Genomic DNA, 144179 nt, shown 5'->3' on the forward strand with positions numbered 1-144179 from the left:
AGAATTACCAAAATGTGACACAGAGACATGAAGTAAGCAAAATGTTGTTGTAAAAATGGCACCAATATACGTGTTTGACTCAGGGTTGTCACAAACCTTCAATTTGCAAAAAAAATGAAATGTCTGCAAAGTGCAATAAAGTGAAACATGATAAAATAAGGTATGCCTGTATAACTGTTGAAAGCAAAAATTATAAAATTGTCTAATGGGGTTTCCATATATATCAATATAATACAAATACCAACTATACCATAAAGGTCAGTGAGTGGTAGGGAGAGGGACCTATATGGCTGCAAGGTGTCTTTCCACATTTTACTTGAAGTGATGTAATACACTCAGTAGACTGTGAAAGTTTATGTATATATATTGTAAGCCATAGAGCAACTATAAAAAAATATGAAGATATAACCAAAAAGATAATACATAAATTAATTACAATGTAATATTAAAATACTCAAATAATCTGCAAGAAGGCAGGAAAGTAGGAACAAAAAAAATTTTTTTTAAAAACATGAGGAACCAACAGAAAATAAATAATAAAATAGTAGGCCTAAAGGCAATCATATCAATAACTACATTAAATGTAAATAATCTAAACACAGTGATTAAAAAAAGAGAACATCATATTGGATTAAAAAAGAGAGACCTCAGACTTCCCTGGTGGTCCAGTGGTTAAGAATTCGCCTTCCAATGCAGGGGACGTGGGTTCGATCCCTGGTCGGGGAACTAAGATCCCACATGCAGCAGGGCAACCAAGCCCGCGCGCTGCAACTACTGAGTCTGCACACCACAACTATAGAGAAGCCCACATGCCGCAATGAAGAGCCTATGCGCCACAACTAAGACCTGATGCAGCCAAAAATAAATAAATAAGTAAATAAACATTTAAATATAAAAAAATAAAAAACAGAGACCTATGTATTGTCTACAAGTAACCCATTTTAAATATAACAATATAGATAGATAAAAAGATAGGAAAATATATATCATACAAATACTAATTAAAGAAAGGTGGAGTAACTACATTAATATTAGAAAAAATAGATTTCAGAACAGGGATATCACAAGGGACAAAGACAGTACATAATGATAAAAAGAGGCAATTCATCAAAAACACATAACTCTAAATGTGTTTACAGCTAACAAGAGAGCTTCAAGATACGTAAAGCAAAAATACACAGGAACGAAAGGAAATATAGACAAGTCCACAATTATAGTTGGAGACATCAATGCTCCTCTCCCAGAAATCGATAGAACTACAGGAGAAAACCAGTAAGGATATAGAAGATCTAACATTATCAACCAACTTGATATGATTAACATAGAACATTCCACCCAATAACACACATGAAATGTTCTATTATAGGGGCACATAGGACATTTACCAAGATATTCTGGGGCAAAATAAACCTTAACAAATGGAAAACAACTGAAAACTTAAAAGTATGTTTTCTGGGACTTCCCTGGTGGCACAGTGGTTAAGAATCTGTCTGCCATGAATTCTATCAAACATTTAGAGAAGAGCTAACACCTATCCTTCTAAAACTCTTCCAAAATATAGCAGAGGGAAGAACACTCCCAAACTCATTCTACGAGGCCAGCATCACCCTGATACCAAAACCAGACAAAGATGTCACAAAAAAAGAAAACTACAGACCAACATCACTGAAGAACATAGATGCAAAAATCCTCAACAAAATCCTAGCAAACAGAATCCACCAGCACATTAAAAGGATCATAAAACATGATCAAGTGGGGTTTATCCCAGGAATGCAAGGATTCTTAAATATATGCAAATCAATCAATGTGATAAACCATATTAACAAATTGAAAGAGAAAAACCATATGATCATCTCAATAGATGCAGAAAAAGCTTTTTTTTTTTAAACATCTTTATTGGAGTATAACTGCTTTACAATGGTGTGTTAGTTTCTGCATTATAACAAAGTGAATCAGCTATACATATACATATATCCCCATATCGCCTCCCTCTTGCATCTCCCTCCCACCAGAAAAAGCTTTTGACAAAATTCAACACCCATTTATGATAAAAACTCTCCAGAAAGTAGGCATAGAGGGAACTTACCTCAACATAATGAAGGCCATATATGACAAACCCACAGACAACATCATTGCCAATGGTGAAAAACTGAAAACATTTCCTCTAAAATCAGGAACAAGAAAAGGATGTCCACTGTCACCCCTATTGTTCAACATAGTTCTGGAAGTTTTAGCCACAGCAATCAGAGAAGAAAAAGAAATAAAAGGAATGCAAATCGGAAAAGAAGAAGTAAAACTGTCACTGTTTGCAGATGCCATGATACTACACATAGAGAATCCTAAAGATGCTACCAGAAAACTACTAGAGCTAATCAATGAATTTGGTGAACTAGCAGGATACAAAATTAATGCACAGAAATCTCTCGCATTCCTATACACTAATGATGAAAAATCTGAAAGAGAAATTAAGGAAACACTCCCATTTACCATTGTAACAAATAGAATAAAATACCTAGGAATAAACCTACCTAAGGAGACAAAAGATCTGTATGCAGAAAACTATAAGACACTGATGAAAGAAATTAAAGATGATACCAACAGATGGAGAGATATACCATGTTCTTGGATTGGAAGAATCAACATTGTGAAAATGACTATACTACCCAAAGCAATCTTCAGATTCAATGCAATCCCTATCAAACTACCAATGGCATTTTTCACAGACCTAGAACAAAAAATTTCACAATTTCTATGGAAACACAAAAGACCCCAAATAGCCAACACAACCCTGAGAAAGAAAAACGGAGCTGGAGGACAGGCTCCCTGACTTCAGACTATACTACAAAGCTACAGCAATCAAGACAATATGGTACTGGCATAAAAACAGAAATATAAATCAATGGAACAGGACAGAAAGCCCAGAAATAAACCCACACACATATGGTCACCTTATATTTGATAAAAGAGGCAAGAATATACAATGGAGAAAAGACAACCTCTTCAATAAGTGGTGCTGGGAAAAGTGGAGAGCTACATGGAAAAGAATGAAATTAGAACATTTCAAACACCATACACAGAAATAAACTCAAAATGGATGAAAGACCTAAATGTAAGGCCAGACACTATAAAACTCTTAGAGGAAAACATAGGCAGAACACTCTATGACATAAATCACAGCAAGATCCTTTGTGACCCACCTCCTAGAGAAATGGAAATAAAAACAAAACTAAACAAATGGGACCTAATGAAACTTAAAAGCTTTGGCACAGCAAAGGAAACTATAAACAAGACAAAAGGACAACCCTCAGAATGGGAGAAAATATTTGCAAATGAAGCAACTGACAAAGGATTGATCTCCAAAATATACAAGCAGCTCATGCAGTTCAATATCAAAAAAAAAAAACCCAATCCAAAAAAGGGCAGAAGATCTAAATAGACATTTCTCCAAAGAAGATATACAGATTGCCAACAAACACATGAAAGGATGCTCAACATCACTAATCATTAGAGAAATGCAAATCAAAACTACAATGAGGTATCACCTCACACCAGTCAGAATGGCCATCATCAAAAAATCTACAAACAATAAATGCTGGAAAGGGTATGGAGAAAAGGGAACCCTCTTCCACTGTTGGTGGGAATGTAAATTGATACAGCCACTATGGAGAACAGTATGGAGGTTCCTTTAAAAACTAAAAATAGAACTACCATATGACCCAGCAATCCCACTACTGGGCATATACCCTGAGAAAACCATAATTGTGGTACATGACTCCTCCAAAAGGAGTCATGTACCACAGTGTTCATTGCAGCTCTATTTACAATAGCCAGGTCATGGAAGCAACCTAAGTGTCCAACGACAGATGAATGGATAAAGAAGATGCAGCACATATATACAATGGAATATTACTCAGCCATAAAAAGAAATGAAATTGAGTTATTTGTAGCGAGGTGGATGGACCCAGAGACTGTCATATAGAGTGAAGTAAGTCAGAAAGAGAAAAACTAATACTGTATGCTAACCCATATATATGGAATCTAAAAAAAAAAAAAAAAAAGGTTCTGAAGAACGTAGGGTAAGGACAGGAATAAAGATGCAGACATAGAGAATGCACTTGAGGACACGGGGAGGGGGAAGGGTAAGCTGGGATGAAGTGAGAGAGTGGCATGGACATATATACACTACCAAATGTAAAACAGATAGCTAATGGGAAGCAGCCACATAGCACAGGGAGATCAGCTCGGTGCTTTGTGACCACCTAGAGGGGTGGGATAGGGAGGGTGGAAGGGAGACACAAGAGGGAGGGGATATTGGGGTATATGTATATGTATAGCTGATTCACTTTGCTATACAGCAGAAACTAACACACCATTGTAAAGCAATTATACTCCAATAAAGATGTTAAAAAAAAAAAGTATGTTTGAGACAACTTCAAACTTCCATACTTTCTGGATTAAAGTCAAGGCAGAATAGCCTGAGACTGCCTGAAAAGCCTGCTTCCATTTCCAACATCCTATCTTTGTGAAGCAGGGTTTTCTGCAGTGACAGCAACCAAAACGAGATTATGGAGTTGACTGGACATAAGCAACACACTTCGGGTGTCACTGTCTCCCATCACCCCCAGATGGGACCATCTAGTTGCAAGAAAACAAGCTCAGGGCCTCCCACTGATTCTGCATTATGGTGAGTTGTATAATTATTTCATTATATATTGCAATGTAATAATAATAGAAATAAAGTGTCAGTAAATGTTATGCGCTTGAATCACCCTGAAACCATCCCCCCCCGACCCCGGTCCATGGAAAAATTGTCTTCCATGAAACCCGTCCCTGGTGCCAAAAAGGTTGGGGACTGCTGATACAGATGCTTAACATATTCTAAACACTGAATTACAGTGCAAACACCTTCGGAAGCAAGATAAAACACATGACAGATCAATGGTCACCAAATAAACCGAATACATCAGTCGTGAATTGGGCAGTAAATGCTAATCCTGCACCTCTGAGTAATCATACATTCAAGTACCAGTTATGGCATTTTCTGCTGTGACACATGGTTTCTTAAAGGCAGATTATCACATAACAAAAATCATATAGTGTAATTAGCATTTTTCTATTAAAATTAATTTTAGAAAAATTATATACCTAGCATAATTTTTCCCCACTAAGGACTATCTATTAATATCTCACAAACTCTGGGCCTGGAAACACAATATGGGAAATGCTGCCTTAAGCTTGCTTTTTTTTTTAAAATTACCTGCTTTTGAGTAACACAGTGTTCTGAAAGTGCTGAAAAACACTGGTTCAAGAAAAATATTTATAAACTTAGACCCCTGAAATGTGAGATAAAAACCAGAGCTTAAGAAAAGAGAGAAAGCACAGGAAATACAGAAACAGAAATACAGTCAAATGAAACTATGACCACATATAGGAATGGATCTTATTTAAGATTGGGTATGGATGTGTGCTCCAGCAAAAACTGGTTATTGGTTAGCTTTTTGCTCTGGATGACAAGTTGGACTGTAACATCTCTAGAGTGGGTCACTTCCAAGTCCTCTGCTCCTTAAAATTCAAGGGAGAGCCCTAGTTTGAAGACTTGTATCACAGATTTCTACTAATCACCGTTCCTACGTCTTTTCAATACAATGAAAGGCCACTAGGGGGAGAAACACGCAGAAAAGCGCATCCTTATCAGCAGTGATCTCAAAAGGCAACAGATCCTATTACTCTCAGAGGTTTCTATGGTACGCAGAACCAAAACACCTTGCATCTAATCTGCAACCGAAATGGTTTTTCTTAAGTCTCCGTGGGCACTACGCGAAAAAAGCACGTATTCTGAATAGTCAGAAATGAATCCTACAAGCTGACTCAAATCTGAAAAAAAGGACATTTCAAAAGGTCTCCCCGAGTGAGTCAAAGAATTGCGGTGGGATGTGGCAGTGCATTCCTCTTTCCGGATGGGCTATAACTTAACCTTACGTTGGCAGAAGGACGCGTAGCAACGTTTTGTAAAAGGCCTTGTTTCTAGTATTGATATCCAATTCTGGTTAGCCACTGACAGAGGCGGTTAGCCACCACATCCCCTTCCCTCGCCCCTAAACGAGAGGAAATCTCATTTCCTCTACGGGCGTAAAAGTGAACGGACCCGCTTCCTCCCAATCCTCCTTTCTGTATCTCTCGCTCGTACAAACAGATGTACGACACATATGCCGCCATAGGATGACGAAACAGCCTCACTACTGCAAAAGACAACAGCATTAAATACCAGCGCGCCAGAAAAGCACCCATAACGCCACCCCAACTTCAGGCACAACACCAAAGCGCAAGCGCACTGGCACACTGTTACCCGATTTGCCCACTTCCCACTCCTGGTCTCCGCAGTTTCACTTCCCCTCATTTGCACATCTGCTTCCGGGGCATAGTAGGCTCGGCCCCTCCTCAGCTCTTACCCTCCTCTACCCGAGGAGGGGGGAGTCGAGGGGGTGGGGAAGAGTTCGTTGTTTGTTTACACGATGTGAGCGGAAAAAGAGACCAATAAAGTTTATTCTGGAAACAAAAGGAAAAAAACAGGGGTGACAGAGAAAGGAGACGGGGGCGGGGGCGTGTGGCTGGGGCTAGCGAGGAGAGGCAACGAGAAGGAGAAAGCGGCAGTTCCGGTGCCGCCGCTGCGGCCACTGAGGTCTCGGGCTGCTGCCGCCGGGCCGCTGGGGCTGGGGCCGCCGGCGAGGCAGGGCTCGGGCCCGGCCGGGCAGCTCCGGAGCGGCGGGGGAGAGGGGCCGGGAGGCGGGGGCTGTGCCGCCCGCTCTCCTCTCCCTCGGCGCCGCCGCCGCCGCCGCCGCCGCCCGCGGGGCTGGGACCCGATGCGGTTAGAGCCGCGGAGCCTCGAGGAGCCCCAAGCGTGAGTAGAACGCGGACTGGCCGGGAGCGGGCGCGGTCGGTATGGGGCCGGGTGGGTGCTCGTCTTGGGCTGGGGCTGCCTGCCGGTCGTTTCTCTCAGCGTCGGCCCGCAACGGAGTTCGCCTGCGATCGCTGCTCCCTCTCCCCCGCCTGCTGCTGGCCTCACCCAGATGTAGAGGCGAGGGTTCGCCGCTCCCTTTTTTCTCCCTCTGGCCGCCGCCTCGCTCCTCGTTTCCTTCCTCTCCCATTTTTGGGGATGGGGCGGCTAGGACTGAGGAAGTGCGCCCAGGGCCGCCGCCCCGGCCGCGGTGGCTCGGTCCCCCGCGCCCTTGCACATCCACCCGGCCTGTGAGCACCGCGGCGTGAGGGATCCCGGCGCCGAGCCGCGAGCTGTTCCTGAGGGGCTGTCACGCCCGAGGACTCCGGCCCCGCCAGCCCGGCGACCCTGCGTTTGCCTCATACTGGGTTTAAATCGCCCGGCTGGGGCTTGGAAGGAAAACCTCCCCCCACCCCGCAGTTCTCCTCCCACCCTTCCTCTCGAAGTTGTTTTTTTCGTCTTAACCGAGACAGTCAAACGTATTGGATCTTTCATTCATAGACCTGAGACGTTGTCTCGTGATTTGTGCCTTTACTAATTCTGTTATGTGGTGCCTGCTTCATAGCTCCTAAGTGGCTCGGAAAGGTAGGGTAGCGCCCAGGATTGGGCTGTGTAAACACCAGACGTTCGGCCAGTGTGTTTTGATCGCGGCTTGAGGGGTTTATTTTAGGATGCAAAAGGAATAGTGGTGATGGTGGCTAGTTACCAGACTTAGGAATCGAAAGCTCTTTTCTTGGATGTCAGTAATTGGGGAGCTGTTTACGTAGTTATATAAAGGGTAAGGGGAGCGCAACAAGAGGGGCCTCTGTAAAAACAACCTACATATTCTTTAGTGAAGTAGAGTTGTGATTTTGTTTGGTGAAGCTTCCTCATTCCAGCACTGCGCCTTTGTGCACATGCAGGACATGGGTTTGCGAGACGATGTTTTGAATCGTAGTTTGTGAGGCCTGGGAGAACCCCTAGAAAACCTGGGTAGGTGAACTCCTGGTAACTCAAGTCGTCGGTAGTTACTGCGGCCACATTTGAACCACTGTGGGCAGTACTGATCGCATGTTTTCCTGATCAGAAGATGGGTTCTCTAGGTATTTGCTTACATTGCACCGTACAAAATTTATTTGCTGGATTGCGTGTTGTTAAGGAAAGACCTGCAAAATACTTAAGGTACCATGTTGCTAATTTAATTTGTATAAATCAGAACACGTCTTTATTAATGGACTCCAGAAGCAATTGCAGTGTAAGAATTTGTTAATATATCTGTGTATTCAAGTTTTAACATTTTTTAACTGAAGCATTGAATTCTGGTTGACAGCATAGATCTCTATCTAAACATCACATGTTCTGGAAAATTTTAATTATCAGATTAACTGTTCTGCAGTGTCATCAGCCAAAATTATCTGAAGAGGGCCAAGTGTGTGTGTGTTGGTGTTTTGTTTGGTTTTCTAAGTTTTCTCATTTCACGTTTTTGGATAAAATTAAATTTCATCCATGACTTTTTTCAAAAGTTTCTTGTGGGTTTTTCATCATTGTAAAATAGAGTGCTTTCCTATTAAAATCACAAAATAGGTCATTGAAAGAAGTGATAGCACATTGTAATAGTAATAGCATCATGAAATGAAAGTGAATGATTATTAACTTAATAGTTTATCATTGACTATGAATATAAAGTTTGAAAGGCATTCCTTTCAGTTTCAGTTGAAGAGTTAGAAATGAACCACATATAAATGCAGAACAGTGTTTTTGTATGTCTAAAGTTTTTTGTTTTCAATTTTAAGTAAATTGGGTGAGCATTAAAGAGATATCCCTAAATACAAATGCTATACTTACACCCAAAAATTACTGAATGAAAGTGTATTCTCATGGGCAAGATATATGTGAAAGGGAGACTATAAAAGAGCAGTGGCTTTGCCTGGCTCTGGATGGAACAGCCCTTCTTGAGGCAGAGCTTCCTTCCTGTCAGGGGAAGATCCTCTCCATCCCAAATAAGTATTCCCTTAAAAAAAAAAAGTAAATTTATAAATTAAATACATATATGATAAGGTAGATCATACATTTCCTAAAACAGTTTACTTTGTGTATAGCTTTCCTTATGAGTGCCCTTTACTGAATAAAGAATTTTTAACGTTAGCTATTACCATTTAAAGGGCATTTGCTCTGTTGATCTCTTTATTTGAAAAGGGCTAACTTAATCCCGTTTGATCTCTTTAGAAACTAAAATAGTATTAAAAGGATCAGTTCTCTATTTTATTATTTAAATATCTTGAACTTCAAGGTAGGGGTGATTCTTTAAATGAAATGTGTTTCTTAAGCATCATAAAAGATTTTATCTCTGGTGAAAATATTTATAATCTTTAAAATTGTGCAACTTTAGAAGCATAAATCTTGGAAAACCATGGTTTATATTTTATTAGCATAGTTATTGAGCTGTTTTATTAAATATATTTATCTTGAGCTACACAACAGCCCTGTAGAGAAGGCAGTATTACTGTCTCTGAGAAATGACATTTTAATCTAAGGTCAGACAGGTGTCAGGTGACAACTCATTGACAAAACTAATGCTTTGTGACTCCTTTCATTTTATCATGCTACCTCTAACCTGCTCCAGCCTGCCTTTTAATAGGTAAAGAAACTAGGGCCCAGAGATACTAAGATCACCTTTTCCCTTATTTGCAGTAATAAATGTATATGTTTAATTCCCCATATAGCTTAAACAGTGGTTTTTGATCCTGGCCACATATTAGAATCATCTAGTTAGCTTTTTAAAAATATCAGTGCCGGGGTCTCATTCCTAGAGATTCTGATTTAATTGGTCTAAGAGGGAGCCCAAACATCTGTTTATTTATTTTTAAGTTCCCCACGTAATTCTAATAGACATGATTGTAAAGCCCTTGCTTTCGAAGACCTATATGATTTGTTTCTTGCTTCTCTCTCTAGGTTCATCTCTTCCTCCTCCTCCTCCGGCTCCCTTGGCCTTTTCCTGCTTGATGTGCAAATGCTGTTTGCTTTTCCTGAAACATTTGCATATTTCATACCCTTTCCTTAACTGGCTGACTCCTACTCATCTTTCATATCAACTCCTTTGAATAGTCTAGTCTGGGTTAGGTGCCCTTGCTTCCTGTTCCCATAATATCTTGTACTCCTCTGTCATAGCATTGACTCACTGCATTGGTAATTGCCAATTTATTTGTTGGTATCCTCCACCAAGATGTAAATCATGAGAAGGATAGGGGCTCTATCTTATATACAGTTGTATTCTCATTGCCAAGCACAGTAGCCAGTACATAATAGGCAGTTATTCACTGAATAAATAAATATATTGACAACAGACTTCTTTACAACATGTAATAATTTATAAATGCCAATTAAGCTTTTATTCTTGCCAAACACATTTATTATTTTTGGTCACTAAAAATATACATCCCTGCACCTGCCACACATATGAATTTTATTTGGAGACAGTTGAGATGTTCTAAATTAAATATAAATTATATCAAGAGTGATACTCAACCCCAAACACACACACACACACACAAATAATTATACACAGAACTGTGCTGGAAATCAGGAGATATGAATTCAAATCCCAGCCTCATCACCAGTGTGTGACCTTGGGCAAGTCTCAATCTTTTTGGACCTCAGTTTCCTTATCTGTAACATAGAGGAATTGTACTGAATGTTCTACATGGTACTCAGTGATCTTGCCTTAAAATCCTATGAGTACTAAAAATATTGACTTTGGAAAATCTGAAACTGCTTGGATCAAAACCTGGCTTCTATACTTACTGGCAGGATTACTTTGGACAGATTTCCTAATGTGTATAATGGGAGTAATTACTACTCAGCAGAGTTGTTGTTGTTGTTGTTGTTGTTGAATTAAATGAGATAATATAGATCCAAGAAAGTTTTTGTCCTGGATCAGATGTTTAATACATGTTCATTTCCTTTCCCCTTAAAAGGTGTTAGATCTCATGATTGGACTTATCTGACATAAGAAAAAAGACACAGTTTATGTAATAAATCCTGTTTTCCACTTTGCTGACTGCTAGCTTTACAGGTGTGACTAGGGACCAAACACCACGGTGGCTTTTAGTTTCATTTTCTTAGAACCTTATTCCACTGTCAAACATCCAGGTGTTAGTCATCCTGCTTGGGAAAGAATTATGCCTAGAAGTTTGAACCACGACGGGATAGCAAGTGTCAAGCTATCTATACATCCATAATACATAATATGGAGGAAGGGAGAATCTAAACTGATGACCTTATGCCATCTCCAAAGATAAGTAAAATCAGACTTGACCATTCCAAAAGAATGGACAGATTAAAACTAAGGATGATTTACAAAAGAAGACCCAGAGATTTTGGTGAAATCTCTGTTTGCCAGACCTTAAAATTCAGGAACATTTATTTAGTAATTTCTAGGAGATACAGGGAGTATACCTCTGCTCAGGACCAATTTCAGAATATTGTTCTCAATATCAGATGTGGTTACAGATATCAGTTAGCAGACTAAAGTTATTGATATCTTTCTCTATTTGGGAGCCATGTATCTTAATTTTATATGGTTATTTTAACCTTCATTTATTTGGTAATAGAGAGTTACCTTACACACAATGTAATAGTATCTCTGCTGAAGTTTCTGGATACCAGTCTTATTTTTGTATAAAGCAAATTGACTTGTCTGAGTTCTCCCTTAAGTTTATGTTTAAAGAGAAATTTATTATCTTTTTAGAAAAAGTACTGTAATAAAAATTAAGAATAGCGGGTAGGAGAAACTGAAGTCTTAAGGGTGTAAAAAAAGAAGCATGAGGCAACACACAGTGGAGTCTGAGGATTCAACTTAAAGGCTGGAGATTTCCATCATTCAGAAAGGTTATTCAACCTTAGATATACTGATAATGTTTTATAGACATTTATATTATTCACATTTAATCCTTTATTAACATGAATCAATTGATGCTGGTTAAGGAATTTTTAGATGTTCTCTATCCCTCTCCTCAGCTATACAGTTTGGGGAGTTTAAAGTTAAAATGCTTCAATAAAAAGTTTATAAACTTGTAGTAAAAGTGGTGGCTTAGAGTTTTTTCTTCAAGTTTAATATTTCTTACAGTGAAACTGTTTTTAGTATGGATTATGGTGCTGTGGTCTGGATGGCTGAAAGACTAAATTCCAATCCCAAACTGCTACTTTGTATTTGTGTAAGGGGGAGAGGAGACAGACTATATCACATCTTTGCCTCTCTTTCTGCAATGATACAATAGGAATTATAATATGTTGCTTGCTAATAATTCATATAATTGAGGTAATTCAAATGATCCAAATTGCATAAAATTATTCATGGGAAAATGTATACATATTAATCATTATTTTAAATTTATACCTAGTACAAGAATAACATGTTTCATATTTGGTCTGACAATTAAACACTCATTTCTTCTGTATCATTTTGCTAGTTAGCTTGATAGTTTATCTAAATTGCACTCATTTATAAGAGGTTAAGTTTTAGTAACTTTTAGTATATAATTGGAATTGTTACAAAGGAGTCTCTGTATCAGGGCCAGCATTGCCATTTGAAATAAGTGTGGGATTTAAAAAAAAAAGTAAGAATTTTTACAGGCCATACTTATCTGCTACACTTCAGATTTTAAATATTTGTGTAGTGGAAGCTAAAGAAGTCAGTGTTGTGATGTGAAAAAAGCTACATAAGGATAGAATCATTCTGTTCTGATCATAACTCTCTTGCCAAACTCACCAAGAGTTAGTAAGATTCAGTGGAGAGATACATCTTATAAAGTACTGTAGAGATTTAAAGCAATATTATGAAGATAATTTTAAGCATAAATTTTTTAACAGGAGGAGACCATGTTTGTGTTCATTCTTATATCCTCAGCACATATCATAGTACCCAAAAGTAGGTGATCAGTAAGTGATATTTTTGCAGTAGAATCATAATTGGGAATCAAAACACTTTTCTTATCTTTCTATCAGTTAGTAGCTATATATTTTAAACTATCTGAAAAGTATATAAATTGCTGTGCCAGTCGTAGTTGATCATTTACTGAGTATAGATTTGAAGTAGGTAGGAAACACATTTCTATAAGTTGTTAACTAGTGCATATTTCTACTGATGTGTGTAGACATTTTTAACAAAGATTGATAGATTAGGAGAAGCTGTGTCCTAAAAGAACATTGGGTCAAGAGTCTGAAAATCTAGGTTCTATATTGAACTATTAACTAGCTCTTTGGCGTTAGATCTTGACCTTTTAGCACTTTTCTTTACCTGCAAAATTTCAAAGGTTCTTTACAATTCCAAAATTCTATGAGATTCCTAGCATTTTAAAGTCTGTTTCTTTTTTTTTTTTTAATTTTTAAATTTATTTTGTTGGCTGTGTTGGGTCTTTGTTGCTGCACGTGGGCTTTCTCTAGTTGCGGCGAGCAGGGGCTACTCTTCGTTGCGGTGCACGGGCTTCTCATTGCAGTGGCTTCTTTTGTTGTGGAGCACAGGCCCTAGGCGCACGGGCTTCAGTAGTTGTGGCACAAGGGCTCAGTAGTTGTGGATCGCGGGCTGTAGAGCGCAGGCTCAGTAGATGTGGCGCAGGGGCTTAGGTGCTCCGCAGCATGTGGGATCTTCCCGGACCAGGGATTGAGCCCGTGTCCCCTGCATTGGCAGGCAGATTCTTAACCACTGCGCCACCAGGGAAGTCCTAAAGCCTATTTCTGATTTCAGGGAAGAGTAAGTTAAGCCACTCCCTAGAGGGAAGATGGTCCTATCTCAGTTTGTTGTATCTTCAGAAGCAAAAATCTTTTTTTCTGCCTTTTTATAAATTCGCACATATTTGAAGGCCCTTTGTGAAATTCTGTGACAGAGAAAAGCTGCCATCAGAAAAGAATGGACTGGAAAGATTTTCTTTCTTTCTTTCTGAAACCTTCAGTGACTTTGGAGGATCAAAGTTGTACAGGCATGGCCATTTTGGTTACTGGCAAAGGCATTGCCAGTAAGCGACTGACAGGCATTGAGAGTAGATCATCCATTGCACACCAGTTGCCAGGGTTAAGAAGGCCAAAAAACCTGTCACAGCACCCTTAATAGCCATTGGCAACCATCTTTACTTTAGTTAAAGACTTCTAGGAAAATATGTTCCGTACTTTCCTTTTGTAACCCATCCCACTAGATGGTTTTCAGAAAATATGTTCTAATCTTAGAAACATAATTCCAGAGGCATAGTAACCCTCTTTTTTCTAGATGTATCCTCTGTTGTGCAGACAAATATATGAAAAGATGACAAAAATAATTGTCCTTGTCAGAAAGCAATGGTGTGTATGCTATTGATTTGTTGTTTCTATGAATATTCAAATTACCTTCAACTTTTGAATAGTTTTTAACCAGCAAACTGTTCAGGTAATGAGATATTATTTAGAGTTATTTTGAGTATGTACTCATTTTTCAACAAGCTAAGCAGATTTCTGTGGCTTTTCTTTGACAGATCATGCTTTTCCAAGTACTTTTCTGATGGACTAACTGCAGGTCTAGACCTGAAAGTACTATTGCATTTTGAAACAATTGGCTGCCTTTAGCCTAAAAGCAAGTGAATTGTGTGTGTGTGTTTTGGGTTTTTCCTTAGGAGGTTAACTTCTTGACAAGTACAAAAACCTTGGAGTTTTCTGCTAAATAAGCTGCTTTTCTGGAATATAGATTTATGGGGCATGTTATCAAAAGTAAAGCAGCATTAATGGGAAAAATTGTCGGGAAAAAGATTGAAATTAGGCACAACTATAAAGCCGATCTGAAATCAAATCATATATGACAGCAAAGAAAGGAAAAATTATATTTTCACACTGTCATTTTTATATTTATTGTAAACATTAGTAGTAACATCATTTTAAAGTTATTTTTCCTATAAAGATTTCCTTAAAATCTAATGGCTGTTATTTGCAATTGAGGCCTTGATAGGCAGCATCTTAAAGTATTTATGAAAGTGATATTTGTACTCTTTTTCTCTAACTATATACCAGTTGTAAAAGTTGAACATGACTTTATCAAAGCAATTTCTGTACTAGTCTTGATAATTACAATGGTAGTAAAATTCAAAGCAATTTATAATATTAGTGATTTTATGGTTCAGAGACTGGTAGTTTGTTTTCACTAGAAGTGACCAACTTTCAAATTTCTTAGTGATATTGTAGGACTTAAGATTTCCTCAAAATCACTGTGAATAATTTTGACTATTTCTATGAAGTGAAATGGCTCTTTTTGCAGCCATGTATTGTTCACAGACACTACTAATACACAGCTAAATGATCTACTAATGAACAACGACTAAAGCACAGCTAAACGTATCATGCGATGGTGTTTTGTTGAGTTTAAATATCAGATATATAAATTTGTTATGTACATTCCTCCTGCAAATAATTTTTTTCCCCAGCCAAAATGGGATCAAGTGATCTGACAATGGTACGGAATATTTGAAGTCAGAACAGTCTTAGAAAATCCACAAAATATGGTCAGTGTATGTAGGCTTCTTTAATTTTTCTTTTCCTAAATATATGTCACAATGGTTAAGAGCATGTGCTCCGAAGCCAGACTGTCAAAATTTCTAGTTTTGTAATTGAGGGCAAATTATTTAACCTGTCTGGGTTAAATATTCTCTGGGTTAATATGTATTTTCTCATTTGTAGAAAAGGGATAATAGCAATACTACATCATAATATTATAATGAAGGTTAAATGCCGAATATATGAAAGCATTTAGAACAGTGCCTAGTACGTTGTAAGCACTTAATAAATATCTGTATGCTACTTGAGAGCACTAACCATGTCATATTCATCGATTTATTTGGGGGCTTTAACATTTTGTAGTGAATTGAATCCTGTCCATTTTGAGGATTTACTAATGAATCCTTTCTCTGGAGAGTGAACAGTAAAGTTCCTTTCTAACAAGCTTCTTGACATTACTGCTTGCTTTTTGTTCTATTATAACTTTTTAAAGTTTCATTCTTACTCTGGGAATTTGAATTCTATTTCATACCTAGTCTTAAGAGAAGTTAGCATATAGAGATTTAGCATGATCGGAATGAAGGTTTAGTGGACAGAAAGGAATTAAGTAAATGGACATACATTTTTCACACCTAGTCTGAGCTTCCTATGGATTGTTTTCCCCTGTCCATTCCTGGAATCTCAGAATCCTCAGCAGATGTCCTTTTTCTTTTTCCTTTTTATTGAAGTATGGTTGATTTATAATATTAAATTAGTTTCAGGTGTACAACATAGTGATTCAGTATTTTTCTAGACGATACTCCATTTAAAGTTATTATAAAATATTGGCTATCTCCCGTGTGCTGTACAACATATCCTTGTAGCCTATTTATTTTATACTTATTAATTTGTACCTCTTAATCTCCTACCTCTATATTTTCCCTCCACTTCCCTCTCCCCGCTGGTAACCACTAGTTTGTTCTCAATATTTGTGAGTCTGTTTTTGTTCTGTTATATTCACTCATTTATTTTTTAGATTCCACATGTAAGTGATAACATACAGTATTTGTCTTTCTCTGTCTGACTTATTTCACTAAGCATAATACTCTTGAGGTTCATCAATTTTGTTGCAGATGGCAAAATTTCATTCCTTTTTATGGCTGAGTAATATTCCATTGTATACATATATACCACATCTTCTTTATCTGTTTATCTGTTGGTGGACACTTAGGTTGCTTCCATATCTTGGCAATTGTAAATAATGCTGTTATGAACGTTAGGGTGCTTGTATCTTTTTGAACTAGTGTTTTCATTTTCTTTGGCTATATATCTAGGAGTGGAATTGCTGGATCATATGGTAATTCTATTTTTAGTTTTTTGAGGAACCTCCATACTGTTTTCCACAGTGGCTGCACCAGTTAACATTCCCACCAACAGTGTACAAGGGTTCCCTTTACTCCACATCCTCACCAACATTTGTTATTTATGGTCTTTTTGTTGATGGCCATTCTGACAGTTGTGAGGTGGTATCTCATTGTGGTTTTAATTTGCATTTCTCTGGTGATTAACAAGCTTGAGCATCTTTTTGTGTGCCTGTTGGCTCTGTATGTCTTCTTTGGGAAAGTGTCTATTTAGTCTAATGCACACTTCTCAATTGGGTTGTTTGTTTTTTTGGTGTTGAGTTGTGTGACCTCTGTATATATTTTGGATATTACTCCTTATCAGTCATATCATTTGCCGATATTTTCTCCCATTCTTTAGGTTGTCTTTTCATTTTGTTGATGGTTTCCTTTGCTTTGTAAAAGCTTTTAAGTTTAATTAGGTCTCACTTGTTTATTTTTGCTTTTGTTTCCTTTGCCTTAGGAGACAGAGCCAAAAAAACATTGCTAAGATTTACGTCAGAGAGTGTTCTGCCTATGTTTTCTTCTAGGAGTTTTATGTTTTCCAGTCTTAGTTAGGTCTTTAATTTATTTTGAGCTTATTTTTGTATACGGTATGAGAAAATGTTCTAATTCCAGTCTTTTACATGCAACTGTCCAGTTTTCCCAGCACCGCTTGTTGAAGAGACTGTCTTTTCTCCATTGTATATTCTTGCCTCCTTTGTCATAGATTAATAATTGACCATAGGCGCAAGGGTTTATTTCTGGGCTCTCTATTCTGTCCAAGGATCTGTCTGTTTTTGTGCCAATGCCATAGTGTTTTGATAACTGTAGCTTTGTAGTGTAGTCTGAAGTCAGGGAATGTGATACTTCCAGCTTTGTTCTTTTTTCTCAAGATTGTTTTGGCTATTCGAGGTCTTTTGTGGTTCCATATAAATTTTAGGATTGTTTGTTCTAGTTCTGTGGAAGATGTCATGGGTATTTTGGTAGGGATTGCCTTAAATCTGTAGATTGCTTTGGGTAGTATGGACACTTTAACAACATTAATTCTTCTAGTCCATGAACACAAGATATCTTTCCATTTCTTTGTGTCATCTTCAATGTTCTTCATCAGTGTTTTAGAGTTTTCAGAGTGTAGGTCTTTCACCTCCTTGGTTAAGTGTATTCCTAGGTATTTTATTCTTTTTGATGTGATTTTAAATGGGATTGTTTTCTTACTTTCTCTTTCTGGTAGTTCATTATTAGTGTATAAAAAAAGCAGCAGATTCCTGTAAACTAATCTTGTATCCTGCAACTTTCCTGAATTCATTTATTAGTTCTAATAGTTTTGGTGTGGAGACTTTAGGGTTTTCTATATACAGTATCACATCATCTGCAAATAGTGACAGTTTTACTTTTTCCCTTCTAATTTGGATGCCTTTTATTTCTTTCTCTTGTCTGATTTCTGTGGCTAGGATTTCCAGTACTGTGTTAAATAGAAGTGGCAAGAGTGGGCATCCTTGTCTTGTTCCTGGTTTTAGAGGAAAAGCTTTCAGCATTTCACCATTGAATATGATATTAGCTGTGGGTTTGTCATAAATGGCCTTTATTATGTTGAGATATGTTTGCTCTATACCAGCTTTACTGAGGGTTTTTATCATGAATGGATGTCAAATTTTGTCAAATGCTTTTTCTGCATCTATTGAGATGATCATGTAGTTTTTATCCTTCCTTTTGTTAATGTGGTGTTTCACATTGATTTGCAGATACTGAATCATCTTTGCATCCCTGGAATAAATCCCACTTGATCATGGTATATGATCCTTTTTATATATTGATACATTCTGTTTGCTAATATTTTGTCAAGGATTTTTGCATCTATATTCATCAGAGATACTGGCCTGTAATTTTCTTTTTTTGTAGTATCTTTGTCTGATTTTAGTATCAGGGTAATGGTGGCCTCATAGAATGAATTTGAGGGTTTTCTGTCCTCTTCAATTTTTTGGAATAGTCTGAGAAGGATGGGTGTTAGCTCTCCTTTATATGTTTGGTAGAATTCCTCTGTGAAGCCCTCTGGTCCTGGACTTCTGTTTGCCTCCAGCAGCTGTCTTAATAGCACTCTGCCATTGAAGCAGTACTTGTTTCATGTACTAGGTATTTCCTTTCCCTGTCTTTCTCTATGCACTAAGTGGTAATTGTGTCATATTGTCACGTAGTTGCTATGTTACATGGCTTTTGTAGAATTCTCATGTCATGTTTTAAAGCTACTTGTCTTTCACTTCTCTATTATACTTGCTATGAAGTCTTAATGAATACAGATTTAACTCTTTTGTTATTATTCTGTTTGTTATCTAGTTTACACTGACTGGGCATTGTGTAAACCTTACAAGTCATTTACGTGCAAATAAGGAAAGCAGCCATGTATGCTGAATATTTTCATCAGTTCAGTCTCTTAAGTCTTTGCCTTAATCACTAATGATGCTACCTGGCATTACTGATGCAAGTTTCTATGGCATCATCTACAGTAAGTCCCCTACACACGAACCTTCAAGTTGCAAACTTTCAAACGTGAGAACGTGCATTCGCATGTCCAATCACATAGGTTAGTTCACGTGTCTGGCATACATTGTCGCGTGCGTGTGGTTGTGCTTTTCTGTACTTTACAGTACTGTATAGAGTACAGTACTACAGTATCTTTATTTCAAGCCCAGGATTTCTGGAAGCAAGCGTAAAAGCAGCAGTGATGTAGCTGGTACTATACTGTACTTTTGAAGGTACTGTACTGTAAGATTAAAAATGTTTTCTTCATTTTTTGTTTGTTTTTTACATATTATTTGTGTGAAAAGTATTATAAACCTAATACGGTACGATACTATATAGCCGATTGTGTTAGTTGGGTACCTAGGCTGACTTTGTTGGACTTACTCTTGGAACAGAACTCGTTTGTATATAAGGGACTTACTGTACCTGGTTTCAGTACTGTGGTTGGCACCTTATATAAATGAGACTATTAGTTCATATTTAAGTTTTTGGTAACTATATGTGAATTTATGTTTTCTTACCTCTTACCTTGTAACAGTTTTCACCAGACTGCTCTTGATGGTCATACAAGGTAACTTATTTTTCTCACGCTGATGATCCCATAGTCTATACCTCTCATGTACCAGGTTAATAATAACAATAAACCCCACACACTTCTTTTGTTTTTGTTTTTTTAACATCTTTATTGGAGTATAATTGCTTTACAATGGTGTGTTAGTTTCTGCATTAAAACAAATTGAATCAGTTATACATATACATATGTCCCCATATCTCTTCCCTCTTGCATCTCCCTCCCTCCCACCCTCCCTATCCCACCCCTCCAGGTGGTCACAATGCAACGAGCTGATCTCCCTGTGCTATGTGGCTCCTTCCCACTAGCTATCTATTTTACGTTTGGTAGTGTATATATGTCCATGCCACTCTCTCACTTAGTCCCAGCTTACCCTTCCCCCTCCCCGTATCCTCAAGTCCATTCTCTAGTAGGTCTGCATCTTTATTCGTGTCTTGCCCCCAGGTTCTTCTGACATTGTTTTTTCTTTTGTTTTTTTAGATTCCATATATATGTGTTAGCATGCGATATTTGTTTTTCTGTTTCTGACTTACTTCACTCTGTATGACAGTCTCTAGGTCCATCCACCTCACTACAAATGACTCAGTTTCGTTCCTTTTTGTGGCTGAGTAATAGTCCATTGTATATATGTGCCACATCTTCTTTATTCATTCATCTGTTGATGGACACTTAGGTTGCTTCCATGTCCTAGCTATTGTAAATAGCGCTGCAATGAACATTTTGGTACATGACTCTTTTTGAATTATGGTTTTCTCAGGTTATATGCCCAGGAGTGGGATTGCTGTGTCGTATGGTAGTTCTATTTTTAGTTTTTTAAGGAACCTCCATACTGCTCTCCATAGTGGCTGTATCAATTTACATTCCCACCAACAGTGCAAGACGGTTCCCTTTTCTCCACACCCTCTCCAGCATTTATTGTTTGTAGATTTTTTGATGATGGCCATTCTGACCGGTGTGGGATGGTATCTCATTGTAGTTTTCATTTGCATTTCTCTAATGATTAATGATGTTGAGCATCCTTTCATGTGTTTGTTGGCAATCTGTATATGTTCTTTGGAGAAATGTCTATTTGGGTCTCCTGCCCATTTTTGCATTGGGTTGTTTGTTTTTTTGATATTGAGCTGCATGAGTTGCTTGTATGTTTTGGAGATTAATCCTTTGTCAGTTGCTTCATTTGCAAATATTTTCTCCCGTTCTGAGGGTTGTCTTATCGTCTTGTTTATGGTTTCCTTTGCTGTGCAAAAGCTTTTAAGTTTCATTAGGTCCCATTTGTTTATTTTTGTTTTTATTTCCATTTCCCTAGGAGGTGGGTCAAAAGGGATCTTGCTGTGATTTATGTCATAGAGTGTGCTGCCTATGTTTTCCTCTAAGAGTTTGATGGTGTCTGGCCTTACATTTAGGTCTTTAATCCATTTTGAGTTTATTTATGTGTATGGTGTTAGGGAGTGTTCTACTTTTATTCTTTTACATGTAGCTGTCCAGTTTTCCCAGCACCACTTATTGAAGAGGCTGTCTTTTCTCCACTGTATATGCTTGCCTCCTTTATCAAAGATAAGGTGACCATATGTGCGTGTGTTTATCTATGGGCTTTCTATCCTGTTCCATTGATCTATATTTCTGTTTTTGTGCCAGTAGCATACTGTCTTGATTACTGTAGCTTTGTAGTATAGTCTGAAGTCAGGGAGCCTGATTCCTCCAGCTCCATTTTTCTTTCTCAAGATTGTTTTGACTATTCGGTGTCTTTCATGTTTCCATACAAATTGTGAAATTCTTTGTTCTACTTCTGTGAAAAATGCCAGTGGTAGTTTGATAGGGATTGCATTGAATCTGTAGATTGCTTTGGGTAGTAGAGTCATTTTCACAATGTTGGTTCTTCCAATCCAAGAACATGGTATATCTCTCCATATATTTGTATCATCTTTAATTTCTTTCATCAGTGTCTTATAATTTTCTGCATACAGGTCTTTTGTCTCTTTAGGTAGGTTTGTTCCTAGATATTTTATTCTTTTTGTTGCAATGGTAAATGGGAGTATTTTCTTAATTTCACTTTAAGATTTTTCATCATTAGTGTATAGGAATGCAAGAGATTTCTGTGCATTAATTTTGTATCCTGCTACTTTACCAAATTCATTGATCAACTCTAGTAGTTTTCTGGTAGCATCTTTAGGATTCTCTATGTATAGTATCATGTTATCTGCAAACAGTGACAGCTTTACTTCTTCTTTTCCAATTTGGATTGCTTTTATTTCTTTTTCTTCTCTGACTGCTGTGGCTAAAACTTCCAAAAGTATGTTGAATAATAGTGGTGAGAGGGGGCAACCTTGTCTTGTTCCTGATCTTAGTGGAAATGGTTTCAGTTTTTCACCATTGAGGACAGTGTTGGCTGTGGGTTTGTCATATATGGCCTTTATTATGTTAAGGAAAGTTCCCTCTTTGCCTACTATCTGGACGGTTTTTATCATAAATGGGTGTTGAATTTTTCAAAAGCTTTCTCTGCATCTATTGAGATGATCATATGGTTTTTCTCCTTCAATTTGTTAATATGGTGTATCACGTTGATTGATTTGTGTATATTGAAGAATCCTTGCATTCCTGGGCTAAACCCCACTTGATCATAGTGTATGATCCTTTTAATGTGCTGTTGGATTCTGTTTGCTAGTATTTTGTTGAGGATCTTTGCATCTATGTTCATCAGTGATATTGGCCTGTAGTTTTCTTTCTTTGTGACATCTTTGTCTGGTTTTGGTATCAGAGTGATGGTGGCCTCGTAGAATGAGTTTGGGAGTGTTCCTCCCTCTGCTATATTTTGGAAGAGTTTGAGTAGGATAGGTGTTAGCTCTTCTCTAAATGTTTGACAGAATTCGCCTGTGAAGCCATCAGGTCCTGGGCTTTTGTTTGTTGGAAGATTTTTGATCACAGTCTCAATTTCAGTGCTTGTGATTGGTCTGTTCATATTTTCTATTTCTTCATGGTTCAGTCTCAGAAGGTTGTGCTTTTCTAAGAATTTGTTCATTTCTTCCAGGTTGTCCATTTTATTGGCATATAGTTGCTTGTAGTAATCTCTCATGATCCTTTGTATTTTTGCAGTGTCAGTTGTTACTTCTCCTTTTTCATTTCTAATTCTATTGATTTGAGTTTTCTCCCTTTTTTTCTTGATAAGTCTGGCTAATGGTTTATCAATTTTGTTTATCTTCTCAAAGAACCAGCTTTTAGATCCTTGCTGTCGTTTCCTTCATTCCTTTTTCGTTTATTTCTGATCTGATCTTTATGATTTCTTTCCTTCTGCTAACTTTGGGGGTTTTTTTGTTCTTTCTCTAATTGCTTTAGGTGTAAGGTTAGGTTGTTTATTTGAGATGTTTCTTGTTTCTTAAGGTAGGATTGTATTGCTATGTAACTTCCCTCTTAGAACTGCTTTTGCTGCATCCCATAGGTTTTGGGTTGTTGTGTTTTCATTGTCATTTTTTTCTAGGTATTTTTTGATTTCCTCTTTGATTTCTTCAGTGGTCTCTTGGTTATTTAGTAGTGTATTGTTTAGCCTCTATATGTTTGTATTTCTTACAGATTTTTTCCTGTAATTGATATCTAGTCTCATAGCATGTGGTCAGAAAAGATACTTGATATGATTTCAGTTTTCTTAAATTTACCAAGGCTTGATTTGTGACCTAAGATATGATCTATCCTGGAGAATGTTCCATGAGCACTTGAGAAGAATGTGCATTCTGTTGTTTTTGGATGGACTGTCCTATAAATATCAATTAAGTCCATCTTGTTGAATGTGTCATTTAACACTTGTGTTTCCTTATTTATTTTCATTTTGGATGATCTGTCCATTGGTGAAAGTGGGGTGTTAAAGTCCCCTACTATGATTGTGTTACTGTCGATCTACCCTTTTATGGTCATTAGTATGTGCCTTATGTATTGAGGTGCTCCTATGTTGGGTGCATAAATATTTACAATTGTTATATCTTCTTCTTGGAGTGATCTCTTGCTCATTATGTAGTGTCCTTCTTTGCCTCTTGTAGTAGTCTTTATTTTAAAGTCTATTTTGTCTGATAGGAGAATTGCTACTCCAGCTTTCTTTTGAATTCCATTTGTATGGAATATGTTTTTCCATCCCCTCACTTTCAGTCTGTATGTGTCCCTAGGTCTGAAATGGGTCTCTTGTAGACAGCATATATAAGGGTCTTGTTTTTGTATGCATTCAGCCAGTGTATGTCTTTTGGTTGGAGCATGTAATCCATTTACATTTAAGGTAGTTATCAACATGTATCATCCTATTACCATTTTCTTAACTGTTTTGGGATTGTTATTGTAGGTCTTTTCCTTCTCTTGTGTTTCCTGCCTAGAGAAGTTCCTTTAGCATTTGTTGTAAAGCTGGTTTGGTGGTGCTGAATTCTCTTAGCTTTTGCATGTCTGTAAAGGTGTTAATTTCTCTGTCGAATCTGAATGAGATCCTTGCTGGGTAGAGCTATCTTGGTTGTAGGTTTTTCACTTTCATCACTTTAAATATGTCCTGCCACTCCCTTCTGGCTTGCAGAGTTTCTGCTGAAAGATCAGCTGTTAATCTTATGGGGATTCCTTTGTATGTTATTTGTTGTTTTTCCCTTGCTGCTTTTAATATTTGTTCTATGTATTTAATTTTTGATAATTTGATTAATATGTGTCTTGGTGTGTTTCTCCTTGGATTTATCCTATATGGGACTCTCTGTGCTTCCTGGACTTGATTAACTATTTCCTTTCCCATATTAGGGAAGTTTTCAACTATAATCTCTTCCAATATTTTCGCAGTCCCTTTCTTTTTCTCTTCTTCTTCTGGGACCCCTATAATTCGAATGTTGGTGCGTTTAATATTCTCCCAGAGGTCTCTGAGACTGTCCTCACTTCTTTTCATTCTTTTTTCTTTATTCTGCTCTGCAGTAGTTATTTCTGCTATTTTATCTTCCAGGTCACTTATTCCGTTCTTCTGCCTCAGTTATTCTGCTATTGATCCCTTCTAGAGAATTTTTAATTTCATTTATTGTGTTGTTCATCACTGTTTTTTTTTTTTTGCTCTTTAGTTCTTCTAGGTCCTTGTTAAGCATTTCTTGTATTTTCTCCATTCTATTTTGAAGGTTTTGGATCATTTTTACTATCATTTTGAATTCTTTTTCAGGTAGACTGCCTATTTCCTCTTCATTTGTTAGGTCTGGTGGGTTTTTGCCTTGCTCCTTCATCTGCTGTGTTTTTCTCTGTCTTCTCATTTCACTTAACTTACTGTGTTTGGGGTCTCCTCTTCGCAGGCTGCAGGTTCGTAGTTTCCGTTGTTTTTGGTGTCTGTCCCCAGTGGCTAAGGTTGGTTCAGTGGGTTGTGTAGGCTTCCTGGTGGAGGGGACTAGTGCCTGTGTTCTGGTGGATGAGGCTGGATCTTGTCTTTCTGGTGGGTAGGTCCACGTCTGGTGGTGTGTTTTGGGGTGTCTCTGGCCTTACGATTTTAGGCAGCCTCTGTGCTAATGGATGGAGTTGTGTTCCTGTCTTGCTAGTTGTTTGGCATAGCGTGTCCTGCACTGTAGCTTGCTGGTCGTTGAGTGGAGCTGCGTCTCGGCGTTGAGATGGAGATCTCTCAGAGATTTTTGCCGTTTGATATTACACGGAACTGGGAGGTCTCTTTTGCACCAGTGTCCTGACCTTGGCTCTCCCACCTCAGAGGCACAGCCCTGACGCCTGGCTGGAGCACCAAGAGGCTGTCCTCCATACGGCCAGGTACGTGGGGAGTTTCTTGCCTTTTGGGAGGTCTGAGGTCTTCTGCCAGTGTTCAGTAGGTGTTCTGTAAGAGTTGTTCCACATGTAGATGTATTTCTGATGTATTTATGGGGAGGAAGTGATCTCCCTGTCTTACCCTTCCGGCCTCTTGAAGCTCCTCTCCCCCACACACTTTTAAATACATATATTATTGTAATTAATTTATATGGAGATTGCTTTAGAAAGTATCTAATTTTTGGTATAATTGTTCAACATTTTTCATTTTTACTTGCTTTTAAAGAATTGTTATACTCCCAAACATTTTTGTTAATAGATCTTCATTGGAGTATAATTGCATCACAAAACTGTGTTAGTTTCTGTGTACAACAAAGTGAATCAACCATATGCATACCTATATCCCCATATCCCTTCCCTCTTGAGCCTCCCTCCCACCCTCCCTATCTCACATCTCTAGGTCATCGCAAAGCACCCAGCTGATCTCCCTGTGCTATGCTGCTGCTGAGTGTTAGCATATGGTATTTGTTTTTCTCTTTCTGACTTACTTCACTCTGTATGACAGACTTTAGGTCCATCCATCTCACTACAAATAACTCAATTTCGTTTCTTTTTATGGCTGAGTAATATTCCATTGTATATATGTGCCACATCTTCTTTATCCATTCATCTGTCATTGGACATTAGGTTGGTTTCATGTCCTGGTTATTGTGAATAGTACTGCAGTGAACATTGCGGTACATGTCTCTTTTTGAATTATGGCAAAACATTTTTTAAAATTAATTATTTTAATTTTTGGCTGCATTGAGTCTTCGTTGCTGCACGCAGGCTTTCTCTAGTTGCGGAGGGCGAGGGCTACTCTTCGTTGAGGTACACGGGCTTCTCATTGCAGTGGCTTCTCTTGTTGAGGAGCGTGGGCTCTAGGGCACGCGGGCTTCAGTAGGTGTGGCGCACAGGCTCAGTAGTTGTGGCTCGCAGACTCTAGAGTGCAGGCTCAGTAGTTGTGGCGCACGGACTTAGCTGCTCTGCAGCATGTGGGATCTTCCCGGACCAGGGATCGAACCCGTGTCCCCTGCATTGGCAGGCGGATTCTCAACCACTGCGCCACCAGGGAAGCCCCCAAACATTTCTTATGCATGTAAAACTGTATAGAATTTTGTATCTTTTGGGAGGGGGATGATATCCATAATGAAAAAAAACCAACACAACAGTGGACTGCCCTTGAACTGACAAAGAATTTATTGACAGAATGTGGGAGAAAATTTCCTCTATTTTCTAACTGTACCTGTTAGTGTGTGTTTGTGTGTGTGTATATATATATATATTTTTTTTTTTGAGTTACCGCAAACCAAACTTTAAATCTCATAAATCTGGGAAAGGGGAATGTTACGGACTTTGTATATGTTATATCCCTTAATCTTCACAGTAACACTTCAATACACATCACCTCTCTGTCTCACAGATTAGGAAATTGAAGTTCCACATGTATTCAGTACAGTGGAGTCCCGTCACATTTAATTTACAAGAATTCAGTTACATATACCCAGGCAAAAGTAAAAACGTGGCAAAAGTAATCATTTAAATATTGCAATCAGGGCTTCCCTGGTGGTGCAGTGGTTGAGAGTCTGCCTGCCAATGCAGGGGACACGGGTTCAAGCCCTGGTCTGGGAAGATCCCACATGCCGCGGAGCAGCCGGGCCCCGTGAGCCACAATTACTGAGCTTGCGCGTCTGGAGCCTGTGCTCCGCAACAAGAGAGGCTGCAATAGTGAGAGGCCCGCGCACCGCGATGAAGAGTGGCCCCCGCTTGCCGCAACTAGAGAAAGCCCTAGCACAGAAACGAAGACCCAACACAGCCATAAATAAATAAGTAAATAAATAAATAAATAAATAAATAAATAAAATTTGCAATCACATCCCACTACTGAGCATTTGCTTTAAAGTAGATGTGAGATTAAAGATGTGAATTTGCCGTCACCTCAACAGGTCTCAGTGTGTAAGTATGAACTCACTGTGTTGAGTATGATTCTGTTATTCAGACATATGTAATGTTCATACAACATGGCCTCCAATACCAATTCTCTAGTGCTGAACTAAAGAAACAGCAGTTTGTTCCAGTGTTGGAAGAAAAACTGCTGTTTTAGACTGTTTGAGCAATTGTGGTTATTTCCAAGGTGGCCTTGCAGTTGTCCCCACAAGAATCTATGCATGTGCATTCTCTCTGGTACATACCTGCACCTGCATAAATCCACACCATTTTAAATACCACATATATTTTATATATTCCATATATAAATTTATTGTATTCTAGATTGCTGTATATATATTATATCTTTATACAAAATATATTCCTATACAAGGTGGTATACAAAAAATGTACATTGTAATTTTGGGGGGATTTAAGAGATTTTTTCTAGGAAAATGTTGACTGTAAATCTGCAGACTATGTATGTGTTGTTTGCCACTATATACCCAGAGTCTAGCATGTAACCAAGCACAAGGTTTATTGAATAAATGGGCAAAAAAAGTTTAATCATTCAGCTACATATTTTTTTTTAAATACAAATATACATATGGTGATCACATTTTCTAAGCCCAGATTTTGAAGGCACTTTTGAAAAATCTGCTTTATTCCCCAGATGGATTAATCTTAAGTCATATTAGAACAATGCAGAAAATAGAATATTAGAAATAACAACTATCTCACATTTGGTCCTAATGTGACCACTTGACTTACTGTTATTTATGTTTCTTTCCTTTCTCCTATCTGTTCTTTTATATGTATATGGATTTGCTAAAGGAAATACAATTATACTAGGCAAAATTTTTTTTATGAAAACTCTGAATGGGTTTCTGCTCTTTCACCTAAAGAACTGGAAAGACTGAAGGATAGAAAATGTAAATAAGGTGACAAATCTACATGTTATTCTCGCCTCCTTATGTAATATTTATTCCCTTTGTACAAATATTATTTGAATTCCCATCTGATTTGTGTAGGGAAAGAGAACTTCCCCTAGGTCCCTGGAAAGAGCTGAGCTGCCATGTGGTGGGGGAGGAAAGGTTTGATGCAGTGAAACAGGTCATTTGCTTATAATTCTAGATCAGAACCAGAATATCTAACCTGCCTGCTAACTACGTGACACTGAATGAGCCACTTATGTTTTATAAGCCTGAAAAGTTGATACTGGATGGCTAGTGACTGAAAGAGATGTTTCCAGGGAACTGTGTTCCAGAAATGAGCTTATGCAAACAAACTTTAAGAATGTAGAACTCAAATAAGAATGTAGAATTCAAATAAAATAGCAACTCTAAATAAAATAGGAGCAAGAGTAATTCAACAGTATATTAAGTCTATTTTATGATTACCAAGTAGGAACTATTCTAAGAATGGAAAGATGGCTTAATATGAAATTTTATAATGCATAGAGCAATAAATCCAATAAGGGAAATAAAGATCATATCAGTAAATAAATATGGAAAAGAAATTAATAATTGCCTTTTGTCTCTTTAAAACCAGGAACAAAGAGAATTTTCTTGAAAAGTATATCAAACTGAAAGCTAAAATAATGGTTAATGGTAAAAAAGTAACCATTTTTTAAAATTTGGAAACCCATTATCACTATATTATTACATAGCATTGTTCTGGAAGTTCTGACCGATAAAATAAGACATGAATTAGAAAGAAGAGGAATAAATACTGAAAAAGAAGCTGCACAGTCCCATTTTCAGTGTTACATAATTGCATTCATAGGAAAACCAACTGAGAAATTACTAGAATTAATAAGAATATAGAGTAACTAGATTTAAGGCAAATAGTTTAAAATCACTAGTTCTTTATGGTAGCAATAATTGTTTAGCAAATATAATAGAAAAGAAATCATTTTTAACAGTATACAGAAAAAGGTTAAATTATGTTCATAAGAAATGTGTGAACCCATGTGAAGAAACCTAAAAACTATTAGGATATGGACAGAGTACGGGTGTAATGAGGACCATGTCATGTTCCTATGAGGGAAGTCCAACTATTACAAATACCAGTTTTTCTCAAGTTAACTTACAGATTTAACATAGTCCTAACTTTTTAAAAACGTGTTTGAGAAATTAACAAGATAATTCTTGATTTTGTCCAAGAGACTAAACAGGTAAAATGGGATAACTTTTAAGTGAAAAATCAAGAACAGTGTCAGAGAGCTAACCCTGTAGCCCTATCAGATATCAAAACATACTATAAAATTATAGTAAATCAAGGAGTTGGATACTGGTATAAGCATAGATAGGAAAGTTGGTAAAAGGGAATAGAGATCCCAGAAACAGACATTCTAAATATAGAAAAGGAGTTGAAAAATCAGTAGAAAAAGGAAGACATTCAATAACTGTTTTTGAGAGTATTAAATAGTTACAAAAACAAAATCAATTTGATATTTAGCTCATCTTCTGTACCAAAATAAATTCTGGATAAATTGAAGAGTTAAGTGGAATACAGTAAATATTCTTATGCTAATCTCATTTAAGAAATATATTTGTCTGGATGGGGAAATAACTTCCAAACATAAAAGAATTGGAAGGGGAAAGTTTATTACATTTGACTCTCAAATAAAACATTGGCATTCATTCTGTCTACTTCTCCCACCTCCCCTCCTACTCCCCTTCCCAATACAAGTGAACAAACTAAAAGATGTGCAAACCAGGATTATAAATTTGCAAAAATGTAATATACAGATGTTTAAGTTTTAAGATGTTCATACAAATACTTCTAAAAAAACCATGATCCATGTAAATGAATGAGCAAAGAACTTGAAAAAACAGGTTCGTTTACTAAAGAAAAAATAAAAGCATATGGGAAAATGTTTTTCCCAGAAAGATAAAGAAGTGAAACTGTAAGATACAGTGATATATTTTTACTTTTTGAGTTAGCAAGAAATTTTTTCTCACGTTGTTGCTGGTAAAGGTGCTGTGAAATGTCCTTGCTTGTGTATTTCTATTGGCAGTCTTAATTGATTCAACCCTTCTGGAAAGCAAGTCAAAGATTTTTTTTTTCCATTAAAATTAACATACCTTTTGATCTCTTAATTCCATTTGTGGCATTAAAATAATAATGTAAATTTTATTTTTATTTTAATTTTTTTAATTTATTTTTTTAAACAACTTTATTGGAGTGTAATTGCTTTACAATGGTGCGTTAGTTTCTGTTTTATAACAGAGTGAATTACCTATACATATACATATATCCCCATATCTCCTCCCTCTTATGTCTCCCTCCCACCCTCCCTATCCCACCCCTCTAGGTGGTCACAAAGCACCGAGCTGATCTCCCTGTGCTATGTGGCTGCTTCCCACTAGCTAGCTATTTTACATTTGGTAGTGTATATATGTCCATGCCACTCTCTCACTTCATCCAGCTTCCCCTTCCCCCTCCCCGTGTCCTCAAGTCCATTCTCTACGTCTGCGTCTTTATTCCTGTCCTTCCCCTAGGTTCTTCAGAACCTTTTTTTTTTTTTTTTACATTCCATATATATTTGTTAGCATACGGTATTTGTTTTTCTCTTTCTGACTTAACTTCACTCTGTATGACAGACTCTAGGTCCATCCACCTCACTACAAATAACTCACTTTCGTTTCTTTTTATGGCTGAGAAATATTCCATTGTATATATAAGCCACATCTTCTTCATCCATTCATCTGTCGATGGACACTTAGGTTGCTTCCATATCCTGGCTATTGTAAATAGAGCTGCAATGAACATTGTGGTACATGACTCTTTTTGAATTATGGTTTTCTCAGGGTATATGCCCAGGAGTGGGATTGCTGGGTCATATGGTAGTTCTATTTTTAGTTTTTTAAGGAACCTCCATACTGTTCTCCATAGTGGCTGTATCAATTTACATTCCCACCAACAGTGCAAGAGGGTTTACTTTTCTCCACACCCTCTCCAGCATTTATTGTTTGTAGGTATTTGATGATGGCCATTCTGACTGGTGTGAGGTGATACCTCATTGTACCTTTGATTTGCATCTCTCTAGTGATTAGTGATGTTGAGCATCCTTTCATGTGTTTGTTGTCAATCTGTATATCTTCTTTGGAGAAATGTCTATTTAGGTCTTCTGCCCATTTTTGGATTGGGTTGTTTGATTTTTTTATATTGAGCTGCATGAGCTGCTCGTGTATTTTTGAGATTAATCCTTTGTCAGTTGCTTCATTTGCAAATATTTTCTCCCATTCTGAGGGTTGTCTTTTTGTCTTGTTTATGGTTTCCTTTACTGTGCAAAAGCTTTGACGTTTCATTAGGTCCCATTTGTTTATATTTGGTTTTATTTCCATTTCTCTAGGAGGTGGGTCAAAAAGGATCTTGCTGTGATTTATGTCATAGAGTGTTCTGCCTATGTTTTCCTCTAAGAGTTTGATGGTGTCTGGCCTTATATTTAGGTCTTTAATCCATTTTGAGTTTATTTTTGTGTATGGTGTTAGGGAGTGTTCTAATTTCACTCTTTTACGTGTAGTTGTCCAGTTTTGCCAGCACCATTTATTGAAGAGGTTGTTTTTCTCCATTGTATATTCTTGGCTCCTTTATCAAAAATAAGGTGACCATATGTGCATGGGTTTATCTCTGGGCTTTCTATCCTGTTCCATTGATCTATATTTCTGTTTTTTGTGCCAGTAGCATACTGTCTTGATTACTGTAGCTTTGTAGTATAGTCTGAAGTCCAGGAGCCTGATTCCTCCAGCTCCACTTTTCTTTTTCAAGATTGCTTTGGCTATTCGGGGTCTTCTGTGTTTCCATACAAATTGTGAAATTTTTTGTTTTAGTTCTGTGAAAAATGCCACTGGTAGTTTGATAGGGATTGCATTGAATCTGAAGATTACCTTGGGTAGTATAGTCATTTTCACAATGTTGATTCTTCCAGTCCAAGAACATGGTATACCTCTTCATCTGTTTGTATCATCTTTAACTTCTTTCATCATTGTCTTATAGTTTTCTGCATACAGATCTTTGGTCTACTTAGGTAGTTTTATTCCTAGGTATTTTATCCTTTTTCTTGCAAGGGTAAATGGGAGTGTTTCCTTAAATTCTCTTTCAGATTTTTCGTTGTTTCTGTATAGGAATGCAAGAAATTTCTGTGCATTAATTTTGTGTCCTGCTACTTTACCAAATTCATTGATTAGCTCTAGTAGTTTTCTGGTAGCATTTTTAGGATTCTCTATGTATAGTGTCATATTATCTGCAGCGACAGCTTTACTTCTTCTTTTCCAATTTGGATTCCTTTTATTTCTTTTTCTTCTCTGATTTCTGTGGCTAGAACTTCCAGAAGTATGTTGAATAATAGTGGTGAGAGTGGACTGCCTTGTCTTGTTCCTGATCTTAGAGAAAATGGTTTCAGTCTTTCACCATTGAGAACAATGTTGTCTGTTGGTTTGTCATATATGGCCTTTATTATGTGAGGTAAGTTCCCTCTGTGCCTACTTTCTGGAGGGTTTTTGTCATCAGTGGGTGTTGAATTTTGTCAAAAGGTTTTTCTGCATCTATTGAGATGATCATATAGGGTTTTTCTCCTTCAGTTTGTTAATATGTTTTATCACATTGATTGATTTGTGTATATTGAAGAATCCTTGCATTCCTGGGATGAATCCCACTTATCATGGTGTATGATCTTCTTAATATGCTTTTGGATTCTGTTTGCTAGTATTTTGTTGAGGATTTTTGCATCTATGTTCATCAGTTATGTTGGCCTGTAGTTTTACTTCTTTGTGACATCTTCTTCTGATTTTGGTATCAGGGTGATGGTGGCCTCATAGAATAAGTTTGGGAATGTTCCTCCCTCTGCTATATTTTGGAAGAGTTTGAGAAGGATAGGTGTTAGGTCTTCTGTAAATGTTTGATAGAATTCACCTGTGAAGCCATCTGGTCCTGGGCTTTTGTTTGTTGGAAGATTTTTGATCACAGTCTCAATTTCAGTGCTTGTGATTGGTCTGTTTATATTTTCTATTTCAAATTCTTTTCTAAGAATTTGTCCATTTCTTCCAGGTTGTCCATTTTATTGGCATATAGTTGCTTGTAGTAATCTCTCATGATCCTTTGTCTTTCTGCAGTGTCAGTTGTTACTTCTCCTTTTTCATTTCTAATTCTGTTGATTTGATTCTTCTCCCTTTTTTTCTTGATGAGTCTGGCTAATGGTTTATCAATTTTGTTTATCTTCTCAAAGAACCAGCTTTTACTTTTATTGATTTTTGCTATCATTTCCTTCATTTCTTTTTCATTTATTTCTGGTCTGATTTTCATGATTTCTTTCCTTCTGCTAACTTTGGGGGGTTTTTTTGTTCTTCTTTCTCTAATTGCTTTAGGTGTAAGGTTGGCTTGTTTATTTGAGATGTTTCTTGTTTCTTGAGGTAGGATTGTATTGCTATAAACTTCCCTCTTAGAAGTGCTTTTGCTGCATCCCATAGGTTTTGGTTCGTCATGTTTTCATTGTCATTTGTTTCTAGGTATTTTTTGATTTCCTCTTTAATTTCTTCAGTGATCTCTTGGTTATTTAGTAGTATATTGTTTAGCCTCCATGTGTTTGTATCTTTTACAGATTTTTTCCTTTAATTGATATCTTGTCTCATAGCGTTGTAGTCGGAAAAGATACTTGATATGATTTCAGTTTTCTTAAATTTACCAAGGCTTGATTTATGACCCAAGATATGATCTATCCTGGAGAATATTCCATGAGCACTTGAGAAGAATGTGCATTCTGTTGTTTTTGGATGGACTGTCCTATAAATATCAATTAAGTCCATCTTGTTGAATGTGTCATTTAAAGCTTGTGTTTCCTTATTTATTTTCATTTTGGATGATCTGTCCATTGGTGAAAGTGGGGTGTTAAAGTCCCCTACTATGACTGTGTTACTGTCTATCTACCCTTTTATGGTCATTAGTATGTGCCTTATGTATTGAGGTGCTCTATGTTGGGTGCATAAATATTTACAATTGTTATATCTTGGATTGATCTCTTGCTCATTATGTAGTGTCCTTCTTTGCCTCTTGTAGTAGTCTTTATTTTAAAGTCTATTTTGTCTGATAGGAGAATTGCTACTCCAGCTTTCTTTTGAATTCCATTTGTATGGAATATGTTTTTCCATCCCCTCACTTTCAGTCTGTATGTGTCCCTAGGTCTGAAATGGGTCTCTTGTAGACAGCATATATAAGGGTCTTGTTTTTGTATGCATTCAGCCAGTGTACGTCTTTTGGTTGGAGCATGTAATCCATTTACATTTAAGGTAGTTATCGACATGTATCATCCTATTACCCTTTTCTTAACTGTTTTGGGATTGTTATTGTAGGTCTTTTCCTTCTCTTGTGTTTCCTGCCTAGAGAAGTTCCTTTAGCATTTGTTGTAAAGCTGGTTTGGTGGTGCTGAATTCTCTTAGCTTTTGCTTGTCTGTAAAGGTTTTAATTTCTCTGTCGAATCTGAATGAGATCCTTGCTGGGTAGAGTAATCTTGGTTGTAGGTTTTTCACTTTCATCACTTTAAATATGTCCTGCCACTCCCTTCTGGCTTGCAGAGTTTCTGCTGAAAGATCAGCTGTTAATCTTATGGGGATTCCCTTGTATGTTATTTGTTGTTTTCCCCTTGTGGCTTTTAGTATTTTTTCTTTGTATTTAATTTTTGATAGTTTGATTAATATGTGTCTTGATGTGTTTCTCCTTGGATTTTTCCTGTATGGGACTCTCTGCGCTTCCTCGACTTGATTTACTATTTCCTTTCCCATATTAAGGAAGTTTTCAACGATAATCTCTTCAAATATTTTCTCTGTCCGTTTCTTTTTCTCTTCTTCTTCTGGGACCCCTATAATTCCAATGTTGGTGCGTTAAATGTTGTCCCAGAGGTCTCTGAGACTGTCCTCAATTCTTTTCATTCTTTCTTCTATATTCTGCTTTGCTGTAGTTATTTCCACTATTTTATCTTCCCGGTTACTCTTCCATTCTTCTGCTTCAGGTATTCTGCTATTGATTCCTTCTAGAGCATTTTTAATTTCATTTTTTGTGGTGTTCATCATTGTTTGTTTGCTGTTTAGTTCTTCTAGGTTCTTGTTAAACGTTTTTTCTATTTTCTCCAGTCTGTTTCCACGATTTTGGATCATCTTTAGTATCATTACTCTGAATTCTTTTTCAGGTAGACTGTCTATTTCCTCTTCATTTGTTTGGTCTGTTGGGTTTTTACCTTACTCCTTCATCTGCTCTGTGTTTCTCTGTCTTCTCATTTTGCTTAACTTACTGTGTTTGGGGTCTCCTTTTCACAGCCTGCGGTTTCGTAATTCCCATTGTTTTTCGTGTCTGCCCCCAGTGGCTAAGGTTGTGTGTTTCAGGGGTTGTGTAGGCTTCCTGGTGGACGGGACTGTTTCCTGTGTCTGGTGGATGAGGCTGGATCTTGTCTTTCTGGTGGGCAGGACCACGTCCGCTGGTGTGTTTTGGGGTGTCTGTGACCTTATTATGATTTTAGGCAGCCTCTATGCTAATGGGTGGGGTTGTGTTCTTTTCTTGTTAGTTGCTTGGCATGGGGTGTCCAGCACTGTAGCTTGCTGGTCGTTGAGTGGGGCTGGCTCTTAGCATTCAGATGGAGATCTCTGGGAGGACTTTTGCCATTTGATATTACATGGAGCCGCGAGGTCCCTGGTGGACCAATGTCCTGAACTTGGCTCTCCCACCTCAGAAGCACAAGCCTGACACCTGGCCGGAGCACCAAGACTGTCAGCCACACGGCTCAGAAGAAAAGGAAGAAAGAACGGAAGGAAGGAAGGAAGGAAAAAAAGAAAGAAAAGAAAAGAAAGTTATTAAGATAAGAAGTTAAAATATTATTAAAAGTAAAAAAACATTAGAAAGTAATAAAATAAAAAGAAAAAAAGAAAGAAGAGAGCAACGAGACCAAAAAACAAATCCACCAGTGGTAACGAGTGCTAAAAACTATACTAAGAAAACAGACAGAACCGTAGCACAAATGGTAAAAGCAAAGCTATACAGACAAAATCACACAATGTCCCCTGCCTCAATTTTGGGATGATTCGTTGTCTATTCAGGTATTCCACAGATGCAGGGTACATCAAGTTGATTGTCTAGATTTAATCTGCTGCTCCTGAGGCTGCTAGGAGAGATTTCCCTTTCTCTTCTTTGTTTGCACAGCTCCTGGGGTTCAGCTTTGGATTTGGCCCCGCCTCTGCATGTAGGTCACCTGAGGGTGTCTGTTCCCGCTCAGACAGGACGGGGTTAAAGTAGCAGCTGATTATGGGGCTCTGGCTCACTAAGGCCGGGGGGAGCGAGGGGTACGGAATGCGGGGCGAGCCTGCGGCGACCGAGGCTGGCATGACGTTGCAACAGCCCGAGGCGCGCCATGTGTTCTGCTGGGGAAGTTGTCCCTGGATCACAGGACCCTGGCGGTGACGGGCCACACAGCCTCCCGGGAGGGGAGGTATGGATAGTGACCTGTGCTCGCACACAGGCTTCTTGGTGGCTGCACCATCAGCCTTAGCGTTTCATGCCCGTCTCTGGTGTCCACACTGATAGCTGTGGCTCCCGCCCATCTCTGGAACTCGTTTAGGCAGTGCTCTGAATCCTCTCTCCTTGTGCACCCCTAAACCATGGTCTCTTGCTTCTTAGGCGGGTCCAGACTTTTTCCCGGACTCCCTCCCGGCTAGCCATGGCGCACTAGCCCCCTTCAGGCTGTGTTCATGCAGCCAACCCCTGTCCTCTCCCTAGGATCTGACCTCCGAAGCCAGAGCCTCAGCTCCCAGCCCCCACCCGTCCCTGCGGGTGAGCAGACAAGCCTCTCGGGCTGGTTAGTGCTGGTCGGCCCTGATCCTCTGTGGGGGCATCTCTCTGCTTTGCCCTCTGCACCCCTGTTACCGCCCTTCGTGACTGCAGAGCTTTCCCCCCCGCCACCTGCTGTCTCCGCCAGTGAAGGGGCTTCCTAGTGTGTGGATACTTTTCCTCCTTCACGGCTCCCTCCCAGAAGTGCAGGTCCCATGCATATTCTTTTGTCTCTGTTTTTCCTTTTTTCTTTTGCCCTACCCAGGTACGTGGGGAGTTTCTTGCCTTTTGAGAAGTCTGAGGTCTTCTGCCTGCGTTCAGTAGGTGTTCTGTAGGAGTTGTTCCACGTGTAGATGTATTTCTGGTGTATTCGTGGGGAGGAAGGTGATATCCAGGTCTTACTCCTCTGCCATCTTGAAGGTCTCTTAGTAATGTAAATTTAAAAACAGCTGAAGTATACAAGTAAACTGTGCTGTATCTTTCATAGAAATGGGCAGTCAGAAGGCTATTATTTATGAAGAATTTACAAAAATTTGAGGAAATTTTTTGAAGTGAAAAAAGCAAGATACAAAATCATATGAGCACAACTATATAAGCCAATGAAGTAAACTAAAAATATGTGTATTAAAAATCTGTAAGAGACTACATCGAAAAATGGTAATAATAGTTGTCTTAGGTACATTTTTCACTGTTTTGTTTTCCTCATTTGTTCATGTACCCCTGTAGTTCGAGTATGTACGGAGCACAGTCCCAGGTTCTTACTAGACACTTCAGTCAGTATTTAAGTGAATGAACTTCTATAATAAGCGTGAGTTACTTTTACTTTGAAAGAAATATGAATACAATCCACATCTAAGTTAAGGAGAGTGTGGGAAGTGTTCTAAAAAGGAACCTGGTTCTATTTTATGTGATCCTTTTCTGTTAATAACATCACTACTTGCCTAAGTTAGAAATTTCTGTTAACCTTGGACTCTGACCTGTCAAATCCAACTGATCACCAAATCTTGGATATTTTTCTTTGAAATGCCTCTTGATTTCATCTCTATCTGTTCTCATAGTCACTGCCTTAGTTTAGTCCTTTCCTGTGTCACTGAAGTATCCCAACAAGTCTCTTCACTTTTCTACTCCTCTCTGTTTTACTTTCCACACTGCCGCCAGAATTATCAGACATGTAAATAATCAGCAGAATTTCGTGTATGTGCTATAATAAATAGGTTTTATGGAAGAAAGCAGGGGAGAGATTAACACTGCCAAAATATCACCCTAAAATACAAAATTGATCTGCTTAAAGCTTAGTACTCTTTGTGACCTACGTTGCTGCTTCTCGAGCTTTAGGTGTATTAGAATCACCAGGGGGAACTTGTTAAAATATGAGTTACCCAAAGCCTAGAAATTCTGATTGGGTGGATCTGTGGGCCTGGGAACATGCATTTTAACAAGGCTTTCTGCTCTTGAGCCTCCTGCATGTGATCCCAAGACAAGATTTTAAGGAACGCTGACCTCAAAATAAAGTGCAGTCTCATTCATCTACTGTAATTCTCACAATTTGGCACCATCCCACTTTTCGTACACATTTTCTACACTGTCCCTCGTGAACATCTTGCAATCTAGCCATGTGGAACTGCCTCAGAGTCACCTAGGCCTTTCTGGACTCCTGTGCTTGTGCTCATGCTGTTCCTCCTGCTCAGAGCTCCTTTTGCTATGGTTGCTTCTACCCAATAACTTGTTGACCTGGCACACTCTCTTCGGCTTCTGTGTAAAGTATTCCTGGGCTCAACACTCCTAGGCAGAGTAGACCTCTCCCTCCTTTGTACTTCCATAGCCTCTACTCATTGCAACACACACATACTAAGTTATGCTTATTTATTTACATATCTGTCTTCCTCAATAGACTATGCACCTCTTGAGGTCAGAGATGTCATTTTTTTTTGGCTGCATTGGGTCTTCATTGCTGCACGTGGGCTTTCTCTAGTTGCGGCGAGCAGGGGCTACTCTTCGTTGTGGTGCACGGGCTTCTCATTGCAGTGGCTTTCCTTGCTGTGGAGCACGGGCTCTAGGCATGCAGGCTTCAGTAGTTGCAGTACATGGGCTCAGTAGTTGCGGCGCACAGGCTCTAGGGTGCATGGGCTTCAGTAGTTGTGGTGCATGGGCTCAATAGTTATGGCTCGTGGGCTCTAGAGCTCAGGCTCAGTAGTTGTGGCACACAGGCTAAGTTGCTCTGCGGCATGTGGGATCTTCCCGGACCAGGGATCGAACCTGTGTCCCGTGCATTGGCAGGCAGATTCTTAACCACTGCGCCACCAGGGAAGTCCCAAAGGGATGTCGTTTTATTTATCTTGTACCTCTAGCATAAGCCTGGTACATAATTGCTTAATAAGTGTTTGTCATGTGAATAACAGTCCAGTAAAGAAGGCAGGGGAGGATTGATTAGTCCCACTTTTCAGTGAGAAAAATGAGGTCTTAAAAAGTTAAATATTTGCTTACAGTTACCTAGCTTGTTAGTACTATAGACTTGAGATTTGCCCCCAAGATATTTGACTGCTTTTCTGGTTTTAGTCTTTACAGGAAAGTTAGACTGTCACTGTAAAATTATAAACACACACACACACACACACACACACACACACACACACAGCCTTTTAAGCATTTTTTCCTGCTTATGTATTAGTTGATCTTTTATCACATTAGGGGGAGAAGGCGTTTTAATAAACTTTTTCATCATATGTCACAATTTATAAATAATATCTATTCCTCTAGGGCAAAAACTGATTACTGGATATTAAGCTGTTGTCTCTCAGTGTCACGTCCAATCTCCTATCCTCTGCTTTTTGATGCTTTGTATCCCTTTCAGAAACCATATTATAGTACCTAATGGGGTATCCACAAATACTTGTTTAATTAAATGCAGCTGACATTTATGTAGTTAGCATTTTATTCTGCAGTAATTAAGACAAAAAACTATATATATAAATAAATACATACACACATATATAATACATAGATAAGTATTCAAGTGGGTTTGCGTTGTATTTTTTAAAGTTCAATTTTCAAAGTTTAGTTGTGTTTAGCCTTGCTATAGATTCAGTCTTGATGTGTTGATGGAAATCAACGACCAGCTGCAAAGTTCAGATCCAGTATGCCATAGAATACATCTAGCTATGGCTTAAACCAAATGTTAGCAATGAAATATTTAGTAGCAACTGTTCTTTTAAAAGAAACATTTTAGATAATTAGAGTCATCTTGTAATATCCTTACACCCAGCTGTCAGCTTTTTACTTTTTCTGCCAATATTTCTGGAACTGAAATCAAGAAAATGGAAATTAGGGTACCACACTTTGAAATACACTAAACACTTGAAAAACGGTTATATCTTATAAAGATTTCCGAGTTCCTCAGTGTCTCAAAACATTTTATAGAAAGGAAGAATGTATAATAACCTCCAAGATTAAGCTGAAATACAATACATTAGTAAATAATAGCATTTGAGAAGTTGAAGAATTGCCTTTCTTAATAGTCACTGGACATGAAGATTATTAAAGTAAATTTGAGCATTTTAATTTCATTTTTAAAATTTCCTGCTACTGTTAATTTTGTTACCTGTTTAATCAGCATCTCACTATCCTTTCATTCTCTCTTTCTTTAGTTTTTGTTGTTACTTTCTGCTTTTAATATACTCAAATGTCCATTTTCTATCACATCAACTTTTAATATTCCTGATATCCCACCGTTAGACAGTGGTAATAGTACCCTATTTTCCTTTCAAGTTTTGTCCCACTCTTCCACAGCACGTTATATATACAGTTACTTATATTGTCAAGTAATGGTAACTTTTACATTCTATTCTATCAGTATGACCATACTTAAATCCTCTTCTGTTTTGACTATAGGAGGATTTTAATAGCTTATGCTAGTAGTATTTACATTAATATGATTATTTAAAAATGTTTCACTCCATGACCATGTAGAGTGCTAAGATTAGATTTCTTTATATGTTCAGCATCATGAACCACACAGAGAATATTCTTAGCATTTAGATCACATGGTTACTCTTTTTATACACTCCACAAGTTGCTGAAAATTGTGCTGTTTTGCTTCATATTTTGAGCATGATTTTATTATACATTTTTGTTGTTTTTTCCCCTGAAGTTTCAAATTGCGTATTTTTTTTCCTGTTGTGAAAATAAGCATGTACATTCTTCAGCATGCCATTAATACTTCGTGACTCCTCAGTTCCTTTATCTGCTGCTTAGAAGCTGTTGTATTCTTTTTTCTGAATACTTTTTACTTTGGCCACACAGATTTCATTCTGGTTTGGGCTTATTACTTTCTATGATTGATGTAAAACTTTTCCTAGGATTGCTTTTTCTTATAATAAATAAGATTTATTTATTTATGTGATTTGGCCTCTGAGTCAGTTCTACCATCTCTAGCATATATCTTCCTCTTTCTTGACCTCCATTTTTGGTTGGCTTGAGTAATAACTCACATGCCTTAGAATTGGTTCATGGGAGGTAAAACCCATAGAAATACTTTATATTTTCTTTACATATGATAATTTGCTGGGTATAAAATTCCTGGTCAAAACACTTTCCAACAGATTCTAATTACTGCCTAATTTTTCACTCCTATTGTTGTTGATGAGAAGAGTTGTCAGTCAGATAATCGTTCATTTCCATATTACCTATTTTCCCCCCCTCTGAAAGCCTTTAGGCTCTTATCTTTATCTTTTATTGTCCAGTATAGTTTTTTTTTTTTACACCTATTCTGCTCAGTGGTCCCTTTTAATCTGAATATGTACGTCTCTCCAGCTCAGAAATATTTTTCTTTTATTTCTTTAATTTCCTTTCTTCCATTTTTCTCTTATTCTAAAATATTAAGTATTTGGTTATTGGACATCTCATGTCTTCCCCCTCCCACCGCCCCTTGTTTTCAATGTATGTCTTTTCGCTGTACTAGCAGTTTTTTTTTAATTTTGAAATTCCAGTGTTTTATCATTTAATTTGCATTTTATTATGAATAAAGATGAGTAATTTTCATAAGTTTATTAACTATTTGTGTTTCTTTTTCTATGAACTCTCAGTTCATATCTTTTGTCCATTTTATATTGAATTGTTTTTATTTATACAGTAGGGATTTCTCCCTCTGTCAGTTATATGAATAGCAGATAGTTTTTACTACTTTTTCTTTTGTCTTTCCCTCTGGTATTTTTTTCCTACATACAGGAATTTTTGTTTCTTATATAGTTGTATTTATCAGTCTTTTCTTTTTATGGCATCTGTATTTTACTGAGAAAAAACTTACACTAATTAAAAACGATCATCTTATATTTTCTTGTACTTTTATGGTTTTATTTTTACATTATGTTTGTTATTCTAAGTAGAATTTATTTAATGTAACTTGTAAATTGGGAACCCACTCTTACTTTTTTTCAAGTTTCCAGATACTTGTTCCAAATTGTCTTTTCCCTATTAATTTGAAGTGACATCTTTATCATATAATACATTCTTTGTCTATTTTTAAATTTTCTGTTCTTTGGTTTTTAATTTTATTTATTTTTGGCTGGGTTGGGTCTTCGTTGCTGCACGCGGGCTTTCTCTAGTTGTGGCAAGCAGGGGCTATTCTTTGTTGCAGTGCGCGGGCTTCTCCTTGCGGTGGCTTCTCTTGTTGCGGAGCACGGGCTCTAGGCGTGCAGGCTTCAGTAGTTGTGGAGTGCTGGCTCAGTAGTTGTGGCTCTCAGGCTCTAGAGCACAGGCTCAGTAGTTGTGGCACACAGGCTTAGTTGCTTTGTGGCATGTGGGATCTTCCTGGACCAGGGATTGAACCTGGGTCTCCTGCGTTGGCAGGTGGATTCTTAACCAGTGCATCACCAGGGAAGTCCCTTCTGTTCTATTCTGTTAATCTGACTGTTCATGAGCTGTATCTTACCATTTTAATTATTGTAGTTTTATTGTATGTTTTAACGTCTGGTAGGGCTAGACCCTTCTCTCCCCCTGATTTTTCCCATCCCCAAATTTTTCCTGGGTTTCCTGCTATTTTTATTTTTTTTACATTATAGTCAGCATGATTAATTGTATACATATGAATCATATTGATACTTTATTGGTATCATGTTCAGTGTACAGATTATTTAAGCGACAATTGACATCTTTATGAATTTGAGTCTTCTTTACTAAGTATGTGGTATTTTTTTCCATTTCTTCAAGTCTTTTATGTTTCTCAGGAACATTTTAAAGTTTTCTTTATATATCTTAAAGTAAGGCAGTAAAAATTCAACTTTTTTTTTCCTTCCAAGTGGCTGGTCACTTCTACCAGGACCATTTATTAAGTAATTCATCCTAGTACCCTAACTAGAGATTCTGAGTTCTTTCCTATACAAAATTGCAGCAATGACTTGGGTTCATTTCTGAACTCAGTTCTGTTCCTTGGGTCTACATAGGCCAATACTATATATACTATTTTTGTTACTGAGGCTTTGATGTCTAGTAAGGCTAGTCTCTTCTCATTATTCTTCTTTCAAATATTCAGTATATTAAAAGCTATAGTAAAATTTGTTAAACTGTTTTGGAGCCACACACACACACAAAGAAAATTACAGACCATTCTCATTTCAAGTATTTATTCTAAATAAAGTATTAGCTAACAGATTCAAAGTTTGTTAAAACATACACATACATGTACATATGCACACACACCCCACAATCAAATGGCATTTATTCTAGAAATACAGAGGTCATTTTAATGTTGGGAAATCTGTAGCACTTATAAACACACATATTCTTTCCTTTTCTCTCCCTCCCTCCCTCTCTTTCTCTCTCTCTCTCTCTGTCACACACACACATACACACACACACACACACACACACACACACACACACAACCTTAGTAAAGTAGTAATAGAAAGCTGTTCCTTGATGTATTAAATAATAGCGGTCCCAAGCCAGAAGCTTTGCTCAAGCTCAATAATGAAAGATTCACATTCCATTCATGTTATGAATAACATAAGGAACAATCAGCTATTTTCTCACCTTTTTTTGTGTTGGTGTACAATACTAGTACAGTTAAATGAGGGAAAGAAAACAAGTATAATGAAAGGAGAAGACAAATTATTATTTGCAAATTTTACTTTATTCATTTCTGTCTGTCCTCACTGCCCACTCATATCCTGTCCTCAAAGTGTAGCCAATGTTAATAACATGTGGTTAATTTTAGGGGGGAACATGGGAGGGGATATAGGAATATATATTTATGTAAAATACTTTTTAATCCAGGTTTTTAGCTTTATTAGTATACAATTATAATCAACATTTTTTTTTCAAATATCTTCTGAGTCTGTCGTTGTATTCCCCTTTTATTTATTTATTTATTTTTATTTATTTTATTTTAGGCTGTGTTGGGTCTTCATTGCTGCATGCAGGCTTTCTCTAGTTGCGGCGAGTGAGGGCTACTCTTCATTGCGGTGTGTGGGCTTCTCATTGCAGTGGCTTCTCTTGTTGCGGAGCATGGGCTCTAGGTGCTCAAGCTTCAGTAGTTGTGGCTCTCAGGCTCTAGAGCACAGGCTCAGTAGTTGTGGTGCATGGGCTTAGTTGCTCCGCACATGTGGGATCTTCCCGGACCAGGGCTTGAACGCGTGTCCCCTGCCTTGGCAGGCGGATTCTTAACCACTGCCCCACCAGGGAAGCCCTGTATTCCCCTTTTAAGTTTTTAATTTTCATCATCAAAATAAATGTATCTTCCAGTAATGACAGTGTGAAGAGGTTGGGTGATTCCCCTTCGTAGAAAATAAGTATAAGAATGCTGGAGTAACTATATTAATATCAGCCAATGTATTTTAAAACAAAGAGTAATACTAGAGATAAATTATAAAATGAACACAGCAGAAAAATATGAAATTCTAAATATATGTGCACTTGACAACAGAGGCACAAAATCCATGAAATAAAAACTGTCAGAATCAAAAATAGAAATAGGCAATTAAACATTTAGAGTTGCAGATTTCAGTGCTCTTGTCTCAACAATTGGTAGATTAAGTAGGCAGAAAAACAGGATATATAGAAGACTTGAATAAGGCAATCAACCAATTTTACCTAACTGACATCTACAGAATACCACACCCACCAACACATTCAAAGTGCATTAGAAACATTCATCAGGATGAGCCATATAATGGCCCACAAACATAAAATTTGTTGGTAAATATGAAAGGATTGAAATTACAGTGTGTTGAAATTATGCAGTGTGAATTAAATTAAGGGAATTAAAAGTCAATACAGAAAGAAATAAGGAAAATTCCCAAATATGGGGAAATTGAATTATGTGTTTCTAAGTAACCTATGGGTGAAAGAAGAATTCACAGGGGAAGTTAGAAAATATTTTTAACTGAATGAAGAAAATATTTTAAGCTGAATGAAAATAAAAATACAGCATATCAAAATATTTGGTATGTAGCTAAAGCAGTGCTAAGAAATTAATTTATAGCTTTAAATGCTTATATACTAGAAAAGAAGAAAGGTGTAAAATCAGTTATCTAAGCTCCTGCCTTAAAAAGCTAGAAAAGAAATAGTAAGTTAAGCCCAAAGTAAATAGAAGAAAGGAAATAATAAAGATCAGAGCAGAACTCAGGTAAGTAGAAAACAGAGAAAACCAATGAGATGAAAATCTCAATCAAGATCAGTAAAATTGATAAACCTTTAACTAGAATAATTAAGAAAAAAATGTAAATTAACAGTATTAGGAATGAGATGTTATTACAGATACATAGATACTTAACAAGATAATAAAAGAATATTATGAACAACTTTACACCAACCAGTTTGACAACTTAGGTGAAATGGACAAATTCCCTGAAAAATACAAATGACCAAAAACTGACTCAAGAAGAAATAGAAAATCTAAATAGACCTATATAGAATAAGGAAATTCAGTTAGTAATTAAAAACCTTCCAAAAAATTCAGGCCAGTGGCATAATTGGTAATTCTGTCAAACACTGAAGAAAGAAAAAATATAATTCCTATCCAGATTTTCAGAAAATACAGGTGTAAGGAGAACATCACAACTCATTTTATGAGGCCAGTATTACCTGGATACCAAAGCCAAAGAAAGACATTGCAAGAAAAGAAAACTAGCAGCGAATATTCCTCATGAACATAGACACAGAAATCCTTAACAAAATATTAGCATATTAAATCTAGCAATATGTGAAAAGGATAATACATCATGGCCATGTGGGATTTATCCCAACAATGAAAGACTGGTTTAACTTACAAAAATCAATTCAGGGTAATACATAATGCTAATAAGATAAAGTTGAAAAATTGTATGATCATCTCAGTGGATGCAGAAAAAGTATTTGATAAAATTCAACATAAACACATAATAAAGTCAGCAAACTGGGATGAAGGCAACTTTTTCAACTTGATAAAGAACATCTATGAAAACACAACTAAAATCATACCTTATGGTGAATGATTTTGTTTTTCCAATTAAGATCAAGAACAAGGCAAGGATGTTGCTCTCACCACTTTTTTTTTAAGAATTTCACTTTATTTATTTATTTATTGGCTGTGTTGGGTCTTCGTTTCTGTGCGAGGGCTTTCTCCAGTTGCGGCAAGCGGGGGCCACTCTTCATCGCGATGCGCGGGCCTTTCACTATCGCGGCCTCTCTTGTTGCGGAGCACAGGCTCCAGACGCGCAGGCTCAGTAATTGTGGCTCACGGGCCCAGTCGCCCCGCGGCATGTGGGATCTTCCCAGACCAGGGCTCGAACCCGTGTCCCCTGCATTGGCAGGCAGACTCTCAACCACTGCGCCACCAGGGAAGCCCACTCTCACCACTTTTATTCAACATTATACTAGAGGTCCTAGCTGATGCAATAAGAAAAAGAAATGAAAGGACATACAGAATAGAAAGGAAGAAGTAAAACTGTTTTATTCACAGCTGGCACGTGTGTAGAAAGTTCTAAGGGATCTGCATTAAAAAAATTATAGAACTAATGCATCAATTTAGCAAGGCTGTAGGATACAAGATAATTAACAAGGATTAATTATATTCCTATATACTAGTAACGAACAATCCAAAAATGAAATTTAAAAAACCACATTAGCATTATGCAATTACTTAGAAATAAATTTAACAAAAGATATGCAAAACCTGTGCACTACAAATTTTTGCTGACAGAAATTAAAGAAGATCTAAATTAATTGAGAGTTACATCATGTTATTGAATTGGAAGACTGAATATTGTTAGGATGGCAGTTCTTATGAAATTGATCTATAGAGTCAATGCAGTTTCAATCAAAATCTTGTCAGTCTTTCATAGAAATTGAAAACCTGGTTCCAAAATTTATATGGAAGTGCAAGGACATAAAGCAGCCAAAAAAAATTTTTTTTAAGTATGAAATCTGAGGACTTACAGTACCTGACTTTTTGGACTTGCTGTAAAGCTACAGTAGTCAATATAGTACAGTATCGGCATAAGGATTGACATATAGATGGATGGGGAGAAAATGAGAGTCTAGAAATAGAACCATGCTTAATGTAATTGATTTTTTACAAAGACACCAAGGTAATTCAAGGAGGAAGGAATAATCTTTTCAAAAAACGGTGCTAGGATGACTAGATATCCATATGGAGGAATTTTTAAAATTCTTAACACTATCTTCACACTAAACCCAAAAATTTATTCGAAATGGATCCTAGACCTAAACATAAATGATAAAAAAATAATCATGCTAAGCGAAAGAAGCTAGACACAAAAGATTACATACTGTATGATTCCATTTATATAAATCTCTAGAATAAGCAAAGCTATCGTGACAGAAACCAGGTTATTAGTTACTGAGGACCTGGGGTAGGAGTGGAGATGGACTGTAAAGTAAGAAAACTTTTCGGGATGAGTAATTAAAGTGTTTTTAACTTGATTGTGGTGGTAGTTTTCGCAACTGTGTACATTTGCCAAGACTCATCGAATTGAATTTTAAGTTATACCTCAAATAAAGCTGAAATAAAAATAATACAATCATGTATTTTTAAACTACTATGAAAAGTTAATAAAAACAGCAGTTTACTACCCCTCGTTTCTCCTGTCCTGTCCCCCTAACCTGTCTTGTCCCATGTCATTCTTCAGAAAAACCATTTTCAACTGTTTTATCTACTTCTTCTATTTACCACCTTATAATAATGGGGTATATATACTCCTATCTCTTGGTCCACCAATATTTAACATACATTGATTTCCTCTTATAACATGATTTTAACTCTCAATGCCTTTCTTCACCTTATCTTGTCATCCTGATGTATTTAGTTATTACTGGTTAACCATACCTAGTGTTTTCATTATTATGACCATAAAAGTATTGTTCAACAGTGAAGCAAACAACGCATATGATTATGTCTTTTCTGGTACAACTTTTGTTGTTGTTGCTGTTTTAATTAAATAATTACCTCAGTTTAAAATTTTGCTTAGTTAAGGTTGCATCTGAGTCTGTCTTCTCAGAGGCTTCAAACCATCTTTGTAATAATAACTTTCACCTGTAGGATAAGTAGTTTGGTTATTTTCCTAAGATACCTTCCTAGAGCCTTCAATTTTTCTGATTTAATCTTCACTGCCCTCTAGGTCTGTTTCACAGCTGTTGTCTTACGACTTCTCTTTGCTCTTATCCTGGAAATTCCCTACCCCTGCTTCCTGTGTTGGAGGCTTGATTTCCCATGTCCCATACCTTCATGGTGTACCCTCTCATTTACAGTACCATACCCTCTAGTGGCTTCCTGAAAAGGGATAACTGAAGGGTGAATTGTTTGAGATTTTACATACCTGAATATGTCATAGTCTACTCCTGTTGTTATGTGGATACTTTTGGTGAGCATAGAATTCTAGATTGAAAATCATTTTTACTCAGAATGTTTAAAGTATTGCAGCTATAATATATTCTGGCTTCCCGTTTTGCTATTGCATGATCTAGTGCCATTCTGGCTCCTGATCTTTTATTTGGCTTGTGTGGGGTGTTGGGGGGTAGGGGGGTGTCTTTAGAAGTTATTATTATCTTCCCTTCAGGCCTGGTGTTCCGAAATTTTATGGCACTGTATCTTGGTGTGGGTCTCTTCCTTTATTGTGCTATGCACTCAGTAGGTCCTTGCTTTCTGCAGACTTACATCCTTCAGTTCTTGGACATTTTCTTGCCTTTCTTTTTTGATATTTTCTCTCTTCTGTTTTCATTGTTTCTGGAATTCCTACAAGTCAGATATTACACTTCCTGAATTGCTCTTTCTGGTTTTTTACCTTTCCCCCCTATTACTCATCTCTTTCTTTTTATTCTGCCTTCTGGAAAATTGCCTTGACTTTAAACTTTTATTGAATTTTTTTTTTCAGCTCTTATTCTCTGATTCTTTTTTTCTTACTGGTTCCTCTTCTGGTTAATGATGCAATATTTTCTCTTATCTGAGAATATTTTAATTAGTTTCTTTGACATTTTCTTCTGTCCCATCATTCTCTTTGTTTCTCAGCACTCCTGTTTTGTTTTGGTCTCTGTCTTTAATATTGGAAGCTTCCTCAAAAGCATAAAGATCCTTGGCTGTCATTCATATTTAAAAAGTATTAAAAGCTGATAAAAAGCTCTGAGTTTGAGGGCAGAGCTCTTGTCTGTTAGTGGACTGTGCTGTAGGAAATCCTTAAATGTCATGATCTTTTTCTATGTTGGTCAGTTTTGGCTTCTTTTCTGGAGAAAAATCTACCATCTCTTATGTGGGGCTGCTTATATGTTCTAGAGGTTTACTGAAGAAAGGGGCTTTGAATCTCATTAGACTTTCAAGTAATCCTCTGATTTTAGTCACAACTTCACCCTTTGCTATTTCTGTGTCTATTTAAGTCCAAAGATTTTGAGGTTTAGTTTTTCCAGAAACTATGCCTTCTGATTTCTGAAGGATTGGGAAGTCATTGACTACACTAAGAGGAGTTGGAGACCTGAAGTTCTAATAGTTCCAGGTATTTCCTTGTCCTGAACCTTTCTTTCTTTTTTTTTTTTAATAGATCTTTATTGGAGTATAATTGCTTCACAGTACTGTGTTAGTTTCTGTTGTACAACAAAGTGAATCAGCCATATGCATATACATGTCCCCATATCCCCTCCCTCTTGAGCCTCCCTCCTGTCCTCCCTATCCCACCCCTCTAGGAGGTCACAAAGCACCGAGCTGATCTCCCTGTGCTATGCAGCTGCTTCCCACTAGCTATCTATTTTACATTTGGTAGTATATGTAAGTCCATGCCACCCTCTCACTTCCTCCCAGCTTACCCTTCCCCCTCCCCATGTCCTCAAGTCCATTCTGTACGTCTGCGTCTTTATTCCTGCCCTGCCACTAGGTTCATCAGTACCTTTTTTTTTTTTTAATTCCATATATATGTGTTAGCATATGTTACTTGTTTTCCTCTTTCTGACTTACTTCACTCTGTATTAGTCTCTAGGTCCATCCACCTCACTACAAATAACTCAGTTTTGTTTCTTTTTATGGCTGAGTAATATTCCATTGTATACATGTGCCACATCTTCTTATCCATTCCTCTGTCGATGGACATTTAGGTTGCTTCCATCACCTGGCTATTGTAAATAGAGCTGCAATGAACATTGCGGTACATGACTCCTTTTGAATTATGGTTTTCTCAGGGTATATGCCCAGTAGTGGGATTGCTGGGTCATATAGTAGTTCTATTTTTAGTTTTTTAAGGAACCTCCATACTGTTCTCCTTAGTGGCTGTATCAATTTACATTCCCACCAACAGTGCAAGACGGTTCCCTTTTCCCCACATGCTTTCCAGCATTTATTGTTTGTAGATATTTTGATAATGGCCATTCTGACCACTGTGAGGTGATACCTTATTGTAGTTTTGATTTGCATTTCTCTAATAATTAGTGATGTTGAGCATCTTTTCATGTGCCTCTTGGCCATCTGTATGTCTTCCTCGGTGAAATGTCTATTTAGGTCTTCTGCCCATTTTTTAATTGAATTGTTTGTTTTTTTGATATTGAGCTCCATGAGCTGTTCGTATATTTTGGAGATTAATCCTTTGTCTGGAGAGTTTTGATCATAAATGGGTGTTGAATTTTGTCAAAAGCTTTTTCTGTGTCTATTGAGATAATCATATATGGTTTTTATTTCTTAATTTGTTAATATGGTATATCACATTGATTGATTTGTGTGTACTGAAGAATCCTTGCGCCCCTGGGAGAAATCCCACTTGACCATGGTGTATGATCCTTTTAATATGCTGTTGGATTCTGTTTGCTAGTATTTTGTTCAGGAATTTTGCCTTTATGTTCATCAGTGATATTGGTCTATAATTTTCTTTTTTTGTAATATCTTTTTCTGGTTTTGGTATCAGGATGATGGTGGCTTCATAGAATGAATTTGGGACTGTTCCTTCCTCTGCAATTTTTTGGAAGAGTTTGAGAAGGATGGGTGTTAACTCTTCTTGAAATGGTTGGTAGAATTCGCCGGTGAAGTCATCTAGTCCTGGACTTCTGTTTGTTGGAAGACTTTAAATTACAGTTTCAATTTCATTACTTGTGATAGGTCTGTGTATATTTTCTACTTCTTCCTGGTTCAGTCTTGGAAAATTGTAACTTTCCAAGATTTGTCCTTTTCTTCGTGGTTGTCCATTTTATTGGCATATAGTTGTTTGTGGTAGTTTCTTATAATCCTTTGTATTTCTGCGGTGTCAGTTGTGATTTCTCCTTTTCCATTTCTAATTTTATTGATTTGCGTCCTCTCCCTTTTTTTCTTGATGGGTCTGGATAAGGGTTTACCAGTTTTGTTTATCTTCTCAAAAAACCAGCTTTTAGTTTTATTGATCTTTGCTATTGCTTTCTTCATTTCTATTGCATTTATTTCTGCTCTGATCTTTTTTTTTTTTTTTTTTTTTTTTTTTTTTTTTTTTTTTCTTTATGAAACCCTTTTATAGGAACATATTTGCAAAATCATCAGAGTACACCCAGAACTGTCTATAAATGACAAAAGACTTAAAAATGACCACGGTTAAAGATTTGATGAAAGTTCATAATAATGCAGTTGACAAGAAAATTAGTTATTTCTGAGATATACATTTTAAAGTAATAACTAGGATTACTACTTATAACATTATACCAGAACATATAAGATTTTTAGAAATTTCATGTAATGTCTGAAACATTTATATTAACATATTTCCATACATATTTCCATACAAATACAAATATAAGATTTTTAGAAATTTCATGCAATGTCTGAAACATTTATATTAACATATTTCCATACAAATAACCCAATGAAAGTTTAGTATTAGTTGTTTTGTTTGTTTTTTTATACTGCAGGTTCTTATTAGGCATCAGTTTCATACACATCAGTGTATACATGTCAATCCCAATTGCCCAATCCAGCACACCACCATCCCCACCTCACCGCAGTTTTCCCCCCTTGGTGTCCATATGACCATTCTCTACATTTGTGTCTCAACTTCTGCCCTGCAAACTGGCTCATCTGTACCATTTTTCTAGGTTCCGCATACATGCATTAATATACGATATTTGTTTTTCTCTTTCTTACTTACTTCACTCTGTATGACAGTCTCTAGATCCACCCATGTCTCAACAAATGACTCAATTTCGTTCCTTTTTATGGCTGAGTAATATTCCATTGTATATATGTACCACAACTTCTTTATCCATTCGTCTGTTGATGGGCATTTAGGTTGCTTCCATGACCTGGCTATTGTAAATAGTGCTGCAATGAACATTCGGGTGCATGTGTCTTTTTGAATTACGGTTTTCTCTGGGTATATGCCCAGTAGTGGGATTGCTGGGTCATATGGTAATTCTATTTTTAGTTTTTTAAGGAACCTCCATACTGTTCTCCATAGTGGCTGTATCAATTTACATTCCCACCAACAGTGCAAGAGGGTTCCCTTTTCTCCACACCCTCTCCAGCATTTGTTGTTTGTAGATTTTCTGATGATGCCCATTCTAACAGGAGTGAGGTGATACCTCATTGTAGTTTTGATTTGCATTTCTCTAATAATTAGTGATGTTGAGCATCTTTTCATGTGCTTCGTGGCCATCTGTATGTCTTCTTTGGAGAAATGTCTATTTAGGTCTTCTGCCCATTTTTGGATTGGGGTGTTTGTTTCTTTGATATTGAGCTGAATGAGCTGTTTATATATTTTGGAGATTAATCCTTTGTCCGTTGATTCATTTGCAAATATTTTCTCCCATTCTGAGGGTTGTCTTTTCGTCTTGTTTATGGTTTCCTTTGCTGTGCAAAAGCTTTGAAGTTTCATTAGGTCCCATTTGTTTATTTTTGTTTTTATTTCCATTACTCTAGGAGGTGGATCAAAAAAGATCTTGCTGTGATTGATGTCAAAGAGTGTTCTTCCTATGTTTTCCTCTAAGAGTTTTATAGTGTCCAGTCTTATATTTAGGTCTCTAATCCATTTTGAGTTTATTTTTGTGTATGGTGTTAGGGAGTATTCTAATTTCATTCTTTTACATGTAGCTGTCCAGTTTTCCCAGCACCACTTATTGAAGAGACTGTCTTTTCTCCATTGTATATCTTTGCCTCCTTTGTCATAGATTAGTTGACCATAGGTGCGTGGGTTAATCTCTGGGCTTTCTATCTTGTTCCATTGATCTATGGTTCTGTTTTTGTGCCAGTACCATACTGTCTTGATTACTGTAGCTTTGTAGTATAGTCTGAAGTCTGGGAGTCTGATTCCTCCAGCTCCATTTTTTTCCCTCAAGACTGCTTTGGCTATTCGGGGTCTTTTGTGTCTCCATACAAATTTTAAGATGATTTGTTCTAGCTCCGTAAAAAATGCGATTGGTAATTTGATAGGGATTGCATTGAATCTGTAGATTGCTTTGGGTAGTATACTCATTTTCACAATGTTGATTCTTCCAATCCAAGAACATGGTATATCTCTCCATCTGTTGGTATCATCTTTAATTTCTTTCATCAGTGTCTTATAGTTTTCTGCATACAGGTCTTTCGTCTCCCTAGGTAGGTTTATTCCTAGGTATTTTATTCTTTTTGTTGCAATGGTAAATGGGAGTGTTTCCATAATTTCTCTTTCAGATTTTTCATCATTAGTGTATAGGAATGCAAGAGATTTCTGTGCATTAATTTTGTATCCTGCAACTTTACCATATTCATTAATCAGCTCTAGCAGTTTTCTGGTGGCAGTTTTAGGATTCTCTATGTATAGTATAATGTCATCTGCAAACAGTGACAGTTTTACTTCTTCTTTTCCAATTTGTATTCCTTTTATTTCTTTTTCTTCTCTGATTGCCGTGGCTAGGACTTCCAGAACTATGTTGAATAATAGTGGTGAGAGTGGACATCCTTGTCTCGTTCCTGATCTTAGAGGAAATGCTTTCAGTTTTTCACCATTGAGAATGATGTTTGCTGTGGGTTTGTCATATATGGCCTTTATTATGTTGAGGTAGGTTCCCTCTATGCCCACTTTCTGGAGAGTTTTTATCAGAAATGGGTGCTGAATTTTGTCAAAAGCTTTTTCTGCATCTATTGAGATGATCATATGGTTTTTATTCTTCAATTTGTTAATATGGTGTATCACATTGATTGATTTGCGTATATTGAAGAATCCTTGCATCCCTGGGATAAATCCCACTTGATCGTGGTGTATGATCCTTTTAATGTGTTGCTGGATTCTGTTTGCTAGTATTTTGTTGAGGATTTTTGCATCTATATTCATCAGTGATATTGGTCTGTAATTTTCTTTTTTTGTAGTGTCTTTGTCTGGTTTTGGTATCAGGGTGATGGTGGCCTCATAGAATGAGTTTGGGAGTGTTCCTTCCTCTGCAATTTTTTGGAAGAGTTTGAGAAGGATGGGTGTTAGCTCTTCTCTAAATGTTTGATAGAATTCACCTGTGAAGCCATCTGGTCCTGGACTTTTGTTTGTTGGAAGATTTTTAATCACAGTTTCAATTTCATTACTTGTGATTGGTCTGTTCATATTTTCTGTTTCTTCCTGATTCAGTCTGGGAAGGTTATACCTTTCTAAGAATTTGTCCATTTCTTCCAGGTTGTCCATTTTATTGGCATAAAGTTGCTTGTAGTAGTCTCTTAGGATGCTTTGTATTTCTGTGGTGTCTGTTGTAACTTCTCCTTTTTCATTTCTGATTTTATTGATTTGAGTCCTCTCCCTCTTTTTCTTGATGAGTCTGGCTAATGGCTTATCAATTTTGTTTATCTTCTCAAAGAACCAACTTTTAGTTTTATTGATCTTTGCTATTGTTTTCTTTGTTTCTATTTCATTTATTTCTGCTCTGATCTTTATGATTTCTTTCCTTCTGCTAACTTTGGGTTTTGTTTGTTCTTCTTTCTCTAGTTTCTTTAGGTGTAAGGTTAGATTGTTTACTTGAGATTTTTCTTGTTTCTTTAGGTAGGCTTGTATAGCTATAAACTTCCCTCTTAGAACCGCTTTTGCTGCATCCCATAGGTTTTGGGTCGTCGTGTTTTCATTGTCATTTGTCTCTAGGTATTTTTTGATTTCCTCTTTGATTTCTTCAGTGATCTCTTGGTTATTTAGTAACGTATTGTTTAGCCTCCATGTGTTTGTCCTTTTTACGTTTTTTTCCCTGTAATTCATTTCTAATCTCATAGCGTTGTGGTCAGAAAAGATGCTTGATATGATTTCAATTTTCTTAAATTTACTGAGGCTTGATTTGTGACCCAAGATGTGATCTATCCTGGAGAATGTTCCGTGCGCACTTGAGAAGAACGTGTAATCTGCTGTTTTTGGATGGAATGTCCTATATATATCAATTAAATCTATCTGGTCTATTGTGTCATTTAAAGCTTCTGTTTCCTTATTTATTTTCATTTTGGATGATCTGTCCATTGGTGTAAGTGAGGTGTTAAAGTCCCCCACTATTATTGTGTTACTGTCGATTTCCTCTTTTATAGCTGTTAGCAGTTGCCTTATGTATTGAGGTGCTCCTATGTTGGGTGCATATATATTTATAATTGTTATATCTTCTTCTTGGATTGATCCCTGGATCATTATGTAGTGTCCTTCCTTGTCTCTTGTAACATTCTTTATTTTAAGGTCTATTTTATCTGATATGAGTATAGCTACTCCAGCTTTCTTTTGATTTCCATTTGCATGGAATATCTTTTTCCATCCCCTCACTTTCAGTCTGTATGTGTCCCTAGGTCTAAAGTGGGTCTCTTGTAGACAGCATATATATGGGTCTTGTTTTTGTATCCATTCAGCCAGTCTATGTCTTTTGGTTGGGGCATTTAATCCATTCACGTTTAAGGTAATTACCGATATATATGTTCCTATGACCATTTTCTTAATTGTTTTGGGTTTGTCTTTGTAGGTCCTTTTCTTCTCTTGTGTTTCCCACTTAGAGAAGTTCCTTTAGCATTTGTTGTAGAGCTGGTTTGGTGGTGCTGAATTCTCTTAGCTTTTGCTTGTCTGCAAAGCTTTTGATTTCTCCATCAAATCTAAATGAGATCCTTGCCGGGTAGAGTAATCTTGGTTGTAGGTTCTTCCCTTTCATCACTTTAAGTATATCATGCCACTCCCTTCTGGCTTGCAGAGTTTCTGCTGAGAAATCAGCTGTTAACCTTATGGGAGTTCCCTTGTATGTTATTTGTCGCTTTTCCCTTGCTGCTTTCAATAATTTTTCTTTGTCTTTAATTTTTGCCACTTTGATTACTATGTGTCTCGGCGTGTTTCTCCTTGGGTTTATTCTGTATGGGACTCTCTGCGCTTCCTGGACTTGGGTGGCTATTTCCTTTCCCATGTTAGGGAAGTTTTCGACTATAATCTCTTCAAATATTTTCTCTGGTCCTTTCTCTCTCTCTTCTCCTTCTGGGACCCCTATAATGCGAATGTTGTTGCGTTTAATGTTGTCCCAGAGGTCTCTTAGGCTGTCTTCATTTCTTTTCATTCTTTTTTCTTTAGTCTGTTCTGCAGCAGTGAATTCCACCATTCTGTCTTCCAGGTCACTTATCCGTTCTTCTGCCTCAGTTATTCTGCTATTGATTCCTTCTAGTGTAGTTTTCATTTCAGTTATTGTATTGGTGATCTCTGTTTGTTTGTTCTTTAATTCTTCTAGGTCTTTGTTAATCATTTCTTGCATCTTCTCAATCTTTGCCTCCATTCTTATTCCGAGGTCCTGGATCATCTTCACTATCATTATTCTGAATTCTTTTTCTGGAAGGTTGCCTATCTCCACTTCATTTAGTTGTTTTTCTGGGGTTTTTTCTTGTTCCTTCATCTGGTGCATAGCCCTCTGCCTTTTCATCTTCTCTATCTTTCTGTAACTGTGGTTTTTGGTCCACAGGCTGCAGGATCGTAGTTTTTCTTGCTTCTCTGCTCTGATCTTTATGATATTTTTCCTTCTACTGACTTTGGGTTTTCTTTGTTCTTCTTTCTCTACTTGCTTTAGGTGTAGGGTTAAATTGTTTATTTGAGGTTTTTCTTGTTTCTTGAGGTGAGATTGATTGCTGTAAACTTCCCTCTTAGAACTGCTTTTGCTGCATCCCATAGGTTTTGGGTCCTTGTGTTTTCCTTGTCATTTGTTTCTATGTATTTTTTAATTTCTTTTTTGATTTCTTCAGTGATCTCTTGGTTATTTAGCAGCACACTGTTTAGCCTCCATGTATTTGTGTTTTTTACAGGTTTTTTTCCTGTAATTGATTTCCAATCTCATAACGCTGTGGTCAGAAAAGATGCTTGATACAATTCCAATTTTCTTAAATTTTCCGAGGCTTGATTTGTGACCCAAGATGTGATCTATCCTGGAGAATGTTCCGTGTGCACTTCAGAAGAAAGTGTATTCTGCCATTTTCAGGTGGAATGTTCTATAAATATCAATTAAATCTATCTGGCCTGTTGTGTCATTTAAAGCTTGTGTTTCCTTATTTATTTTCTGTTTGGATGATCTGTCCATTGGTGTAAGTGGGGTGTTAAAGTCCCCTACTATGATTGTGTTACTGTCGATTTCCCCTTTCATGGTTGTTAGCATTTGCCTTATGTATTGAGGTGCTCCTATGTTGGGTGCATAAACATTTGTAATTGTTGTATCTTCTTCTTGGATTGATCCCTTGATCATTATGTAGTGTCCTTCCTTATCTTTTGTAACAGTCTTTATTTGAAAGTCTATTTTATCTGATATGACTATTGCTACTCTAGCTCTCTTTTGATTTCCATTTGCATGAAATATCTTTTTCTGTCCCTTCATTTCAGTCTGTATGTGTCCCTAGGTCTGAAGTGGGTCTCTTGTAGACAGCCTATATAGGGGTCTTGTTTTTGTATCCGTTCCCCCAGTCTGTGTCTTTTGGTTGTGGCATGTAATCCATTTACATTCAAGGTTATTACCAACATGTATGTTTCTATTACCATTTTCTTAATTGTTTTGGTTTTGTTTTTGTGGGTCTTTTTCTTCTCTTGTGTTTCTCGCCTAGAGAAGTTTCTTTAGCATTTGTTGTAAAGCTGGTTTAGTGGTGCTGAATTCTCTTCGCTTTTGTTTGTCTGAAAAGCTTTTGATTTCTCCTTTGAATCTGAATGAGCTCCTTGCTAGGTAGAGTAATTTTGGTTTTAGGTTTTTCTCTTTCATCACTTTAAGTATATCCTGCCACTCCCTTCTGACCTGCAGAGTTTCTGCTGAAAAATCAGCTGATAACCTTATGGGGATTCGTTTGTATTTTTTTTTTTGTTTTTCCCTGGCTGCTTTTAATATTTTTTCTTGGAATTTAATTTTTGTTAGTTTGATTAATATGTATCTTGGTGTGTTTCTCCTAGGGTGTATCCTGTATGGGACTCTCTGTGCTTCCTGGACTTGGGTGACTATTTCCTCTCCCATGTTAGAGAAGTTTTCCACTATAATCTCTTCAAATATTTTCTCAGACCCCTTCTTTTTCTCTTCTGCTTCCGGGACCCCTATAATTCGAATGTTGGTGCATTTAGTGTTGTCCCATAGGTCTCTGAGATTGTCTTCAGTTCTTTTCATTCTTTTTTCTTTATTCCTCTCTTCTACAGTTATTTCCACCATTTTGTCTTCCAGCTCACTTATTCATTCTTCTGCCTCATTAATTATGTTATTGATTCCTTCTAGTGTATTTTTCATTACAGTTATTGTATTGTTCATCTCTGTCTCTTTGTTCTTTAGTTCTTCTAGATCTTTGTTAAACATTTTTTGTATTTTCTCAATCCGTGCCTCCATTCTATTTCCGAGGTTCTGGATCATCTTTACTCTCATTACTCTGAATTCTCTTTCAGGTAGATTGCCTATTTCCTCTTCATTTATTTGGTCTTGTAGGTTTTTACCTTGCTCCTTCATCTGTGACATATTTTTTTGCCATCTCATTGTTTTTTTTCCTTTTTTTTATGAGTGGGATTGTGTTCCTGTCTTACTGGTTGTTTGGCCTGAGGCTTCCAACACTGCAGTTCGTAGGCTGTTGCGTAGAGCTATGTCTTGGTGCTGAGATGAGGACCTCTGGGAGACCTCACTCCGATGACTATTCCCTGGGGTCTGAGGTTCTCTGTTAGTCCAGTGGTTCAGACTCAGAGCTCCCACTGCAGGAGCTTCGGCCTGACCACTGGCTTGTGCACCAAGATCCCACAAGCTACCTGGGGTGGTTTGCTTGGGGGTTCTTCCTATCTCCTCGGGCGTCGGGGTCCCCCACCAGCATCCAGCAGGCACCCTAGTTGTGGCGAGATGTGAGCTCTGCGTCTTTCCACACTGCCATCTTGACTCCGCCCCTCCCTGGTCCTGAACCTTTCTGAGGTTCTGTGGGAATTGGCTTGCTTATTATCTATAGACACTTAAAGTTAATATTCCTTACTTGACTTACCATTCTTTTTTCCCCTGTCTGAGCTATTTGTAAATTACAAAAAAAAAAAAAAAAAAATTAGCCCTTTGTCATATATGTTGCAAATATATCTTCCCAGTTTGCCAATGGTCTTACAATTTGGTTTACGGTACTTTTGCCAAAAAAAACTTTGACTTTTTAGTCATATTTCTCTATATTTTTCTGTATGACTTCTCGGTATTGTAGCATTAATATATAAATAAACCATAGTTTTCCTTTATATGAACAATAACCAATTATATAATGGAAAAGAAGACCCATTCACAAAATTAACAAAAAGATCACTTATCTGCAAACAGTTATCTGTTTTAACATTTACCTGTTAAGAAACCATAACAGAACTTACATAAAGAAATCTTTTAAAATTCTACTGAGAAGGCAAAAATTTCTTGGACAGGATACAGAAAGCACTAATCATAAAAGAAAATTAGATAAATAGAACTATCAAAGTTAACATTTTTTGCTTATCAAAAGACAACAGGAAGATGAGTAGACATGCCACAGAATGGAAAAAAATATTCTTAGTACTTGTAAGTGACAAAAAAACTTATTTCCTGAATATATAAAGAACCTGAAATCAACATTTAAAAAAATCAACTACTAAATAAAAATGGATAAAAGACACAAATAGACATTTCGCAGAAGATATACAAATGTCCAATAACACGTGAAAAGATTTTCAACATCATTAGTCATTAGTAAATGCAAATTAAAACAATAGTGTTTTAATTTGTGGAGGTATCACTACCTACCCAGTACAATAGCTAAAATTAAAAACTGATACCACTAAATAGTTATGAGGATGTAGGGCATCTGGAACTCTCTTTTATTGCTGGTGGGAATACAAAATGATCAACCACTTTGGAGAACTGGTAGACAGTTTCTTATAAAGTTAAACATAACGTTTACCTTATGTATCAGGAGTTTACTAAGACCAGGTTCGATGGTTTGCTAGGAGGACTCACAGGACTCAGCATGTAGTCATACTCATTGCTGTGATTTATTACAACAAAGGATACAAAGCTCAGTCAGCAAACAGAAAAGGTTCATTGGGAGAAATCCAGGGGAGACCAGGTGCAAGCTTCCAAGGGTCCTCTCCCAGTATAGTCATGCAAGGTACATTTAATTTCCCCAGCAAGGAGTTGTGACAACAAGTGAAATGTAGCCAATCAGGAAAGCTTGTTAGAGATTCAGTGCTGCGCAAGTATAGCTTTAGAGGCTGATCCCTCTGCCCAGCACATACCCAAATTCCAGAAGGAAAGCAGGCATTAGACGTAAAACATATTGTTTCCAATGAACAGTTCAGGTACAGTGAGCCACTCTTATCAGTTAGGGGGTGGGAATCCTCCCAGTATCCAACATCCAAATTCCCAGACACTAACCAAGGGCTAGCTTTGCAAGCAGAACTTTTTAAGCATAAGCAGTCAGTCTATACTCTGTAGAACCCAGCATTTCACTCCTAAGTATTCACCAAGAGAAATAAAAGTATATGTCCACTAAAACAAAAACAATAAAAACTGATGTAAGAATGTCCATAGCCAAAACTGGGAATACCTCCAACAACTGGAGACTGGATAAACAAGTTGTAGTATATTTTGGAATGCTACTTGGTGATTTAAAGGAACTGATTAGTGATACATTAACAACATGGATAAATCTCAAAAATAATGAAGGAAAAGAAGCCAAATACAAAAGAGTATATACTGTGTGATTTGATTTACATGAAGTCAAGAACCAGAAATACTAATCTATAATTACAGAAATCAAAATGTGATTGGGGCATAGAGAGAAGTTAATTGGAAAAGAGCATGGGGGGACATTCTGGAGTAATAGAAATGTTCTATATCTTGTGTGGTGGTTACATAGGTGTAAAAAGTTATTAAAAGTCATCAAACTTAATATTTACGATATAAGCAGTTCATCGTATGTTAATTATAATTCAATTTAAAAATAACTACTGAGGAACATTGAAAAATAGATGTGGAAATACATACTTGAATGGGAAGATTATTTTGTAAAAATGTCAGTTCTATCTCAGCATAAATCAGGTGTTCTTAATCAAAATATGACCAAGTTTTGCTTTGAGCTGTTTTTGAACTTAACAAAATGATTCTAAAGTTCATCTGGAATTGAAAGTCAAGTTTAATGAGACTGTGAGGGACTAGAGGGAAGGCATTTGGGTTGAATTTAAAGAATGATTGAAATGGCAATGAATAGGAATGGAGATTGAAGGAAGATCATGGACCCTATTTACAAATGCAAGGAAGACTGAAGAGAAAAGATTGATCCAATAGGATTAGAGTTTGGAGTGTGGGTGGGGAGGGGGAGAGTAAAGGCAGACCATTGTTGTAATGGTTCATGAGGTTTTTGAGTTTGAGCTATATTTTGTAGATACTAGAGATTCATCATATTATTTTAATGGAGTAACGGTATAATTAGATGTGTGTTTTAGGTAGCCACTTCTAGTGACACTGTGGATAATGAATTGGGAAGGGGAAAAATTAAATAGTGTATGCTTTCAGGGCTTTTTGCCTTAGTTTATACTGCCCACTTAACCTGCTGTGCCCTCTGTACCTGTCAGAAATCCTTTTCATTTCATCTTATAGAAAGCAATTGCTTAATGAATGCTTGTTGAATTATAAACAAGTCATTGTTCATGTGAGAACTCTTTAGGGCCTAATAGTGATAGAGAAGATGGCCAAAAAAAAAAAAAGATGAATTTGAGGGCAGTTTAGTGGGTGGAAGTGACATCATGCAAGAGGAGTTGAGAATTCCAAAGGTTCTAACCTTGAAGATTGAGAGAGTGGTGATGTCATGAAAAATCCCCACATTTGAGTAGTAAGCAGAGTAAGAGGTACCAACAAAAGAAGCAATTAAAGGAGGCCAGAAAAATATCACAGAAAGATTATTTTGACTTTTTATTGAGGAAACTTTGGGGAAAAACTTTAAATCATTTATAATATTAATAGTTCCTTACCTTTGTAATTTTAATTTTTTAATTTTGAAGGTATTTTAACATGAGACATAACATATGAACCTGAGAACTTTTTGACATTTACCATTGTAGAAATATCCACTTTTAGAATGTTCTCTATGTATACTGTATTGTAGTGACTTTGTAATAGATGCTCAAATAGCGAGAGAGAAGTAGAGAATGTGTGAGTGACACATGTGTGTATGTGTCTGTATTTTGTCCTGGGAAAATGACATCCTGACAGGACAGAAGAACAAAAGAACAGTATTGAAAATAGCTAGAGTAAAGGTTGTTTTTCTGTCACCACACAGCAGATATGGAGAGTGGTAAAAGCAGACAGATGGACAGCTGTGCTAGTTTTGGTGTGTTCTAATAGAGAAAAGAAACATTCTGTTCCTTTTATTCAGAAAATGAATTTCTAGGCTAAATTACTAGTTTCAGTAATAAGTTTCATATTCTGACCAAAGAAACATTTTTTTTTTACCCTGGGGATAATGACTCATGCTCTTCTCAGAGTTTTGCTTTTGTGGAAACTAAAGTGCAGTCATAAATACAGCACTGTTATTTGGATCTTAGTGTTAATGATACTATTGTGAGTAGACTAGTGATGGGTAAGAACACTAGTATTGTAAGGCCAATTGTAACAAAGGAACCAAGCACAGGCTTTAATTAGCTGATTCCTAGAGATGTAAAAGTCGATTAAAAATAAAAACTAATAAGCTAGTTATCATGATTTTGTTGATTATGCTATAAAAATAGAACATACTTTTATCTTTTTAAAAAAAAATACTTCATTGTTTTAAAGACTTTGTGACAGAAGGTAAATTTCTGACTTCCAGTAGTGACAGTGGAGATACTTTATTTTCTTCTGTGCATTTTTTTCTTATATCACTCAAAATTGGTATGAGAGTATCAAATTATAATCACATAGACCATAAAGTAACTATCAAATAATAGAGATTATTAGTATTGACTAGATAACTTAAAAGTTTATGTTCCAGTTTTAGTTTAATCTTAATCTTGCAATTTAAGAAATAGAGGTTTAAACGTGCTCTTTATGTGCCGTAATAGAAGCTCTCATGCTGAATTTTCACCACATCAGGATTCTCCAATGTGTCCATTCCTGTAATAACCATTATTGAGCACATACACAAAAGTCTCTGTTAATATCCTCCACAGTGTCTCTCTTCAACCTAGGAACTTTCCCGTATCTCTTCACTTTAATCTTTGCAATCATTCTCTTTCTTGAGATACTACTCCCTAGTGAAGGTTTAGAATTTTAGCTCTTTAAGTTCCCTTTTTCAAACTTTCTTATGGCTCCCTCTGTGCATTTATTTTAATTTCAGCAAAATTAACTAATGAATCATAATGTGTGAAGCAGTTGTTGGGATAATAATTTAATGACTTACGTTCAATAACCAGTTTTAAAGTTTTTGTCAGTTGATACATATTAAAGAAGCACTTTAACTTATTGAATTATAAGGTAATTTATTGTTTAACTTTATGCCTTAGGTGGTCAACTGATGACATATTAAGCAGCAATAGATAAAATGGAAATATTCTACTTACTGATCACTTATTTTGCTGTTTATACACAGTTACACCCATTTCAGTTTGTCATTCTCATTGCTCTCATGTTAAGGTATAGTAACCATGATTTCCCAGATACTTGGTACATTGTACTGTATCAAGTATACATGAATAGTAAGTGTTTGAAAACGCAAAGTGAAACCCATCTACTAATATTTCTCTTCCATCATTAAATGGATTCTAAAGTATCTTACCCATATTGTGTTGGCTAAAAAGTTGAGTTTTTAAAAAAATATCTATGCTTACATGACTCCACATTGTTGTTGTTATCATTCGTAGGACTGCTTCTCTTCACATCTTGACTAGGTGGTGCTTGTGCTGCAGTTAAGCTACCCTCTCTGTGATTGCGCTTCTGGGAGATCTGCATTCCTTTGCTTGCCAGACAGCTATCCTGTATTACTCCAAATTTTGCTTTAGTGAAGTAGCCCGTTTTACCAGATATCAAATACTGAAGTATGATAAATCACTATTAAATTTGGTCAATAATTGCTTGCAGGGGAGTTTTTCACCATTACTAGTATAATACTAAAGTATTCTGTTATTGCCAGAAAATGGAGCAGATGGCAAGGAGTTACATCAGAATATAATATTACTGTTTGGTCTTTATCATTGAAAAAGCAAAATTTTTAAATCAAGTTTCTACTGTATTTCATGTCTTTCATCCAGTGTTGTAGCATCCCTCTTGAACTGTATTGTTACCTGTAGATAGACTTGGGTGGCACTCATTGAACAAATAATACAGTATCTTACATTTATTAGAGTATAGTTTGAAGAAAATGGAACATTTTCAATTAACTCTCTATAGGTTTATTTGATTAAGTTCAGTAAAACTAGGGACTGCTTGTTTTGGCTAATAAATTTGGCATGTGAAATAAGCAGATTAAAAATAGACATTATATGATCATCTTAAGTGAAATTTAATGAAGTAAAATGTGAGTGCCCTATGCATTCTATGCTTTGTATCTATTCGTAGAATGCCAGTAATATATCAATAGATATGACATAAAAGAAAGAATACTTGAAGAGATTACTATAATGGCCTCTAAGAAGGGTAACCAGTTCAAGGGAAAGGGTGAGATTGTGGTATTGGGACAAAAGGATAATAGCAAGGGTAGATAAATAACTAGACAAAAATGTCAGGGACCTATGTATTGATATGATAACCAAGGTTGTGCAGTACATCTTCGGCCAGATTTCCCCAGTCTAATCTAAATTAAAAACTAAAATATATTTTCATGACACTGTAGTATACTGATGCCTAATTTTGTAATACAGCCATTGGGGACTATGCCTTAGGATGAATGAAACTAAAGGTAAGACCCTTCTAGTATTTTTAGTAAAAGTTCATTGGATAGTACCTGTTTCCACAGAAAATATACTAAAATTAGAATGACAGCAGACTAGCATGGTCCCTATGTAAGGCTGATACACACATTCAAGAAGTACTCCATATTTTTAAGTTAATGTTTTTATTTGACTCACCAGCAGGCTGTTTTCCTGCCATAAAGGAAATTGGTGGAGTCCAGTTGTACTTTCTCCTTAGCCTGTGAGTATTCCCAGAATCACCACCATGATCATTGCAGCACATTCCAGACCTTGTCATTCAATTTTGAAAATATTGTCCTTGCAGCAGCCAGTTACAGCAATGATATATAAATGTATGCTTTGTTCATTATTTGTGTGTGGTAGTATGTAATAGTAGTTACAGACACCATAGCTTAAGTTTAATGACACTGCATAAAACTCAGGAAGTAGAGAAATCCATTGGAAACTGTAGACCATAATGAAGCTTTATGATTGGCCCCTCATCCTCTCTCCTAGATAAGTTTGGCCTTGTGGCAGATAGTACAATCTATAAAATTTGGAATGTTAAGTTGGTCAAAAATGAAAATAATACCACCAAAGTAAAGAGACTTTCTATGAAATATATCTGGATGCAATTAGGTGAATATATTATGTCTGCTAGTACCCCTAGTCAAAGTTGCTAGCTCCAACTTTATTGGATCAAACTAGAGTGAAAATTTACTATTTTGGTATTTAGGTTGTTTTTTTCCTTTCTCTATGGATACTAACTACTTGTTCTGTACAAGGAAGATAGAGCAACTCATTCTACTGAGAAATCTGTAGCTGACACAAGTTTTACTTTGTTTATCATGATAGCATAAGACTTGTTATGCAGGACTCATCTTTTCCTCATTGTCAGGAAAGACCATAAGGTTAATCAGTGGGGTGCAGACAAGTTTCAATACATCTAGACACTAGAGAGGTACCACCAGAAGGAATAGTAATTGACTAGAAGTCCCAATAGTGACCAAATTGTCTTCATCCTATGACATAAGGAAGTAAGGTGGCTGTTCATTCTTGATAAAGAGAAGAAAAGACAAAGAACAGTGTGAAGCAAATGTTTTCCAAAAGTTCATCTGCCCTCACCCATAGTAGCAGGAGAACTTGAAAGGTGACTGTTGAGATATTCAAAGCCATGGAAAGGCTTATGAGGGCATTATGCTAAACCAGAAAGAAACAAAAATAAAAGAGGAAAAGCCGTTTGTAAACTTCAGGAAGAGAAGTTCTCATTCCTGATGACTTTCGGAAACATCTTGCCTTCAGCTTATTACAGGTCTTTAAAAGAATCAAGTCAAGTGAGCTAGAAAAACACATTGCTAGTGTTTACCTTTTTCTAGATGTTTTAATTTAATTAAGATGTTTACTCTAGATATTCTTAAACTCTTTAATGAATTTATCTAGATGGGCCCTGGATGATGTACTCTTTTGTCTCTTCAAAAGAGTACATCCAAGTCCCGGATAGGTGTTAGCTTCATTAGCGTAAGAAAGAGTGAAGTTATGTTTTGTGAAGCCCCCAGGCTTTTGGAAGAAAAAGAGGGGAGAATTAATTTTAATACTGACTTTAAGTTGGAAAGTAGATCCCGTTTATACTTTTTAAAATGAACCCATCGGGCTTCCCTGGTTGTGCAGTGGTTGAGAATCCGCCTGCCAATGCAGGGGACACGGGTTCGAGCCCTGGTCTGGGAGGATCCCACATGCCACGGAGCAGCTGGGCCCGTGAGCCACAGCTACTGAGCCTGCGCATCTGGAGCCTGTGCTCCGCAACAAGAGAGGCCGCGATAGTGAGAGGCCCGCGCACCGCGATGAAGAGTGGCCCCCACTTGCCACAACTAGAGAAAGCCCTCGCACAGAAACGAAGACCCAACACAGCCATAAATAATAAATAAATAAATTTAAAAAAAAAAACCCTAACTCAAAAAGATATATGCACCCCCATGTTCACTGCAGCATTATTTACAGTAATCAAGATATGGAAACAACCTAAGTATCTGTTGACAGATGAAAAGATAAGAAAATGTGAGATACATACACACACACACATACATACACACAATGGAATATTATTCAGCCATAAAAAAAGACTACCTTGGGGCTTCCCTGGTGGCGCAGTGGTTGAGAATCTGCCTGCCGATGCAGGGGACACGGGTTCGAGCCCTGGTCTGGGAGGATCCCACATGCCACGGAGCAACTGGGCCCGTGAGCCACAGCTACTGAGCCTGCGCATCTGGAGCCTGTGCTCCGCAACAAGAGAGGCCGCGATAGTGAGAGGCCCGCGCACCGCGATGAAGAGTGGCCCCCGCTTGCCACAACTAGAGAAAGCCTCGCACAGAATGAAGACCCAACACAGCCAAAAATAAATAAATCTAATTTAAAAAAGAAAAGATGACTACTATCTTTAAAAAAAAAAAAAATGAACCCATCAATCAAGAAAGGAACAGTGTGTAGTTAGCATCATCTATATAACTCCAAGTAATAAACAGACTTTATTTCTGAAATATATGGGACATGAGTCTCATTTGTAAAGGGGAGTTAGAAAGGACTGTGAGCCCTATTTTTTGGTTATCATCAGTATTAAGTTTGGTTATAAACTTTGACTTGTAAGAGATTAAGCTTTCAGGACCTTTTCTCTTCATCTTCCATGGGAGCTAAAATTTTTGCGTAGCAGGAAATTGGAGTAACATTTCAAGAACTGCTCCATATTTTGCATTTCTTTGTAGTAGGCCATGCTTCCTTACTGGGCTGTTCCCTTCATTGATCTCACATTGGTTAAATTTTCATGGAGGCAATCAGGTGCATAATTAGGCTTCTGTTTTCACTGTTGTGTTGAAGTATACTCTTGACCCTTAAATGTAAATACAGCTGCCAAACTTAAATATCATAGAGTTGTTTCTCTCTTTATATAAAAGATACTACTTTGTAACCATTTTTCAAGGAAAGTATCTTTTTTCTCATTAAAAAATTACCCTTTACATTATACCAAATTTCCTTTAAGTATTGCTTCTGTGAACTAAATAGTATCTTACTAAATGTACATTAGCTATGTTGTTGGTTTTTAGCCCAAAAAGATCATCGATCATCACTGCTTATTTCCAGTCAATCCAGATATGATTAAAAGGCATTTATTTTAACATGAAGAGAAAGTTGGTAGTATGGTCTATTTCATTCCCCTTTACTTCTTGCTTTTCCTCACTGGTCGTTATTTTTTTTTTCAGTCCAAAGAGCCAAAAATACTTGTTACCATGACTTTGCATTTTTATTTCTATTATTCATTGCAATTTTCCCCCTTTTTCTTTAGATGAGAAAAACCAATAGAATCTCATGTGTAAACTTAAAGAAGTAGATTTTACAAATTATGTATAGCATAATTCTAAAATAAGAATTTTTGTATTTCCATCTGCTTTTGTCTTATGTCTCTTGTGTTTTATCATTATTGAAATATGTTAGATGACCATTTGATGCTTATGCTCTGCTGAGAATGTACGGACTGAGTTAGACACAGGCCTCATCCTTTAGGAATTTCATGTTTCAGTAAGAATACAGAGACAAATACAAAGATGAGGACAGAGACATCTGTACAGATATCAAATATGTCAATAAGATATTCTGCATCAGAAATATTTTTTTAAATCATTTTTTAAAATATCTTTCATCTCCTTACAATAGGCCTGAAACAATAAAGTTCTGTCCCTTTCTGAACACGTGGATCTAGATAGCATTGATCCAATAGATAAGAGAGAGGGAACCTTTATTGAATTTTTATGCTCCAAGCACTATACTAAGGGTTTTTTTTACATGTATTATCTCATTTAATTCTTATACCATCACTATGAGGTAGTAACTTTTTTTTTCCACTTTGTGCAAATAAGGAAACTGCCTGGAAATTTCCTCTCCTGGGGAAGTCTTAATAATTGCAGAGTTCTTCATAGAGTCAGCAGAGATGAGGGTGATGGAGCGAGCAGTGATGTGAAACCAAAGCAAAACCCTCAGGTTAGAACCATTTCTGCTCTGCCATTAAAATAAGGACTGTTTTTCATATATGCTACTAAATACTGAATAATACTGTAATTGAAAAAACGTAGAGGTGTTCTAAAACGTTTTCAGGTTCCTTGGTATTCATTTGTACAGGTGTTAAGATGTTAAAGCTTAAGTCACTGGTTAGATTCTCTTTATGGAATGGTTAGCTTTGTTCGTTTCTTTGGGCAGAAAGAGGCACCCTTAACCGTGTCCACCTGTGTTACCAATGCTTGCTATTAGTCACAAGGTGGCCTGGTTAAAAAAAGAGGAATCGAAGAAATTGGAATTTACTACACTTTTCTACAAATAGAAAAACAAGGCAACTATTAATGTATTTTTTATTTGAAGTATTAGTCATTCTTTAGTTCTGTATTTGAAATCATAATTTACCAAATACTGCCATCTTGATCTGAAAAAGTAAATGGGAATTCTAGAGTTACCTGATTTACAGTTACTTCTGACTGCCTGCCTGCCTGATTTATATGAAGCTGTGATAATCTGTCTTGACTCCCTCACAAAGATGAGAAAATATTTTCTGGAAACTATGTCAGTGTGGAATCATTTGTCCTGTTAAATTGTGTGATACTATGAAATATCTCTTATTGTATTTTCCACATTAACTATATTTACTCATAATCCTGTCCTTCCAATTTTCACCTCTATTAATATTTAGGCCCCTTTGAGCTTAAATTTAAGAAATTTTAATTTTATCCTATCACACAGTAAATTTGATTTTTATAAGTTCAAATTGGGAAAATTAGTGACTATATTTTGAGATTTGGTATGTTTTCTTTATGTATCTATATAAAATATGAAAGTTAAATTTATAATTTAATAATCTAAGATCAAATATTTATTCATCTATATTTCACCTTATTAATGACTTATGTTTGTTTACCACATTTTTTTTTAGTTTTTATTAATTCATTTATTTGGCTGCGGCGGGTCTTAGTTGCGGCACGTGGGCTCTTCGTTTCGGCGCTCAGGCTTCTCTTCTGGTTGTGGCACGCAGGCTCTAGAGTGCATGGGCTCAGTAGTTGCAGCGCGGACTTAGTTGCCCCGTGGCATGTGGGATCTTAGTTCCCCAACCAGGGATCGAACCCGTGTCCCCTGCATTGGAAGGTGGATTCTTAACTGTTGGACTACTAGGGAAGTCCCTGTTTACCACATTTGATTCTGCTGCACATTTGTTCACATTTATTGATAATCAAAAATCTGTCAGTAGAGGGACTTCCCTGGTGGTGCAGTGGTTAAGAATACGCCTGCCAATGCAGGGGACATGAGTTTGAGCCCTGGTCCGGGAAGATCCCACATGCCGCGGAGCAACTAAGCCCATGCGCCACAACTACTGAGCCTGAACTCTAAAGCCCGCGAGCCACAACTGCTGAGCCTGAGTGCCACAACTGCTGAGCCCAAGAGCCACAATTACTGAGGCTGTGTCCCACAACTACTGAAGCCCGCATGCCTAAAGCCCATGCTCCGCCACAAGAGAAGCCCATGCACCGCAACAAAGAGTACCCCCGCTCTTTGCAACTAGAGGAAGCCCACGTGCAGCAACAAAGACCCAACACAGCCAAAAATAAATAAATAAATAAATTTAAAAAAAAAAAATCAGTATGAACATTGCTGACCTAGACCTTAATTGTCATTATTTTAAAAATCCATTAGCAAGACCCTTCCTAAGCCCATCTATGGACCTCATGTTAGGGAACGCTTATATTATATAATGCATTAAATCTCTGAAATGTATTTTCATAACACCTTTTTTATAGCACTACAAATTTAATAGTGAAAATGAATTGCATCACCTTCTAAAGGAATTTAAATTTTCTATATATGGGTCATGAGAACTTGATTTTCCAACCCAAAGTTGTTAAGGTCTGTCTGAATCACTAAAAGAATGAGTTAAATCTGTTTTCTCATGATATGCTTGTAAAGGTTAGTGAAGGACAGCACTTTGAAAGAAATGGATAATACGCATCCTTCCAGAGCTCGTGTATATTACAGCTGTCTGTTTGGATTCACTCCAACAACAGCTCAGTGACTCTTAGAGGAAGAGAATTTTAGAGGCCCTAACTGGGGCTCAGAATAATTGTACTGAAAGACACTTGCTTCCCATACATAACCACTGCAGTGAAATTTGTTTAAAATGGTTTCTTATCCCTTAAATCCAATAGGTCTCTCAGTGCTTTTGATTTTCCTTTACAAGGTATCTTTGTCTATCTCTTTTCTTGCTTATTACTGTTGCTACCACTCTTTTGTTCAGGGCCTTGTTACATTTTCCCTGGGATAATTTCAACAAATTAGTTTTCCTACTTACTCATTTATGCTGTAGGATTATAGTGACCCAAATAAAGACCCTATCCTGGAAAAGTTCACAGTCTATCAGGAAGTCAAACATGGATGTAGATAATATAATAATAACGTATTAAGGTACAATTATAGAAATACATATAAGAGGCGGGGTAACATTAAGAAAGGAAGTAATTAATAACTCTGGAAATAAATATTAAAGAGATTAATCAGAATTATTGAGATTTAAATCATGTTATTTCTGTAGTAAGTGTAGAGGCAAGTTTTTGTTCTCTTGTTCTAAATAAACTAAAGATTCATTTGTAATTTTTTAAAAAAACAGAAGTTTATTTTCTAGTTAATGAGCAAATAGATGCAGCTGAGATGCAATGGTGGCAACTGAGTTAGCCACAAAACTACTTTAATGTTTTCCTGTTGACCTATCTGAGAATGAGGGTAGAAAATATCTTGTCAACATATGTCTAAATATATATACATTTGTAAATGTGTCAGTGAAATCAGATAACATTTGTTAAACGTATCAGTTAAATAAAAAAATGGTGTTTGTAAAACCTTTGGTCATTCAACAAACATTTATGCAGCTTCTATGTTTGTGGGACATATATCTAGAAAATACAAGGTGCTTATTTTAGCAAATTGTGGCTGTTTGGGGTGATTAAGCTGCAATCGAGTCAGTATAGATATCCCCTAAATTTGCAAGTGTACACTTAAAAATAGCTTTCTTATTTTTAATGACTTTCTGATGCAGATGTAATATTGATATTTTAGAAACAAATAACTATTTTAAACATAATATACTTCTGAAATTAAAATCTGAATTAAAAATATATAAGATATGCTTTATGTACATTTTAAAGTAATCAAGTTAGAAAAAGACTCTGCTGTCTTAGCCTGTGTTTATAGAGACTCATAATCCACAGTCAACTAATAGTTTTCTGTACTCTGCCTTGGTGATATTGACTCTAGAGTATTGTACTAGATTTTGGTTGCTGCATTTTGAGATGAATATTATTAGCAAAAGAACACATCCAGTGATGGCAAAGAAGATGACAACAAACTATCTCACCTGAATTATGGTTAAAGGAATTGGGGTTAAAAAAACCTAGGGAAAATTCTAATCTCTGTCAATGTGTGAAGAGATAGAGAAGGCAGAACTGTTGGAATAAAGAAGTTTAGGAATAACAACCTTTAGGAATAACTTTAGAAGTGCTTCACAAAAACTTCTACATCAGATAGTGAACTCCTAACACTGAAAATATTTAAGTGACTTATGAGGTACTTGAGCATTTCAAGATTTTAACTTCACTGGCTTAAAATTAATGTCTTTGTTTTTGTTTTCAGAGTACTTAGATTGAAAGTATAGGGTTGTGGTTGAAAAGGCAGGGTTGGGATGACTTATTAGCCAGTGTGCATTTAGAAAATTCTCCAGTTGCTATCAAGTAATTCTGATACCTTTTCAGAGGTAGCAAACTTTTTCTGTAAAAAGCCAGATAGTAAATATTTTAGGTTTTGCAGGCCACATGGTCTCTGTAGCACCTGCTCAACTCTACTGTTGTAGTGCAAAAGCATCGTTGACAATATGTAAACACGGTTTATTGGCTGTGTTCCAATTAAACTTTATTTACAAAAGCAGGTGGTGAGTTGGATTTGGCCTGTGGGCCATAGTTTGACAACCCTTGCCTTAAATGATGAAATCGGGAAATAATATTCTAATATAAATGGAGAAAGGCTTTCAATTTAGGAGTTAAAAACAAATTGTCAAAATGTCATTGTCTTTTTGGGCTGAAAGAGTGCACACTAAGTGTTCAAAATACTGAATTGCCCATTGAAGTAAGAAACCTTTCACTATAAAAGTCAAGTGACAGTGGAGAGTCTGAGACTATTTTCTACTGTTCATTTCTGCTGCATATTTTGTCCTTAAAGGTGCGTTTACTCCTGCTGAGCAATATCATCCATCCCGCATGGACTGCTAATGCAGACAGACCCAACTCCTACCAAGACATAAATGCAGGTTCAGGCCTTCTAAGAACAAAAAAGACTTTCAGTGCCTCCTGCCTAAGCACAGTAATTTTTAACAGTAATTTTAATACCAGAACAAGGAAGTAAACAGAAGTCTCTGATCAGCAAGGTATCTGTTACATGTTTTGTTCTAACCTCATAAAGCAGAGGTTCTCATATCATTTGGTCTGTTGGCCTTTAGCTAATAGGCTGTTAGAAAATGATGGTCAAATGTGCATGCTGAATAGAAATGAATAACAGAAGAACAGGAGGCTACTCTCATAAGGCAGTCTGGCCACAGCTGAGAAGTGACCATTGACTGCTAGAAAACCACGGGGTGAGAGCGTTTTTAAATCACAGTCTCCAACCTGGGGTCATTGGTTTTAGGGTCAGAAATACCCTCAGACTCCTCAGTAATACTGAAAAGCTTTGCTATCTTGTGTTTTAGTATAGCACAGCAATTCATTTTATAATAAGGACTGTAATTCATCAAGAAAAGGGTAAGTTGTGAAATATATTTATATATACTCTTTTAGGAAAACAGAACTGCCCCAGTTGAAATAACTTATTAGATATATTTAAAAATTAGGATAAGCAAAACCAATTTATTCCTAACAGTTCTGAATAATTGTGATTTGTCAGTATGTGACTATTTAGTCCTGGCATTCTGAACTCAAAAGCCCAATAGAGTAGTTCCTTGACTCTTAAAGTGTTTTCTTTTTAGCAAATACATTTTTGTCACCTCAGACCTCCAAATTGCATAGATTCATATTTTAAATATTAATCTTAGAGTGATTTATCCCCCTCTACTGCTTTTCAAATAAGTTTTTCTTTGTAAATAGGTTATGCCCTTAAGTTTGGATAATTCCACCTTCTTTATCAACATTTAATTTTTTCTATAGTGTAAAGGCCGTTTATTTAAAACGTTATATACTCTGATTTCTTAACTTTAGGGATTTTCCTCCAAATTTGGGAAATTGAGAAGATTAAGTTTTTACACCTTGGTTTAATGTTAATTTGATTATATCCTATACTTAAAAACACATTTTTTAAGAAATCTGAATTTAAAAATCATGAAAAATATGTCATGTCATTCTCATGTTCAAAATACTTCAGAGACTCCCTTTTACTTAGAGTGTACCACATAAAATTCAGACTCCTTAAAAGGGAGTCTGCCCACCTTTCTGGCCCCTGCCTGCCTCTCACCCCTCCTTCTTTATCACGTATCCTACCTATTCATGCACTTCAAGTAATAAAAACAACCTGTATTGCTGGTAAAAGGTGCATTCTTTCATGGTCTGTGACTTTGCACACATACTTTTGTGGCAGTCTAAAACACCCTTCTCATCTAGCTCTCCCATGTCCAAGCCACCTCTTCTCTGCAAAATCCCTACTAATCTGTAATACTCAGACTTTACCTCTGTGATGCCTCCCCTAGCCTCCTCAGGCAGTTGGAGATTTCCTGTGACTTTTCCAAAGTTCATATTCTGTCTTATAACAATTTTCCATTGTTAAAGTTGTTCCTGTGTCTTGTCTTTCCCCAGTAAACTCAACAACCAAAGAGAAAGCATCTATTTACCATTGTTTTCATACTGTTTAACCTAGAACCTGGCACAAGCATTTCTCCAAAAAGGAGGATTCCTCACACCTAAGCCATAAATAGCTGTACCAATTAAATAGGGATACTAGGGGTTTGGGGAACTAGAAGCAGCTGCAAAAGTACCAGCATCTGAGCCACATTCTAAACTCATTTGTGAGCCTTGCAATACCAGTGCTACCTTCAAGTTTCAGCACTTGACACTGGCGCTGCTTTATGAAGCTGAAGCTCCTTATTTACTTGCCTCCCTCTGTAAAAGAACCCAAGCCCCTTTTTCCCATCCCTAACTGATGCCAGTCCTGAATAATTCATAATAGCTTGAAAAGATAATATGGGTATACTTAACAGGTTTATTAATAATATTTAACATTTTTGAGTGCTTACAGTGTGCCAGTCTCTTTGCTTACATGTTTTTCATATATTACCTCATCTAATACCACAGTCTGATGAAGTATATGCCATTATCCCAACTTAACAAATTGGGGCAGGGGGCGGCAGGGGTGGGGAGTGATATAAGGTGCTGTGAGATGAATTAAACTGCTCAAGGCCATACAACTGTTAACTAAGGCAGACAGAATGTGAATCCAATATAACTTCAGAGCCCATTCTCTTATTTACCACCAGTGAATATTCCTGCCATAATGTACACTTTGAAATCATCTAGACCTGGATTCAAAATCCATATCTAACATTTACTGGTGGCAAATTACTTCTCTGACCTTCGGTTTTCTCATATGTAAAATGGTTATTACCTACACCAAAAGGGTTATTGCCTGCATAAGTGCAAGATATATACTAAATACTAAGTGTTAACTCCATTTGCCTCTTCTACACTTCTGTTCTTGTGAGCTCTGAGGGAATGGTTTGAACAGAATAAGGCCTGGCAGAAGAAGACAAATAGTTAGCTTCCTCTTTCTTCTGTATAGTACCACCAGAGTGTCGACCAGTGCCTGCCTTCCAGGATCGCCAAGTGTCTTATAGCTGTGATTGAATTTATTCTCTTAATGAGAAGGGCATGTCTTGAGTATTTACTAGTTGTTAATTGCCCATAAATATACTATAGTAGAATAAGGATTAGAATCAGTGATCTCCTGTTGTACTAGACTTCTCTTTTGCTAATTCTTAGGAAACATATGGGACTCTGGGGGTTGTTATTTATTATATATAAAATAGTTGCCTACATGATTCCGTAACATAGATCAGTTAGTGCCATTCAACAAAGAAAACTATAAACACAGCTGCTGTTTTAGTGTGGTTTGTGGTTTGGTTTTGCTTTTGTTTGAACTTTTTTGTGCAAGCAGATCATCATTTAAAAGTAGTCATTTGGCATTTTCCCTTGCATTCTTCAAATTTTTTTGTATGTTTTTAAAAAGCTTAGCTTAAGTCACTTTATAATTATGCACTCAGATTGATCCATCTGGTCTTTTTGCTAGCCAATGAATTTTCTTTTAAAAATATAGAAAATAGGATAATTATATTTTAAATCCTATAACTTCAGTGAGTCCCTTTTATAAATTTGAAGAAAATATTTTCAAGTATTAAAAAATAATTTTTTATTCCTTATTGTTTTTCAATTGATTTCTGTATTTCCAGAGGTAGGGAGAGGGCTTGAAATTTCTCCTATTTCTACTCCTCACCTCCTTCATATGTTATAACTCTGAAGCATACCATAAACACTTGTTTGCAACTGAGGATGGGTACAGCAGAAATGTGTGATCAAAATAGGTCCTATTGTTCTCTCTAGGTTGCACTGGCTGTGAGGAGAAAGATGGATTGTAGGGGGCAAATGTAGATGTAGTAAGACCATTTAGGCCTTTGCAGTGGTCCAGACAAGAAATAGTAGTGGCCTGACCCAAGGTACTAAGAGATTCAGGATATGGAATTAACGGAATTTGTTGATGGATTAGATGTTGGCAAGTATGACATAAAGGAATCAGAGATAGGTTTCTGGATTAGATATATCATGCTCCTCACCTCTTTCTCACTGTGTTTGTTCAACTTCTGCTTATCTCTAAAGAATTTAGTTTATATGTTACCTCCTATGGAAAACTTTCCCACTCCAACTTCCATTAAGTTAGGTGACCACTCTATGTGCTTTTATAGCACCTGGCACTTCACGAGAACATTTTTTTTCTGTTTTGTACCTGTGAATTTATTACCCAACACCCATATACACATAACCTTCACACTCTTGACTTTGTCTTGTGAGGGCAAGGGCCATGCCTGTCTTACTTATCATCATATTCCCAGCACCTAACATGGTCCTGGGGACAACACCAATACATTTTTGGTGAATAAACGAAGTGTTATTTATAGCTATTGTCTACAGTGCCTGATAGAGTAATTGAATACGTAAGTTATCTGGGCTCTTTTTTGATTCATTCCTCTTGCTTAACTTTTATTTCTTTTTTATTTTCTTAATATCTCAGACCTTATTTTTTCTTATATCTTTACAGTTTAGCTTACTGAATAAAAGAAAATATAAACAGCAAGAAATAAAATTTTGCTTTGTGGGTTTTGACAGTATCTTCCAAAGGAACCCCTAAGGTTGTTGACATCTAAAATAAGTGAGGGCTTCAGATTGTAATAATACTTAATATTTTTCAAAATATTATAAGTGCTTAACACAGTTTGTTGGAACATTATACTGACAAAAAGAGTAATTGGATGTGTAGATCAGTTCATTTCAATCAGAAGTATTAGCACTGGGTTATTTGATAAAAGGGATGGATCATTGCAAATTCATCATATCTCAAGGAAAATGCATTGATGACACTAAATTATACTTAAAAGCTTATTATACTTAAGCTTTATACTTAAGTAAATTTAATTATACTTAAAATACTTAGATATGGTCTAAGATATCACTTAGACAATAATCAATACAAAAAAGGAAATTACAACGATTTTTCTTTCTTTTCTTAAGAAAGAAAAAAGACTAAGCTATGTAAATTCTAGTTACCACAGGGGTGGAGGTTAGGGGTGTAAAAAGGAAAAGGATTTGACTTCTCTAGCCTTTACTTTACTCATCTTTAAAATAAAACAATGGACCATGATCTAAAAGAGCCTTTCCAGCCCAAATTCTGTTGCTCCATAAAATAGAAAAGAATGATATATTATGGGAATTTTGGTTTCAGTTGCAACTTACTATTTATTCTCTCCATAGCCCCAGCTCTGTCTTGATAAGAACTGACTTTAAAAATCCATTCAAATAAAACTTTTTTTATTGAATGAATTTATTAAATACAAGTGATTTTTTTTCTAATTTCTGCTTTGGAACCAATTCTTTTAGCCTAATTAGGAGCAACAATCTAAGATGAATTGTAATTACTTACCCTACCATTCAAAACTACAGAAAATGAATTTTTGCATTTAGTAATGCCATAAATGTATTCTTCGATGGTTGTTTCTCTTTTAACATATGTTTTTCTTTCTTTGGTTTAGATTTCTGCTTTGGGACAGCCACGCATCTAATCCTTAAAGTACTTTTATATGTAAAAACTTGTAAAGGATAAGAACAATGCCTCCAAGACCATCATCAGGTGAACTGTGGGGCATCCACTTGATGCCCCCAAGAATCCTAGTAGAATGTTTACTACCAAATGGGATGATAGTGACTTTAGAATGCCTCCGTGAGGCTACATTAATAACTATAAAGCATGAACTATTTAAAGAAGCGAGAAAATACCCTCTCCATCAACTTCTTCAAGATGAATCTTCTTACATTTTCGTAAGTGTTACCCAAGAAGCAGAAAGGGAAGAATTTTTTGATGAAACAAGACGACTTTGTGACCTTCGGCTTTTTCAACCCTTTTTAAAAGTAATTGAACCAGTAGGCAACCGTGAAGAAAAGATCCTCAATCGAGAAATTGGTATGATAAAATTTTGAAATGGCCTTGTCATCCCATTCTAAATGCAAATAACTTTGAAGCTTAACTATTTTCTCATTAGTAAAATATTTTGTCTGAACTGGTTAATTACCTTTGTAATCTTAAATAATAGATTTCAAAATAAAATCATTACAAATCTAAAGTTTTTTTGACTGTTAGGCTGAAGAACTATTTTTAACACCTTGGTATTATTCTGTAAAGTTTTCTTTAAGAAGTATCATTTGTAGGGATGATTTATATTTGTGATATCCCAGTTTTGTTTTGTCTTTTAAAAAATAATTGATATGAATAATGTTTGCTACCTTTGCTCCAAATTGCCGAACAGATCATATTTTATATATTAAAAATATTTGAGATCTTGTCAATTCTTACTATATGTATTCATCAAAAATTTTATTAACAAAGAGAAACTTCTTTATTGTGATCTTCCATATCTACCAAGTTCCCTATTTACAATAAACATGGTCTTACTGTGTGTTTAACAGAATGTTATATTCTCTATATAATTTTTTTAAGGTTTTGCTATCGGCATGCCAGTGTGTGAATTCGATATGGTTAAAGATCCAGAAGTACAGGACTTCCGAAGAAATATTCTCAATGTTTGTAAAGAAGCTGTGGATCTTAGGGATCTCAATTCACCGCATAGTAGAGCAATGTATGTCTATCCTCCAAATGTAGAATCTTCACCAGAACTGCCAAAGCACATATATAATAAATTGGATAAAGGTAAGAAAATTGTAAATCTACCATAATTGGTCGCTGTAGTGAAAACTTCTATCTGTGCGTATATCTTTGTACAGTCTTTTTATCCTAGCTAGATGATAAGCTTCTTGAAGGCAGGGAATGCTTTACTGACAAGATATAGTTGAGTGCCAAGTACACAACTTTTTTTTTTTAAATCTTGAATTATTTTATTTGTGTGTCAAGTCCTCATGAAATGTGTAATACTTTGTGTGCTGTATTTTCTTTATAATTGAATTTATTTACTTATTTATTTTTTATTGGGGTATAGTTGTTTTACAATGTTGTGTTAGTTTCTGCTGTACAGCAAAGTGAAGTAGAGTTTCCTGTGCTATACAGCAAGTTCTTATTAGTTATCTATTTTATACATATTAGTGTATATATGTCAATCATAATCTCCCAGTTCATCCCACCCTCATCCCCCACTTTCCCCCCTTGGCATCCATACATTTGTTCTCTACATCTGTGTCTCTATTTCTGCCTTGCAAACTGGTTCTTCGGTACCATTTTTCTAGAGTCTGCATATATGCGTTAACATACAATATTTGTTTTTCTCTTTCTGACTTACTTCACCCTGTATGACAGTCTCTAGGTCCATCCAGGTCTCTACAAATGACCCAATTTCATTCCTTTTTATGGCTGAGTAATAGTCCATTGTATATATATACCACATCTTCTTTATCCATTCGTCTGTCGATGGACATTTAGGTTGCTTCCATGACCTGGCTATTGTAAATAGTGCTGCTATGAACACTGGGGCACGTGTGTCTTTTTGAATTATGGTTTTCTCTGGGTATATGCCCAGTAGTGGGATTGCTGGGTCATATGGTAATTCTTTCTTTAGTTTTTTAAGGAACCTCCATACTGTTCTCCATAGTGGCTGTATCAATTTACATTCCTACCAACAGTGCAAGAGGATTCCCTTTTCTCTGCACCCTCTCCAGCATTTATTGTTTGTTGATTTTCTGATGATGCCCATTCTAACCAGTGTGAGGTGATACCTCATTGTAGTTTTGATTTGCATTTCTCTAATAATTAGTGATGTTGAGCATCTTTTCATGTGCCTCTTGGCCACCTGTATGTCTTCTTTGGTGAAATGTCTATTTAGGTCTTCTGCCCATTTTTGGATTGGGTTGTTTGCTTTTTTGATATTGAGCTGCATGAGCTGTTTGTATATTTTGGAGATTAATCCTTTGTCCATTGATTTGTTTGCAAGTATTTTCTCCCATTCTGAGGGTTGTCTTTTTTTCCAGGTATACAACTTGTGTGCAGTAAGTAGTGATTGATTGAATGAATGTGTGCATATGGTGCTGATCCCTTGGTGAATTGTTTATCTCAGAATAAAACTGAAAAAAAAAAAAAAACATGGAGTTTGAAATTCACTGTTACAGAATTATAGCTGATTATCTTTTTACAAATAAAAATAAATAGAAATAGAAATATTTTATGAAATTTTGGGGAAGCGTCACACATTCTTACTATATACAACGAAAAAGTAAATTTCCTAATCTTAATGTTAGATGCAGTATTTAACTCTGATCATGACTTTTGATAATATATCAATTTCTAGAATTAAGTGTACATGAGAATATATAAACTAATTGTTTTAGAAATGAAAATATCATTGTGTCAGATAAATGTTTATATTTTTCAGGATAACAAAGTGAAGTTTTTAATTGAAAGTTATAGAATAAGTTAACTTAATACACTATTAAATATAATATTCACTCAGTAGAATAAATTAAGACATCTTATTACTATTTTAGCCATATTTTTCAAAGTAGTTTAATGCTTATATAACATAAGGTCTTCATTAAAAGTTCATTTCTGGGCTTCCCTGGTGGTGCAGTGGTTGAGAATCCGCCTGCCAATGCAGGGGACATGGGTTCAAGCCCTGGTCCGGGAAGATCCCACATGCTGTGGAGCGGCTGGGCCCGTGTGCCACAACTGCTGAGCCTGCGCTCTGGAGCCCGCAGGCCACAACTGCTGAGCCCCACGTGCTGCAAGTGCTGAAGGCTGTGTGCCTGGAGCCTGTGCTCCACGAGAGGGGCCACTGCAGTGAGAGGCCTGCGCACCACAACGAAGAGTGGTCCCCGCTCGCTGCAACTAGAGAAAGCCCGCGCACAGAGCAAAGACCCAACGCAGTCAAAAATAAATAAATAAAATAAATAAATTTAAAAAAATTCATTTCTACTTTAGCATACTTTTTAAAATGGAATGCTCTTTTTATTTTTCCCCACTACTCTTTATGAACTATTTCCAACATATAGAAAATTTGAAAGAATTTTACTATGGATACCTACACCACTCTAACATAGTTTTAATCTTTTCATTTTCATTATTTTTTTTTTTTGGTCCCCCAGCTTATAGCTTAATTATTCTTCTTAAAAGGAAAAAAAATAGAAAATTTATTTTTTTCCCCTTCCTCCCCCATCTTTTCTCTCATTCTGATTCAGCATCTTTCTTTAAGTCTCCATGATTCTTTCCCACAGTTCCCAGAAACTCTTCTACTTAGGGTACTATTGAATATTGAACCTTTGATGCCATCATGAGTCATTCTTCACAGGGGTTGTATCTATGAAGTATGTCATGTAGTTTAGAATGGAAGTTAGCTTGCTCTCAGGTAATTGAGACACACAGTAGTCACAGTTTTGTGTGCTTGCCTTAAAACATGAGATTTGGGCATGGTTTGGCAGCCCTATCAGATTTGAAGATTTGGTCGTTCTACCTGATATTTACCTGTATTTAATTAAGGTTGATTATAAGTCATTATGGTTAGTGCATACTTTTTGAAATTTGTCTCTTGAAGAATGAAATATATGTGGTGACTGCATCTAATATTATTTTCCTATTATAGGGCAAATAATAGTGGTGATTTGGGTAATAGTTTCTCCAAATAATGACAAGCAGAAGTATACTCTGAAAATCAACCATGACTGTGTGCCAGAACAAGTAATTGCTGAAGCAATCAGGAAAAAAACTCGAAGTATGTTGCTATCATCTGAACAACTAAAACTCTGTGTTTTAGAATATCAGGGCAAGTATATTTTAAAAGTGTGTGGATGTGACGAATACTTCCTAGAAAAATATCCTCTGAGTCAGTATAAGGTGAGTAACAAACTTCAAAGATCTTAATTTTAAATTTAAAAGGTAAATCACATTGGGAACTGGTATCTGTATTTAGGACATAGTTTTTGAAAATCAAAAAAATTTTTTTTTGGCCATGCTGCACAGCTTACGGGATCTTAGTTCCCCCATCAGGGATTGAACCCGTGCTCCAGCAGTGAAAGCGCCAAGTCCTAACCGCTGGACTGCCAGGGAATTCCCAAAATTAAATAATTAATATTAGTAAATAGCATTAATAAGTTTATTTTTTACACTATATTTAATTTGAGAGACTGATGAATTTGAGACAACTGATGCTATTCTTTTAGATTTTATATAATTAATATTTGGGGACCTGACTACATATATGGGTAAGCTGATTAATGTTTTACAGTTGTAACAATAGTTATATCATTATTCAGATACAAACATTTGATTTGGTGACTGTTTAATTGTGCCATGAGGTAAGATATAATAATGTTTCAGGTATTCTACATGCAAAAAATGCATCGTGTGCTTTTCTGGATAGGTCCAGTTCTATAGTGGGAATAATTTTATAGCCAATAGGAATTTTAAATAACATGGAATTTGCCCAAAAGGCTTTTCATGTGCCTTACTTTTTTAAAAAAGTGTTTGTTGTATTCATTTGAATAGGCAGTGTAAGCAATAAGGTAAATGTGTTCTTTGTCAAAAAAAAAAAAAAGTTCGCAGTTATACTAATCCCCAAATATGGGGTATTTAATGATTTTTATCCCCTCCCAAGCAGTGGCACTAGAAGGAATTAAAATAAACATTTCAAAAAATCCATGATCTATAGTTAATTAAGGTATACTATAAATACTTCCCTACTCTCTATTTCTATTCATTAAATAAATACCTATAAGAAGCAAGCGTATTTGTACCAAGCATATGTCAAGTACTGATTTACAATACCAAGCAAGACATGGTTCTGGCTTTTAGGTTGCTTACAGTATAGTAGGGCTTATGGGTAAGAAAATAGGTTTTTGTAATATGTGTACAGTTGCTTAAAAATCTCTATCCTAACTACCATTTCAGAGTTCAAACCAATGCATTTTAATATTTTTTAAAACATATTCCATAATTTTATTAGTCTCCTCTCTTTGTGGTTTTTGGGTGTTTTTGTTCTGTTTTTTTTTTTAACAAAACAAATATTTCTCAAGAAATGTTGGGACAGAAGAACAAGTGGGCAGCAACTGTTGGATTTGACATCAGTATGACTTAATAGATTGAATGGCAGAGGCTTTCTAAATGATGTTGCTTTTCCTTTAACAAGCACCTGCGTTACGTTTTCAGTTGGCTAGAAAACATCTACCTCAGCTTATAGTCCTTTTCTGTAATTCTAATATCTAGTGTTTTCATAATGAGTATCTTCTTATCCTTATTTTTAATTCCATTTTTCTTTTCTTTCTTTTTCCTTCCAGTTAAAGGTAGAGCTACAGTCTAAAAAGCTGACCTTTGTTTTTCTTTTCTTTTATACAATTTATATTTCAAGATGTGTTTGGTTTATCTGTGCTATAGCCTAACTCCCAAATGTTAGTTTTTTAAATGTTATAAATATAGCAGCTGCTAAGAAATGTGTCTATAATGTTTGATTTTTTAATTACTTTTGCAGATTAGTATGTAAATTCTCATAGTACTCTTATATGTTGCCTTTAAAATGAAAAACCTTACAAGAAATGGCTTCTCTCCTCCCACCTTAATCTCTTACAGTATATAAGAAGCTGTATAATGCTTGGGAGGATGCCCAATTTGATGCTAATGGCTAAAGAAAGCCTCTACTCTCAACTGCCAATGGACTGTTTTACAATGCCATCTTATTCCAGACGCATCTCCACAGCTACACCATATATGAATGGAGAAACATCTACAAAATCCCTTTGGGTTATAAATAGTGCACTTAGAATAAAAATTCTTTGTGCAACCTATGTAAATGTAAATATTCGAGACATTGACAAGGTAAGGTCAAGTGTTGATGTTTATTATTGTATATAAATTATTTTATATAAATCTTTTTTATTGAAGTGTATAATGATCTATTGGCCTGCAGTATGTTTTCAGTTGGCTAGAAAACATCTACCTCAGCTTACAGTCATTTTCTGTAATTCTAATATCCCTAATTCTAATAATTCTAATACCCATAATTCCAAGCTCTTAAAACCAAACTTTTACAGAATTCATTTGGCAGGAAAACCTGACCTAACCTGAAGCGAGGTTTTTTACAGTCTTTATTTATCCCACTTAGTGTAAATATCCATATGTTTTGTTGCAGAAATATTAATTTCTTTATGGAGTGCTGCTTTAACTGCTAAGAGTACTAAGTAATATTTAGTATATGTACCAATTTATCTTTCTAAAATATGAAAAACTCTGAATTACATACCTGGCCTAAAGGGATTGTGGGCCTATCTTGATTTTTAATAGTGTAATGTCCACCTGAAGGCAGCAGTACATTTTGGTGAAGAATCTGCATCAATATTAATTTACTACACATGTGAAGAAAAAGAGACCAGAAAAGCTACATCTGAACAGAAACTTTAATTGATTCTCTCATTCATATCAGTTACATTGTTTTGATAATGTTTAATATTGGTCTGGTCTAGTATGTATGTGTGCATGTGTGTGTATATATATATATATATATATATATATATATGTATGTGTATACACATAACTTTTTATTTTCCTTAGATCTATGTTCGAACAGGTATCTACCATGGAGGAGAACCCTTATGTGATAATGTGAACACTCAAAGAGTACCTTGTTCCAATCCCAGGTAAGGAAGTATATATGAGTTTATATTTCCAAAAGTCATATTAATGTTTAGCAGTATAATAAATAAAAGTAGTGTAGTTTACATCATTAGTTTGATACAAGTCATATATAATTACCAGACATTTACATATAGAACATGAGGACATTCCGTCTAATGAGTATCAGTCACAGGATCACTTTATTGATTCTCCCTAAAATGTTATCGGAAGGGTTTTTCTGATCCTCTCTTCTCATTGTGTCAAGGAGAGAACAGAATGTGGTTATAATTTTGTGCTGATGATTCCTTACATTAGATCCATAAACCTAGCATTTTATTCCTTTTTTATCTCCATTTGCATTTCCATTAATAAGTGAGAGTTGGCAAACAACTTTAGAGCTGGACTACTCTGAGTCAGTTTCCTTTACAGTACTCCCAAGAATACATATTTATGACATTCAAATAAAGAATCTTGGGGAACAAACCGGTTTCTTAGTGGGAGGGGGTGTTATTGGGAACATTTTTAAATGATTACTGCCTAGATAAAATGAAAAAATAAAAGGTAGTGTAATTCAACAGCTTGACATCCTGCCATTTCTTTGCTTCTCTGTATAGAATCATTTGGGGATAAGAGTTTATTCTTGAAATTAATAGTAATATTTTAAGAGAACTCAAATTGGAATTAAATGTTAAAGATGGACTTTTTAGACTAGCAATAGAGCTAACTAGTGGATCTTCCAGAAGTAAATTTCATAATCAATTCAGACTGAGTTCTAGGAGAGTCAAGAAAAAGTTCTGGTGTTGTAATTAAATTGATAGAGGTGAGAGAGCCTATGTAAAGTTCAAAGAGATGGTAGCCTTCTCTACCAGGAGGAAGGGAAATAGTTCCCCACCCTGTCTGAACCATCATAGGTCAGAAAGTATCAATACATCGTTCTGGTTAGAAGTTATGCTGTGGCAACAGACCACACCAGAATCTTCTAAATTTTTTGTTAGAACAACAAATGTTTATTTCCCACTCACACAGCATATCTGTCACAGGTTAGGTGGGTGGTTGTGCAAGGAGCAGAAAAACAATATTTGAGGAAATAATAGCCAGAATTTTCCAAATTTGGTGAAAACTATAAAACCAACAATCTAAGGAGTTCAACAATCCCCAAGCAAAGACCCCAAAATAATGTTGGATAGATTTATCCTAGTTCTTTCAAGTACCAAGAATAAACAGGCTTTGGAAAAGTAAAAGGTAAATTTATTTAATAATATAAGATTAAAATGTCAAAATTTTAATATCTTGAAGTAGCTATTCATAAAGGACTTATATTTTATTGTCTTTCCTTTAAGAATATCTGTAAGGTAAAATCCCTGTGGTAGTAGTATAAAGATTTAAGTAAATTTTAAAACTTTTCTGCATTTACAAAAAAGATCAGAGGTAAAAGTATATGAAGTTATTAGAAAGATAGAATCTTAAAAATTCTTACTGAGATTAAGTGATTGTTCTAAATCTGTTCTTTCTATATGCTAAATAAATTAGATACTTTATGATTTCCTTATAAATGTTACCAGTTATTTTCCAATGTCAAAATCAATTTGGAATATATATATAAAACCATTGCCAAAGTAAAGAACTTAATTGGGTATGGGTGGGTGTGTGTGTGAAAGGAACATGCTTTATTCGGTTAGCATAATACTGAACTACATTAATAAGACACAGTCCTCTTAGAAAGTGTGTAGAAATTTTCTCACTAATTATGAGCACTTCTAAAAATTTCAGAGTAGTAAAAAGTACTAGGTACATTTGAGATACAGCTTCTAATATTTCTTGAATTACTGTGGACTTATCAAATCTCACAGTATTTCTTTTCCCTGCATTTGTTGTCTCCTTTCCCTTTCGATTTCCTTCTAGCTAAGTTCCCCCATTTTAAATGTAAGTCTTCTCTGTATAAAAGGACAATATATTTCTTTTTATCTTTGCCCACACTCAAGCAAAGATACTAGAATAAATAGAACTTATTTTACTGATGGTTTTATACCTTAGTCTGACTAATTAAAAGTAGAATTCTTATACTGTTTTGTTAATTAAGTCTTGTTTTATTTATAATCAGAAAACAGAACAGAATTATAAAGAAGCCATTTGAAAAGTTTTCAAAGTTAATAGCTAGCACTTGAGCTTTTAACATGGATCAGTTACTGTTCTAAGTGCTTTACTTATGTTATCTCATTTAATCTTCAAAACAACTTTCTGAGAGTAGGTACTATTATTAGTCCCATTTCACAGATGAAAAAACAGACAAAGCGAGGGTTACACATATAGTAAAATAGTAGAAACAAGATTTTACTCCAGGTAGTCTGACTTCTGAGTCCAAACTTTTAGCCATTACTATAATGTTTTTTAATTAAAAAAAAAAAACTACTACTTATTATACTTGGCTCTTTACAAGTATGTTTACCAAATATAGACATAATTTCGCATGTAACATCCAATAAATTGAAGGGAATTTATCATAAAAATTTGAATAATTTTTATCATCACTTGTTGTAGTAGCTTCTTATGCTTTCCTTATTATGAATGTCAAGTTTTATTACCTCTTGTGAAGTAGTTAGTTACTCTAAAATTTACGTACTTTCTCCTTACATATCCTTTATTTTATTTACATACTGACTTATTTAAATTAATAGGCCCTTCTGAATGAAACTACATCATATATAAAAGTAATTAAATATAATTTTAATCATAATAGGAAATCTAATTTTATCTTGTTTAGTTTCCCTTTTCTCTTTGCCTCTTCTGTAAGCTAATTTGTTTTTTATTTTTACTGAAATATAGCACAAATGCATGAATTATAATTGCACAGTTCAGTGAATTATCACAAGGTGAATACCTGTATAGCCACTGTGCTGGTCAAGAATTAGAACATTTACCAGCATTCCAAAAACCCCTCCTCACACTCCTTCCCAATCCATTAATCTTCTCTCCTCCCCAAAGATAACTACTGTCTTGATTTCTAACACTATTGGTTAGTTTTGGTTGTTCCTGAATTTTATATAAATGGACTGAAGGAGTAGATATTCTTTTGTGTCTAGCTTCTTACACTCAATATTATGTTTGTAAGATTTCATCCATATTGTAAATAACTGGTGTTCATTTCTGTTGATATATAGTACGCCATTATATGACTATACTACCATTTATTCTACTGTTGGTCATTTGAATTTTTTGAAGTTTGGGGATACTGTAAATAATTCTATTAACATTCTGTGCAAAAATGCATACATTTCTGTGGTTTTATACCTAGAGGTGGAGCTGAGTCATGGTTCAGTTTTAATAGATTATGCTTTCCAAATTCGTTGTACAAACTACACCTCCCCTAGCATGTATGAGATTTCCTGTTACTGTACCTCCTTACCACCCCTTAGTATCATCAGTCTTTATAGTTTTAGCCATTCTCTTTTATAGTGATATCTTTTATTTTGCATTTTTTGAATGACATGATATTGACTACTTTCTTTTTTTTAAGATTTATTTATTTATTTTTGGCTGCGTCAGGTCTTAGTTGTAGCGCGCAGGCTTCTCTCTAGTTGTGTCGTGAGGGTTTTCTCTTCTCTACTTGTGGCGCGCAGGCTCCAGGGCACGCAAGCTCAGTAGTTGTGGCGGGCGGGCTTAGTTGCCCTGCGGCATGTGGGATCTTAGTTCCCTGACCAGGTTCGGACCCACGTCCCCTGCATTGTAAGGCAGATTCTTTACCACTGGACTACCAGGGAGGTCCTGATACTGGCTACTTTTTCATGTGTATTAGCCATTTAAATATGACCTTGTGAACTCTTTGTTCCAGTCAGTCTCTGGCTTGGTTTTCATCTGATTTATCTTTTTCTTGATGATTTATGGGAGTCATTTATATACTCTAGACAAAGTCTTTTTTGGTAAATTATTTTTTTCTTAACTTTTCATAGGTGGAATGAATGGCTGAATTACGATATATACATTCCTGATCTTCCTCGTGCTGCTCGACTTTGCCTTTCTATTTGTTCTGTTAAAGGCCGAAAGGGTGCTAAAGAGGTAAAGTATTTCAAAAGGAACAATCATTCACCTCTAAAAACTCCTAATTATACTGCTGATTGAATTTTTTCAAGAAATGGATATTATTTTTTCTTTGTTTAATAACTTAATAAACATTTTTAAATAATATATTTATTTAGAGAAGAATAGCTTGGTAGAGCTTCCAGAATTTATTTTATGATGAATATGTCCTGAGTTCATACTGATAAAATTTTTAAACTTGCAGAGTGACTACATACAAATGTCTGTCTTGCTTGCTTTGGTTCATATTTCCTATTTATAATTTAAAAATACATGTAATTTCAAATGGGAAAAAGGAAAGAAACTATTTATACTTTGAAAAAATTAATGTGACTTGTTATAGATACCATGAAAAAGACAGTTGTTGATTTCTCCTTTCTGGGAAAGAAAAGTATCAATATTTTGAAATGCGTTTTATAATTTAATCTACAGAGTAGTGAACATTTTTCTGTTTTTTAAGGAACACTGTCCATTGGCCTGGGGAAATATAAACTTGTTTGATTACACAGATACTCTAGTATCTGGAAAAATGGCTTTGAATCTTTGGCCAGTACCTCATGGACTAGAAGATTTGCTGAACCCTATTGGTGTTACTGGATCAAATCCAAATAAAGTAAGCTTTTTATTATCATAAATTAGATTTTTTTTCTTTTGTGTGTGTACCAGTCAAGTGTAATATGTATAATAACTTTTATTCCATCTCTTAGGAAACTCCATGTTTAGAGTTGGAGTTTGACTGGTTCAGCAGTGTGGTAAAGTTTCCAGATATGTCAGTGATTGAAGAGCATGCCAATTGGTCTGTATCCCGAGAAGCAGGATTTAGTTATTCCCATGCAGGACTGGTAAGGCAAATCAATGAGTCTTCCTTAAGTATCAGTCATAATCACTGCCTTTGGCTACATACTGTTACTCTTTGTATAGAAAAGGTTTCATGTGTTTTAGTCACACTGGCATAGATAACTTCAGGCTCTAGAACAGTATTGCAATATAATAAAATTCTGTATGCTAATATTTTTACTGCAGCTCTGCCTCTTCTTAGTTTAGCCTGCCTCATTTAACAAATATTTATTGAATACTGACTATATGTATATATTTATTATACAATAGGTACCAGGTAATAAAGTTGTGACCTAAAGAGACCTCCACTGATTTACAGTCTAATGGTGAAAATAGGCCTGAAACTGGTAAAAGCAGAAATATAAGATCATAAATCATGGTGAGTGCCATGAAGGAAACAATAGTGTGTCAAGAATGACTAACATAGGGTTTTGGGGAGAAAGGCTAATGTATTTTGGGTTCAGGAAAGACCTCTCTGGGATAATAACCTTGAACTTGAAACCAAGATATAAGTATGTTGTTAGTTGAGCAAGGAAGCAGAGGAAATAGCATACCAGTATAGTCCAGACATGCTAGAAAAGAATATATATAAAATGGAGTTTAAATATTGATCTATTTGTCTGATCTTGGCTGTAACTTTTGAACCACAGTATAACTACGTTCAAGGATCATAAACTCTCCTCGGTGCTTTGTGTCCACCTAGAGGGGTGGGATAGGGAGGGTGGGAGGGAGACACAAGAGGGAGGAGATATGGGGATATATGTTTATGTATAGCTGATTCACTTTGTTATACAGCAGAAACTAACACACCATTGTAAAGCAATGCTACTCCAATAAAGATGTTAAAAAAATAAATAAGATCATAAACTCTCCCTTATTTCTCAAGGGCAAAAGTGTCAGTACTGAGAGAAGAGGGTAATTTTGTTCTTTGCTGTCTCTTTCCCCAGTTTTCTAATTTATCACCATTTTCTTTGGCCTAATTGAAGGTTATAGATAGACCATTCAATGAATGTGGTTCCTGAGATAAGACTACCCCCAGTAACAGTAATATTAGCACCCTGGGGTAGCCTGGAATCCTATGCTTAGGAACTTTATTAGTTTAACTTTATTAGTTGTATTCTCAGTAAGGAGTTTACCAATCCCTTTTGTAAACAGAATAATAATAATAGTAATAATAATCTTCCTACCTGTTTACTTGCAGAACTATGTAGAAGATATTTTGTTAAGTAGAAATTAATTTAAAATCATTACTGAATTCTGTCATTTACTGAAGGTACAATTAGCTTTTTTGACATTAAAAAGGGATTCTCTTTCTTGAAAAACCCTACTCTGTAAGTTTAGTTCTTTGAATATACCTAACATTTATTAAGTGCTTACCATATACCAAATGCCATACCAATTACTTTTCATGTATTACCTCATTTAATCTTAAAAGCAGTCTCTGAGGGTAGGTGCTATTATAATTTGTATTTTACCAGTAAGGAAAAGGCTTAAGGAGTTGAAATAAGTTATCCAGTGTCACTGTTTAATTAGTATGAAGTCTTTTACTCTTAACCATTCTAACTAGACAGGAATTCCTTACTTTTGAAATTGGGGGTAAAATACTGATGAGCATTTCCATAAAATGTCCATAACCCTATCCAATTAGTTACACCTTTAAACTAACTGAATTACAAGAGTCAAGTCACATACTTGGAAACTCATTTATTTCCTATTTTATTCATAAATTCAGCCATTGAACTCAGTTTGCCATCAAACATCCAACATCATTGGCTTGTTGGAGCAAATTTTAGCTTTTGAGTTTCCTTTTTGAGCAGTTCTAACTCTGTAAGGATTGATATTTTATGACTTTTTCTTCCTTAGAAGAATTTTTTTTATTTCAAAAAGAAAAAAGAAAAACTTTTTTTTTTTTTTTAATAACAAGTGTTGGTGAGGATGTGGAGAAATTGGAACCCTTATCCATTTTTTTTTTTTTAATTTTATTTATATTTAGGCTGCGTTGGGTCTTTGTTGCTGCGTGCTGGCTTTCTCTAGTTGCGGTGAGCGGGGGCTACTCTTCGTTGTGGTGCGTGGGCTTCTCATTGCGGTGGCTTCTCTTGTGGAGCACGGGCTCTAGGCACGTGGGCTTCAGTAGATGTGGTGCGCGGGCTCAGTAGTTTGGGCACACGGGCTTAGTTGCTCCGCAGCATGTGGGATCTTCCCGGACCAGGGCTCGAACCCGTGTCCCCTGCATTGGCAGGCAGATTCATAGCCACTGCACCGCCAGGGAAGTCCCTGTTTATTTTTATAATAGAATAAAACTGACTCTATCTTTCAATTACCTTTGGATCTATTGAAAACTTTTATAACTCTTAGAAATAATAATAGGATCTTAGTTTTCCTGTATCTTAAAACATTTTACTATTTCATCATTATTCATGAATTAATTCCAACTATGCTAAAAAAAAAAAGACTAAAATAATATAAAAATATAACAGGATAAAATAGCCTAGAAGGATGATACAGTAGTGAGATAAATCATCACTATTACATCATCCTTCAGTCTTCTCATTGCATAGCCCAGTGTTTTGCATCATATTTCCAGATGTATAAAGGAAGTCTGCAAACACCATCTTTGTAGTGTTTTGTTGTTGTTATTTTTTAGGCTTTAATTGAACACTGTTAATAATTCAGAATTTTTCCCTTTCCACTGATAATGCCAAAGAGAAGAAAATTGACAGAGGAAAATATTTCACAATTATTAGCAAATCAGAGTATGAATACAAAGAGACAGATAATAGCACTTTAAAGCAAAGTTTCTCAGCCTCAACATTGCTGACATTTTGGGCCAAAAACTCCTTTGTTGTAGGGGCTGTTGTGTGCATTACAGGATGTTTAGCAGTGTCCCTGGCCTCCACCCTCTAGGTGCCAGCACCACCACTGCCACAAGCTGTGACGATCAAAAATGTGTCCAAACAGTATCAAAGGTTCCTCTTAGAAGGGGCAGAATCACCCCAGTTGAGAACCACTATTCCAGGCTTGAATGATGATGTTAAAATTGATCATGTAAGTGAAATATCAGATGACAATATCCTAGATGAATTTTTCTCAAACTCAGGAAACGATGAGTGAACAGTGTATCTCCAAGGACAAAAAATGACTAACATCAGTTAGTCATTCTGCAGGAATGACTTTATCACACAGTATTTCTTAACAAGAACCCAGCCCACACCTCATCTTTTGCAGTATTCTTTCCATCTTTTATGATGTTGTGCATCAGAATTTACTTAGTAAGTAGATAAATGCTGCAGGCAGTTATGTATAAAAATGACTGGAAGGAAAAAGGTGATGTAGAAATTTTTTAAATCCTTGGATTGATTATTCTGATTGATATCTGTAAGTATAAAAAATAGAAATGTTTTGCAGTTCTGAAGCAAAGAAGATGGCTGTCCTTTCTTCAACAAAATTATGAGTCATCAAAGTTTTCAAAAGTATTTTGACAATGCAAGTGTGAGAAGAAAAACCAGAAGTAATGATAAACTAGAACTTACTAGATATGTATTTGAAATCTGGAATCAGTATTCACAAGATGGATATATTCAGGCTCACACATGACAGCTGATGAGCAAGTTTGTTGCATTCAACATATGTTGCCCATTTTGGATTATAAATTTGGTTTTACTGTGTTTGTATTCTTATTAAGATGTCTAATAAAATTGTTTTTCACCATCACTTTATTCTTTAAATTATTTTGTATTAAAAATATAAACAAAAATCAGTAAGTAAAAGAACTCAGAGTCCATTGGAACCCAGATGATAAGTTTTAATGACTACTTTTTCTGATGAGTTGAGGGTTAAGTATTCTCTTACCTGGACTATTGCAGTAGCCTCCTAACTGGTCTCCTGCTTTCCACAAAGCAACCAGAATAATACTTATAAAAGATAAATCAAGTAATAGTATTCATCCTTTAAACAGCTTTCGCTAAAAGTAAAATCCAGACCTTTTACCCTGACCTGCAAATTTTACATGCTCTGAACATGACCTCCTGTCACTCCTCTCCCTCATCTACTGGACTTCAGATGCCCTGGTCTTCTTCCTGTTCCTCCTTCACACCAAACTCATTCTTTCCTTGGGGCACTTTCACTGCTTCCTTCATCTGCAGTAGTCTTTCCCTGGTCTTAATGTGGATGGTTCTTTCTTGTCATTTGGATCACAAATTAATATTACCTTCTCAAAGGCCATTCCTGAACACCCAGTCTAAAGTAGCCACTCAGTCCTTCTCTGTCACAGCACCCAGAGTATCTTATCTATATCTACTCCAGTATTTTTATTTGTTCATTTAATTTCCCACTGTAATAGAGGCTCTGTTAATACAGGGTGTTTTACTATTTTCTGAGCCCAACAATAAGAACAGGACAAGGTACACAGTACATGTATTAATAAAGATTTGTTGAGTGAATATATGCCCGTAATATTTCTTTATGCTGTTGGATAAATTAACAATATTTAAATGTATAAAAACCAAGTAGCATGGATGTCTGCTTTCATTTTTAGCCAATAGGAATATGTGTAACTCATCCTAAGGGGAGTGTGTTTTGCATGATACATTAATATGCGTTCATAATTATTCACTATGTGGTTAATATATTTGTATTTAAAGGGAATAAATATATTACTTGGAATCTTGGAATTACACCAAAAGTTATGATATTTTCTTTTTAGTTTCCAAACATTCAATGTGCAGTGTTTTAATGTGGATGGGTTTTTTTTCTCCTTTTTTCCCTTATTTTTACTTTTAAAATTAGAAAGCCTTGCAAGTGATTATAAGGATATTTTCAGGGAAGGATTATGAAAGAATTTATATTTTTATTTTATTATTTTACTTTTTAATTTTCTCTCTTATTCCAGAAACATTAGCAGATTAGTTAATAGGATACTAGGAAGGGTCCTCATCAGGAAGAGAAGTAAATTGTTCACTACCACCCCCTAGTATCCAAATCTAGCCTTATCCCTGACTAATTTTGGCACTTAACTGTTCTTTGGTTGGTGGTAATGTTAACCAAGTAAATTATTGGATTTGTTCCACAAATAACTGTCTTAAGTGTGTTCTCCCCATCCCTGAAAATAAAGTCTTGCAATGAGAATAAACTGTTTTTTAACAGTTAATAAGCAATGTAAAGTTTATTGAAAATTAATTTTCTTTTTTTGCAGATCAGTCATGAATCGGGGGGGGTATGGCAAAGAAAATTATATAAGATATTACTTTATTTTACAGAGTAACAGACTAGCTAGAGATAATGAATTAAGAGAAAATGATAAAGAACAGCTCCGAGCAATTTGTACACGAGATCCTCTATCTGAAATCACTGAGCAAGAGAAAGATTTTCTGTGGAGCCACAGGTAAGTGTTAAGATAGAGAGTCTCTGTTCCTTCCATTTCAGAAGAAAGAACTGACTTTGGCTGATCTTGCCATGCTTCTGCCATTACCTATTAGAGTAAATAAAGCGTAATTTACATGATTTTAAATTACAAACATTATCCTTTTTTGAACTGTGGTTATAGATCAGTATTTCTAGAAAATCATGCTGCATTGGTAATAACCTTGCAGATTGAAGGCTTTTTTAAAATTCTGAATCCTTGACATGACATTTTTTAGGATTTGGTTTTTTGGTTTGTTTTCAAATAAAATTTAAGATCCAAAAACAAAAAACAAAACCTTAGTTTTAGATCAGTTTAGCTGTGATTTAATTGGTCTAGATATTTTCATTTTTAGGAGTTCCTTCCATTTTTCATTTTTTCTTACACTTCCTTAAAGTAATACTGTAATGCCTTATTTTCACTTCTGAAGAAATTATCCTGCAACTTAGTAAGTGTACCCTGGTTTATTTAAATAAGGCAGTTGCAGTGCATTTCTGCAGCAAGTTCATTTAAACATAAATTTTGTCCAGTGACCACAGTAGAAGTGGTAAACTCTTCTCATCGTTCACTGCGACTAAGTAGATGAAGAATAGGAGCTATATAAAGAGTGCTATAACATAAATTCATAATTTTTCCTAAGTACCTGTCCTCCATTTGGCTTTTCCTTTAGTCTTCCATGCCATTATAACTGTATCTATGTACATATATGTGCAGCTAATAGTGTTAAACACAGGTTATTTGATTTTAAAGAAGGCTAGTAATGGTAAGAAGTTTAAAAGTGTTTGGAACTTCTAAAGATTGCATAGTCACAAATTTAGACATCTAGGCCTTTTGAATAATATGTAAGAATGTTTTTTTTGTTTGTTTTGTCTTTTCCCACAGACACTATTGTGTAACTATCCCTGAAATTCTACCCAAATTGCTTCTGTCTGTTAAATGGAATTCTAGAGCTGAAGTAGCTCAGGTAAATGCATGTTTGAGATTATGAATAAACTGTTGCACAAATTTGGTATGTCATTCACATTGTTTTTTCTCAGAAAGTCTGCATAAGTATAAGAAATGAAATAGACTATGTTTTAAATTAATTAATAATGATAATACAGATGGTCCTCGACTTACCATGGTTCAGCTTAAGATATTATTACTTTACAATGGTGAGAAGGTGAGATGCATTAGGTAGAAACTATACTTCACATTTCGAATTTTGATCTTTTCTCAGACCAGCAATATGTGGTAAAATAGTCTCTCCTGATACTGGGCAGCAGTAGCGAGCCACAGCTCCCAGTCAGCCGGATGATCGTGAGGGTAAACAAACAGTATCCTTACAGCTATTCTGTACCCATACAGCCATTCTCCTTTTCACTTTCAGTACAGTGTTCAACAAATTGCATGAGATATTCAACACTTTATTATAAAATAGGCTTTGTGTTAAATGATTTTGCGCAGCTGTGGGCTAAAGTAAGTGTTCTGAGTATGTTTAAGGTAGTCTAGGCTAAGCTATGATGTTCAGTAGATTATGTGTATTAAGTGCATTTTTGACTTGAGATATTTTCAACTTATGATAGGCTTATCAAGACATAAGCCCATTGTAAGTCGAGGAAGATCTGTATAGTAGAGAAAAATACTGTTTACATAACTTCCACTGATTAATTAGAACTAAAAATTTTAAGCACTGAATTCATAAAAGGGGGCTTTTATCTAATTTTAAAATAGCAATTAAGATAATGTCTTTAAGAGGGTTCATTCACAACTATCTTTGGTTTTTAAATATGATCTGTTATCTCCACTCATACACAGATGTACTGCTTGTAAAAGATTGGCCTCAATCAAACTGAACAGGCTATGGAGCTTCTGGACTGCAATACCCAGATCCTATGGTTCGAGGGTTTTGCTGTTCGCATGCTTAGAAAAATATTTAACAGAGGACAAACTTTCTCAGTACCTAATTCAGCTAGTACAGGTAAAATAGAAAAAATAATGTTTTATTCTAAATCCATGCCACCTTCCAACACCTACTGTATAGCTGGTTTTATGCATTTTTAAAAGTCAGTTTTATTACCAGTAGTATCTATTTTCTTCCTAAAAAATTTTTCTTTAAATCCAACCATGCAGAAACTGACCTTGATTGACTGTAGAGTTGTTTTTATTTTGTTTGTTTGTTTGTTTTTAATCAATAGGTCCTAAAATATGACAGTATTTGGATAACCTACTTGTGAGGTTTTTACTCAAAAAAGCATTGACTAATCAAAGGATTGGGCACTTTTTCTTTTGGCATTTAAAGTAAGTCAAATTATTTTCCCATTTAATTCTTTATATATATATTACTTGTATTCTCAGTTGATGTATAAATATGTATTACTTATATACTGTTGTTTTTGTTTGTCTAGAAGAGTTTTTCCATACTGAACGTATATTGTTTACCAGTGATGAACTTCCCTCAGCTTTTTCTTCTCTTAACATTAAGTAAGCAGTAAAATTAAAAACTAAATTTATACAGGAATGAGAGCTGAAATATTTTAAAGATTTTGATTCTACTTTAAGCAAAGTAAAATTTGCTAGGTCCAGATTAATGTTGCAATTGATTTCACCGTATGTGTGGATTAAGATATCCCCCCACCCCCAAAAAATCTTGCCTTGGAATTCAGAACAATAATTACAAAACCCCAAGTTTCTTACTAGAAAATAAGCTAATTAAGAATAAAAAATATTTTGCAGAATATGCTATATCTAATACACAAAGTTAGAGGTCATAAACCATGCACTTTTTTATAAATTTAGAAACAGATTTGTAATTAACATGATTTTTTAAATGTTAAAATAAATTTAAAATAGAATCTAGAAGCTAGGTTTGAAATAACTTAAATTCAGGGACTTCCCTGGTGGCACAGTGGTTAAGAATCCACCTGCCAATGCAGGGAACACGAGTTCGATCCCTGGTCTGAGAAGATCCCTCATGCCATGGAGCAACTAAGCCCGTGTGCCACGACTATTGAGCCTGCGCTCTAGAGCCCGAGAGCCACAACTACTGAGCCCTCGTGCCACAGCTACTGAAACCCACGCATCTAGAGCCCATGCTCTGCAACAAGAGAAGCCACCGCAATGAGAAGCTTGCCTACTGCAATGAAGAGTAGCCCCCACTCTCCACAGCTAGAGAAAGCCCGTGCACAGCAACAAAGAGCCAATGTAGCAAAAAATAAATTTAAGAATAACTTAAATTCAGACACAGTACAGAAAAGGGACATGTATGCCAGAAGAGTCAAATAGTGTTCACTGAGCTCTTCACTCCCTCTCTATTCATTGTATTATTTTTGTGCCTAATTTCCTTTTTTCATGTTTATGTATTTTGTGCTAAGATTAGTAAATGAAAAGTAGTTGAAATAAACCTAAAATCTAGTTTTTTTAAAATTTATATTTCCAGGAACTACCTGAAACTCTTAATTGTTTTGCTTCTAAATGATAGGTTTTAAATGATTTAAAGCCTATCATTCGTTAGTATGATTGTATTAGTTAGTATTAGTTACATGATTATAACATTTTTTGAATTTAGAAAATGGGTTTCTTAAAAAAGGTTATGTGTATACTACTCATTTGAATCTCCCTCTCTCTCTCTCTCTCTCTCTCTCTCTCTCTCTCTCTCTCTCTCTCTCTCTCTCTCTCTCTCTCCCTCCCTCCCTCCCTCCCACTGACCTTTTAGATCTGAGATGCACAATAAAACAGTTAGTCAGAGGTTTGGCCTGCTTTTGGAGTCCTATTGCCGTGCATGTGGGATGTATTTGAAGCACCTGAATAGGCAGGTTGAGGCTATGGAAAAGCTCATTAACTTAACTGACATTCTCAAACAAGAGAAGAAGGATGAAACACAAAAGGTATGTGACTCTTCAGTTTGTTTTTCAGACTCCTTCATTGCAGTGGGGCAGGGTTATTTGAGAGCCCAGTATATATGCAGATCATGGGCCTTAGAATTAGGCAGATTAAGATTTGGATCCAAGCAATGTAATGTTAGACACATTATTTAGTCTCTTGAGATTCACTTTCCTCATCTGTAAAATGGGAATAATAACTTTCCTCATAGGGTTGATGTGAGAATTAAATCATACAAGATATGCAAAGCACCTCTCATAGTCCCTAGAACATAGGAGGTGCCCAGCAAATGTTAGTTCCCTCCTCTTTCCCTTCCTTTCTCTTTTATATAGCCCTAAGTCTTTTTAAAAAAAATTTTTTTTATTGAAGTATAGTTGATTTACAGTATTGTGCTAATCTCTGCTGTATAGCAAAGTGACTCAGTTATATACATATATACATTCTTTTTTTATATTCTTTTCCATTATGGTTTATCACAGGATATTGAATATAGTTTCCGTGCTATACATTAGGACCTTGTCTAGCTCTAAGTCTTTTTTTTGGCTGTGTTGGGTCTTCGTTGCTGCGTACGGGCTTTCTCTAGTTGCGGCGAGCCGGGGCTACTCTTCGTTGTGGTGTGTGGGCTTCTCATTGCAGCGGCTTCTCTTGTTGCGGAGCATGGGCTTTAGGCACGCAGGCTCAGTAGTTGTGGCTCGCGAGCTCTAGAGTGCAGGCTCAGTAGTTGTGGCGCATGGGCTTAGTTGCACCACGGCATGTGGGATCTTTCCGGACCAGGGCTCGAATCCGTGTCCCTTGCATTGGCAGGCAGATTCTTAACCACTGCACCACCAGGGAAGTCCCGGCCCTAAGTCTTAAAAATGATTTTTCCTTACTCTGTGTCTTTTCTTTTCTTTTAGTAATGACCCTGAAAATGAGTGGAAAGAAATTAGTTTCTGTATTTCTAAGTTTAAAATGGACTCTTAGTCACACAGTAAATATATCACACACTTGAGTCACCTGCAGTCTTGCTTAGTGTACCTGAGGAACATGAAATGTAAAGGTTTTCATGACCTTTTCCTACTCCTTATCCTTTATTCAGTCCAACACACCCTACAGTAAAAAGTGAGATCATTCCTCACCTCTAGTGAAATGAAAAGAGAAAATCCCAGTTTATTAGTGAGTCCCCAAAGGACAGACAATGTAAATTAGTAGTACTGAATAAATTTTTTCAACATTTTCATTAATATTGCTTGAAGAAAAAAACAACTTTAAAAGAAAGTTACTGTATTAATCTAAATGTCATACAGTATGTGATTGAGTTGATTTTATTGAAATTGTGGTATGTAAGTTCAAATACAGGTTATTAGAAAATAATGGTATTGTTTCTGCTGCTGGAATTGTGAGCAAGAGGAAATTAGACTGCTTTGAAATAATAAAATTTATTCTATTGTAACTAAGGTAAGAAAAAATAAATTAGATATTAGTTAAATTTGTAAATATAAGCATTTCTTCTAAAGTGAAGTTTTCATATCACAGATTGGCTGTGATACAGTGGATTAAAAAAGTGATTAAAAAAGGATGTTTCTTTCCACTTATGTACTAGAACCTTGAGTATAGTATGAGGCTTTCCCCAACCATTTCTTTTAGACTCACTAGACCTTTTTTACTGAACAGAGAATATGGTGTTTTCTGAAAAGCTTAAAAGTAAGGTTATTAAGCTAACGTGATGTCTCCAAAGTTTTTCCTCTAGAACAAAGGTCAGCAAACTTTTTCTTAAAAAGCTAGATAGTAAATATTTTAGACTTGGTAGGCCATGCAGTTTGTTGTAACTACTCAGCTCTGCTATTCTAGTGTGAAAGCACCAATATCTAAGTGAATGGGCATGACTATATTCCAAGGCAATTTGACTTACAAAAACTGGCAACTGACTTACAAGCCATAGTTGACCAAGCCCTGCTCTAGAGCCAGAACACTGCCTCTGTCAGCATGCAGAGCTTTTCTCACAGGAAGGTACACAGTACTGTCACTCTCACCTCTCTGTCTGAGTTGTGCAGCTCTGTGTTATAGAAACCCTTCTAATCAGAATGCAGCCAATCCAGGATATGGATTCAAAGACTACACAGTAATGAGGTTCCAGTGTATAAAAGAGATTAGCAATTAGTTTTACCTTTATCAAATCAACTTCTAACCATGATTATGCTCATTTATCAGGTACAGATGAAATTTTTAGTTGAGCAAATGCGGCGACCAGATTTCATGGATGCTCTACAGGGCTTTCTATCGCCTCTAAACCCTGCTCATCAGCTGGGAAATCTCAGGTAAGGTACTTTATTGGAAGTTTTATTGATACATTTAAACAAGTACTTTCTCTGGAGAAAATCTTGAAAAAGTCAGAATGTCATTGTGTTCAATAATATATGCTTCTACTCTCCCCTTTTCCTACCCTGCAAAATAAGAGTAGTAAAATTTTCTTAAGTTCAGAGCTGCATTTATTCAGAATGAGTTTTTACTACTTTAATAATAGAATTTAAAACTTTTTATGGCCAGAATTTCTGGTATCATTGGATAAGAAATGGAATGCAATATCTGTAAAACAAATGAGATGTCCCTATATTTGTGGAAAATTCATATTCCATTTATAAGAAATTTTTAAGCTTAATATGTATTTTTTCTTTATACTACCTCAGAAATTAATTCATAAATAAAACTGAGGAGAAAGTTTAAAATTGTTATAACACTTCAAAAAGTTGTACAGTATATGTATTTTAAAATAAATTGAGGCTACAAAGAATAACAGCCAAGGTGCCTAGTAAATTTTTCAACTATTTTAAAGGCTTGAAGAGTGTCGAATTATGTCCTCTGCAAAAAGGCCACTGTGGTTGAATTGGGAGAACCCAGACATCATGTCAGAATTACTCTTTCAGAACAATGAGATCATCTTTAAAAATGGGGATGGTAAGGAAGAATATTAATGGACTTATGATGCATGAATTTAGTTATATTTTTATACACAGGATATTTATGAACCATGAAGATTATTGAAAGCCATTTAAGGAATATGCATGTGGTAAAATATATAATATTAAGCAAATGTCTTAACCTTTAGAATATGTATTTATAATTATTGAAAAGGAAAGAAGTACTAGGTTTAGAGTCAGAAGGCCTGAAAATCATTTTGTTCAGCTGTGTATCCATTCACTCCATAAATATTTGACATGCTAGGCCCTGAAGTTGTAAGAGTACACAAAACAGAATCCCTGCCCTCTTAGAGTTTACAGTCTAGCAGGGAAAAGAGACATTAAACAAATAACTACAAAAACAAAATTACAACCCTGGTACAAAGGAAAAGTGTAGTCTGCTAAGGAATCATAAAAGAAGGTCCTAATTTATTTGGAGAACAGGCTGTGGGGGAATACATTTTTATATACTAAACAAATGTATCATTGATGGGTTTTCATTAGGAAATGACCTTTCAGCACTGAATTCTGTTAATCCAAATATTTTAATATAAACATGTTCAAGTTTAAGGATTCAGAAAAATAAGTAATTTAAATATTTTAATTTAATTTTTTTGTGAAATACATGCCACCTTATCCTACATTGTTATACAGATGTGTTTATGCAGATACTTTAGAAATGGGTTAAAGACTAAGATTATTGCTGCCTTACAGATTATTTTGAAGAGCAAACATAGTTCTGTATATTTTCTGTTTGAAAACATTATGATGATGTGATACTCAAATTTGTGCTTGTGGCATTAAGTGTTGGTATACATATTCTTTGAATTTCAGATTTACGGCAAGATATGCTAACACTTCAGATTATTCGCATTATGGAAAATATCTGGCAAAATCAAGGTCTTGATCTTCGGTAGGTAACCAATAAGACAACATGTATGCTGAAAGTTATCCTGAAAAAGTAAACCATTAGTAAATATTAATTGTAAAATATATTAATTATAAACAATATAGAGGCATATATCTATAAATAAATGTATGGAGTAATAATTAACATTAGTTGATTACACTGTGGTACTTTCTATTTGTCCTCTTCTTCCTTGGCTTAGAATAGCTAATGAGATTCAGCTAGGTAAGAAGAGCTATCTCCAATAAGCTGGTGAAGACTCTGCAACTGGTCACTAACAATCTTCCCTTGGTATCTGCAGGGGATTGGTTCCAGGACCCCCGCCAATACCAGAGTCCATGGATGCTCAAGTCCCTTATATAAAATGGCATAGTATTTGCATATAAGCTATGCACATCCTCCTGTATACTTTGTCATCTGTAGGTTACTTATAATACCTAGTGCAATGTAAAGCCTATGTAAATAGTTACCAGTGCACAGCAAATTCAAATTTTGCTTTTTGGAACTTTCTCGATTTTTTTCCCCAAATATTTTCCATCTGCAGTTGGTTGAATCCGAGTATCCAGAACCCTCAGTTATAGAGGGCCAACTGTATTTAGGAACAGGACATAGGAGACACGAGACACAAAAGGCCCCATTTTTCATTTACAAGTTAAGAGTTTAAAAGAAGGTTTCTTTCATTATATAAGTTTTCTAATTCTAAAACTTTATAAATTCTCTAATCTTGAGTCAGTTTTTCAGCAAAATTTATGAAAGCAACTAATCTTAAAATTTTTGCCATTTTGTTGGTTTCTGCCCAACCTTCCCAGTTATCAGCATCATCTCCAAGTTTTCTATCCTGCCACATCTTCTCCTAGTCATTTTTCTGTCTAATATTTTATCCTTCTCTTACTTGTCCCTTTGCAAATTCAGAGTTATTTAGGCAAAGCCCACCCTCTTCAAAAGTACTTTTGTCTGTAACTCTGGTAATTACAATATTTAATTGTAAATTAGTGGCTATGCAAAAAAGCATCTAAAGTTAAACGAGCTAGATCGTTGGAAAGTAAGTTGGATCTTTGGAAAGTTGTTACATTTTTTTAACTTAAGTAAATTTAAATTAAAATTTTATTTAAAGTTTAATTTTTTTGATAATAAGCCTGTAGGACTATGTAACGCTTTAAACTATGAGCATGTTCAACAGTTATAAAATTAAGAGAAAATGCTCGGGAGTACCACCTTAAGAAATTCCTGTATTTACCAGAGCAGATAGAAGAAAAGATTCCACGAGAAAAATGGTCAAAAGGGTAGGAAGACCAGAGTAAGTGATTCACAGAACCCAGAAGAGGGGAGAGATTCACAAACAGTTTACAGTATCAGGTGCTTCAGGAGTTTAAGAGCATGAGGACTATGAAAAAGGCCTTGGATTTGATGATTCATGGTTAGCTTTAAGAAGAGTTGAGTCAGTAGAGTGATAGAAATTAAGCTACAAGGAATTAAGTGAGAAAATAAAAATAAGTTTAGACTGTTACTCTTTTAGGAATTTAGGAAGTAAAGGAAAGGTGGAAAGAATGGACAGTAGCATATGAGAACAAGAGAGCAAGAAAAACCATACTTCAGTACTTATGTGCCAATGGGCGTATTAGGTGCTTTTTTTTCCTTGTCTCTTTAAATCCTCACATCTCTACCCTTGACTACATGTCCTTTTTAATATTACATGTGATGAATGGGAAATACCCATAAAGCACTTCGACTGCACACCAAAGTATGGTTGTATCAAGGAAAAAGCATTGGTGGGTTATTTGAGTTGTGGGCTAAACTAACTGCTTTTATCATGGAACATCATTTTTACTTAAAGAATAACTAACAGACAAGCTATGATTATTCAGACATGGATATTTGGTCGACATTTTCTTGAAAATGAACAATATGAGACTCTTCAGGGAGAACAACTGACAGTATTTGTTGTCAAAAATCAAATTTAAGCTTTCAAGTAAAAATTAGAATTTTGAAAACCTTGTATCTACTGCTATGAGCTTCCCCCAAATTAAAGACTTTTCTGATGAGATCAGTGATAATGTTAACAATTGTGATTTTTTTTTTTAGTTGGTATAATGAAAAGTATCAACATTTGGAAGATCTCCATAACTCAGTGAACTAATATCTTCCAAATGACCAATATAGGATATTATAAAGTCATATATGGGTAGAAATTCCATTCAGAGGCAAGATAAACAAATGGGTCTTCATGTAACAGTGTATGAAAAGTTTACTGTTATGGTTTCACATTCCATATTGCAACTTAAGAAACTATCTCTTGTCAAGTTTTTGAACAGTGGGAAAGAAAATATGTACAATTATCTGAAAAGGCTATTACTCCCTTTTCCAAATACATATCTGTGCGAGGCCAGATTTTCTTCATATGCTTCAGTCAAAACATTGCATTAGATTGAATACAAAAGCATTCATGAGAAGCCAGCTCCATACTATTAAGCCAGACATTAAAGAAATTTGAAAAATGGGAAACAATGTCACTCTTCTAAGTTTTGTTTGTTTGTTTTTAGGGTTTTGTTTTGTAAAAGATAGTATTTTTATATAAATGAGTATAAATATTACTTTAAATGAATTAATAAATATTTTAATTTTAAAATTTTCTCCATTTTAATTTCTAATGTCAATAGATCTAACCCACATAAATAAAAGCTCTTTGGTATCCTTGATAATTTTTAAGAGTTTAAAGGAGTTCTGAAACCAAAAACTTGAGAACTGCTACCCTAAGGTATTGTTTAGATGTCAGTTAAACATCTTTAAATTCACCCATTATTTTTAAAGTCATAAATGTTTATAAACTTTGAATTGCCACAATAATTTTCTTCATGCTTTTCTCATGTACAGTTAAATGCTTTCACAGTTGAAGGTTATAATAAATGATGGCAGATAATTTGATGATTTTTCTAGGAATGTTTGTCATGTTGTAATAAAAGTAAAACTAGATTAAAGGAGTAAAGGTCATGCATGAAAAATTTGCAAATAGAATATTCCTGTATTAGCCTGTTAAAATACTTGCTATTTTAGGGAGCGCCCTTCGACTTGCTAGATGGAATGATGCTCGATTCATGAATCTCCTAATAAAACCAATTAGATCTTCACATTTAAAAAAAGATAAAATATTTGCTGTTTTAAAATCCCATCATTTAACTGCAGATGTCTTGTTCCTTTTTCAGAATGTTACCTTATGGTTGTCTGTCCATTGGTGACTGTGTGGGACTTATTGAGGTGGTGAGAAATTCTCACACTATTATGCAAATTCAGTGTAAAGGAGGCCTGAAAGGTGCCCTGCAGTTCAACAGCCACACACTACATCAGTGGCTCAAAGACAAGAACAAGGGAGAAATGTGAGTTTATTATTCTTTTCTTTCTATGCTAGTAGAAGTTGGTATCTGATAGACAAGATTTTTAATGGTTGTGTATATTTCTTTGAGTTAGACCAGAAAAGAAAAAAAAAAAAACTGTATTTAATTTGGAAAAAGATATGTTCAACCTTTGAAATATTTGAGATTATTGAGTTTAAATGATCAGAATTGCTTATAATTTGGTGAAATCCTGTACATTCACCTTAAGAATCTAAAATGTATTTTTCTTAATGCTTATTCTTTTTTTTTTAAGTTATGGTTAAATTAATAAAAATTAACATTAAAAATTTTACTCCTAATTCATTGTTAAAATGATTAGAAAAAATTTATTTTAATGACATAAGTATTTTTTCACTATAATAAGAATTATGCTTTGGTCAGAGAATATCTAGAAATTTTCTTAGAAACCTTTGAACACTTCAGAATCCCAAAGTTCCTCAGATCTTCAAACATAATTACTTCCTCCCCCTAATGTCAGTGATTGTTTTCATTGTTTTAATACAGACTTTACTAAAAGACTTTGACCATCTTTTTCCAGTTTGGACTGGATCATTCTGTATCTCCATACTAACTCAGAGTTGTTTATTTCTTCTTTGTAGATACGATGCAGCCATCGATCTATTTACACGTTCATGTGCTGGATATTGTGTTGCTACCTTCATTTTGGGAATTGGAGATCGTCACAATAGTAACATCATGGTTAAAGATGATGGACAAGTAATAGCTTCCTCTTTTAAATGTGTCAACATTCTTTTTTTTTAATTTTTTTTTTTTTTTTTTTACTTATTTATTTGGCTGCACTGGGTCTTAGTTGTGGCATGCGGGATCTTCGTTGTGGCACGTGGGATCTTTTAGTTGCGGCATGCAGGATCTTCAGTTGCGGCATGTGGGATCCTTTAGTTGTGGCATGCAGGATCTTTAGTTGCGGCACGAGGGATCTTTTAGTTGTGGCGTGTGGGATCTAGTTCTTGACCAGGGATCAAACCCGGGTCCCCTGCATTAGGAGTATGGAATCTTAGCCACTGGACCACCAGGGAAGTCCCTCGACATTCTTAAATTTACTAATTCAGGACATTGTATTTCTGCATTTGTCAAACTATAACATAATTTCTTATTTTTGAAAGCTGTTTCATATAGATTTTGGACACTTTTTGGATCACAAGAAGAAAAAATTTGGTTATAAACGAGAGCGTGTGCCATTTGTTTTGACACAAGATTTCTTAATAGTGATTAGTAAAGGAGCCCAAGAATGCACAAAGACAAGAGAATTTGAGAGGTAAGTTCAAGAAATCAAAAGCACAAAATAAAGAATTCTTGCTGCTCTACCAAAGCAATCGATATTTTTCAAGCAATTTAAAAATAAATGTTTTATTAACATCGTAGCATAAACTGGATATTTTAATGTGTTTATTTTTATTTATTTATTGTGTAATGCTGTGAAGGAAATGGAAAGAAAAACCAGTTTAATTTATTGAGTTAGTTAAGGCCTAAAAAGGAAATGATCCTTAAACTTCATAGTACATTAAAAGTTTTTGTTCACTGCCATTTAAAAATTGGATTCCACCTTCTCTTTATTAACAAATCATGTATAGTGCTTCAAACAACACTTTTTAGTCGTACAATCTGAGGAATTCAGTCAACTATTAATACCATGTTTATTCATAATTTTTCTTACCACCATATGGGGTATCATTAGTCTATCTCAAACCTTAAAGTACTTTTAAAAACCTTTTATAAAATTCTCTTTTATCTATAACTCAGTCCTGGCCCTAACCTAATCCCTAGAGGCTTTAGTATGGACCAGTTCATACATTTAATAAATCCTTATTAAATTGCTAATGTGCCAGGCATTCTTTTAGGGGCTGGTGATAGAGCAGTAAACAAAGTCCTTATGGACTCACAGAGTTCACATTCTGGTGTCAGGTAAAGGGAATAGAAAGTGCTGGTAAGAGGAGTAGGGAGAAGAATGCTGTATTTTATAGTTTTGTCCAAGAAGGCCTCTCTAACTTTGTGACATTTGAGCAGAGACCTGAAGGTATTAACACGATTTACTCCACACTAACCAAACTGTTCTTATTACTTGTAGGTTTCAGGAGATGTGTTACAAGGCTTATCTAGCTATTCGGCAGCATGCCAATCTCTTCATAAATCTTTTCTCAATGATGCTTGGCTCTGGAATGCCAGAACTACAATCTTTTGATGATATTGCATACATTCGAAAGACCCTAGCTTTAGATAAAACTGAGCAGGAGGCTTTGGAATATTTCATGAAACAAATGAATGATGCACACCATGGTGGCTGGACGACAAAAATGGATTGGATCTTCCACACAATTAAGCAGCATGCTTTGAACTGAAATGATTAAGAAACTGAGAGCTCAGTATCTGGATTCTATACTGCACTGTTAATAACTGTCAACAGGCAAAGACTGATTGCATAGGAATTGCACAATCCATGAACAGCATTAGAATTTACAACAGGAACAGAAATAAAATACTATATAATTTAAATAATGTAAACGCAAACAGGGTTCGATAGCACTAAACTAGTTCATTTCAAAATTAAGCTTTAGAATAATGCGCAATTTCATGTTATGCCTTAAGTCCAAAAAAGGTAAACTTTAAAGATTGTTTGTATCTTTTTTTAAAAAACAAAACAAAACAAAAAAAAACCCAAAATATATAGAAATGATGGAGAAGGAAAAAGAATGATGTTCTTTTTTTGTCTTGCAAATGTTTTATGTTTTGAAATGTGGACACAACAAAATCTATTATTGCATTAGGTCCAAGTAAACTGGAGTTTGATGTTAAATTACACTGAGATTGGAAAATAATGAAAATTTTTATTTTTCCATTGCTGTTCAACTTATAGTTTGAAGTGGGTTTTTGACTCCTTGTTTGATGAAGAAAAATGCTTGGGGTGTAAGGGACTCTTGAGATTTCATCAGAGACTTTTCCTTTTTAATAAATCAAACCTTTTGATGATTTGGGGTCTTATCTGCAAAGTTTGGGAAGCAGTCACAAATGAGACCTGTTATATAAGGTGGTGTTTTGGGGTTTTTCTTCTGGACAGTATTTACAAGAATCTGATTCTTATTTCCCAGGGAAATTCTGGGCTCCCACAAAGTAAATAATCATCATAGAGAAAGAACGAGCAGGAATAATTCTTGCTCCAGAATTGTACAGTATTCACCTTAGATTGATTTTTTTTCTCCTTTTGCAATGAATTGAATACATTTTTCATGCATGTGTTCCAGAAAATAGAAGTGAGTATTAATGTTATTAAAAAGATTATTTTTTTTATTAAAGGCTATTTATATTATAGAAACTATCATTAATATATATATTCTTTATTTACATGATCTGTCCCATAGTCATGCATTGTTTTGCACCCCAAATTTTTTATCGTTTGTAGCAGCATGGTCAGCTTTTCTCTTGATCTGTGGGTGAGGCTCAGGCACTATCCCATTTATACCAATGACTAGTGTATAACTACTTAAGGAAAACAGATGAAAGTTCATCCTCTTTCCTTTTATTTCTTCTGTTTCACTTGAATCCCCCATCTTCCATCCTCTCTTATAGTTGAGAATGCCTCAACCATATGAAATTGGTTACCAAAATTAACACAATTTAGACTATCTTCCTGATTGCTTAACCCCTCTACCAAGGTATGTTCATGAATAATACTTTATAATAGGGGGAATAGAAACCATGAACTTTTTACCTTTTTAGGCTATTTATTCAATATCTCCATAATAAAATTAGGGCCTTAAACCATTTTAAGATCATGTCCCATTTCCGAGTTGTCAGGGCTCACTCTCCAACTTTATTAAATTGCATTTGAGCACAGGATACATTCTTAAACACTTTGAAAAACATTAACCCAAGATGTAGGGGCTAAGGCTAGTTATCACTCTACAATCTGATATTTTACTCAGTAATTGAAATGAATGATTAATGCCCTAGGACATAGCTTTAGCAAATGTCCAGGTGCCACACCAGAAAAAGTGCAATAATTTACTGACAGTTTTCTAGACTAGGCATATTATTGGAGTACAACTTTATGAAGAGTGCACATTTTATACAGCATCACTTAAAAAATATTCATTTATGAAATCAGTTACCTATAGTAGAAGTCTTGAATAGTGAACGGGACTCTAATACAAATACTCTTAATAATTTGACTATTTTAGAACCCTTAAGGGCATAATTATTGGAGATTTAGGTACCTCACTAAGCATGTACATAATATTGCCAACAAGAAAAATAAATTTGGGAACTTATTTAGGGAAACTTACTTCCCTAAACTGTCTTAGAATAGTTAGAAGAATTTAACTTTGTTTTAAGCAGGAGACCAGATAGATTCTTTTGCAGATATAGATTTCATAACATTAAAATTTCATGATTAACAATTTGTGTCTTTTAGATTTATTCAGTTAATACATACTAACATCCCAGTATTTTCTGTATCAGGGATTAATTACAGGAAACTCAGTGAAATGGTACAAAATCTGAAGCTTTGATGGTGGAAACTGAAGTTTTTAACAGAGAACTGTGTTTTACTGAGTGCCAAAAAAGCTTTGAGCTTCCTTGCACAAAGTTTATACAATTTTTGCATTTTTCACATCAGTCCAGATAGTCCCCCTTGCCCTAGGACCTCTCCACCATTAAAACACAAGCCACATAACTTATTTTATCATTTATGTTTATTTTTAAGTTATTACAACCAAATTAATTCCATTTGAAGAAATGTAGACAAATTCTATAAAGAATATACATTAAATGAACTAGCTAAATGCAAAGTACATTTCAAACAAATCCAAGCAGAGTTTTATGTAAACAACCTTAAAATAAGGGAAAAGGGATAGGTAGTACTCAGAAGGCAAGGAACCAGAAATTGAATTAAATGCTACAGGGGGTGACTAGGATATGTTTCAAGTCAGTGATAATATAGCTACTTCCAGGTACTTCAGTATCAGAGATCAGTTCCAGTTGGTCAGTTCCTGTGGCTGACCATCCTTGTCATTGAATGTGGTATAACTGAGTATTGGCTCAACAATTTCATCTGGTCACTTGAGCAATATTTCCTTCAATGACTATTTTGGAGAAAAGAAGAAAAGCAGGTTTAAAGAAAATAAAACCTAATTTAAACACATTCTAGCAAGGAAATAATCAAACTATTTGAAAATCATGCTTTAACTTTTTATCATTCTCAGCTATATAAAATCATTTATTTTGAAGATTTTTAGAATGCTGTTAATTTAAAGTCTGTTACTCATATTGTGGAATTTGGTTTTTTAAAAAGATGTTTCTAATTGGGTTTTTTAAAGAAGAATGGAATTTGGTCACTATTTTACGATAGAACCTAAGCTTTTTGTTGGTTCTTAGTGTCCTCTGTAAAACTTAGTGTCAAAGTAATCAACTTTGAGGTTTTCCCTTCTAATCTGCTTTATATTACAAGCCCTTTAGGAAATGGGAACCTGGTGAATATACAATGACTTGTAAAATATTTTAATGTGTAACTTTTTCAACTGTGAAACTATGACTATTGGTTTTTTGAAGAAAACAGCTGCTGATAAAGTATTTTGTGTAAAGTGTAGTTCTTATTAATTAGGAAAATAATCAATTACTTGATTAGAATGTATATACCCTCTTGGATTTTATTTTAAATGGATTGGTGATTTTCAAATAGGTAAAACACAGTCCATCTGTATTTTTTTTTCCATCAAAAATCTAGTGATTTGGCATTTATTAAAAAAATTATGAGCAGCCTATTTTAAAGGCACCATGGAAATTTCACAGTACATAAACTTGGGTTTCTTAATGATTTGTAAATCCATTTAATTCATATCATGACCAATAGCTCATGCTTGCCAACTTTTGAAGAAATTTAATTTCCAGCGTTATTTTAAAATCAGCAAGTTAACATTTTCTGAATGTTGTAAGTTCCTTTTGTTTCTATATCTGCACAAACTGCAGACCTGGGCTGGACCCACACATTCAAAATCCACCTTAAAAATTGATTTTGATGTCCAAGACATCACTAAAATACTTCAGTTTAAAGACCATATGTGGTGTTATGGATTGTGGTGCTTCTACTATTTAAAAACAACTTTCATACTTAAGATGTTTTTGAGAAGAGGGGAATGTGGAGGGAGGGGGCAGGACAGGGAGGAGTTGCTTGAATGAATTACATCCTTCATATCCATCCTGCTCAGATCGGGCACTAAGAGATGGCTGGAAGTTGTGAGAGTATATTGTGCATACCATGAGGGAATTAACTCTTCATCAAGGATGGGATTGTGAAGGCTGAACTATATAATTTAGCACTGATAGAATCCTCAGACAATATCAATAATTCTTGGTGACAGAGAATAATACAGCTGGGCTGTTTTTTAAAATATAAAGACAAACCATTTTTATTTTTTAATTATTACATTAAAAATTGTAAATGTATCTTATGTGCCATGGCCTGGGAAGCCTTTTTTCTTTTCTCTTAAAAGTTATTTTCACTTTCTGAAAAGAATATAGTGTTTAGCTCAAGATAACTATGGTCCTGATAAAATTGGATGGGTAACTCTACCTCAGAAGGTTAATAAGGAAAAAAAATAGATGAGTCAAAAATTCAGTACTTCCGGCTCTGATACGACAGAAATTTGCAGGGCACTCTGTATTTTAGATTTATCAAGTCAGAGTTGGCATGCCTTGTTTTTAATGGCATTGGAGACATTAAGAAAAAATTTGTGTTAAAATTTAATCATTGCTCCAACCATTAGGAAAAGGCAGTAGTGCCAGGAGGTTCATGGTACTAGGTTCTTGAATTCGGCATCTGAAATTAGTTTTGTTTTCTTTATTATTAGTGAAATTGGTGTGTGTATATTTGCAGACATTTCTATTTGTATACACAGTGCTTGCTAGCCCTAGTCAAGAGGCATCTTTTATAAAAGGTGTAAACATCAAGGTTCTAAAATTCAGAAGAGTTTAAAATTGATTAGGAGTTTCCCAAGTTGGGATGTTAGTTTTTAAACAAGCTTATTTCCTTCAAGTACTCCACTTGAGTAAGGTTTTGCACTTTTTATCAATGCAGCGCCATTCCTTTTGCTTGGTTTTAGATATGTTCATATTTCAGCCATGCTAGTTAGCATAAAGTGATAGTTACGAGCCATAAGAAAATCTTACGACTTAATTTTTACACAACTACACTTAAGAGTTTTAGCAGGGAAGAAAAAAGTAAAATCAGTCCACTGTACATATTAGTGTAGTTTGGTAGCTGATTTTCACTACCAACAGTAGACTCCAGTCCTCATGTTGGTAAGTATGGGGAGGGTAATGCATTTTGTAAGCATTAAATTAAGTTAATGAATCTATCTAAAACATTATTTAATCTCTCACTACAATAATTTTGTGGTTATGCTAAGAGCCATGTGTACTTTTAGGTGATTCTTACTTTTGTTAATCCTTCTAGGATAGCAAGGAGGCAGAAAACCTTCAATGTTTTATTATTTTCTCAGAATATCTTTAATAAGACTAAACTTAATTCTAGTATAAATTTCCAAATGTGGTCACTATCCATTGATTTCATAAGAAAAATCCTCTTACCAGATTTATGTTCCTAAGAGTTTTGGACAGCTTGGCCTTCATCTGATTTGTAGAAATGTTTTTGGCTATGGAACCAAAGTTTCAAATGCAGTTAATGGTTTCAATGTGACTCAGTCCTCAGACTTTATTGGATTGAATAAAATCTAAAAGAATGTATGCTTTTAGAACGTAACACTTTAACATCTTGGGAATGTGGCACTACCAAAATTAGACTACTGATACATCAAATGTTGACTTTGGAAGCTTCAAAAAGGAGTTCCCATCACCCTCTTTAGCCCGATTTAATGTAGCAAATCTATTTCACTATATTTTGTCATTCAATGAGTTGGAGTCCTGTGGTATATACTGCATTAGTTAGGAGGAAAATGTTTTTAAATGTTCTTTTAATGATGGCCCAAAAAGTATTTGGCACAGCAAGTGCATGTGTTATTGTACTGAGAATATAGAATAATACAGTGTCACTAAATTTAAGACCTCTCCCCAGTCTTGCTGTTTCTGGCAAGAAGTTTGGCCTGTGACTGCACTTACTGTTTGTGCTCATCAGAAACTGTCAATGTCTGCTTTACTTTAACTTTGCAGTCTGTAACGTCACGCTGTTTATTAAAAAAAAATATTACTTTGACTTGTGTCCAAACAATCCTTAGTGTACTATATGTTAAACAAAAAACTGTGATAATTATATTTTGCCACTTCTTTTTAATACTTAACAGCAAACCAGTGTTGCTAATAATCAAAATTTAGCTGAATTTGAGTTCTTATCAATAATGACTAAGTATAGTTGACTAAAAACCTGAAACTATTGTGCCTTAAAAGCCAATTTTTCTGTCCCAGTAAAGTGATGAATATTAGAGAAATACCTGTTTAAATATTAACTGACTTCCTTTAAGCATGAAGAATTATGTGCTTGTATTTTAAGCAGAAATATATGTGTACACATACATGTATGAATGTGTTTGTATGTGTGGACAGACTTTTTCCCAAGTCAGTTGATGACTAGAACCTAAAAGTGAAGTTCGGCTAGAAGCTAACTGGTTTTGCATTCAGCTATCATAAACCTTGCAAAAGGTAAGTCTGGGCTTTTCTTGGACCAGTAATGCACATGGGCATTGATATTTAGTACTTCTAAGCAATTCACAGCAAATAATTGCTAAAATTTTGTTTATCTGCCATATGGTTAGAGTGACTGAGTTAACATTGTTGTAAACTGACTTTGTTCTTCAAGCATGATGTCCCTCTTTCCTGAGATGAACCAAGTAGCCACTATATAAATGGAAAATTGTAGTATTTGAAACACTTTAGGTTTCACACTTTCATACACTTCAGGTTTCAGACTGTTTTGAATTTTTTAGAAGAAAAATCCAAAGAACTGCATATTGTTAGATGGGTGTCAAACTTACTAAGAAATGGAATAGGTATGTGCCCTTAATTTAAGAAATCTAGAGAATCTCAATTTACAGAATGATTTAAAGTGTGTACGCATACATATATTTTATTACAGGGAAGTCTTTGGCATACAAAATAATTTATTACGACCTTTTAAACAGCATGTTCTGGACCTTAAGTGCATATGATATTTAGCCAAGAGAAGGTGGGGAGGAATCCTTTCCTGCAGCTCCCTACCCCAGCCCCTATACCCAGCTGTCCAACAAAAGGTACCAAGACCGAATGAATTTATTTTTAATAAGAATTGTGTATACTTAAGGTTTACAATATGATGATTTGATATACGTATACATAGTGAAATGATTGCTACAGTCAAGCCAATTAACGTATCATCTCCTCACATAGTTACCTTTTGTGTGTGTGCGTGATGAGAGCACCTAAACTCTATTCTCTTAGCAAATTTCCAGTATTCAGTACAGTATTATTAACTATAGTCATCATGCTGTAAATTAGATCTCGAGATTTATTCACCTTGTAACAAAGTTTGTACCCTTTAACCAACATCTCCCCAGTTTCCCCCACCTCCCCACCCCTGGTAACCAGCATTCTGCTCTCTGCTTTCTATGTATTTGACTTTTTTAGATTCTACATATAAGTGAAATGCAGTTTTTTCCTTTCTGTGTCTGAATTATTTTACTTAGCACAATGCCCTCCAGGTTCATCCATGTTGTTGCAAATGGCAGGATCTCCTTTTTTTTCAGGCTGAAAAATATTCCATTGCATGTATTTATACACACATTTTATATATCTATATATCTATATATATAGATATATAGATATATATATCACAATTTATTCATCTGTTGATGGACACTTAGGTTGTTTCCATATCTTGGCTGTTGTGAATAGAGCTGCAGTGAACATGGGAATGCAGATATTTCTTGGAGGTACTGATTTCATTTCCTTTGGGTATATACCCAGAAGAGGGATAAGGCTGACTGAAAACTGAAACTTAGCAAAAGTTTTGTTATCTACTAACATTTTTGAGCACCTCTACTACGTACCAGAAACTAAGCTAGGTGTTTTACATACTCTTCCTTGTTTCTTCCCTAAAAATAACCTCATGAAAGAAGAGATCATCCCCATTTTATAGATAAGAGTGGCTCAAACTGTTCAGCTGAATTGCCCAAGGATACATATCTGAAAAGTTGTAATTATGGCCTACAAATGCAAAAAAATTGTACTCTGAGATACAAGTTCTCTCCACTATTCCACACTAGAAAGAGGAGAAAACACCAAAATTGTTCACTGCTGGTGAAGTCAATAGTGCTCTATTATTCAGTTTATTTAATAATGTGTGACTTGCACTTATTTGCTAAAAGGAATTAAATTGGCTTAGAGTCAAAGTTTCTGTTTTGATTACATCTACGTATAAAAGTTGTTTCAAAAGTCATTCTTTCTATTGTCCATGATGTACAATTTTTTTAGTAAAATTGTAAAGATACTTTGAGGAACACTGGTTTCAGAACGAACTCTGTTTTCAACTCATATTCAGCTTAACCTGGAAAGCACTTGTTGGGAGAGTCTTGTGACAGTATTTAATAACCATGGTGATTCATTAATTAAAGTACGGACAGTTGTTGACTATCCATGTGGGACTTTTCTGTGATGCGGATTACCTGAGGTGAATGTTAAATTCCATCCAGTACAGCTTCTCCCTACTTCATAACACATTTCTAGCTATCTCTCCCACTCCCTCCAGAATGTACACGAAGAACAAAATGCGCTTACGGAAAGCATAATTAGAAAACCTTGTCGCTCAAAGAAAAATCACATGGTACACGGCAAGGTGAAGTACAAATAAGGCTAAGCTTAGTGAATTTCCTAGGCAGCGGCTTTCCTCCTTTCTCATGGATGGTGAGGTAAAACAGTAGGTCCACATTTTCTGAAATTATCAGATTATTATCTTCCTACAGTGAATGAACTGCTCTTCACTAAGACTTCTTTGAGAAATGTTTTAATGTGAACTATGTTGCATAGAACTAGACTGGCTGTTCAGTGCTCAGTAGGTTAGAAACCCTCATCGTTTATTTCCACGATGACGAGTTCTAGCTAGAGCTGATACTAGAGGAAGCACAGTGACTGCGAGCTCAGTTTGCCCTGTGGAAACAAAGAGTGCTTCCTGGCTGACGTGGAGAGATTTGGAGTAAAAAACATGGTGAATTTATATGTATTTATAGAATAAATAAATACATAACGAGACTTCTTAATGAGATTTGTCTTTCCCACATGAAATGTCTTACCTTGCTTCTACATGGTTAGTTTGCAAGCAGGCATAATTAGGTCCTCAAGTGCAGAAATTGCAGGTATCTGAAGGCCCAGACTTTAATTTGGCCACCAGCTTAAGATTTCTCTGCTCCTTCCTTTGCTCCTCCCAGCACTCCACAGTTTGAATTGATGCGGTGCCATGTAAGGAACTTTGTCACTTTCCTCGTCTCTGAGCGCAGTGCTATATTCTTCACATCAGAGGGACGGGTATTGTGTTAATCTCACCATGCCAACTGTCAGGGCGCCATCTATCAGTCATGAAGGCCAAAATAAACAGTGGAAGATAACCATTTGGTCATGTTTTTTATGAGAATGACGTCTTCGGATTGGCTGTCTGGAGTGTGGAAGCATGAAAAGGGGGTCCCATTTTGTGATCAAAGAATTCCTCTATGTTCAGAGCACTGTCGAGCAAATCATTTCTATCCCAGTAGCACTTAGGTGTACAGAAGCACTAGGAATATGGAGGAGGGAGAAAGGTGAGGGCACTGTCTCCGAAAACAAGCGCTTAAACAAAAGTTTAAATTCTGAAATCGCTTTAGACTGAAGCTGTGAGGAGTTTTTACCTCAGAAGGTGACGAAACCTATTACATAGCTCATGGGGAAGGGTTGCCAGGAGGGCAAATAGTGAAATGGCCATTTCTGAGCACTAAACAGGATGTGGGAATAAAGACATTGAGGTTTATCGCCATATCCACTAAGCACTCACGACACTGTGCCAAGGGCCCACAAAACTGTTTGAGACCTTAAAGATTATTGCATCCAAAATAGAAAACCAAAATCATCAGATTGAAGTTGGTGCTTAAGTAAACACAACACTGTAAAATGTCAACTAATCTAATACAACTCAACTTTTATAGTTATGTGAAAATGTATCCTTTAAATCATATGAACCTGTTCAGTACCCTTTAAAGGATAATCTTTTAATTTCTTTGATAAGAAAAATTACTTGTTTGATTTAAGGTGGACTGTAAGTACATTTTAACCTTTTCGATATGATGGGGAATGGGACCTCCAAAAATAAGAATTATAAATAACTCTGTTCATTGGCCCAGTCTTTAAATTCCAGACACCAATGTGACCTCTCTTTTCTATATACCCCATTTTTCCTCCAAGAATGCTTTTAGCTTCATTTATCCTGATTGGGTCATTGTCACAATGTTCACTGGAAGAAAACAGATTTATCTAGAGATGGCTACTGCACCTTGCTAGGGACAGTCTGCCATGGAAAAGCTGCCATAATTAGAACTGTTTCATTGCATGAACTTTACGCTACCTTGGAATTTATCTGGACAGCCTCTTCATTATAATGTAGGAGCACTTTCTGACCTGAAGGGGTGAGGTTCACAAACACCTGCAGACACGGGTACTTGCCCTGACATCAGCAGTCCACACCACAGGTGAAAGACAGTCCATCCAGTCGTCCAAGATGTACGTGTGGATGATAGTGCAGTTAGATTCTTCTCTCTGGGTGCTTCAATTTGGAAAAAAATAAATGATTTTCACCCCTAGAAAATTTAGTCCTATATTTCTAATGTGGTAACCCAAGGCATCTATTTCAAAGCAACGTAGGATGATTACAGAAGGCATCTAATGATTTGGGAGCATGGAGAACCTTGCAATGGGACAAACAGCAGCAAAGTGCCAAGTTCCATCGCAATTATGACCCTCCTTGCATATTTCTCACTATAGATCAATGGTTTTCAAACTTCAGAATCACCTGAGTGGCTTTCTTAGAATGAAGAATTTATTAAAACGTGGGTTCTATGACTTCACTCCCAGGGATTCGGGTTCAGTTGATCCAAGTTGAGGCCCAGGAATCTGTATATTTAATAGTATTTAAGTTGCAGGTATTTGGAGAACCACACTTTGAGCAATATTATCCTAAATACCATAACCACAAAGATTCACACTCAGAAATCTTATCTCTCCTGCCTCATCATCTCAAGATGCACCCACTGGCTTGTCCTGGTGAAAACGTGCCTTTGGAAGGAGTCCAACCACAGGGCTCTTAGACAACATAGCCTCCGAAAGCTGTGGTAACAAGGTACAATTCCACTCTACTTCCAAAGAGGCAAATGCAAATCATATGGGGAATCTCTCATTAGAAAACTTGCCATGTTTTTACTATTAGTAATTTCCTTAAGGTCAAGAACTATATCCTATTCGTCTTTATGTTCCTCAAAGCATAAAGCACAATGCCTCTCACACAGTAGAGGCTCAATACGTGTTGTACTGAATTAAATTTTACTTGGAAAACATTCCTTGAGAATTTGCACATGCACTGCATATACAGGATGTCACAGGGGCAGTGAGACGGGGTAGACAAAATTCCTGCCCATGAAGACTTTGCGGTGGTGTTGAAGAGAAAGGACACTTGTGTATAAAATAGTTAGAGAACAGGTCCAAGATAAAGTAAACGAGAGTGAGAGGAAAGGCTCTGATTGAATGCACAGGTCCACCTCCTCATGTATCCTCACACTCACATCTAGGTGAGTCTTTGTGTTTATTTCCCTGTGCCTTAAACACAAGAAGTTACATTAGCAAATTCTAAAGCCAGAATGTTTGAAAAGCATTGTTTAGCTAGGTTCAGACTGCACTCTCATTAAGATCTTGGACTGTATGTAATCATTTTTCTTTATTAACATAACAAACCCGTGACACACAGTGCATTTTAACATGATCTCAAGGCCCAGGGCATAAAAAAAAAATCACTAGATATGGCCTTAGAAGGATAAAATACTGGGCAAGTGAAAATACAAAAATGGAAAATAAGGTCCTTTCACAGGTTTAGCACTGACCTGATTTTCACAAAATTAATTTCTCTACTTATTTAGACCAGGCATCTTAAAGTATTTAGAGCTGTCTGCCTTTCTGTGTTAGAACTTAAAACTCTCTAAATCCTAACCAAGTGCCAAACAGAGTTTGATTTGAACCTTCCTTGAAGATTTCAGGAAGCTCCAATATAGAGAGTGGGATATTCTTTCCTATGTACAAGGGCCAGGCCAGAGGCTTTCAGGTAGAACCAGGAATGTATTTAAGGCTGAAACATTCAGCATGTTCTTTCAATAGTATTGTGCGTCTATTTGTCTACAAGTAGACAAATTCCATCGTTTGACTGAGAAATGAGGGTATAAGGGAGTGGGGATAGGTATGAGCTACCCAAGCCTCTCAACTTTTATGAAGCAAAACTTTCATCTTTTATGAAGCAAAACTATTTTCTGGTGGCACAAGATCACAAGGCAAGAGAGATGAGAACTCACCACTCTTAAACATTCCCTTAATTACTTCCAGCAAACTATTTCCAGAAATGCGTAGAAAAGTAAGTTTTAAATATGAGTAACAGTTTGGTACTAGCTTACAGAAGGTAACTTCAAACCATCTCCCAAATATATCACATATCACATTTAAAAAACATAATCTGACCTGCACACACATGCACACACTCACACATTTATTGAACTTATGTAGATGTATATAATGCAGATATAGATATATAGATGGAAAATGGAGTAACAGGAAAAGGAAGGTAGAAAGCTAGAATGAAGGCAAGAGTGAGGTACAAACATGTAGCCTCCAGACCATAAGATCCCCTATAGTTATAAAAGCTGGGCCACAAATTTGGCTCTGAGCTTCCTAGCAGCCAAAGCAATGAAGGAAACACAACCAGATAAAAGATTCCTGGTGTCCACTGAATAAAAGCAAACTGGTTGATCAGCAGCAGAACAGATTCTCCTGCTGCTAATATCAGAGAGACAATTCCCCTGGAATCCTTCTAATGGTGGCACTGGGTGCTATAGTGGAGGATAACCTCCATATTATTGCCCTAACAATGGTAACCCAGGAGTGGTGGGAGATGAATCTGATATCAGAATAACAAAAGCAGGCCACACAGTTCCTTTTCTATGACCCTTTTTCTTCACTGAACTCCTAGGCCTCCCTCTTCCCGTATCCCCGGGCCTTCTGTTGCTCTTTGGCTAGCCAAAGGGGAGGTATACCTTGCTTACCCCCTACCCAGTGCCACCCTCCTCCAAAGTACCCCATGTTGTGTGAGCCAGTCTCCAAAATTAAACAGCTCCTCTACAGCCCTAATCAACACTCCCATCCTCCTCACTGCAGCAAACTTCAGTTAAGTATCAGGAGGCAAGCAGCCTTATATCAGAATGAATAGGCAGATTCTTTACTGGCTATATGACCTTGGGTATTCTACTTGGCCTTTCTGAGCCTCAGCTTTCTCATTCATAAAATGAAAGTTAAGTAATAAAATAACGCTTCCATCATGGACTTGCTATAGGTTTAAATAGGATAAAATATAATATATATTTGACATATAATATGTATTTAATAAATGGTAACTTATTACATGTATTTACTAAGGAAACTACTTAAAAGGAAGAAAACTAATATTTATTGAGCAACTACTATGTGCCAGGTAGATATTATCAAACTCAAAAAACTTCTGTTATGCTCATGCAAAAGCTCATGCTCATCCCCTTCCTTGTGATATCTACATGTTAAAGAAAGACTTTACTACCTACAGAAATATCTAATATGTGGACCATTGCTGAAAGAATTTTGAGATTGGAGGAGGGGAGCGGCAAAGGAGTATCTTCCGCTTTCCTACCACCTCTTCCTCCACACTCAGCACTGAGAGAGGAACAGGGATTCTGGAGAAACCAAAGCCAGCCTCCCCTCCCCTCCTCTACCACTGTGCTTGCACCTGATTTGAACTGGAAATTCTAGGTCTCTCTCTGTTTCTTACCTGAGCATGAAGGGCTTTAGAATGGTTATTCCAAGCAAGAAGAACATTAGGACAGAGAAGCCTATCATTGCAAACCCTAGCAGCATGGCTCGGTCCTCTGCACCACTGGATGGCAGCTTCCTGTGCACATCTGGCGGGTCTCCGTCATTGTGGCCTATGTTTCTCTTCCTCCCTGAGGTAGAAAAGGCTGTCCTTTGTGGGAAGAGGGAAGGAGATACTTCAGTAAGCTCATAAAGAATTGGGAACAGTGGTGATTATTCTGTAGAATATAGAAATATTGAATCACTATGTTGTGCACCTGGAACTAGCATAGTGTTGTAGGTCAATTATACTTCAATTTTAAAAATTAAGCAAATAAACTATTTGTTTTTAAAAGCCTAAGTTTAAATTCTAACATTTCTAGAAGAAAACAAATCCTTTATCATCTTGGTTTAGGCAAATATTTCTTAGATACAACACACAAGCACAATCTGAAAGAGAACAAACTGGTAAATTGGACTTCATCAAAATTTAAAATTTCTGCTCTTCAAAAGACACTGTTAAAAGAATGAAAAACAAGCCCAGACAGGAAGAAAATATTGGCAAATCATTTATCTGATAAAGGACTTGAATCCAGAACACATAAAGAACTCTCAAACTCAGTAATGCCACACAATCCAGTTAACGATTTCAACAGCCACTTCAAAGAAGTTACATAAAGAGCAAATAAGCACATAAAAAGATGCTCATTAGTAACTTGTACATTAAAACCACACGGAGATACCATATCACCCCCCACTAGATGGGTTTAATAACCAAAAAGACAGACAATACCAAGTGTTGGAGATGATGTGAAGGAACTGGAACTCTCCTACACTACTGATGGGCATATAAAACGGTATACCACCACCCTTGAAAACAGTTGGTATTTCCTAAAAAAAGTTAAACATATATGGGACCCTATGACCCAGGTGTTCCATTCCTACGTATTTATTTACAAGCAAAATGAAAGCGTATGATCATACAAAGACTTGTACACCGATGTTCATGGCACCCCATTTGTAAGAGGAGCCCAAAACTGAAAACAACCCAAATTTTTATCGACAAGTATAAACTCTTACATTCATACAATGGAATAATACTCAGCAAGAGAACTGATAAACACAGTACCCATGATGAACCTCAAAATAATTATGCTGAGTGAAAAAAGCCAAACAAAAGAGGCCACACTGTATGATTCCATTCCTACAAAATTCTAGAAAATGCAAACTTATCTTTAGTGACAGAAAGCAGATTAGCGGTTACCTGGGGGTTGGAAGAGGATGCAAAAGGAAACTTCCATGGTAGTAGGTGATGGATATGTTTTTTATCTAGATTGTGTGATGGTTTCACTGGTATACACATATGTCAAAACTTACCAAATGGCACACTTTAAATATGTGCCATTTGTCGTATTTCAGTCATAAAGCGTTTTTTGACAAATGTTAAAAAAAAAAATGGGAACATTTACCAACCCATGGGGGATGGAGGGATGATCCCGCTTGCCGCCCACCTGAGGGTTGTAAGCAGGCTTGATGCAACACAATGAGATCTTATATTCAGAGCACGGTTAAAAGTCCATCTAAACAAGCTAAAATGATGTGTTATAAATTTTTCTTTTTCATGTAACAAAACTAAGGAATGTTGCCTGGGTTAAGTCTTTAGAGATCTGTTTAATCAATGACTAGGAAAGAATTACCTATAAGTAGCTTTCATTCATTTTATGTAAATAGTGTTATAAACTTACTTATCTTCCAGGGAAATTGCATATTTCCCCTGAAAATATTTTTTACATTCTTTTATGAATTCCATATGGAAAGAATGACTCCGCAAGCTCACATTTGGAATTAATAGCATCCTGAAGTAGGATCTGACTTGTTCTTTCATATCCAGCTGTTGAGAAGGCAGCACATCCACCACATGGCTTTCTGGCCCAGGGCCCAGTCCGTTCAGAACAGTGAGGGCCTCGCTGCTGGCGTCTCCCTCGCCCACCTCTCCTCTGTCCTCATACAGCTCCACTCAAGTGGCCCTACGCCTCTTCTCTCCCTCTCTCTGTTCTGCTCTAGCAAAGGAGGTGATAAATTCTTTCACAAGGGGGCGTCCAGGGATCAAAGTCCAAAACAAAGGTTGCCAACTGGTGACCCATGGACAGTATCCAGCCCACAGATGTGTTCTGTTTGGCCTTTTCTCTGTGTGTGGTTTTTTTTTTTTTTTTAATGTGGGATTCGTTGCTAACACTTTAAAAATCATGAAATTTCTCACAAAAATGCTGATTTCTACTTTTTTTAAAAAATAAATTTATTTATTTATTTTTGGCTGTGTTGGGTCTTTGTTGCTGCACGCAGTCTAGTTGCGGCGAGCAGGGGCTACTGTTCGTTGCGGTGCACGGGCTTCTCATTGCGGTGGCTTCTCTTGATGCAGAGCACGGGCTCTAAGCACGCGGGCTCAGTAGTTGTGGCGCATGGGCTTAGTTGCTCTGCGGCATGTGGGATCTTCCCAGACCAGGGATCGAACGCATGTCCCCTGCATTGGCAGACGGATTCTTAACCACTGTACCACCAGGGAAGCCCACACAGCTATACTTTCACTGTTGTAATAATAATAGTCTTCCATTTCTCCAGCAAAATGGACTAGATACGCACTTTAACTGTAAACAATAAAAATTCTGGTCAAAGCTTAAAAAACGAGTTTAAAATACTCAAAGGACAAAAACTATGTGAAAGTAGGAACCCAGAAGGGAAAGTAGACTGGAGCAAATTTTAACCTTGAGGACATTTGCAGAACTTGGTGACCTTGAGCTTCAGTCTCACAGTTTCGGGGTTGGGGGAGACACAGGGACAGAAGACAATGCCCAGGGCCTATCAAAGGTGTGGGAGGTAATGCTCTCAACGAGAGCTGGGACCCATAAGACCTCGTACTCAGTGTAAGGCTGAATTGGAAGTAGCCACCTCTCTCCCACACACAACTCCCTAGGAGACTGCAAGGAAAATGCCTTACTCTAACCTGACACTGAGTACAGGAGGAAAACTATAATCTCCCCTGAGATTTCATAACCTTAAGGTGATCCTTAAGAGAGTTTATAGCCAGAATTCACACTACCTGGGAAATCTAAAACCCTCAAGCTAAGAATTTCACTTAATCTTATCTCAAGTAGTTAGTGCCTTCTGGCAGCTAGCAGAAGCAAAGATATAAATTCTCTGGAGGAGATCACCTTCAACCTAGGTCTCGAAGGAATCCTATAAAGTTTCAAGGAGTATGTACTCTCATTCTAAAGTCATAAAGCACACAATAAGGACATTGGAGTGAGAAAAAGTAGCAACAGAATCAGATCCAAAAACAAACTTCCGATATTGGACAATATATAAAAATATATCTACAATATGCTTGAAGAAATAAAGGAGGGATTGGATATCAGAAAGAGCAAAAGACTCTAAAACATGACCAAGGCAATATTAAAAAGAACCAAACAGAATTTCTAGAAATAAAAAATAAAATAATTGACATAAAAAGCTCAATGGACAACAAGGACCTACTGTAGAGCACAGGAAACTATATTCAATATCTTGTAATAACTTATAATGGAAAAGAATTTGAAAAAGAATATATACATATAATATATATATTATATATATGTGAATCACTTTGCTGTACACCTAAAACATTGTAAATCAATTATACTTCAATAAAAAAAATCAATGGACAGATTTAACAGTTAGATTAGACACATCTGAAAAGACAATTAGTAAATAGATGGACCTGCAAAATAAATAAAGTATATTGCTAAATATACTTTAGCTAAAGTATAATACAGAGATTTCTTTAATGGAAAATATTGAAGAAAGGTTAAGAAGCATGGAAGATAGATAGAAAGGGTCTAACATAAAGTCTGTTCAGAATTCCAGAAAAAGAAGAGAAGAAAGCCAAGCAATATTTTTAAAAAAACAATAAAATTACAGAATTGATGAAGACCCAGTCCACAGATTCCAGAAGCCAAGTGGGATAAAATAAAATGAAACCCACACCTATATACATCACAGAGATATTGCACAGACACGAAGACAAGAGAAATTCTTAAAAGCAGCCAGAGAAAAAGACAGATTAAGTTCAAAGGAATGACAATTAGGCTGAAAGCTTACTTCTCTATAACAAGAAAAGAAGCCAGAAGACAGGAATATTGTCAATATGCTGAGAGAAAACAGAACTCTATACTCAGCAAAAACCTCTCAAGAATAAGTATGAAATAAAGGCATTTCAGACACACACAAGGCTGAGTTTGCCATCAACAGACCCTCACTAAAGAAAAAGGTCAAGTATTTACTTCAGGCAGAGGGAGAACAATCCAGGTAGAAGAGCTGAGATTTAGTCAAAAATGAAGAGCAATTACAGCAGTAAATAGGTAAGTAAAGATACAAACCTTACAAAATAACAATAATAATAAAACTTCAATAGTTAAATATTTAAATTTTAAATTTTTTTAATTAAAATGATGATGATAATGGTGATGATGTCGTCTTGTGGGGTTAATAGACAAATACATTATAAGAGCACGTACCTTATAGGAGGTGACAGTGTTACTGTGTTCTAAATTACTAATATTTTTTGAGGAGATGATAAAGATATTGATTTCACTTTTTAAGTTCAAGTCTGCATGCTAAAATTGCTGGAGTATCCACTAAAAGAGTACAAATAGGTGATATAACTTCCAAACCAGTAGAGAGAGAAAGAATGAAAGGGGGAAAAAATCAATCCAAAAGAAAGCAAGGAAGAAGGGGAAAAAGAAAAACTCATGGAAAAGACAAGACAGATAGAAAGCACAAAAACATGATAAAATAAATCTAAGTACACCAGTAATTACAATAAATCAAAATGGATTAAATGATCCAGTTAAAATATAAAGGTTGTCCGACTGGATTTAAATATATGTTTTTACATCTAAAACACACAGATGGGGAGGATCGTCAAGATGGCGGAGGAGTAAGACATGGAGATCACCTTCCTCTCCACAAATACATCAAAAATACATCTACATGTGGAACAACTCCTACAGAATACCTACTGAACACTGGCAGAAGACCTCAGACTTCCCAAAAGGCAAGAAACTCCCCACATATCTGGATGTGTGGCTGACAGGGTTTTCGTGCTCTTGCTGGGTGTCAGCCCTGAGCCTCTGAGGTGGGAGAGCCGAGTTCAGGACACTGGACCACCAGAGACATCCTGGCCCCAGGTAATATCAAACAGTGAAAGCTCTCCCAGAGATCTCCGTCTCAACGCTAAGACCCAGCTCCACTCAACGACCAGCAAGCTCCAGTGCTGGACACTGCATGCCAAACAACTAGCAAGACAGGAACACAACTCCACCCATTAGCAGAGAGGTTGCCTAAAATCATAATAAGACACCCCAAAGCACACCACCGGACGCGGTCCTGCCCATCAGAAAGACAAGATCCAGCCTTATCCACCAGAACACAGGCACCAGTCCCCTCCACCAGAAAGCCTACACAACCCACTGAACCAACCTTAGCCACTGGGGGCAGACAACAAAAACAACGGGAACTACTAACCTGCAGCCTGCGAAAAGGAGACCCCAAACACAGTAAGTTAAAAAAAATGAGATGACAGAAATACACAGCAGATGAAGGAGCAAGGTAAGACCCCACCAGGCCAAACAAATGAAGAGGAAATAGGCAGTCTACCTGAAAAAGAATTCAGAGTAATGATAGTAAAGATGATCCAAAAACTTGGAAATACAATGGAGAAAATCCAAGAAATGTTTAACAAGGGCCTAGAAGAACTAAAGAGCAAACAAACAATGATGAACAACACAATAAATGAAATTAAAAATTCTCTAGAAGGAATCAATAGCAGAAGAACTGACGCAGAAGAACAGAGAAGTGACCTGGAAGATAAAATAGTGGAAATAACTACCGCAGAAGAACAAAAAAACCCCGAAGTTAGCAGAAGGAAAGAAATCATAAAGATCAGATCAGAAATAAATGAAAAAGAAATGAAGGAAACAATAGCAAAGATCAATAAAACTAAAAGCTGGGTCTTTGAGAAGATAAACAAAATTGATAAACCATTAGCCAGACTCATTAAGAAAAAAGGGGGGAAGACTCAAATCAACAGAATTAGAAATGAAAAAGGAGAAGTAACAACTGACACTGCAGAAATACAAAGAATCATAAGAGATTACTACAAGCAATTATATCCCAATAAAATGGACAACCTGGAAGAAATGGACAGATTCTTAGAAATGCACAATCTTCTGAGACTGAACCAGGAAGAAATAGAAAATAAAAACAGACCAATCACAAGCACTGAAATTGAAACAGTGATTAAAAATCTTCCAACAAACAAAAGCCCAGGACCAGATGGCTTCACAGGCGAATACTATCAATCATTTAGAGAAGAGCTAACACCTATCCTTCTCAAAATCTTCCAAAATATAGCAGAGGGAGGAACACTTCCAAACTCATTCTACGAGGTCACCATCACCCTGATACCAAAACCAGACAAACATGTCACAAAGAAAGAAAACTACAGGCCAATATCACTGATGAACACAGATGCAAAAATTCTCAACAAAACACTAGCAAACAGAATCCAACAACACATTAAAAGGATCATACACCATGATCAAGTGGGGGTTTATCCCAGGAATGAAAGGATTCTTCAGTATACGCAAATCAATCAACGTGATACACCATATTAACAAATTGAAGGAGAAAAACCATATGATCATCTCAATAGATGCAGAGAAAGCTTTTGACAAAATTCAACACCCATTTATGATAAAAGCCCTGCAGAAAGTAGGCATAGAGGGAACTTTCCTCAACATAATAAAGGCCATATATGACAAACCCACAGCCAACATTGTCCTCAATGGTGAAAAACTGAAACCATTTCCACTAAGATCAGGACAAGACAAGGTTGCCCACTCTCACCACTATTATTCAACATAGTTTTGGAAGTGTTAGCCACAGCAATCAGAGAAGACAAAGAAATAAAAGGAATCCAAATCGGAAAAGAAGAAGTAAAGCTGTCACTGTTTGCAGATGACATGATACTATACATAGAGAATCCTAAAGATGCTACCAGAAAACTCCTAGAGCTAATCAATGAATTTGGTAAAGTAGCAGGATACAAAATTAATGCACAGAAATCTCTTGCATTTCTATACACTAATGACGAAAAATCTGAAAGTGAAATTAAGAAAACACTCCCGTTTACCATTGCAACAAAAAGAATAAAATATCTAGGAATAAACCTACCTAAGGAGACAAAAGACCTGTATGCAGAAAATTATAAGACACTGATGAAAGAAATTAAAGATGATACAAATAGATGGAGAGATATACCATGTTCCTGGATTGGAAGAATCAACATTGGGAAAATGACTCTACTACCCAAAGCAATCTACAGATTCAATGCAATCCCTATCAAACTACCACTGGCATTTTTCACAGAACTAGAACAAAAAATTTCACAATTTGTATGGAAACACAAAAGACCCCGAATAGCCAAAGCAATCTTGAGAACGAAAAAATGGAGCTGGGGAATCAGGCTCCTGACTTCAGACTATATTACAAAGCTTCAGTAATCAAGACAGTATGGTACTGGCATAAAAACAGAAATATAGAACAATGGAACAGGATAGAAAGCTCAGAGATACACCCACGCACATATGGTCACCTTATCTTTGATAAAGGAGGCAAAAATATACAATGGAGAAAAGACAGCCTCTTCAATAAGTGGTGCTGGGAAAACTGGACAGCTACATGGAAAAGAATGAAATCAGAACACTCCCTAACACCACATACAAAAATAAACTCAAAATGGATTAAAGACCTAAATGTAAGTCCAGACACTATCAAACTCTTAGATGAAAACATAGGCAGAACACACTGTGACATAAATCACAACAAGATCCTTTTTGACCCACCTCCCAGAGAAAGGGAAATAAAAATAAAAATAAACAAATGGGACCTAATGAAACTTAAAAGCTTTGGCACAGCAAAGGAAACCATAAACAAGACAAAAAAACAACCCTCAGAATGGGAGAAAATATCTGCAAACGAAGCAACTGACAAAGGATTGATCTCCAAAATATACAAGCAGCTCATGCAGCTCAATATCAAAAAAACAAACAACCCAATCCAAAAATGGGCAGAAGACCTAACTAGACATTTCTCCAAAGAAGATATACAGATTGCCAACAAACACATGAAAGGATGCTCAACATCACTAATTATTAGAGCAATGCAAATCAAAACTACAATGAGGTATCACCTCACAGCAGTTAGAATGGGCATCATCAGAAAATCTACAAACAACAAATGCTGGAGAGGGTGTGGAGAAAAGGGAACCCTCTTGCACTGTGGGTGGGAATGTAAATTGATACAGCCACTATGGAGAACAGTATGGAGGTTCCTTAAAAAACTAAAAATAGAATTACCATATAACCCAGCAATCCCACTACTGGGCATATACCCTGAGAAAACCATCATTCAAAAAGAGTCACGTACCACAATGTTCATTGCAGCACTATTTACAATAGCCAGGACATGTAAGCAACCTAAGTGTCCATCGACAGATGAATGGATAAAGAAGATGTGGCTTATATACAATGGAATATTACTCAGCCATAAAAAGAAGCGAAACTGAGTTATCTGTAGTGAGGTGGATGGACCTAGAGTCTGTCATACAGAGTGAAGTAAGTCAGAAAGAGAAAAACAAATATCGTATGCTAACACATATATATGGAATCTAAAAAAAATAATGGCTCTGAAAAACCTAGGGGCAGGACAGGAATAAAGACACAGACATAGAGAATGGACTTGCGGACAAGGGGAGGGGGAAGGGTAAGCTGGGAGGAAGTGTGAGAGTGGCATGGACATATATACACTACCAAATGTAAAATATATAGCTAGTGGGAAGCAGCCGCATAGCACAGGGAGATCAGCTCGGTGCTTTGTGACCACCTAGAGAGGTGGGATAGGGAGGGTGGGAGGGAAACGCAAGAGGGAGGAGATATGGGGATATATGTATATGTATAGCTGATTCACTTTGTTATACAGCAGCAACTAACACAACAATGTGAAGCAATTATACTCCAATAAAGATGTTAAAAAAATAGATAAAACACACTGATATACAGAAAGGTTGAAATTTGTTAGGCAAAGTCTAATGAAAAGCAAGGTGATATGAACGTTAAGGTTAAAAAGCTTTATTAGAAGTAAAGAAGGTAATGACATTGATTTAAGGTTCAATTCACCTGGAAGATATAATGATACTAATTTATATGTACCTGATAGCATTGCCTCACTGACAGAACGATAGGAATAGACAAAATCCACTATCAGACTGACATATTTTTACATACTCCCCCAGTAATTGATAGCTCAACCAGACAAATCAGTAAGGAAATAGATTTGAGCAAAGCAATTAACAAGCTTTTTCTAAATGATAAAGGTAGAATATTGTCCCCTACAGAATATATATTCTTCTCAAACATACATGAAATATTTGAGACCTAACCACAAACTAAGCCATAAAGAAAGCATCAATAAATGTCAAAGGATTTGTAACAGTAATGAACTTATTTTGTATGCTCATTTTATGAAACTTTGAAAATATGGGTAAGTCTAGAGAAGAGAATAAAAATCGCCTACAGTTCTACCACTCAGAGAGAATTATTATTCACTTACTGGGTTATTCCCCTCGTCTATATTGTTTTAAATAGAATGAGATCACACTGGATATATATATATTTTTTTTAAGCTTGTATTTTTCAGTTAACATAATAACCACTTTCCCATGTTGGTAGCAATTCTCTGTAACCCTTCTGTTGGCTACATAATATTCCATGAATTGGATATACCATAATTTCCTTAACCATTTCCTTATAGTTGAATATTAGGTTTTTTCCAGTTTTCTGAGGCCATAAACAGTCCTGTAATTAAGTTTGTGGTATTTACAAGCACCTTTCATCAAAGGACCTCAAAGCGCTTAAGAGTGATCTAATTTTGTTCTCCAGCCAGTGAGATGAGTGAATAACACTTTCGTTCCTCTTTGCCAGCAATAATCTTCACTTCTAACCAATGTGTTACCTGGAGGCATTACCCACCCCTTCCTGTTGCTCCCCTGCAGACAGAACTGACTTTCCCACCAGCCCTGACTACCGCAGTTGCTACAGGTGCCTTCTGGCTTAGCATGAGGCAAACTCAATTTCCAAGAGCTCGAACATGTTCATCTGGGTGTGATCCCTGCAGAAGCCCACAGCCTCTCCCTCCAACACTGTAACTTGGGCAGAGTGTTCCTTAGAAGGATGATGCAGTTGATCAAAGCTTGATAATTCAGCTGACGTTCATTTCACATGTGTATGTAATTTCTAAGTGCTGGGTATGTTAAATATATATTTCCCTGTAATTTGTTTGTGTTGCAGGTATTTGGGTAATTATTTTTACCCTTCTATTTTTTAATTACAAAATTATTTAACAACTTCTTTTGAAACAGCAAAGGAGGTTGAGAAAAGTCGACATGGTTCATGAAGTTCAGCAAGAGGCAAGATGGGTGATCCAACTGTGCATTTCAGAAGTGAAAATGGGATGCTGTATTGCTTTGGGGAGAACACAACTGCTCTGATAGCTAGTTAATTATGTTATGAATGGGGCATTAAAAAGTGTTCCCTTGCATGTTTGTCATTTGATCTTCTGCCATACAATGGCTCACTTTGATTGTCTTCTCACAAAAGCATTAGTTCACTTGTAGGAGAGAAATGTTTTTGCCTCTATCTCTTTCTTCGGTTTGTTCCTTCCTCCTCCAGCCCCAACCTCCGTCCAAACCCCTACCTCTCACTCTCCTGCATTCTTTCTCCCAAATACATAAAGACCCATGAGTGTAGTTAAAGAACAATGGGAGTGGGCAATGTGCTGACCATTATGATCTTTACTGTTTCCACTTTCTCAGCTCCCAGCTCCACTTGAGCCACTAACAAACCATCCAGGTTTCCAGATAGAGTGAGTGAACTTAGCTGTGAAATGTACCCTCCCAGGAGTAAGCTGGCAAGTTTTAATATCTCATTCCTCAAACACCCTCAGGCATTGCTCTTCTCTCCATGTTGGTGCCCACTTCTCAGTGCCCCACTGCCCCACGCCTGGGGGCAGGCAGAAGTACAGCCCCTCTGCTTTGCATTCCCCTGCTCCTCAAGATAACCTGTCTCACTTCTCCCTTAAATAGTAGAGGCTGGTGGTTAATAACCACAGCTAAAATGTGAAATGGAATAGTATAGAAAGTAGTACATAGAGAGTATGCTAAGACATGCAGAGACCATTACTATCTCCATCAGCAGACAAGGGGATGGGGCAGAGAGAGGCTAAGTGACTTGCCCACAGTCATACAGCTATTTAAGTGATGGAGCTGGATTTGAACCCAGGCTGTGACTCCAAGACCCAAGCAGATTTCACCAATGCGACAAATGCTGGTAGTAATTTCATTTAACCAACAGACATTTGTAGAGCACCAACTATGTGCTGGGCCATGTTCTACTGCTGGGGAGCCAGAGAGGAGTTTAAAAAGATCCCTAGCCTCCAAAAACTTGCAGCCTAGATGAGGAAGCCAACAAGAAAGGATGCAACCCCTGGATAGCAGTGCTGCTTCGGAAGCCTCCAGGGTCCCCTGGGAGGCATGACAAGTGGACACCCTCAGAGGATGAAGACCAAACTCAACCCCCTAACTCCTTATGGCCGCTCTTCTAGCCACTTGTTCAGCGAGATGCCCATGAGAGCTGAGAGATTCCGGTGGTGACTTACCTCCCCTGGCGTCTCCAGCCGCCCTGGAGTGTAATTTGCAGGGGATGCTGAACAGCTGCATGAGACCAGGGGGCTGGGCAAAATGGACTCCCCCCACCTGAGCCATAGCCTCTGAGGGCTCCCGAAGGGCGAAGTTTACACATCAACAGAAGTGGGGTCCCAGGGGAGCCACCAGTCCCCGGCGCAGGCAGCCATCGGAAGCACGTGCGCCTCCAGAGCTGCCACCTGGTGGTGTGCGGTGCCCACCCTCCTGGGGAGGTGGGGGGTTAGGGCAGGCCTGTCTGGGGGTTCTGCAGATTCCTGGCAGGGCGGTGCGTCCAAAAGGCTCAAGGCCCTAAGTGGTTTTCTGCAGCCAGACCTTCTCCCCGTGGTCGCCCAATGCCTGCCGCCGCCTTATCACCTGGGTTCTGCTTCAGCAGCCGGTGCATCGCCATAGAGACCTACACGCTTGTGGAAAGTTCTGAGGCCCAAGGGACCCTGTATAATTTGCGAAGGACATACGCAGTTCAAGGTTTATAAAAAGAGGAAATGTTTTGCCCTGGCCACGTTTCCTTTTTCATAAATTTTCTGTTAGAGTGCAAGCTCAGAGGATGGATTTTTTCTGGTTAATTGCATGTTCTGATTAAGAGAATTCGTTTCTGGGCTTCCCTGGTGGCGCAGTGGTTGAGAATCTGCCTGCCAATGCAGGGTACCCAGGTTCGATACCTGGGCTGGGAGGATCCCACATGCCGCGGAGCAACTGGGCCCGTGAGCCACAATTACTGAGCCTGCGCATCTGGAGCCTGTGCTCCGCAACAAGAGAGGCCGCAATAGTGAGAGGTCTGCGCGCCACGATGAAGAGTGGCCCCCGCTTGCCACAACCGGAGAAAGCCCTCGCACAGAAACGAAGACCCAACACAGCCATAAATTAATTAATTAATTAATTATTTTAAAAAAAGAGAATTCGTTTCTATACCATATGTGATCTCCCAAATTTTCAAGACCCAAAGGGTCATAAAATAACTCACCATTAAAACTATAACAAAGTTCAAAAAAACTGTATCAAATGATATTTTATCTTTCTTTGATAACTAAAAGACATTTGGGGGATCTTTCGATACCACGAAATCATGAACATAAATTACTATTATTTTGTAGCTTACCGAAATGATGATAGAATGTTAGGTAGACTATTTTTGCTGCATGTTTTTTAGTAAAGGTAATATTATATTAACATTTTCCAAAACATTGGTATTAGCAAGAAGGTAAGCATAATCTCATCTATAAACATCATATATATACAACCATATTTATTAACTGTTACTTGCAGCTGTATTAATATCACTTAATGAAAAAAACATATTTATATACTTATGATTTGTATTAATTTTCTATTAGAGTTATGGACTAGTTCCTTTGTAAATTATTTGTTTTTAATGAACTGATGCAATTTGGAATAAAAACTGACACCAACTAGAATTTTTTCCTTCTGCTTCCTACTTGTAACAGCCTTATAAATATATAATAAATCTTCTTCTTCAGATTTAGATGTGCTAATAAATTTCCCTGCAATTTGGTATGTAACTCTCTTTGAAGAAATGAGTGGTTTTCTGCTATTTTTATGTATTTGATTCAACCTCAGAAATAGGGTACTTTTTGAGCCCCTAAGACCCCCTACTTGAATTTGCACTCGCCTTTACTGGGGCTTCCCATTTTATAATTCTAGTTCCACCTAAGTGAAAATACTCATGCAGAATCTTTAAAAATTCATTTTAAGAGGGTGTGAACAAAAAAAGTGAGTTATTTTAAATTACTTTTAGTCCCAATTCAAAAGTTCTGATAGATCCAGACAGATTTATTTTGGGTCCTGGACAAGTCTGGGTCTGGTATGTCTTAGAAGTAGCTGGCACAGTTGGCCATCTGAGATTGACCTCAGACCCAGTTTATGCTTGGTTTTTTCTTCCTTTTTACAGAGGGTCATCATGGTAAGTGGGAAGGAGTAACTTAACCTGTTACCCTTTGATTTTCTTCCTGGTGCCCCTTCACTTGGTAACTGCTGGCCTCTCTGTCCACCAATAGCAGACCACTCCCCTCTCACCCTTACAACAAGTGCCCGACACACACACACTCCACTCAAGGCTCACAGCCTACCTCTCAAGAAGAACCTAGAGTGGCTGCTATGAATTGCAATCCCAATGCATCCATTCAGGAACACACAAGCTAAGCCAGAAGGAGTGTGGTGGTAAGAGACGCCAGGTGCACAGACCTTCACTGTACATCAGGATCTCTGATCCCCACCCTTGGTCCCTCAGACCGTCCCTGAGTCCCCAGCTTACTCTTTCCTCTCAGAGTTGCTGGAGATCACTTCCTACTCCACAAAAGCCATGAGTCAACCATCAAGCCCACCATTTGGGCCCCCTCCCTCTCTGGGCCAGAGGATTTGGGTACTGGGTTCAAATCCCAGTTTTGTAACTTCAGGTAACACTTTATACATTCCCTGCCCTGGTTTTCCTTAGTAAAAAGAAAGTAAATAAAATTCAGTGTGAGTTGTGTGAGTGTGATGTAACTTAATTAGTGCCCATAAACTGTTGTGAGATCTGAAGATGAAAGGGCATGTTACTGCAAAATGCTGGCATCATGGATTCTTGGCTCCACATTTTCTTTTGCACTGAACAGATGCTTTACTCAAGGGAAAAAAGAACCATCTCTCCCTTTCACCAGGCTAGAGAAACCACTTCCTCACTCATTTTCATATTCTCTCAATTACATACTACTTATTAGAGCTAAGAATTCTTTGGTAGCTGAAATTCTCCATGTTCATGAGAACTGTATCTCTCTTCAAATTTGGAGATGTACAAGTCATATACAACAACCTAAAAAGTATACAACAGCTTATGTTCTTTGTCTGTCTCTGCTATTTGTAGGAGAATAAATAAACCTCTAACTGAACAATCATCCTGGTATGAGTAGTTTTTGCTGGTGCAAGCAGCAATTTAAACTGTCAAAAGTAGAGTAATATCTGATTTTACACTCTCTTTGCAGGAAAAACAAACAATAAGGGAGTATGATTTGTGCTACACATTTACAGAGTCTTAGATGGTATCTTCCTTTTCCTTTATCATAATGACTAACTCCAGACATCTTTGCTAATCAAATGGACACTGACCCTATATGACCTAGGCTCATGTCAGAGAAACCAGTGTCACCTCTCTGCAGATGGTCTCCCTGCTCTGATGAGTGACAATACTAATGACTAACGTTTACTGAGTACTTACTATGAGCCAGGCATGGTTCTAAGGCTTTACATGCATTAATTCACTTCTTGGGCATTTTTTTTTCTTTTCTTTTTTTTTTTTTTCTCCATAGGTGCATGGGTTATCTCTGGGTTTTCTATCTTGTTCCATTGATCTATGTTTGTTTTTGTGCCAGTACCATATTGTCTTGATTACTGTAGCTTTGTAGTATAGTCTGAAGTCAGGGAGTCTGATTCCTCCAGCTCCGTTTTTTTCCCTCAAGACTGCTTTGTCTATTCGGGGTCTTTTGTGTCTCCATACAAATTTTAAGATGATTTGTTCTAGTTCCATAAAAAATGCCATCGGTAATTTAATAGGGATTGCATTGAATCTGTAGATTGCTTTGGGTAGTATAGTCATTTTCACAATATTGATTCTTCCAGTCCAAGAACATGGTATATCTCTCCATCTGTTGGTATCATCTTTAATTTCTTTCATCAGTGTCTTATAGTTTTCTGCATACAGGTCTTTTGTTTCCCTAGGTAGGTTTATTCTTAGGTATTTTATTCTTTTTGTTACAATGGTAAATGGGAGTGTTTCCATAATTTCTCTTTCAGATTTTTCATCATTAGTGTATAGAAATGCAAGAGGTTTCTATGCATTAATTTTGTATCCTGCAACTTTACCAAATTCATTGATTAGCTCTAGTAGTTTTCTGGTGTCATTTTTACGATTCTCTATGTATAGTATCATGTCATCTGCAAACAGTGACAGTTTAACTTCTTTTCCAATTTGTATTCCTTTTATTTCTTTTTCTTCTCTGATTGCCATGGCTAGGATTTCCAAAACTATGTTGAATAATAGTGGTGAGAGTGGACATCCTTGTCTCGTTCCTGATCTTAGAGGAAATGCTTTCAGTTTTTCACTGTTGAGAATGATGTTTGCTGTGGGATTGTCGTATATGACCTTTATTATGTTGAGGTAGGTTCCCTCTATGCCCACTGCTGGAGAGTTTTTATCATGAAAGGGTGCTGAATTTTGGCAAAAGCTTTTTCTGCATCTATTGAGATGATCATATGGTTTTTCTTCTTCAATTTGTTAATATGGTGTATCACATTGATTGATTTGCATATATTGAAGAATCCTTGCATCCCTGGGATAAATCCCACTTGATCGTGGTGTATGATCCTTTTAATGTGTTGTTGGATTCTGTTTGCTAGTATTTGGTTGAGGATTTTTGCATCTATATTCATCAGTGATATTGGTCTGTAATTTTCTTTTTTTGTAGTGTCTTTGTCTGGTTTTGGTATCAGGGTGATGGTGGCCTCATAGAATGAGTTTGGGAGTGTTCCTTCCTCTGCAATTTTTTGGAAGAGTTTGAGAAGGATGGGTGTTAGCTCTTCTCTAAATGTTTGATAGAATTCACCTGTGAAGCCATCTGGTCCTGGACTTTTGTTTGTTGGAAGATTTTTAATCACAGTTTCAATTTCATTACTTGTGATTGGTCTGTTCATATTTTCTGTTTCTTCCTGGTTCAGTCTTGGAAGGTTATACCTTTCTAAGAATTTGTCCATTTCTTCCAGGTTGTCCATTTTATTGGCATAGAGTTGCTTGTAGTAGTCTCTTAGGATGCTTTGTATTTCTGCGGTGTCTGTTGTAACTTCTTTTTCATTTCTAATTTAATTGATTTGAGTCCTCTCCCTCTTTTTCTTGATGAGTCTGGCTAATGGCTTATCAATTTTGTTTATCTTTTCAAAGAACCAGCTTTTAGTTTTATTGATCTTTGCTATTGTTTTCTTTGTTTCTATTTCATTTATTTCCGCTCTGATCTTTATGAGTTCTTTCCTTCTGCTAACTTTGGGTTTTGTTTGTTCTTCTTTCTCTAGTTCCTTTAGGTGTAAGGTTAGATTGTTTACTTGAGATTTTTCTTGTTTCTTTAGGTAGGCTTGTATAGCTATAAACTTCCCTCTTAGAACTGCTTTTGCTGCATCCCATAGGTTTGGATTGTCGTGTTTTCATTATCATTTGTCTCTAGGTATTTTTTGATTTCCTCTTTGATTTCTTCAGTGATTTCTTGGTTATTTAGTAACGTATTGTTTAGCCTCCATGTGTTTGTGTTTTTTATGCTTTTTTCCCTGTAATTCATTTCTAATCTCATAGCATTGTGGTCAGAAAAGATGCTTGATATGATTTCAATTTTCTTAAATTTACTGAGGCTTGATTTGTGACCCAAGATGTGAACTATCCTGGAGAATGTTCCATGCGCACTTGAGAAGAAAGTGTAATCTGCTGTTTTTGGATGGAATGTCCTATAAATATCAATTAAATCTATCTGGTCTATTGTATCATTTAAATCTTGTGTTTCCTTATTTATTTTCATTTTGGATGATCTGTCCATTGGTGTAAGTGAGGTGTTAAAGTCCCCCACTATTATTGTGTTACTGTCAATTTCCTGTTTTATAGCTGTTAGCAGTTGCCTTAGGTATTGAGGTGCTCCTATGTTGGGTGCAAATATATTTATAATTGTTATATCTTCTTCTTGGATTGATCCCTTAATCATTATGTAGTGTCCTTCCTTGTCTCTTGTAACATTCTTTATTTTAAAGTGTATTTTATCTGATATGAGTATAGCTACTCCAGCTTTCTTTTGATTTCCATTTGCATGGAATATCTTTTTCCATCTCCTCACTTTCAGTCTGTATGTGTCCCTAGGTCTGAAGTGGGTCTCTTGTAGACAGCATATAGGTGGGTCTTGTTTTTGTATCCATTCAGCGAGCCTGTGTCTTTTGGTTGGAGCATTTAATCCATTCATGTTTAAGTAATTATCGATATGTATGTTCCTATGACCATTTTCTTAATTGTTTGGGGTTTGTTATTGTAGTTCCTTTTCTTCTCTTGTGTTTCCCACTTAGAGAAGTTCCTTTAGCATTTGTTGTAGAGCTGGTTTGGTGGTGCTGAATTCTCTTAACTTTTGCTTGTCTGTAAAGCTTTTGATTTCTCCATCAAATCTGAATGAGATCCTTGCTGGGTATCGTAATCTTGGCTGTAGAGTCTTCCCTTTCATCACTGTAAGTATATCATGCCACTCCCTTCTGGCTTGTAGAGTTTCTGCTGAGAAATCAGCTGTTAACCTTATGGGAGTTCCCTTGTATGTTATTTGTGGTTTTTCCCATGCTGCTGTCAATAATTTTTCTTTGTCTTTAATTTTTGCCACTTTGATTAATATGTGTCTCTGCGTGTTTCTCCTTGGGTTTATCCTGTATGGGACTCTCTGCGCTTCCTGGACTTGGGTGGCTATTTCCTTTCCCATGTTAGGGAAGTTTTCGACTATAATCTCTTCAAATATTTTCTCTGGTCCTTTCTCTCTCTCTTCTCCTTCTGGGACCCCTATAATGCGAATGTTGTTGGGTTTAATGTTGTCCCAGAGGTCTCTTAGGCTGTCTTCACTTCTTTTCATTCTTTTTTCTTTAGTCTGTTACGCAGCAGTGAATTCCACCATTCTGTCTTCCAGGTCACTTATCCATTCTTCTGCCTCAGTTATTCTGCTATTGATTCCTTCTAGTGTAGTTATCATTTCAGTTATTGTATTGTTCATCTCTGTTTGTTTTTTCTTTAATTCTTCTAGATCTTTGTTAAACATTTCTTGCATCTTCTCGATCTTTGCCTCCATTCTTATTCCGAGGTCCTGGATCATCTTCACTATCATTATTCTGAATTCTTTTTCCTTAAGGTTGCCTATCTCCACTTCATTTAGTTGTTTTTCTGGGGTTTTATCTTGTTCCTTCATCTGGTACATAGCCCTCTGCCTTTTCATCTTGTCTATCTTTCTGTGAATGTGGTTTTTGTTCCACAGGCTGCAGGATTGTAGTTTTTCTTGCTTCTGCTGTCTGCTTTCTGGTGGTTGAGGTTATCTAAGAGGCTTGATGGGAGGCTCTGGTGGTGGGTAGAGCTGACTGTTCCTTGGGCATTTTTAAGAGCAGATAGCTACACTGAGTTACAAAACCTCACAAGAGCCACAGAACTGGTCCAACCTGGCATAGAAAAAGCTCATTGGATAATTGAAGCAGAAACTAATAGAAACAATAGCTGAAATTGTTAGATAGTTCAAGGGCCCTTGATTTATGGTCCCGTTTGAAATCCACTGTGACCAAGTCTTCACCAGGTGGCACTGGGCACAGACATATTATATAATAACGTAAGTCAAGGTAACTGACCACTGCTTGAATGGTACTTGATTCCAAGTGTGACCTATTCAATACAGATTCCCAGGCCCCATCTTTAGAGATTCTGATCGAATAGTTGGGGTGTAGCACCCAGGAACATGCATTTTGAAAAGCTCCTCATGTGATCCTAATACAGGTAGCCCTACATTCATACATTGGAAAACCCTGGGTCATGTTATGGGTTTAATAGGTCTTGGAGGCCTGGTCCTTGGGATCCTAAACACTGTTTCTAGTCCCAGATCACTAGACCTCTCTGGAGCTCAGCTTATTCCTCTATTCAATGAGGGGGTTGGAACAGATGTTTAATGTACTTTCCATCTTTAAGATCCAATAAAGTATATGAAACCATAAGTTAGTTTGCAAGGAAAAGTTATCTCCTCTCCTCGAGTGACAATAATGCAAGAACAGCCCACCTCAGCTGCTGAGTGACAGTGCTCACCTAGAAAAAAGGGAACCCAACCAACCGCCCTCAACCTACTTCTTCTAGAGAAGTAATAACAATTTAGGCACCCTGAGCGACCCTGCACCGGGTGTCGTGCTCAGTGCCTTGGGAACATTATTTCCCTTAGTCACATAACCCAAGGAGGTAGGCATTCACTCATTTTGCAGATGAGGACACAGAGACCCAAATCACAAAGCCACAGCAAGAAGGGGTAGTTCCAGGACTCCAGAAGAGATCAGATTCAAAGCCCAGCTTTTACTAACAGTCTGCCTTCTCACTCAGTGGCTTGGGACACGTGCCTTATTCTCAAGGTTTGCCCAGGAATGTTGGTGGCCAGGTCTTCACAGAGACAGGATG

The 144179-nt window shown here is 36.3% G+C and overlaps 2 protein-coding genes and 1 pseudogene across 2 annotated transcripts; 2 read left to right on the forward strand and 1 right to left on the reverse strand.

Annotated features, from left to right (window-relative positions):
- Positions 1-6782: 6782 nt before the first annotated feature.
- Positions 6783-113628, forward strand: PIK3CA (phosphatidylinositol-4,5-bisphosphate 3-kinase catalytic subunit alpha). Its single transcript, XM_036850934.1, is given in 25 exon segments — positions 6783-6898; positions 70083-70203; positions 79583-80010; positions 80545-80754; positions 83627-83877; positions 85606-85851; positions 86584-86669; positions 90594-90699; positions 91181-91333; positions 91428-91562; positions 96813-96937; positions 97838-97919; positions 98753-98813; positions 98816-98847; positions 98850-98915; positions 99133-99142; positions 99145-99235; positions 100650-100821; positions 103007-103113; positions 103629-103750; positions 104587-104665; positions 107860-108030; positions 108648-108765; positions 109173-109324; positions 110135-113628. Coding segments are annotated over 23 exon segments (3198 nt in total). The 5' UTR covers positions 6783-6898; positions 70083-70203; positions 79583-79658; the 3' UTR covers positions 110406-113628.
- Positions 66234-66329, forward strand: LOC118895033 (annotated as a pseudogene).
- A 1541-nt stretch (positions 113629-115169) lies between the features above and the next one.
- On the reverse strand, positions 115170-136379 carry LOC118893976 (calcium-activated potassium channel subunit beta-3-like). The gene is given in 7 exon segments (XM_036849657.1): positions 115170-116240; positions 120632-120762; positions 120765-120829; positions 124118-124309; positions 124931-125028; positions 125122-125174; positions 136304-136379. Coding segments are annotated over 7 exon segments (684 nt in total). The 3' UTR covers positions 115170-116171.
- Positions 136380-144179: the final 7800 nt, after the last annotated feature.

This window comes from Balaenoptera musculus, chromosome 4 (assembly GCF_009873245.2).
Source record: "Balaenoptera musculus isolate JJ_BM4_2016_0621 chromosome 4, mBalMus1.pri.v3, whole genome shotgun sequence".
In the NCBI taxonomy this organism is placed as follows: domain Eukaryota; kingdom Metazoa; phylum Chordata; class Mammalia; order Artiodactyla; family Balaenopteridae; genus Balaenoptera; species Balaenoptera musculus.